Below are 144,179 nucleotides of genomic sequence, written 5' to 3' on the forward strand. Positions count from 1 at the left end.
AACGATCTGCCAGCTCCTGAAACATTTGCATTTCCATCTTGGGACTCTTTGCACGTGTGCTTGCCTGTTCCGCTATGTTGCTCCTGTGACTGACTTCTGGCAAACTGGCAGCGCTGTTCCTTTTATGCAGGGCTTCAGGAAAATGGCCACCGGACGGAAGTGTGTCAGTGGTGCAGCTCTGATTTCCGCTCCGCGGCAACAAGGCCCGGATCTTCACAGTTCCACTTCGGCATAGATACAGCAACATGGTTTCCATGCCCAGGGGAGGGACGCTGACCTGTGCGGGACATTTTCGCGTGCTTCTCTGGCACATCTTTAACCCTTGCAGGTACAGGCAATACAACGTAGCATAGCTTCAGACCTAATCTTGCACATGGTTGACATAGTACTTTTCTTCACCTCCCCCTCTATTTCACAAGCACCACGCGTAAACTACTTTTCATTTGCAAAGTCCCATACACTTACTGGCGCAGACTTAAATCGCATTTGCATACAATATTGGACACAGTCCAGACTTGGGGAGGACTTGTGGCATAAGGCACACACCCGTACCTGTTTGTAGGACGCCAAAAGTTGTGGTAGCGGGTGTAATGAGGGCAGATGTTGTTACCCTAGGGGCAGATGGCATTAACCCCTTGTATTCGTGACGCCAGTGCCTGGTTTAACCTAAAACCACCCGAAGGTATATCACTGGATCCTGGGCTAGGCACGGGGGCAATAAAGACTCTGACGCCAAGTTACAGACAACGGTAGCTTTACTGAGGGTAGACAGATGGTAAAGTCTATACAGTTCAGCCAGGGCCCAGAGAGGTGACCAGTGATGCAGAGAGCTTAAGCTTGCTGGGACTTGTAGTAGGACTGGACAATTGAATGCGGACCACGCTGACTTGACAGATGACAGGGACTGACTTGACTTGACTCATAAAGCTGTGACTTTATCTTACTTGACTTGATTAGAGATGAGCGAACTTATAGTAAATTCGATTCGTCACGAACTTCTCGGCTCGGCAGTTGATGACTTATCCTGCATAAATTTGTTCAGCTTTCAGGTGCTCCCGTGGGCTGGAAAAGGTGGATACAGTCCTAGGAGACTCTTTCCTAGGACTGTGTCCACCTTTTCCAGCCCACCTTTTCTTGTATGGGTTTCTTTCACTCATTCGGTACCCTCACCTGTGCGGTTTTACGCTATGGAGCGCTCTCTTTTTTTTATAGCTCTTACTTTTGACGTTTTTCGGGTATAGGTATAGACAGGCAAAGATTCCGTACACAAGCAGAAGGGGATTTAGGTCTTAACGATAGGCGGGATTTAAGTGTTTTCATATGATTGTTCTATGCCTTTCTCTCTTTTTTGAAAGTTCTATTATACATAGTTACAGTAGTTTAATATTATTGTTGTGTTTTTAGTTGTTTTTAACACACTGTTTTGTAAACACCTCACCTCACCTACGTCATTAGCGTTAGGAGTGGTCTGATGAAACGCCGTGAGAGGCGTGAAATGGCTGTTACCTCCTGCTGGCGTCCCAGCTTTTAATCTTGCACTTTGCGATGTGTTGCTCCGTATGAAATAAAGACAAGCGGTTTATCTGACCCGTGGAGAGTGCCCTCCGGTTTTCTTTGTCTTCGCATTATATTAGTAGTTGCAGCCATTCTGTATGTCAGTGTACTGTATAGTGTTGCTCTCGAATATTATCAATGCGAATTTTATTTGCGAATATCGCATATTCGCGAATTTGCGAATATTCGCGAAAATAGCATTAAATATTCGTAATTACGAATATTGTTTTTTTTTTTCCACAGTACACATCACAGTGATCATCCCTCTCTGCTTCCAGCTTGTGTGGTGTAAAGAAGGCTCTAATACTACTGTGTGAGACTGGCATGCGAATTTTCGCATATGGGAAAATTAGTATATGTAAATTTTCGCATATGCAAATTTTCACACATGCAAATTTTTATTTGTACTAAATTTTGCATATGCAAATGTTCGCATATGTAAATGTTCACATATGCGAACATTTAACGCAGATATTACGAATATGCAAATGTAGCTAATATATGACGAATATTCGTCCATATATTCGCTAAATATTGCGAATTCGAATATGGCCTATGCCGCTCAACACTAGTACTGTAGAGACCTCGTGTTAGAATACTGCACTGAATCATTATTTGGGGCAGTGAAAGGAACCACAAGCTGTCTATATATCACCTTAGAAGGCCATAAGTCAGTGTTTCACATCCAGTGTCTATCCAGCTGTTGCAAAACTACAACTGAGTTATAGTTTTGCAACAGCTGGAGGCCCACTGGATGGGAAATACTGCTTAGAACTTAGACAAAATATCTTAATCCATGTTAAAAGGGTTCTCCAGTACTTATCAGCTGTGTATGCTCCGGAGGAAGTTGTGTAGTTTTTTCCAGTCTGACCACAGTGCTCTCTGCTGACACCTCTGTCCATGTCAGGAACTGTCCAGAGCAGGAGAGATTTGCTATGGGGATTTGCTCCTGCACTGGACAGTTCCTGATACGGACAGAGGTGTCAGCAGAGAGCACTGTGGTCAGACTGGAAAGTAAGCCCTGGAATGTAGAAAATCGGAATGGAGGGGCACATGACTGGGGGATTATGGCCAGGCAAGGAGGGGTTAACAGCTGTGGTAAGGAATAGTGAGGAGAGCAAGGGGAGGGCCAGTAGGAGGAGTCTCAAGGGGATAAAGTGAGGGAGGAAGAGGAGGAGTCAGGCAGTTAGTCTACACAGAAGACGAAGATTCCCACCCACCCACCGGCCCTGGTGGTTTTCTGTTCCGTCGCAGCAGTGGATGGGGGCAGGGGAAGAATCTGGAGGCATCAATGTACTGGTGGAATTTGGAGTAAAGTGGGGCGTAGAGGATACACGTTCCGGTAGTATGGTCCCTTTTGGCCATGGGGGCCAGAGGGAGGGATACGGGGCTCTGAAGGTGGTGCTCCCGGGATAGGTGTTGGTCGGCTGGGAGTAAAAGTAGGAGGCCCCAGAGATTTGATGGATGGTGGTGATGGTTAAACTAAGTGGAAGGTGCCTCTGGGTTCTTCTCCTGATAGCGTTTATTGGTCCTGAAGGAGTTAACTGTTATTTATTGTTAATTATTGTATGACGTTCATACAAGTTATATTTATGTCACAAGGTTTTAGTTGTTGTTAAATGGCCTTTGCGCCATAAGAATTGCGTCTGTCACTATTGGGAGAGTTTGGGGATGGTGTGGTCATAAGGGGCCAGGCAGCTAGAATCTCCCCTAGTCAAGAACTACACAACTTCCTCTGGAGCATACAGCAGCTGATAAGTACTGGAAGGATTAAGATTTTTTAATAGAAGTAACTTATAAATCTGTATAACTTTCTGGCACCAGTTGATTTAAAAACCTTTAGTCACTCGACTAGTTTGTAGTTTGCTGCCATCTAATGGTGTTATTTGGTAAGGATATCTATTGCACACAGCATACATTGCCCCATAAGTTATCACTACAGCAAGTTCTAGAAAGAAGTAGAAATGGGTTAATGAGTTCTGTTTATGTGGTGCCTATGAGGAGGCTGAGAGGAGAAGTCCAGGGCAGCTGAGGGTGGTAGTCTCTTGGGCAGAGCCTCTGGTGTGATCACGAATAGCTTTATAGCATACAGCAGCATCCGTTTTTAGCACCTGTTAATGTATACGTTTTATTTTCCTATAAAAACCCATCAGGTAAGTATAAACACAGTGTGAACCCGCCCCAAGCTGCACAAAACTCTTTTACCCGTTCTGCTAATTGAAATTCCACAAATCGCCCACTAGAGGCCACTAGAGGCTAACTGATCTGATCGCATGATCGTGATGTCATTAAAGGGGTACTCCGCTGCTAGAAATCTTATCCTCTATCCAAAGCACAAGGGATAAGATGTCTGATCGCAGGGGTTCCTCCGTTGGGACCCTGCGATTCTCAACAAACACCGGGTTTCTGCGCCAGTGATCGTAACGTCAGAACCTGCCATTTGTTTAGAACGCCGGGTGCTGCGCGGAGATCGCGGGGGCCCCAGTGGAGGAACCCCTGCGATCAGACCTCTTATCCCCCTATGCTTTGGATAGGGGACAAGATGTCTAGCAGCGAGTACCCCTTTAAAGCTGTGTTTGTTTTGCTTTGTCTCTGCACACGTAATTGATCACATGACCCCAACACCATGACAGGTCCTCGAGCTCACACGTGAAAGGTCCTATATATTGTCTCCCCGGTGACTGTGATATGGATCCATGGACATGAGAGGAAGTGATGTCCCCCCAGGTATATCACCCCCAGCTGCGGTAATGTACAGCGGTCCCTCAACATACGATGGTAATCCGTTCCAAACGGACCATCGTTTGTTGGAACCATCGCATGTTGAGGGATCCCGTGCAATGTAAAGTATAGGACAGTGGTCTACAACCTGCGGACCTCCAGATGTTGCAAAACTACAACACCCAGCATGCCCGGACAGCCAACGGCTGTCCGGGCATGCTGGGTGTTGTAGTTTTGCAACATCTGGAGGGCCACAGGTTGTAGACCACTGTTAGAGGAATTTCTACTCACCTGTCTGCGCCGCTCCGGACCGTCACCGCTGCCCGGGATGTCGCCGTCCATCGCTGTCGCCACGTCCCCGAGGTGTCCCCGACGCTCCGACAAGGCCTCTTCTTCCCCGGCATCCTCGCTCTCCATCGCCGCCATCACGTCGATACGCACGCCGCTTCTATTGGATGACGGGACGGCGTGCGCAGCGACGTGATGATGACGATGGAGAGGATCCCGAAGAGGACGCTCCGGAGCCCCGAGGACAGGTAAGTGATCATCAGCAAAGGGCACGGGGCACCGTAAACGGCTATCCGGCGGCGGCAGCTGGCCCCGACATACAAAAGCATCGTATGTTGATGCTGCCTCTGAGAGGCCATCGCATGTTGAAATTATCGTATGTCGGGGCCATCGGAGGTCGAGGGGTCACTGTATTGTTATCGGTGACTGAATGTTTGTTATTATGGGATTACAGTTGTGTATAATAATCTTTATATAGCACCAACATATTCCACAGCACTGAATGTTTTACACCAGGCATAAGCAACCTTCAGCACTGCAGATGTTTTGGACTACATCTCCCATGATGCTTTGGTAGCATTTTGGCTGTAAGAGCATCATGGGAGATGTAGTCCAAAATATCTCGAGTGCCGAAGGTTGCCTATGCCTGTCTTAGGGCTCGTTCACACGGGCGGATCTACAGCGTATTTTACACTGCCAATCCGCTGATGATGGACCCCTAAGGTGTGCCTCCAGATGTGCCTGCTCAGAGTGGGAATCCGCTGCTACGAGCAGACACACTGCTGCCATGCGCAGTGTACTCGCACACATCACAGCCGCTCCCCCTGCTCTCTGATCTAGGCCGAGAGCAACCGCGATGTGTGCGAGTATCCTGCGCATGCGCGCTGCAACGCGCACATCGCAGTGTGTCTGCTCGTAGGGGCGGATTGCTGCTCCGAGCAGGCACATCTGAGGGGGTCACACTGTAGGGGTGCATCGTTGGCGGATCCACAGAGTAAAATATGCTGTGGATCCGCCCGTGTGAACAAGGCCTTAGATTATATTTGCACGTATAATCTGCAGATTTTATGCTATGTAAAAAAAAGAGATGAACACAGCATAAAATCCTCAGCATAAAATCTGCAGTTTATACAGTATGTGTGAACATACCCTGAGGGTGTAATGACATGTGGCAGGTCAGAGGTGGGGACTTGGGCTGTAGGAGCTGGTCAGAGATGGTGATGTAAGCTGTAGGGACTGGCCACCCGAGACAGCAGTGGATGATGCATTGTCTCAGGAGGGAGGAGCCGTGAAGCTGCTGAGACAACACCACACTGATGATGATAGGACTACACAACCTCCTGTTAGGTGTGAGTCAAGCAAAAGCATGCTAAAATCAGTACAATTTGTGACAAGACATCAGCACGTTTTGTGACTTAGAGAATCAGGGAGGACATTTTATCAATTGCCATGGTCCCCGTGTTCTGCAGATCATGGGGTTCCCGTTGGTTGGGTAGTTGGTTGGGTAGCGTGAGGTACCCATTAGCTGGCCCGCTATGTTCTAGATAGCCTGAGATTCCTATTGGTGGGACCCTTATGTACTAGATTGTTGGAGGTTCTAATCAGCGGGACCCTAATGTTTCAGATATGCTGGGGTTTTTATTGGATGGACCCCTATGTTCTAGATAGCCTAAGGTTTCTATAGGTAGGACCCCTATGTTCTAGATAGCCTAAGGTTTCTATAGGTAGGACCCCTATGTTCTAGATAGCCTAAGGTTTCTATAGGTATTAGGTAGGACCCCTATGTTCTAGATAGCCTAAGGTTCTTATAGGTAGGACCCCTATGTTCTAGATAGCCTAAGGTTCTTATAGGTAGGACCCCTATGTTCTAGATAGCCTAAGGTTCTTATAGGTAGGACCCCTATGTTCTAGATAGCCTAAGGTTCTTATAGGTAGGACTCCTATGTTCTAGATAGCCTAAGGTTCTTATAGGTAGGACCCCTATGTTCTAGATAGCCTAAGGTTCTTATAGGTAGGACCCCTATGTTCTAGATAGCCTAAGGTTTCTATAGGTAGGACTCCTATGTTCTAGATAGCCTAAGGTTCTTATAGGTAGGACCCCTATGTTCTAGATAGCCTGGGGTTCTCATTGGTTGGACCCCTTTGTTATAGACAGCCTGGTTTTCTCATAGGTTGACTACAAATTAAACTGATACAGACCACACAAGTCTGCTTAGTTAATGTGAATATACATCTAAGATATCATGAGGCCAGGGGCATTGCTAGACTGAAAACACCTAGGACAGCATTGAGCACTGTCATCCATGTACTGTATCTTCAGATTCCTTGATTTTGATACCACATGAGAGTCACATTTATCCCCCCCATGGCAGACATGAAGCTATCAGGCCCCTACGATACACGCAATGGGGGAGATTTATCAAAACCTGTGCAGAGGAAGAGTGGTGCAGTTGCCCATAGCAACCAATCAGATTGCTTCTTTCATTTTCCACAGGCCTCTAAAGAGGCCTGTGGAAAATGAAAGAAGCAATCTGATTGGTTGCTATGGGCAACTGCACCACTCTTCCTCTGCACAGGTTTTGATAAATCTCCCCCAATATCTCTACTGTGTACTCCATCCACCAACCACAATGTCCCCCTCACAAGGTCCAGCATATGACCACCATGAGCCAAGCCTACGCTTACTGTACGTCCTGCACCGGGCTTCATGTCTGACCGTTGGCACTCGTGTCTGTAGGTTTATGTTGTTTCCAAGTAGCTGTAGGAGATCATCCATTTTCTGCTTCTAGATGTACAGCTCAGGATACAATTATAAGGCACGGTCCCCACCAGTCTGTCACATTGCTGTTGGGTGACTTTATGTCACTCCTGGTGCAAAAAACTTGTTTGATGGCTTGTGACCATCCATCCTCCTCTTGATTATATTCCACAGGTTTTTAGTGGGGTTCCGGTCTGAAGATTGGGCTGACCATGACGGGGCCTTAATCTGGTGGTCCTCCATCCATTACCTAGATTGACCTGGCTGTATGGCATGCAGTATTGTCCTGCTGGAAAAAAAAACTGTTCTAAGAGCACAAAGTAGCCGAGTAGGGATCAGAACTCTCATGAGAATATTTGCCAATATTAAAGGAAAACTGTCAGCTTTCCCCCCCCCCCCCCCCGGCACTACCAGCCAGTACCGTTGTTTAATGCGGGGGGGACACTGATCAGTTTGATGCCTACCATGCCCAGATCCGCCCCGCTGTTCGGCCGTTATCTTGGTTTTCCATATCTGCTAATTAGGTGCTAACTGGCACAGGCCGGGCTAACTGGCACTCTGACGTCAACGGGGTGCCGCCCAGCTCATCAATATTCCTCCCCTCCCTCCGCCTCTCCCTCTTCTCCCTGCTCTGTAATGAAAAGGGAGAGGCGGAGGGAGGGGAGGAATATTGATGAGCTGGGTTGGGCTGCGTTGCGGCCAGCGGCACTGACGTCAGAGTGCCAGTTAGCTCAGACGGTGCCAGTTAGCACCTAATTAGCATATGCTGAAAATCGAAGATCTCGGCCTAACGCCGGGGCGGATCCGGGCACAGTAAGCATCAAACTGATCAGCGTCCCCCGCGCTACCAGCCAGTACCGCTGGTTAGTGCAGGGGGGGGGGGGGGGAGCAAGCTGACAGTTTTCCGTTAATAAATGTGCCAAATTAGACACTTATAAACTCCTCGGGGGCTGAATCTTGTCACTGTGGTCCGCCTAATAAAATAGCAATAATATGTCTGTGCCAGAAATGACACTTATTCATTTTTCAGCACTGTCACAAATCCTGCGGCACTCATCAGTCTCACTATACATTTATTTCCATTTTTCTTCACATATTGCCCAGGGGTGCTATTTAGGGGGTAGCTGGCACCCTTATGCCGTTATGACCTAATGCAAATGTGATGCATAGGCAGACACCAGCTTCTGACACTGCTCTGAAGGAATCTGTAAAGTACTTACCCTGCCACGGTCCAGCAGTGGTCCTGGCCTCCTCCTTCTTGCGGTGTTGATGGCGATGCTCAGTAGTCAGTGACAAGCTCTGCTAACAGCAGGACCAGGGGGGACATCGGACCAATTAGACTCCACGAGAAGTCTCACACTAATGGGAAGCACCAGATTTAAACGAGAGGCTGCTGGCCACAGTCACCTGTGAATCTTACTAGGGTGCTTCACTAGTACTCCTAATCTCCTAATTGGATTTACAGTACTTTAACCTTTGGCTAGCTTCCCTGGTTTTATGATTCTTTTTCTAATGTTCCCTCCGGGTTCTGACTTCTTTTTTAAAGTTAGTAACTTTGTCCATGTCATTTTCTCCTGGCTCTGGCTACTGACTGATGGTTATAGTTTTTGATTTTGTTACTGACATAAGTTCGGTTCTGATCCGGCTTGCTGACTACTCTACCCTTCCCTGTGCACTTAGATAAGGGACCGTGCCCAGTTGGGGGATCACCTAGGATGGATACTCTAAGTAGTTAGGAACAGATATGAAGGTGAGTTTAGGTCTGCACTTTCCAGTCCCTAATGTTATAAAATCTTAGCCCATTCCACATTGGCTGTGGCCTCCAGTTCATAATCTTGCAATTTGGATAATTTTGATTGAACTGTATATGATGTGTATATCTAAATATGACTAGTTTTAGTCAGTTGATCTATCATTGAAGAAATACATTTGAACTATGATAGATAGATAGATAGATAGATAGATAGATAGATATATAGATAGGAAAAATTTGCCGCTTCTTTAAGGGGGTACTCAGTCTGACCACAGTGTTCTCAGCTGCCACCTCTGTCCTTGTCAGAAACTGTCCAGAGTAGGAGCAAATCACCATAGCAAACCTCTCCTGCTAGGGACAGTTCCTGACATGGACAGAGGTGGCAGCATGGAGCACTGTGGTCAAAGAACTACACAACTTCCTCTGGAGCATACAGCAGCTCAAAAGTACTGGAAGTTAAGATTTTTTAAAATAAATATTTTACAAATCTGTATTATATTACACGTGTCTTTGTTTTAACAATATTTGAGTTAAATAATGCACATACAAGAGCAAAAGAACTGGGGGGGGGGGGCACCACTGAAAACCAAACCCCTTGTGACCACCTAAGAAAAAGACACCAAAGGCAAGAAAAAATCCAGGATCACAGGGGTAAACAACGAAAATGAAAAGAGGCTTGCTACAATAAGAAAAAATAAAAATATGTATCGTCGGCACTCATCTATTAAAACTTATAGCTTTAAAGTTATATGATTTAGAAAGTGAGTACCAAAGACTTTTTTTTTAGCTAATTTGAATCAAAATGTTTGCGAAAGAATAAAAAAAAAAAAGCAAACACGAGAATTTTGAATAACATTTGTATTTTCTACACAGGCTGTGTTTTACGCAAACATTTCTAAAAGTTAGAAATCAAATATCAGTAAAAAATAAATACTCTACAAATTTAACAACAGAAAAATAATGTATTTCTGCAAGGAATATATGGGGCGGATTGTCGTTATTATTACATCTGTATTCGTGTCATTGGATTTATGGTATTTGGAGAATATAGGGTACAGTAATGGGCACCATACACGCCCCTTGTTTGTCTTTAACCAATATTATAAATACAGTAAACTTCTGACAGTATCTTCTAACTACACGACCCAAAGATCCGCAGGAGGAGCAAGAAGAGATTGACAATGTCCACGTAAATGTTCAGAGCAGCAAAGATATATTCCTCAGGGCTCAGCGAGTATTTGTGCTTTCCACCAAGGAGCAGCTGTGTGTCCACAACCAGGTACTGGAAAGAAAATAATGTGAGATTTTATCAGAAGTAGGAAAATAAAGAACATTATTGAAATGCTTGTTTTAAACATCCAGTGTAAAGATTTGTACTGTGTCCTCATGGCAACACTTCTTTCTTCTAGGTTCTACAACACAAAGTTATCATAAGGAGGTTGGACCCCACACCAAGTAAAATTCAGTTTATTTCAAAGATCTCAGATCTCAAAAGCAAATATTTGATTGGTCGTTATAAGTCCTAACAACCGTATGATAACACTGGGCCATCAAACAGGAACAGGAAGTGTCATAGGCAAAGGAATACACATAATGGCGCATCTTTGACAGTCCACGCACTTTGAAGCAAAATCTATGTCATTTAGGAGCTGGGGAAGATTTCACCTACATCTTATGGCAATTTTTGGCATAAATTATAGTAAATCTGCCAAACCCCTTCTATTAAGCCACTTCCACATTCCAGGAGAATATTGTGCAAAAAATCTCCCACTTTTGTACATTGATAAAAGCTATGTCCTGCACCAGGATGACAGGTAAAATCCAATTTCTATATTGAAGGCAAAACATGTACAGAAGAGCATAGTCCCCGACGCGTTTCAGGTAGTCATACCCTTAATCATGGCATTGCATGCCATGATTAAGGGTATGACTACCCAAAACGTGGAGGAAACTACGCTCTGCTGTATATGTGTTGCTTTTAATAAAGAAATTATCGCTTTCTCCTGTACTGTGGTGGGGACCACTGCCTGCTAGCCCGTGCACAGGTGCAGATGGGAGAATTGGAACAGTGCCATGTATTACATTTATGAGTACTCTTGTACAATGTATTGTGGCAGCCCAGTACGGGAGGTGTTACCCCGTATACATCGTATCCTGTCAGGCAGCCTCCCTACAGTGTCCCCTGGGCCCCCTTGCATCTGTCCCCCATGTAAATATGTTTATTATGTATTATACTGTGTAATGTGTTCAGAAAGTGTTGTCACTTTAAGACTGTTTACTTTGTGACTTTTCATGTGATTGTAACCCAGGAGGTACCAGTGACCAGGTGACTAAAGAGTGACCAATGGGATCCCCCAGAGCCTCACCCATAAAATCCCTGGGTGGAGCCTCTGCTCTCTCTCTTGCTTCCTGCTGAGGTCCAGTCAAGTCGCACCTAAGTGTGTGTCCTGAGTTATAGGAGCCTCAAGTCCAGTCTGCAGCCACAAGCTACAACCACAGTAATCACAGTCTTGTCAGTCACAAGTCAAGTCAGTCACAGTCATCATTTGTCAAGTCAACATGGCCTGCATTAAATTGATCCCATTTACTACAAGTCCCAGCAAGCCCTTAAGGTCTCTGAGTCACTGGTCACCTCTGTGGGCCTGGCTGAACTGTATAGACTTTTGTACCTGTCTAACCTCAGTAAAGCTACTGTTGTCCTTAACTTGGTGTCGGAGTCATTATTGCCCCCATCCCTAGCCCAGGATCCAGCGGTATCCAGTGGTATTGAGGATAAACCATGCCCAGGCCTCATGAATACAAGGGGTTAATGCCATCTGCCCCTAGGGTAATTCCATCTGCCCTTTGCATTACATCCCATACCACAGTATAATACCCAATGTATTTTAACATATATATATATATATATATATATATATATATATTTATTATTATTATTATTATTTTTTTTTTTTATAAACATTTAAATTTTTTATATTTTGAACCAAATTTTGGAACCAGAAGAAGAATTGAACTTACCATTCCAAAAATGAAGGTCCCAATGCACGCATAGACGATATTCAACCACTGAAAAAAACAGATATAAAAATCAACAGAAGCCGCCAATGATGGGTCAACCAATGCCCATTTAAAAGTGTCATAGAGATCCTGGATAAGGTCATGTGCATGAAACCAAACATACTCACCATTGACCTGAAAATAGCAGCGAGTATGCCAAACGACAGTAACACCAAGAGCGCAACCATAAGGCCTCCAGACATAATGGTGAAATCCCACTACAGAGAAAAAGGTATAAAGGAGATAAAACAATGATAAAATGCAAGAGAAAATATTTCAGTGTTATATTGCTTCAATGTCACTCATTAATAGTATTAACTACAAGTGTATAGTAAACTGAAAAAATGATTACACTGGTCTGAACAGGAGCTGTATACATAAAATGGGGAGATTTTTTTTTTTTTTTTTTATTTTAGATGAAGTGGAAAAATACAATCGTATGGAAACAAATATCCATAGCCTTGCATTATAAGCTTATCTATGACAAAGAATACCGCGATGCCCATGTTCTATGCAGAGCCCCTCTAGGAATGTATGAACAATTTCTTCCAATTGAGGTATATGGATTGAAACGGGGGGGGGGGGGGGGGGGGGGGTACTTAGTTGGCACTGCCCTCTTTTAGAGTGGAAAGTTCAATTGTCTTTTATGCCTGATGGCAAATGACTCCAACATCAGCCCTTCAGGGGACACTTTACCTAAAGAGCCTTTTTCAAAATGAACAACCCATTAAAATTATTACTTGATGTATTTGGGGTGGTCCAGAGTTTGTGCGCTGTTGTGCGTGTGCTGTTTAGTTTAACACCGACAGTGGTCACTGGAAATGTTAGGAACTAACAATATAAATAACTTCTTACCTTTGTTTGAAAAGCAAAAAGGGTTAGTCCGAAAGTAACAAGTATGGTGGCTCCAGTGGCCCACATCACAGCATCAGCATCATATAACCTGGGGACAAAGTTTGATATCTTGTAAGAAACTGCAAGCGTAACTTCAGCCTTAAAGGGGTAGTCCAGTGCTGAAAAACGTATTCCCTATCCTAAGGATAGGGGATAAGTTTCAGATCGCGGGGGGTCCGACCACCGGGGCCCCCCACGATCTCCTGTAGGGATGCCCGGCTCGCTGGACAGATAGCGGGTGTCGACTACCACACGAAGCGTCAACCAACACGCCCCCTCAATATATTGCTATGGCAGAGCCAGAGATTGCCGAAGGCAGCGCTCCGGCTCTGCCATAGAGTTGTATTGAGGGGGTGTGTCAGCCATCGCTTCGTGCGGTGGTCAACACGCCCCCTTCCCGCAGGCTGCTGGGGCTCCGAACAGGAGATCATGGGGGGCCCTAGCGGTCGGACCCCCTGCGATCTGAAGCTTATCCCCTATCCTTAGGATAGGGGATACGTTTTTCAGCACTGGATATCTCCTTTAATACAACTTCCTCTATTGACCACAGTATTGACCACCTTCCTCTATTGACCAGTAGTGAGAGTCCACTATACATCTTGATCTGATCCACCATCTTCAAGCACCAATCAATCTGGTGCCATGAAAAAAGGCCAGAAAGTTGTCACAGCTCATGTTTCTTAGCATTATAGCGGCTTCAGTGGATTGGCTACAGATTATTCCATTCCCACCCACTTTTAGTGATGTTATCATTAACATTAAAAGACTGACTACAGAGTTTTCTATACTCATACATTCCTATAGAAATAATATCCTATCCCACTCATTTCTGGTGATGTCATCATTCCCATAATCAGACTGACTATAGAGTAACCCATCCCCACCCACTTCTTGCAGGGTTGTCATCGTTATAACCTGGACTGGCTACAGAATATTTCACACCACCCATTTTAGTGATGTCATCTGTCACCAGACGGGCTATCGATGATTCTATCCCCACCATTTCTAAGGATGTCCTCATTCCTATTACCAGGTTAGTTATCGATTATTCTATCCCCGCCCATTTTTAGTGATGTCATCATTCCGATCACCAGGCTGGCTATTGATTCCTCACCCATTTCTAGAGTTATCATTCCCATCATTCCCAAGGCATTTGTTGGGTGAGTAAAAATGGTAAATTTACTTCTTTCCAGAAGGGGCTGTGCTCAGGGCTTGATACCTTTGCAGACCCGTAGAGATCAGATCGTTCAGAAACCGTGAAGCCGTAAAATGTAGCGGCCAGGTTACCCATCAATCAGCGCTTCTCCTGAAAACACCAGCTTGGTCATGATTCCAGTTTTTATCCAAAGACTATAGCAACCTGTTTCAATTCCGGACCGGAATCTTTGCCAGGTATTAATAGTCTGGTTCGGAATTGAAATGTGTTGCTATTGTCTTTGAGTATAAAAAGGTTTTAAATGGAACCGTGACCAAGCTGGTCTTTTCGGGAGAAGCGCCCTTGGAAGGTCAATCTTGAAATATGGTTAACTTGCCCACCAACTCAACTGCTCAACTAATAATAATAATAATAAACAAATAAGATAAATAAACAACTCACGCTGCAATAGATCCCAGTAAGCAGCCTTCTAACACAGTCTATAAAAACAAGAAGGAACATAGAGTTATAACCCAAACATATAGGGCATCAAGGCAAAACTGTGGGTAAACAAACTTTACTGATTGACTTAAAAGGTTGCCTGTTACTAGATTTAGGCCTTTCCCTAAGATTCGGGGGCTAAGTATAGGGGATAAGATGTCTCGTCGCGGGGGTCCAGTCTCTGGGACCCCCGCAATCTCCGAGCAGACACCCAGTGTTCTGAAGATTATGTTGAGAACGCTGCGTACAGAAGGCCATTGTCGTGACATCATGCCACGCCCCCTCATGATATCACGTCACGCCCCTTCCATTCATGTCTATGGGAGGGGGTGTGACAGCCCTTACGCCCACTCCCATAGACATGAATGGAAGAGGTGTGACGTCAAGACCATGACCTTCTGAACGCAGCGTTCTGGACATAATGTCTGCGCAGAGATCACAGGGTCCCAGCTGTGGGACCCCCGCGATCAGAAATCTTATCCCCTATCCTATGGATAGGGGATAAGATGTCTAGCAACAGTGTACCCCTTTAACTTCTTTGGTGCTTTGTTTTTTGAAAAAAAATAAACTGTTTATAAGCTGGAACTATGAAGTGACGCACACTCTGTAGTCCACGAGATTCATGAGCTGCTGCTCCGTATTGTCCATCCGCCACCGATTGACAGCTCGGTCAATATTTTTGCCTAGACAGAAAGCTGTCAGTTAGTAGCAGGTGGGCGGTACAGAGTGACAGCTTGCAAGCATCCCAACCAATAAATTATAGCCCCCCAAAAATGTTTAACCTAGAAAAATCATAAATCCATTAAGAGCATGGTCACACGAGGCACATCCGCATCGTATTTCCCGCTGTGGATGCACTGACGGCAGAGGGACTGCAGAATGAGCTCCCGGCTGCCGCTGGGTAGCTGTGTGTGTCCACACGAAGCAGTGGATTTATACAGTGGGGAAATCCGCCGCTATGATAGGACACACAAAGCTACCCGGCCACAGCCGAGAGCTCGCTCTGCAGTCCCATACACTGCCGATGCACCCCTTGTGACCTTGCCCCAAAAGGGTATTTTTTTACTTGGCTTTTTGGAAGCCAAAAACAGCCGAATAGGATGCTGCAATTTGTGTAACACCCATTGACATTAATGGTGGTTGTGTAAGCCCCAACAAACCCCCTCCTCAGGCTCTTTATGTAACTCCTGGAATTACACAATGATTTCTCTAACTCACCCTATTTGGCTGTTTTTGGCTTTGGGGGGGGGGGGGGGTTACCAAAAAGCAGAGATGAATGTACCCCTTTAATATTTTTAAAAAATGTCTTTTAGAATAAAAAAAGGAACTAAACAAGAAATTATAACAGAAATAAATCAAAATACAAAAAAAAGCACAGTTAATGTTCCCTTCCTATACAATTTATTATTATTATTATTTTTTTTTTTTTTTTTTTCTTTAACAGTAGAATTGTGAAAAAAAAATCCAAAATTTTTGTGAAGGTATCAATGATAAATTTGTAGGTTTTTGAGAAAAACTTTAACAAGTTAAAAATACAATAGGAATAGCATAGGAATAGTAAAGCTAGGTCAGTGTTTCCCAACCAGAGTGCCTCCAGCTGTTGCAAAACTACAACGCCCAGCATGCTGGGCGTTGTAGTTTTGCAACAGCTGGAGGCACCCTGGCTGAAAAAGCACTGCTCTAGGTCAAAATATATTATTTCCTTAATTTTGATGTTTATTGATAGAGTGCAGATAAGTGATTTTGTTGAACTTACAAAAATTGCAAGTAGTATATAGTTTAATGGAACTTTCCGTCGGGCGCCGTCGCAGCAGGCAAGTACCATAACGAGAATAAAGGTGGCAGGTCTGTAAGAAAAAGCACACAACAGACATATCTACTGAAAAGGGGCATAACATTTAACATACAGCCAAGTTAAAGGACTTATTGGTAATACTTCTTTATTTATATATAGTGCACATAGATTCTGTAGAGCTTTTCATTTAAAGGGGTACTCCGGTGAAAACCTTTTTTTCTTTTAAATCAACTGGTGGCAGAAAGTTAAACATATTTGTAAATTACTTCTATTAAAAAATCTTAATCCTTCCTGTACTTATTAGCTGCTGAATACTACAGAGGAAATTCTTTTCTTTTTGGAATGCTCTCTGATGACATCACGAGCACAGTTCTCTCTGCTGACGTTATTATAATAATAATAACGCTTTATTTATTGTTGTCCTTTGGGATTTGAACCCAAGTCCCCAGCACTGCAAGGCAGCAGTGCTAACCACTGAGCAACCATGCTGCCCTTAGCATACATCTGCTATGCATGGTTGCTAAAATGGACAGAGATGTCAGCAGAGAGCACTGTGCTCGTGATGTCATCAGTGTTCCAAAAAAGAAAGGAATTTCCTCTGTAGCATTCAGCAGCTAATAAGTACTGGAAGGATTAAGATTATTTAATATAAGTAATTTACAAATATGTTTAACTTTCTGCCACAAGTTGATTTAAAAGAAAAAAGGTTTTCACCGGAGTACCCCTTTAAATTGGACCCTGTCCCCATTGGGGTTCGCAGATTTGTAAATTACTTCTATTTAAAAATCTTCTTCTGTATGATCCACAGGAAGTTCTTTTATTTTTGAATTTCTTTTCTGTCCACAGTGCTCTCTGCTGACACCTCTGTCCATTTTTGGAACTGTCAAGAGCAGGATAGGTTTGTTATGGAGATTTTCTCCTACTCTGGACAGTTCCTGTGAAGAACTTCCTGTGGAGCATACAGCAGCTGATAAGTACTGGAAGGGTTAAGATTTTTAAATAGAAGTAATATACAATTCTGTATAACTTTCTGGCACCAGTTGATTTTAAACAAATGTTTTCCAGTGGAGTACCCCTTTAATAAAGCCCTCCGGTGCTGAGATATCTGAATATAAATCAAAACTTCAAATATTGATGGTCTATCCTAAGTACATTCAATCAGTATCACGGTAAAGGGAAACTCTGGTACTTTTTTTTTTTAATCCTCTATTTACATTGCGATAAATGTCTGATCGTGGGAGGGTCCAACCACTGGGACCCCCTGCAATCTCCTCCTCAAATTGTGTCACGCGTCCTCTGCGACACTTTGTGCGACACAGTGCACCGGTACAAACCCGACGGTTTTCCAGTTACACAGAGTATTTTTTTTAACCTGACTAAAGGGGCGTGGTTTGCATAATTAGGGGCGTGTTCCTGACATTTTCCTGAAAACCCGACAGTTGTATTTAAAAACCCACCAGAAAAATAGTGAAATACTGAACTTGAAAACCCGACTACCTTGAAGTGTGAGGAATCTGTTAAAAAGTGTGGGGTTTTTAAAATCCTGTTACTTTGTCCCCTTTGTAGCTTTTTATATTAAATTTTTCCTTTTTTTTTTTTTTCTCTTTTTTTGGAATTTCAATTATTATTATTTTTTTTTTTATACTTTTTGTTTGTTGACCCATTAACGACCATGAATGTAAAGTTACGTCCTGGTGCAGAGTTACTTTGCTTTATTTATTTGCTTTATGCTTTATTTTTCCTGTGGGACACTTTTTTTTCCCCGTGCAATAGAATTTAAAGGGGGTTATCCAGGAAAAAACTTTTTTTTTTTTTTATCAACTGGCTCCAGAAAGTTAAACAGATTTGTAAATAACTTCTATTAAAAAATCTTAATCCTTTCAGTACTTATGAGCTTCTAAAGTTGAGTTGTTCTTTTCTGTCTAAGTGCTCTCTGATGACACGTGTCTCAGGAACCTCCCAGTTTAGAAGAGGTTTGCTATGGGGATTTGCTTCTAAACTGGGCGGTTCCTGAGACACGTGTCATCAGAGAGGACTTCAGAAGCAGAAGGGGGCATGACAACCACCGCCGCCACTGTTCTGAATATAAATCTTCGATCAGACACTTATCCCTTATCCTGTAAAAAGGGGCTATGAACAAAAGTTCCCCTATGAGTTATAAAATCCCACATTTCTCTATGAAGCATTTCGCCATAAGTTAATACTTCCAATACTTACATAAGTGCATATAGAAGATACGGGTTTGTCCACGTCCATTGTCTCAGTGTTTTCCTAAAGGTAAATACAGTCAAGATTTTATAAGAAAATCATGAAAATAATTGGTGCGATAAAGTCCTGCGAATCCCTACACAAAGTTGGCTAATTACTTTGGGACCGAGCGGAGAAAGTAAGTTTTAATTTTATTTTCCACATTTGCCTATGATGCAACTGTAACGCCGTGTGCTCCGGGTCCCGTATCCATCCCGGAGCGTTCGCGGCGTCTGGTCTCCTGCAGCGCCCCGGTCTCTCACTCTGACCGGGAGCGCTGCTACAGTGCTGCCGACGAGGATGCGATCCACATGGCGGCACTAGTCGCATCCCGCTCTGATTACCTGCCCCGTCCTCTGTCTCAGCCCCGGCGCGCGCGGTCCCGCTCTCTAGGGCGCGCGTGCGCCAGGTCTCTCAGATTTAAAGGGCCAGTGCACCATTAATTGGTGCCTGGCCCAATCTGTTCCTAATCAGTCCTAATTACTGTGTATACTATATAAACTCACTTCCCCTTCCTGTCCCTGACGGATCTTGTTGCCTAGTGCTTTGTGAAAGCGTTTAGTGTGTGCCATAACCTGTGTATCCAGACCTTCTGCTGTTGCCCCTGACTATGTACCATTGCCGCCTGACCTGACCTTCTGCTACGTCTGACCTCACCTCTGTCTAGTCCTTCTGTACCACGCCTATCTCAGCTGTCAGTGAGGTCGAGTCGCTATCGGGGGATACGATCTGGGAGTTACCGCCGCAGCAAGCCCATCCCGCTCTGGTGAAAACCAGTAACTCCTTAGAACCGGTCCCCCGGTACGGCCCGCGTCATCGCCTCACTGACCAGAGGATCCACTACCTGCATACCAGTCCGGATCGTGACAACAACTGAACTATTAGAGCAGTGTTCCCAAACTCCCATCATGTCCTAACAGGTTTTTCCAAACCCCCTTATAGTTTAGCTGACTGTTGGAAAACAGAATCATATGGGCCCTCTAGGGGCCACTGCCACTTTAAATGTATATATATATATATATATATATATATATATATATATATATATATGTGTGTGTATATAAGGTTTATTGGGGTCAAAACTGTTATTTTCTAGTACAATTGCCTAAATTCTCTGATTCCCTTCAGACAAACAGAGAGTTAAAGGGGTACTCCGCCCCTAGACATCTTATCCCCTATCCAATGTCTGATCGCGGGGATCATGCCGCTGGGGACCCCCACGACCTGCTGCACCCAGCGTTCGTTTAGAGCGTCGGGTGCAGCACCGGAGGCTCGTGATGTCACGGCCATGCCCCCTCAATGCAAGTCTATGGGAGGGGGCGTGACGTACGTCACGCCCCCTCCCATAGACTAGCATTGAGGGGGCGTGGCCGTGACATCATGAGAGGGGCGTAACAACAATATAAGCCAAAGGGTTAGAAAAAACCCCTTTGAGATATGTATTCTATTAAAATATAACTTTTATTATAAATCATATAAAAGGACAGCCGTCACGCCAGCTCCCATAGACTTGCATCGAGGGGGCGGAGTTATGACGTCACGAGCTCCCGGCGCCGGCTCCAGCATTCGGAACAGTCTGTTACAAATGCTGAGTAGCGGAGTACCCCTTTAATCGGTAGATAAGATACATATTTCAGTTTAGCCACACGCGACAGACCAATAAGAACCAACGTACCAAAATGTAAACATGAATACGAGACCAAATGTTACAATCAGCTGTACGGTCAATGTCAGGTAGACCTTCCGGATAAAAGCTGGAATGACAGTAAAATGGCGGTTAAATCCTAGTGAACAGAAATTCTATAGCGCTGACCTATCTATATAAGGGTTCTTGTAGCAGCCACTAAGGGCCATGTTCCATTGCTGTCCATATGTGATACTTACCATTACCGAAGAGTGGAACGAGATCATTTACGGCCTCACTTTACAGCATCGGAGAGAGTAAGTTTAAACAGATTTGTAAATTACTTCTATTAAAAAATCTTAATCCTTCCAGTACTTATTAGTGGCTGAATACTACAGAGGAAATGGTTTTCTTTTTTGGAACACAGAGCTCTCTGCTGACATCTCTGTCCATTTTTAGAACTGTCCAACTGAGTAGGAGACAATCCTAATAGAATACATATGCTGCTCTGGACAGTTCCTAAAATGGACAGAGATGTCAGCAGAGAGCACTGTGGTCATGATGTCAGCAGAGAGCTCTGTGTTTCAAAAAGAAAACCATTTCCTTCATCAGTATTCAGCCACTAATAAGTACTGGAAGGATTAAGATTTTTTTTACTAGAAGTAATTTACAAATCTGTTTAACTTTCTGGCACCAGTTGATTAAAAAAAAACAGTTTTCCATGGGAGTACCCCCTTTAAGCCAGTCTTCGCTTATTATTCCCACGACCATCTCCTTGTGTCAAGAAAGTACTAAGGATGTATATGTCACCCATGTAATCTCTTATCATGACTACTGCTGACCGTCAAGACGTTGTTCATAAATATAAGATAAGTCACAAGTTCTAGGGGGCAGCACAATTGTCCCCCTACATCTGCTATTGGGGGACAACTGTTTCTTCCTGTGAGATAAGCTGCGCCATACTTGTCTGGCAGCCACTGATCATTACCACCTTAAGCTGCATTCACACTACAAAATCCATCTGTTTTAAAGAGCCGTTATAATGTTCTGTTATGAAACCCTTAAAAACAGCCGTTACAAAATCCCATTAAAGTCTATGGGATTTTTACATTATCTGTTTTAACCCGTCATTGCCCGTTATTAACCCCTTAAGGACACATGACGTACTGGAACGTCATGTGTCCACTCCCGATCTATAACGCGGGGCCACGGCGTGGCCTCTAACAACGGCCGGGACCCGTGGCTCATAGCGCGCGGCATTAACCCTTTAGACGCGGCGTTCAAGTTCGCCGCGTCTAAAGTGAAACTGAAACCATGCCAGTTAGCTCAGTGGGCTGTTCGGGATAGCCGCGGCGAAATCGCGGCATCCCGAACAGCTTACAGGACAGCGGGAGGGTCCCTACCTGCCTCCTCGCTGTCCGATCGCCGAATGACTGCTCAGTGCCTAAGATCCAGGCAGGAGCAGTCAAGCGGCAGAATCATTGATCACTGGTTTCCTATGAGAAACCAGTGATCAATGTGAAAGATCAGTGTGTGCAGTGTTATAGGTCCCTATGGGATAACAATGATCAGTGTGTGCAGTGTTATAGGTCCCTATGGGATAACAATGATCAGTGTGTGCAGTGTTATAGGTCCCTATGGGATAATAATGATCAGTATAAGAGATCAGTGTGTGCAGTGTTATAGGTCCCTATGGGATAACAATGATCGGTGTAAGAGATCAGTGTGTGCAGTGTTATAGGTCCCTATGGGATAACAATGATCAGTGTGTGCAGTGTTATAGGTCCCTATGGGATAACAATGATCAGTGTGTGCAAAAAAAAAGTGAAAAAAAAGTGAATAAATATCATTTAACTCCTCCCCTATTAAAAGTTTGAATCACTCCCCTTTTCCCATAAAAAAAAAACCACAGTGTAAATAAAAATAAAAATAAACATATATGGTATCGCCGCATGCGGAAATGTCCGAATTATAAAAATATATCATTAATTAAACCGCACGGTCAATGGCGTACGCGCAAAAAATTTCAAAATAGTGCATTTTTGGTGACTTTTTATATCATGAAAAAATGAATAAAAAGCGATCAATAAGTCCTATCAATGCAAAAATGGTACCGTTAAAAACTTCAGATCACGGCGCAAAAAAATTAGCCCTCATACCGCTCCATACGCGGAAAAATAAAAAAGTCCCCAAAAGTTACAAAACGGCGGGTTTTTTTTTCAATTTTGTCTCACATTGATTTTTTTTTTCAGTTTCACCGTAGATTTTTGGGCAAAATGACTGACATCATTACAAATAGAATTGGTGGCACAAAAAATAAGCCATCATATGGATTTTTAGGTGCAAAATTGAAAGAGTTATGATTTTTTAAAGACAAGGAGCAAAAAACGAAAATGCAAAAACGGAAAAAACCCCGATTCTTAAGGGGTTAATAAAGGACGTTATTTTGGTCCGGGAGAAAAAACGTCTTTTCTCCCATCACAAATAACATCTGTTATTAATAACGGGCAATGACGGGTTAAAACGGATAATGTAAAAATCCCATAGACTTTAATGGGATTTTGTATCGGCCGTTTTTAAGGGTTTTCATAACGACACATTATAACGGCTCTTTAAAACGGAAGAACTTTATAGCGTGAAAGCAGCCTAAGCTGCACCATACTTGTCTGGCAGCCACTGATCACTACCAACTTATTGGGAGAAGATATGCAACCTCTGGGTATATTAAAGGGGTACAGCGAAAAACATATTATCCCCTATCAGCGGGACTCCCGCAATCTCTGGGCCAGCAGCAGCGGTGTCCAGAACACGGACCTTCTGTGTTCGTGACTTCACGCCACTCCCCCTCCATTCATTTCTATGGGAGGGGGCGTGAGGGCTAGTACGTAGTTGTCACACCTCCTCCCATAGACATGAATGGAGGGGACATGGTGGCTGTAGTCACCAGTCATCCGGCACAGACCAGGGTGCCGCACCAGAGAATGCGGAGGTCCCCAGCGGCGGGACCCCCATAATCAGGAATCTTATCCCCTATCCTTTGGATAGGGGATTAGATGTTTCACGCGGAGTACCCCTTTAGCATATCCACCACTGTATAACAATTTCTTATTAAAGGTACTGACCTTGCCAATGGTGTAAGACCAGGGGTCAAGTCCTGGTAAAAAAAAAGTGTGGGAACTCTTCCACTCAAGGGCTGGTCCTTCAGGATTACTAATGGGAACAGTGTTCCTACTGTGTAAAAAGTTCAGGAACTCAGTTCCCACACATTCCTGCAGGACTTGAGTCCTCTATAAGACTCATAGAGCCGGACATCCCCCTTAGGCTATTTTCACCGTGGAATATTAGCAAAATGTCCACTCTGACCTCTCGGAGATTCATCATATTCATAGACAGCAATGCATTTCCGAGCAGATTCAGCCAAAAGAATTAAAGGGGTACTCTGGTGGAAAACTTTTTTTTTTTTATTTTTTTTTTATTCAACTGGTGCCAGAAAGTTAAACAGATTTGTAAATTACTTCTATTAAAAAATCTTAATCTTTCCAGTACTTATTAGCTGCTGAATACTACAGATGAAATTATTTTCTTTTTGGAACACAGAGCTCTCTGCTGACATCATGACCACAGTGCTCTCTGCTGACACCTCTGTCCATTTTAGGAACTGTCCAGAGCAGCATATGTTTGCTATGGGGATTTTCTCCTACTCTGGACAGTTCTTAAAATGGACAGAGATGTCAGCAGAGAGCACTGTGCTCGTGATTCAGCAGAGAGCTCTGTGTTCCAAAAAGAAAAGAATTTCCTCTGTAGTATTCAGCAGCTAATAAGTACTGGAAGGATTAAGATTTTTTTTAATACAAGTCATTTACAAATCTGTTTAACTTTCAGGCACCAGTTGATTTAAAAAAAAAAAAAAAAAAATTCCACCGGAGTACCCCTTTAACATGTCAATTCTTCCAGCAGAGGATTAAATCGTGATTTCTGCGGTACATGTTTCCACAGCGAAAATTTTGCCGTGTGCATGTGGCTGCATAATCTTATTGAAAACAATGGGACTCTTCCGCAATGGAATTTTCTAGCGAAATTTTTCTGCCGTATTCCACTCGGAAATTCCGCTCGGTAAGGCCTTAGTTTTCCTTTACACGTTGCAACTTCTAATAAGGTGGAGCTAATTGTATACAGATTTGTGTGACTTCATATGCAATGAGCTCCCCCTAGTGGCGATGGCAGGTAACCAAAATGTTATCATTTTCAGCTAGAACTGTGTGAAGGGGAGAAGATCTGGAGATCTGTGTCAGAATAGTGAAAATAATATTTTATGATAATATATCCTGGACCAATCTGATATAATAAAAAAGATATGGCAACCCCATTGCCTAGATGGTGTATACAGTATATCTATACAGTACAGTATATATTTAAAGTGCACCTCATCTAGAAAAGTTAGGACCCTTGGTGTACTGGATTATATGGAATTTTAGTCATCAATTTAGTTATCAATATTTTACCAACACAGAGAATATATATAATTTTGCAAAGAATAAAGTTTATTATTAGTTACACACCGATATCTCTGCCGGATTTACCGATCGGTTCCTTATCACAATCAATATTTCCAACAAAATTAATCATTCTCATTAAAAGAAGCATTGTCATTTTCTGCCATTAACCCATGTAAAATATTAACAAAATAGTTGCTGTCATAAGGGGGAATTCAAGGGAGTGGCACTGGGCTGCAATACCGGGAATGGCCCATAGACAGTAGTGGCGCTGTTTCCGGAGAATTTTTTTTATTTTTATTTAAAAAAAAAAAAACATTAGGTCTGTGTGTTCCCAAACTTGGTGCCTCCAGGGGTTGCAAAACTACAACTCCCAGCATACCCGGACAGCCAACGGCTGTCCGGGCATGCTGGGAGTTGTAGTTTTGCAATACGTGGAGGCAGCCTGGCTGAGAAACACTGATGTAGGTAAAAAAAAAAAAAATGTATATTTTTGCAATATAAAATGGAAAAGAATGTTGAATTTCATTATTTTTTTATTTCATAAATTTGATTTAACTTTATAAAAAAATTTTTTTTTCAGTCTCACTAGGTGACTTCCCAATGGGATCTCCTGATTGCTTATACAATGCTTTTGATATACTCGGTATAAGAAAGCATTGTTGCCGGGTATTAATACATTGACAAAAAATCTGTTAGTAGTAAAAAAAAAAACTATTGCTGCTCAGCTGGGTGACTACAACCCCCAGCATGTAAGACTACATACAACTCTACGCATCTTAAGGGTACGTTCCCACACGGCGTATTTTGCTGCGTATTTGGTGCTGGGTATTTTCCTACCCATTGATTTCAACAGAGAAAATAAAATACGCAGCAGCAAATACGCCGTGTGGGAATGTGCCCTAAAGGGGAACTTTAGGTATAAAAATAAATATATATACTTACCTACCCTGATCCCCCATGGCTGCCGATCTGATGGCTCTCAGTCCCCACTCCTCACCATTTCTATTTGGTTCCAGTGACACGTGAACCCCACAGGAACTGCCTCGGTTAGCCAGTCACTGGCCACAGCAATGTCCTGCCTTAGTCAGTGATTGGCTGAGTGGGCAGGCCTTGTGGGGAACTGAAGTGTGCAAGAAGCGGTGACAAGTTGTCAGAATGGCAGCCGACACCAGGGATCAGGGTAAGTTAGTATCACTTCTCTTTTTGAGCCATCTACAAAAAAAGTATCTCAGGACAACCCCTTTAAACTTTTTACTGTCATGCTCGCGATGGCAAGTTATGTCTTTAAGGGGTACTCCACTGCCCCAGCGGCTGCCGCGCCCCCTCCCAAAGACTTGCATTGAGGGGGAGTGACGTGATGTCATGGGGGGCATGGCCTTGACGTCCCGACCCCTGCTGCCCGCACCCAGCACTTGGAACAAGATGTTCCGAAAACTGGGGCATGGAGTACCCCTTTAAATGCGTTACTTGCCTTCTATTTGTGTGGTAGACGGACCCTTTTTTTTGTGGTTCCATGGTCCCCCCAGGTTGAGCATTCCACTAGTCTGTGTATGACTGTTGTCTCAAGCCTTTCCCAGCATCCTGTTTGGCACGAGACAACAGCTGACGAAAGTAGTTTTGGCTTCTTCTTGTCTTCCTTGACCAGCTATCCCCCTGATGACATGTGTGGTCCAGCGGAGCGTGCCGGCATTCAATGTGTCCCCCACTGTCTGCAGATTGTGCTGAGATCATGTGACAGCGGGGGATGCATTGAACGCCAGCATGTACAACTAGATCACACACGTCATCAGGGGGCTGGGTTGTTAGGGAAGACAAGAAGTAGCCAAAACCCCTGAGATCAGCTGTTGTCTCGAGCCAAACAGGATCCTGGGAAAGGCCCAAGACAACAGCCATCCAAACACCGGAGGAGTGCTGAACCTGTGCCCCGCCCCCTCCCATAGACATGAATGGAGGGGGCGTGGTGTGACATCACTAGGGGGCATGTCTGTGACATCACGTCCCCAACTCGGAGGCAGTGCCCGGCACGGAATGCTGGGGGCTGCACCGAGATCACGGGGATCCCCAATGGTGGATGCATTCATACATCTCATCCCCTATCCTTTGGATCAAGGATAAGATGTATAAACCCGGAATACCTCTTTAATAAAACCTGTATAACCCCTTTAAGGGCTTACACAGTTGTAATAGCAGCAGGCACTGTATTTTGGTTACTTTTTTACTTTGATTTTCTTACCTCTTCTGACTGTACGTTCGGAGAATGGGCTGGAATCCTGCAATGGTGCTGTGTACTCTGGGGGATATTCCTCATCTGATTTGGGGCCGTCGTCACCAGTGAAGGCATAGTGAGGGGGAGGCGGGAAGGCGCTATACCCTGAGGCGTTCTCCAGTGAGGGGTTATGCTCACTATATGGTGGTGGATTTGGCATGTAGGTCATGTTGTATTGTGGCACCTGCGGTGAGTATGCCGGGTTTTGAACTGAATACACAGAGGTTGTCTGTAGGGTAGCATTGTCGCTATTGGGATAACCCTTCTGCATTATTTTTCTTATGTCTGAAATAAAAGTGAACAGATTTAATAGAGAGAAAAAGTAATGTGCAAAATGCTTAAAGGAAAGCTCTGGGGTACACTAATATTTGTATACTGCATGATAAAACACCAAATACAGGTGGCCAAAGAAGATGCCTCACAAGGCTTTGCCCAACCCCGAAACTGCTTTAGGCCTCGTCATTGAGCTGCCCATTGGTTTTGAAAAGTATCTGTCCCTTATTTGTAGAGATCCCCTGAGCTTCGCTCCTTCACACCATGTTTTTGTGGTGTCCGCCACAGGTATACTTCAGGGAATTCCCTGATGGATACTTTCACCAAACAGCTATGAGGGATCCAACTTTATAACATCCATCATACATAGACACCCATGTTAAAAAAAAATAAACTGCATGAATTCAGCTCTATGGAATAGGGCAGACTACAAAAGAAACCACCTGAACCGTGGCCTATGTATACATTTTTTATATGCACCACAAATGTGTTGGGAAAAAGGGCCTTAAAGGGGTATTCCAGGATTTTTTTTATTTGACTATGCTACAGGGGCTGTAAAGTTAGTGTAGTTCATAATATAGTGTCTGTACCTGTGTGTGATGGTTTTCTCACAATTCCCAATATTTATTTTTAACAGGATACAAAATGACTGTTGTCTCATATTTTTCCCAGGTTGCTATGCGGCCGAGACCTGACTCACTAGTCAGCTGATGACAGGGAGCCTGTCTGCTTCAATGGGTGGAGCGATCGCTTGGTGGGAGAGAGATCAATCTGCAACTAATGCAATAGCAGTAGGCACCCTGATTGAAAACCACAGGTCTTTTGAATGGATACAGCTTATTTATGTTTCAATGGGTGGGGTGGCTGATGTGTGGGAGGGAGGAAAATGGAATTGTGGGATTTGTAGTCTAAAAAAGAAAAGTCAAACAGGAAATACAAGTTCACAAAAAGCTAGTCACAGTGTTATGGTTATCTCACAACATAGCCATTTAGCCCCAAGACAAGCGCAGATCCTTTAAGCATGCCCATTACTGTCTGCCAGGTACGTACTAAAATCACCTTATGGTGGAGAATCCCTTTAACTAAAGTGTCCTACAATATCACTTAGTTCCTTATGGAGTCTAAAAGTAAAATAAAAAATGTAAAAAGTTTTAAACCAAAAAGTCACACCCCATTTTTCCTAGTTAACATATAACAAAAACAATATAAAAACACATAATTGGATTGAACTATAAAAATATAGCATTATTTATCCTGCTTGGCGAATACCATAAAAGAAAAAGAAAATACCCAAAGCCAGAGTCGCTGCTTTTTGGTCACCTTGCTTATAAAAAGTCACACATACAGTGCATTCAGAAAGTTATCAGACCCTGTACATTTTTTCACATTTTGTTATGTTGCTCCTTGTGCGAACATCAACAAAATTTAAGTTTTCTCCCATCGTTCTGCAATCAGTACCCCATAATGACAAAGTGGAAACATGAGAATAGAAATGTTTGCAAATGTAATAAAAATGAGTACTCACACGCTTTACTCAGGACTTAGGTGAAGCACTTTTGGTAATAATTCCAGTCTTCTTGGGGATGAGGCCACAAGGTTTGCACACCTGGATTTGGGGATTTTCTGCCAGGCTTCTCTGCAGAAATATTCTTGATTAAGAACATATCTGCACCATATCCTACTTTGTTCCATTCAGCTTTTCCTAAACCCTGTCCAGTCTCCTTGTCCCCCAAACATGACGCTGCCCAGGGGCGGACATACGCCTGTGTAGCCGGTTCAGCTGCACAGGGGCTCAGCTTGTGAGGGGGTCCGCCACCCTCTGTTCACTGTTGTAAACCGGCTGTGATGCATAATAGCCATTGGGCTGGCCCAGGTCTGGTGAGGGACGTCCCTCTGTCTCATCAAGAGAAGCGATGCGCAGGCAAGGTAAGTGTGTCTCTGTGTGTGTGTGTATCTGTCTGTGTGTGTCTCTGTGTGTGTGTCCGTATGTGTGCGTCTGTCTGTGTGTGTGTGTGTGTCTGTATGTGTGTGCATGTGTGTCTGTGTGTTGGGGAGCTATGCTACTTAATGTGGGGAAACTGCTACCTAATGTGGGAAACTATGCTACCTAATGGGGGAAACTGCTACCTAATGTAGGGAGTCTATGCTACCTAATATGGGGAATATATGCTACCTATTGTGGGGAAAGTGCTACCTAATGTGGGGAATCTATGCTATGTAATGTGGGGAAACTATGCTACCTAATGTAAGGAAACTATGCTACCTAATTTGGGGAATCTATGCTACCTAATGTGGGAAACTGCTACCTAATGTAGGGAGTCTATGCTACCTAATGTGGGGAATCTATGCTACCTATTGTGGGGAAACTGCTACATAATGTAGTGAATCTATGCTATGTAATGTGGGGAAACTATGCTACCTAATGTAAGGAAACTATGCTACCTAATGTGGGGAAATTGCTACCTAATGTGGGGAAACTATGCTACCTAATGTGGGGAAACTATGCCACCTAATGTGAGGAAAGTATGCTACCTAATGTGGGGAAACTATGCTACCTAATGTGAGGAAACTATGCTACTTAATGTGGGGAAACTGTGTTACCTAATGTGGGAAAACTGCTACCTAATGTAGGGAATCTATGCTACATATTGTGGGAAAACTGCTACCTAATGTGAGGAATCTATACTATCTAATGTGGGGAAACTATGCTACCTAATGTAAGGAAACTATGCTACCTAATGTGGGAAAACTGCTACCTAATGTGGGGAAACTATGCAACCTAATGGGGGGAACTATGCTACCTAATGTGGGCAAACTATGCTACCTAATGTGGGGAAGCTATGCTACCTATTGTGAGGAAACTATGCTACCTAATGTGGGGGGTCTTGAATGAGCTGCGGCACATGGGGGACCTTAATAATTATCAACTGATATTGGGGGGGGGTCCTCCTGAGCAACTGATAAGGGCCTGAGCAAGTGACATATGGGGGTCCACCTGAGTGAGTAAGTGACATATGAAGGGGGGGGTCCCTGAACAATTGACGTATGCGGGAGAGGGTGGGGGGTCAGGCACATCCTTTGCACAGGGGCCCTCTGATGTCTGTGTCTGCCCCCTGATGCTGCCCCCCCCCCCATGCTTCACTGTAGGGATGGTATTGGGCAGGTGGTGGGCAGTGCCCAGTTTCCTCCAGACATGATGCTGCACCCACCATGCTTCACTGTAGGGATGGTATTGGGAAGGTAGTGGGCAGTGCCTGGTTTCTTCCAGACATGATGCTGCCCCCCACCGTACTTCACTGTAGGGAGGGTATTAGGCAGGTGATGGGCAGTGCCTGGTTTCCTCCAGATATGATGCTGCCCCCACCATAATCACTGTAGGGATGGTATTGGGCAGATGATGGGCAGTGCCTGGTTTCCTTCAGACATGATGCTGCCCCTACTATACTTCACTGTAGGGATGGTATTGGGCAGGTGATGGGCAGTGTCTGGTTTCCTCCAGACATGATGCTTCCCCTACCATGATCACTGTAGGGATGGTATTGGGCAGGTGATGGGCAGTGTCTGGTTTCCTCCAGACATGATGCTGCCCCCACCATGATCACTGTAGGGATAGTATTAGGCAGGCGATGGGCAGTGTCTGGTTTCCTCAAGACATGATGCTGCCCCCACCATACTTCACTGTAGGGATGGTATTGGGCAGGTGATGGGCAGTACCTGGTTTCCTCCAGACATAATGCTGCCCCCACCCTGATCACTGTAGGGATGGTATTGGGCAGGTGATGGGCAGTGCCTGGTTTCCTCCAGATATGATGCTGCCCCCACCATGCTTCACTGTAGGGATGGTTTTGGGCAAGTGATGGGCAGTACCTGGTTTCCTCCAGATATGATGCTGCCCCCACCCTGATCACTGTAAGGATGGTATTGGCAAGGTGATGGGCAGTGCCTGGTTTCCTCCAGACATGATGCTGCCCCCACCATACTTCACTGTAGGGATGGTAGTGGGCAGGTGATGGGCAGTGCCTGGTTTCCTCAAGACATGATGCTGCCCCCACCATGGTCACTGTAGGGATGGTATTGGGCAGGTGATGGGCAGTGCCTGGTTTCCTCCAGACATGATGCTGCCCCCACCATGCTTCACTGTAGGGATAGTATTGGGCAGGTGATGGGCAGTGTCTGGTTTCCTCAAGACATGATGCTGCCCCCACCATGATCACTGTAGGGATGGTATTGGGCAGGTGATGGGCAGTGCCTGGTTTCCCCCAGACATGATGCTGCCCCCACCAAGATCACTTTAGGGATAGTATTGGGCAGGTGATGGGCAGTGCCTGGTTTCCTCCAGACAGGATGCTGCCCCTGCCATGATCACTGTAGGGATGGTATTGGGCAGGTGATGGGTGGTGCCTGGTTTCCTCAAGACATGATGATGCCCCCACAATACTTCACTGTAGGGATGTATTGGGCAGGTGATGGGCAGTGCCTGGTTTCCTCAAGACATGATGCTGCCCCCACCATGATCACTGTAGGGATGGTATTGGGAAGGTGATGGGCAGTGCCTGGTTTCCTCCAGACTTGATGCTGCCCCCACCATGCTTCACTGTAGGGATAGTATTGGGCAGGTGATGGGCAGTGTTTGGTTTCCTCAAGACATGATGCTGCCCCCACCATGATCACTGTAGGGATGGTATTGGGCAGGTGATGGGCAGCGCTTGGTTTCCTCCAGACATGATGCTGCCCCCACCATGATCACTGTAGGGATGGTATTGGGCATGTGATGGGCAGTGCCTGGTTTCCTCCAGACATGATGCTGCCCCCACCATGATCACTGTAGGTATGGTATTGGGAAGGTGAGAAGCAGTGTCTGGCTTCCTCCAGAAATTACACTTAGAATTGAGGCCAAAAAGTTCAATCTTGGTTTCATTACACAAGAGAATCTTGTTTCTCACGTTCTGAGAGTCATTTAGATGTTTTTTGTAAACTACAGGCGGCTTTCATGTGTCTTTTACTGAGAAAGCTTCTTTCTGGACACTTTTTTTTTTTTTATAAAGCCCAGATTGTGGAGGCTGCAGTGATGGTTCTGGGCCTTCTGGTAGTTTCTTCCATCTGAACACATGATCTTTGGAGCTCAATCAGAGTGACCATTGGGTTCTTGGTCATCTCTTTTACCAAGGGCCCTTTCCGGCAGTTGCTTAATTTGGTGGGGTTGGCAGCTCTAGGAAGAGTCCTGGTTGTTCCAAACTTCTGTGGTGTCCAAGCACCAGAGGCTGTCCTGTGGCTTCAGGCTACTTTGGGCAGACCAGCAGCTCTGGTGTTGGGCCCACTAAAGGACTTCTTGCCACATTAATTATGTTTTGCACTTTATTACAAATTAAGATATTAATCTTTTTATTAGTCTTTTGTTGCTGTTATGCCTATGTATGTTCTTTATGTGTTACTGTACCATAAGAGAGAGCAGTGTAAACCCCATGTGACCCTGCCTGCCAATGGGAACCCCTAAATTCTTGTCCATATAGTGTAGTGGGGGGGAGGAGTTGCCCCAAGTTCCAGAGTGTTTAGTCTGAGCATCAGTGTGGTAAATGTGTAAGGTGTGTTGTTTGCTCTAAGAGAAGGCCCAGATCAAATCTACTATCTCTGGTCATTCTGCAAGGATCACGGTGGAAGTTCATGACTTGACAGAACCCTAGTTACCAGGATCAATCATCTATTCTTTCAAGTCAGCATCAGTTTATTAGGCGAAAGCACCATAAGTCCCAGCAAGGCAATAGGACTCCCAAGGGGTTACGCTACACTCTCTCACCTAAAGCCAGCTGTAAGTGTATTACCATCGGCACCCTGTTCAGTAAAGACAGTTATCCGTAACCTGACGTCAATGTGTTACTTTACTCTCTGTGTCTGGCCCAGGAGAAGCTGTCTACAACATCGGACCGTGTATAGGATAACAGTGCCCTGGCGTCACAAAGTGATAAGATATGTTTCTTAGTACCCCGTGGCTACCACACTTCCATGTAAGAATTATGGAGGCCACTGAGCCACTGACCCAATGAACTTTCAATCCAGCAGAAATATTTTTGCACTCTTTTCCAGATCTGTGTCTCTACATAATCCTGTCTCTGTGCTCTGCAGGCAGCTCTTTTCTCCTCATGGCTTGGTGTTTGCTCTGATAAACATTGTCAGCTGTGAGACCTTATATATACAGGGCTGTGTCTTTCCAAATCCTGTCCAATCACATGAATTTACCACAGGTGACTCCAACCAAAGTGTCGAAACATCTCCAAAATGATTAAGAAAAATGGGAGGAGCCAGAGCTAAATTTGAAGTTACAAAGCAAAGGGTCTAAACACTTATGACCATGCCAAATTTTTGTTTTTCCTTTTTATTAAACTTTCAAAAATTTCAAAAATTCTATTTACACTTTGCCAGTTAAGTGCACAACGACCGAGGGGATTTTCTTTTTCTTACTTTTCGTACAAGGAGCAACATAACAAAAGGTGAAAAACGTATCAATTGTATTTGAAAATTGTACCAATAAAAACTACAGCTCACCATGCAAAAAAACAAGCCCTCACACAGTTTCATAGATGAAAAATAATAAAATAGTATAGCTTAGAATATGGTAACACAGGACAAGTTTTTTTTTAACATTTTAGTACAAAATAAACTATATAAATTAGGTATGGCTGCAATCATTCTGACCAGCAGAATAAAGGTAACAGGTCATTTGTTTTGCAAAGTAAATGTTAAAATTAACCTCCCCCAAATGGCAATTACCCTATTGTTTTTTTTTTTTTATGTTTTTTTTAAATGTTTGTCAGTACCAGATATGGTAAAATGAAGGATGCCATTAAAAAGTACAACTTGTGCCACAAGTCCTCATATAGAAAAAAAAGTATATATATATATTTTTTTTAATGAAGAATGCTACTAGTAATAATTCTAATAATTTAAAATAAGCATGGATTTTGCCTGAAATTACTGAGTGTGCACTTGCCCTAACAATGAAATAATAATATTAAGAAATATTTGGGGGTGATATTCGCACTTACGGAGATTCGCCCAGCAGTTGTTCCTCAGTGTCCGGCTGTTGTTCCTATATGGTCCTCAGTGCCCGACTGTTGTTCCTATACGGTCCTCAGTGCCCGGCTGTTGTTCCTATACGGTCCTCAGTGCCCTGCTGTTGTTCCTATATGGTCCTCAGTGCCCGACTGTTGTTCCTATACGGTCCTCAGTGCCCGGCTGTTGTTCCTATGTGGTCCTCAGTGCCCGACTGTTGTTCCTATATGGTCCTCAGTGCCCTGCTGTTGTTCCTATATGGTCCTCAGTGCCCGACTGTTGTTCCTATACGGTCCTCAGTGCCCGGCTGTTGTTCCTATATGGTCCTCAGTGCCCGGCTGTTGTTCCTATATGGTCCTCAGTGCCCGGCTGTTGTTCCTATATGGTCCTCAGTGCCCGGCTGTTGTTCCTATATGGTCCTCAGTGCCCTGCTGTTGTTCCTATATGGTCCTCAGTGCCCGACTGTTCTTCCTATACGGTCCTCAGTGCCCGGCTGTTGTTCCTATACGGTCCTCAGTGCCCGGCCGTGTCAGTCGTCATTGTACTGAGCTAATATTCGCTCTCTGTGCCGGTGTCAAGGTTCAGACGCCTTTATCCCATAGCAGCCGTTTCACTGGCACAGAGGTTTATTTGCACAAGTTCTTGATAAGACGTGAGAACACACCGGTCCCTGCTGATGGGTGGATTTCCCCTCCAGTAGTGAGGACATACAGATTACATTTATTTCTGCTACTGAATCTAAATAAAAGGAATGTTAGTAAGGCGTTCAGAATGTTTTCCATCTTGTAAAATGGTGGAGCGCGAACTCTGGGGCCATCATTGTTCCAGAAAATGAAGGGAATCAACGCTAGCGCCCTTCATTGTTTTTTCCCCACTCGGAAGAGCTCCCAGGCACCCTGCACCCGGCCCCATTCACCTGTGTTGTGTTGCGAACCCTTCATATTAGAAATCAGTCGGGGTCCCAGAGGTTAAAACTCTGCCCAGCGCTGCTTTACTTAGAGATTCAAATGGTGCATCTGCACTGGGCCCACTGGGAGCAGCACAAGAAACAGATAAGACATGGAGCCAGCACCATTTTCTACTACTTGTAGTTTTAATACACATGTAGTTGTGAATTAAAGAGCAAAAGAGCAAGAAGCCATTGGCTCCCTACCCATTATGGACCCCCTACTTCATGAGGAGTAAGGCCAAGACCGGGGGAGTTATCAAAACCTGTGTAGAGGAAGAGTAGTGCCATAGCAACCAATCAGATCACTTATTTCATTTTAGGCTACTTTCACCCTGCCGTTATGACACAGCAGTATGACAGCCGTCAGGGAACCCGAAGAGAATAGCGGGAGAAAATATACTGCAAGCGCAGTCTTTTTCTCCCGCAACTCCCGCTACAAAATAACAGAGCCCGACGAACTCCATTGACTATAATGGGATCCATCGGGACTCGTTGTTGCCCGTTTTGCCCTGTAAAAAAAAGAACTTAACGGCCATCCTCGACAGGTTGCAACGGTAATGTGAAAGTAGCCTTACCCCGATGTACATTTCGCACTAGGGCTTTGTCTAATGCATTGCAGAAAAAAATTACAAAGCAGCCGGAACACCGACGCGTTTCTGGCACCTAGGCGCCTATAATCCTAACTGATGTTTCCTTTTTTTTTTCAAGGGATTGAGAATTGAGGGTTTCGTTGCAGGACTGAATCTTGTCATTGCAGTGTATAACTCAGCTTCATAGTTTCCTTGTATCACGTTACCGCTTGGGTTTGCCAACACAAATTGGAGTTACCTAATCATTATCACTTCTTGCTCTTGTGTGATCACCACACCTAAGCTGCGTCATATGGTCAATGTTGTGAAATGATCTTATTTAAGCAAAGATAGGGGAACACCAGCAGTAAAAAATAAAAAATAAAAAAATAGATACTGCTTTAAATGCTGCCTTACTGTTTTTTTGAGCCTGTGTTATTCCTCATGGAAATACATGACTACTCCTCTTGTCACTGGACATGTATTACGTAGTCTGATACTGTTCAGTCATGCCTATTAGGGACACAATTGTAGGAAAACACCCTATTAACAAAAAAGTTACAAAAAGAGTGACGAAGAAAACAGAGCGATCCCTCCTGGCTGTGTCACATTATTGAGTCACACGCGCAATGTAAGTCTATGTGTCTTGATCACATGACACAGCATGAAGAGGAGTCTTCTCCTGGCTCGTGCTCCTAATCGGTGGAGGTCTTAACACTCAGATCCCGGACGATCAAAACTTTTGACATGTCTTTAGGATGTGTCAAAAGTTTTTTAAGTGACGTGCGCTTTAAGTGAATGGGGCAATACCACCCAGGGCCCATGGAATCTTGGAGGTACAGAGAAGAAGTGGTGACTCAAAAAGGAAAATGGCAGCTGTTCATATTGGCTGGTCCAAACGCAACGCATTTCTTATACAGGTGAAACTCGAAAAATTTTAATATTGTGCAAAATTCATTTATTTAAAGGAGTACTCTGGAGCGTAGCTCTTTCAAAGACCTTTCCAACGATGCCTCATTTGTCAAATTTGGCCCAGCCATTCTCTTGTAATTGCCACCTGTAGCAGTAAGCAGCCATGTCATAAAGACTACATTTCCCATGACTCCCTGCGCCAGCTTCCTGTTAGCTGCTGCTCTCTCCCCCTCCTTCCCCCCCCCCCCCCCCCCCCCGAGGAAATTATAATAAATTATAATAAAGTGACGCCCACAGCTCCTTCCCTTGTGGATATCTCCTCCCATCCTCCCCCTCCCAGCTCATCAGCCCTCTCCATGTGCCCACTAGCCCACTGATCCACCCATCCATGTGCCCACTAGCCCACTGATCCATGTGCCCACTAGCACAGTGTTTCCCAACCAGGGTGCCTCCTGCTGTTGTTGCAAAACTACAACTCCCAGCATGCCCGGACAGCCGAAGCTGGAGGCACCCTGGTTGGGAAACACTGCACTAGCGGTGTCACAAGAATGCCGCAGCACTATGCAAATAGCGTAGGGCTAACGTAGGCAGCGATAGGAGCCTAGCGTTAGCCCTACGCTATTTGCGTAGTACTGCGCATGCGCAGAATAAATTAACTTTGGGGGAGTAGCCGACTCCGGGCGGGGAGGCCGGCGCAGCCTGCAGTGACTCATGGGAACGATGAGTCACCGGGCGAAGATGGCGGCGGATCAAGAAGAAATACAGGTCGAGCGTCATCAAAAGACCCAGCTTCCGGCTGGAGAGAAAAGCGAAGAGAAGACCGGGAAGAAGACCATATCGAAAACGTGAGGATATTAGAATGTTATATAACTTTGCCTCATGCTCCAATTCCCCCATAAAAGGTTAGCTCCGGAGTACTCCTTTAAGTAATGCAACTTAAAAGGTGAAACTAATATACAGTGTGAGAGAGACTCATTACATGCAAAGCTAGATAGTTCAAGGCGTGATTTGTCATAATTTTGATGATTATGGCTTACAGCTCATGAAAACCTCAAAGCCCCCCCCCCCCCCCAATTACTATGATTTGGGGAGCCATTGTTGGTCACTGTGCTTCATTAAGTCCAGGGTCAACGCATCCGTCTACCAGGAGATTTTGGAGCACTTCATGCTTCCCTTCCTTTTAAGTTGCATTAATGAAATACAATGGACTTTTGCGCGTTATTCAAATTTTTCGAGATTCACCTGTATAGCTCATATGAGATGAGCGAACTTACAGTAAATTCAATTCGTCACGAACTTCTCGGCTCGGCAGTTGATGTCTTTACCTGCATAAATGAGTTCAGCTTTCAGGTGCTCCGGTGGGCTGAAAAAGGTGGATACAGTCCTAGGAGACTCTTTCCTAAGAATGTATCCACCTTTTTCAGCCCACGGGAGCACCTGAAGGCTGAACTCATTTATGCAGGAAAAGTGATCAACTGCCGAGCCGAGAAGTTTGTGACGAATCGAATTTACTGTAAGTTCGCTCATCTCTATACAAAGATTTTTGTTGGAGACAGGGTAAGTGGTTACACCTTCCATAATGCGATTGATGAGATTGGTCAATGGGAAGAGGTGTAAGGAGGGTAAAATTGGTTGACCAGTGGACCAGGGGTGTAACTATAAAATACTTTTACATGCATTACCAGGACCTATAACATATTACAGGTTTAGATGTAGAATGAAAATCCGCACTGTGGGGGGAAATAAATTGCCTCCTCAAAACCACCAGTCTACAGTATGTTTGATAGTATTTGGCTAACTATTACAGTAATAAAGTTACCAAATAATACAGCTACACAAGGAGCAAGTATATCACCATATACAGTAAGAATGCCCACTTTGTGCCCCCCAAAAACAGTAAAAGTGTCCCCCTTGTTCCCCTAAAACAGTATGTTTCCCCTTTGTTCCCCCAAACAGTAATGGTGCTCTTTTTGTGCCCCCAAAACAGTAACACTGTCCCCTTTGTGCCCCGAAAATAGTAAGCGTAATAGTAAACAGTAATAGTGTCCCCGAAACAGTAATGATGCCCAATTTATTAATATTGGCTGGGCTCCTATAAACTTACCCTCTTTCCCAGGTGTCCTCTTCCTGCAGCTTTTTTGTTCTGCTCCCTCCTCCTAGGCCACAGGCTGGCTTACACCTGAGGCCCAAGAGGCTCTGGGAGCACATTGATGACATCAGGGGCTTGAAAGACTGATCAAGGGATAGGAATCCTAAACTACGCTGTCCATTTTAGGACATTGTCAGTCGTCAGCCGTACCTCCGTCAGGGAAACAGCGTTCCGCCTCCTCCCTCGGACCAATCTCCGTCAGGCGTCAGCCGCAACTCCCTCCTCCCTCCTTTGTCATCCTAAAGTCTCTCATCCAAAACTCTGTCATCCTAAAGTCTCTCATCCAAAACTCTGTCATCCTAAAGTCTCTCATCCAAAACTCTGTCATCCTAAAGTCTCTCATCCAAAACTCTGTCATCCCTCAGACGAAAAACCTTCCTGCCGTGTAGCAGAGCCGAGTCAGTGTCCGCTCTCTGTATAAGTTGTGTAGTTCTTTCCCGTCTGACCACAGTGCTCTCTGCTGACACCTCTGTCCATGTCAGGAACTGTCCAGAGCAGGAACAAATCCCCATAGCAAACCTCTCCTGCTCTGGACAGTTCCTGACATGGACAGAGGTGTCAGCAGAGAGCACTGTGGACAGACTGGAAAGAACTAAACAACTTCCTGGTGAGTACTGAAAGGATTAATATTTTTTAAATAGAAGTAATTTACAAATCTGTATAACTTTCTGGCACCAGTTGATTTAGAAAAAAGTACCCCTTTAACTCAGAATTTCCTTACAGGGTGAAAACACTGGAAATCCCTCTAAAGATAACTCTTTCCTAGATGTTGACAGAGTAAGCAGTGACCAGCAGAGTCATCGTCATTGCACATGAGCCATTACTATACACAGGAGCAGGTAATGATTGTGCAACCAAAGTGGATAATAGTAGAAACAGATCTAACACAGGATAAGGTTCCCCTATGGACCCGTGTATGTAAGACGACCTACTGAGTCAGTAGAGTTTACCGATAATGTATCCGGTTAATCATTACATGTACATTCCACAATATGAAGAATCTGGAGTTGAACATTGCCTTGACTTTGACCACATGAAGAGTGTGTTCACACAGCGCGAAATACGTTGTAGTATTTTACCTTACGTGCAAATTTTGCTCTTGATCAGACATAATTTTTTGTGCATGCATATTTTTCTGATTAAGGGCCCAAAAATCACACGTAAAATAAAATAACAATAACATGAACATATTTCACGAATTTACATGTATCCGATTTGTTGCAGAAACCTCTGTGGGTGAGAATAAGTTCTATTTATCTTAACGGGGTAATCCACTGCCCCAGCGTTCAGAACATTTTGTGGGCTGCGGGGGTCAAGATGTCACGCCACGCCCCCTCAATGCAAGTCTATGTAAGGGGGCGTGGCTGCTGCCACGCCCCCTTACATAGACTTGCATTGAGGGGGTGGCGTGACATCACAAGGGGCGTGGCCGTGAAGTCCCAACCCCCGCAGCCCGCACCCAGCTTTCGGAGCAAAATGTTCCGAACGCTGGGGCATTGGATTACCCCTTTAATGGGGGTTTTATTGTGGCATGCACATGGATTTCTGCAAGCCCTATTTAAATGATTTTTTTTTTTTTTACATATCGGACGCATCCATGAGTAAGGATGAGCAGGAAACGGAGAGCATAGTGAGAAGTCTGGGGTTCACTTACTTTTGGGAATATAAATGTAAATTGTACATAGCATTTCATGTATGGTATTTCAAATTTAAAGGGGAAAAAAATCGTCGGGAACAGCATTAATGTACTTGCATCCGGGGCAAAGAAAAAAGGAAAAATTCTAGCAGTAAAACTTACGCTCAACAGATTTAATAAGCCAGAAATCCTCCTGCCTTGTCCCTTATATATTATCACTGCCTCATACAGTCATAATAAAAACCATAAAAAATAAACATACGAAAAAACTAGGCAAAACGTTCACTTTACCCTCTTGCAGGACCATTTAGAACCTTTTAGCTCCTCAAGAGACAGTGTTATTCTTGTTTACCTTAATGTGTTTTACTGTTTATCTACAAATAACAAAGTACATATCTAGTGGGTTTTTAGGAGCGCCCCCTAGTGTCTCTGGGGACACTTACCCTAGCTACCTAACTGTGCCCGACAGGCGTATCCTGAGCCTCCGCTATCTGGGAGCTGGGGTACATGTCTGCAGCAGTGCCTCCACCCAGTGATGTGGGGTCCTACTGGGAACATACTTGGTACAATGAGACTGACAAAGCCTAATGTGAACTAAATATATATATATAGTAAGTAGCAAATGAACAACATACATAGTATAATACAATAGTGTAACACAGATGGGAATGCAATGTGGATTTACCTCACCCACCAACTAGCACACCTGTGGCCCACCCCCTTATCTTCGCCCTAATGGCCGTTGGTGCACATAGGAGTGTTGGGGCCCTTATAAGTCCTGCTCCACAGCATCACTGAAGCAGCCTGCGCTGTGTAGTATCCGCCACTGGACCTCAGAGTCTTTACTTTGAGTAAGGAGACAGATGCCCTGTAGTGGAACAGGGAAGAGGCTTTAGGCTTACCCTCACAACACCATTAACCAGGTCAGTTCAGCAGCAGTCTCATTTCACCGTATTCACCGGACATCTGGACTCAGTGCTTGTCTCTGCCAGCAGGTCTCTCTCTCAGCTGGTGTGGTCCTGTGTGAAGCAAGTTCTCTCAGCTAGGCGCAGTCTCTGTGGTGCAGACTCTCACAGCTAGAAGCATGTCTTTTCTCTGGCTAAGCTTGTGGTCGTCTCAGCAAATCCTCAGAGCACAGGACCTGTGGGATGTCACAATCATGTGACCAAAGTCTCCACCAATCAGCATTATCTCTCATGAAATGGCTGCTAATCATGTGATCACAGCTCCAGTCTTTATTAACAGCATACTAGTTCATTTGTGGTCTCCATCCGCCATCTACTGGGTATTTCAGATAATGCAGCCAACTCCACAGAGGTTACACATACATGTAGACATAGTAAAAAAAAAAACAAGAACGGAGAGCAGGTGACGAGTCACGTACAAAGCAGAATGCCTTCTGGCTGCTGGTTGTGAATTTGATTGTTTGTCTTACATGACTCATGATCAGCATGCTGGGAGTTGTAGTTTTGCAACAGCTTAAGGCACCCTGGTTGAGAAACACTGCTTTATAGTAAGCCTCGTGGACTCAGAGTGCAGTTTCTATTGACACGCCCCCTCCATAATGCAAGAACACAAAGCATGTGAGCAACATATAAATGCTATTTTTTAGGGATATATAGGTCCTAGACACATAACAAATTGTATGTACATGATAAGGATTAGGTTCTTTTTTTGGCACTATGGTGCACTATGGTACTCTTTAAAGAAACACACTACTATTTTGACAGATTTACTATGTAGGAGCCTCTAGAACTTGGGGTTCCTCTTCATGCACATTTATCTAAAGGTCCTGGCCAAGATACATTGGTTTGTTGATATCCCTCCTAAAATCCAGCACCCACTCACAGCTATACCCCAGTTTAAAACTAATATATGGTGAGGTACATAAGAGGAACTGGATAGTATTAAAAAAAAAAAATCTCATTGTCACCTCTATGTGTATTACACGTCAGCTGCCACCTCCTGGTACTAAATAGATTTATAGGATTTAAAATAGTATAAGAAAAAAATAAGTAAACACAAAGATAAATTCTTTACTGAAGCTGAAAATTGTGCAGCATAGACAATAGATTCTTAGAATTTTAAGTAAAATAAGAATAAATAAATAAAAATATAAATAAAATAAAATCTAAGATCATTTCTATACTGAAGCGAAAAATTGTGCAGCATAGACAATAGATCTTAGATAGATTTAAACAGAACGTAAGAAAATTAAATAAATAAATTAAATTAAAATTAATTAATTAATTAAAATCAATAGAATTAAAACAAAGATGATTTCTTTCTTGAAGCTAAAATACAACAACTGTGCAGTATAGACAATAAATCTGACTTGCTTTAGATTTTGCGGAATGAAGTGTATCATCTGATATCTTGTCCATGTCGTAAAGCCCTCTTTAGTTTTTCTAAGCCTAAAAAAAATGAAAAAGAATGTTGTGTTTTCTTCTTTATTTCTAAAAAATTTATGTAATACAGGGGAGAAAATTTACAGTGAATTTATAAACGGATAACAAAAAAAATTAAAGTTTCTGTAAATATTTTTAACTAGTAAAAACGAAGTAAATAAATAAATACAGTGATAGATTTACTTTACAGAAAGACTGTGCGTTTTTCTAATGGATAATTCTAATGGTAATTTCAGATTTTTACACCCCCTTAATAATGCTATATTGAAATCTTTCAGGTTTGATCCTTTGTATGTTCTATGTAAGCATATGTGAGTTGCCAGCAGAAGAAGGGGAGAAATACTTACATACTTGTAAGTTGTCATCGGGGTAGGAGGTGGACACACGGAACCACCCAGGCTCACAGCATTCAAAGCTTTTACCAGGAATTATGTAAAGTTTCTCAGAATTAAACCTTTCCCATAGTTCCATCTCCGCTTCAAATGTGTTAGATGTCAAGAACTTTATCCAGGGGAAAGAAAAAAAAGAAAAATGATTGATGAGATATATGAAGAAAGGTGCAAATGGACAGATGGTAACAGGGGATGTTCTTCTGGGCAATGGTGCCGTTTCGCGCTATGCAAGCGGCTTGAAAGGCCCACAACGTCACTACGTGACGTTGTGGGCCTTTCAAATCGCTTGCACAGCACACGGCCCTGTCGTCAAGAAGAACATCCCCCCGTTACCGTCTGTCCGTGTCTGTCTTATATGCACTGATGTTTATAACCACATGAATAAAGAAGATTGAATGGCCGATAATGGTGAGTGCCCTGGTTTCATTCCTATGTGAACAGTGGTATGTATCTATCCTGTTTCTGATTAGCTTTTTAGGTGAAAAGGAGAGGGAGGAATGAGGAAAAGAAAACAATTATAAATATGGCAGAAGAGGGAACAAACTAGGAAGATAGGAAAAGAACAAAACATATAGATAGGAAAAGAACAAACATTTTTGAGAAAAGAGGGTGGAAGGGAAATAAGGGAAGAAAGGAAGGAGAGGGACGGATAGGAAAGAGGTAAGGGGAGTAAAGTATAAATGGATGGGGGGAGGAAAAGACAGAAGGAAGGGAAGAAAAGTACTAAAAGAAGGGGCAGCAGAAGAGAGGGGAAAAAAGTACTGAAGGAAAGAAAGAAAAGTACTGAATAAAGGGGCAAAGGAAAAGACACAAGGAAGGGAGGGAAAGTACTGAAGGAAGGGGGAGGGGAAGGACAGAAGAAAGGAAAGGAAAGTACTAAAAGAATGGGGGAAGGGAAGGACAGAATGAAGGAAAGGAAAGTACTCAAGGAAGGGGCAAATGAAAAGACATAAGCAAAGGAAGCATAGTACTGAAGGATGGGGGATAGAAAGGACAGAAGAAAGGGAAGAAAAGTACTAAAAGAAGGGGCAGCGGAAAAAAGGAATGAAAGTGCTGAAGGAAGGGGGGAAGGAAATGACAGAAGGGCAGAAGAAGAAGACAGAAGGAAGAAAAGGAATGTACGGAAGGAAGGAGTGTCAGAAGAAAGGGGGGCACCAGGAAGGGGAGAGAAGGGGCAAGAAAAGGACAGAAGGGAGGAAAGGAAAATATTGAAAGAAGGGGAAGAAAAGGACAGAAAGAAGTGAGGGGAAGGAAATTGCTGAAGGAAAGAAAGGAAGATGGCAGATAAAAGGGCAGAGAGAAGGAATAAAAGGAATTAAAGGCAAGAAAAGAAAAAGTAATAGACAATAAAAAAGGAAACAAGTGAAGTAGGTGATAGAGGTAGGAAAAAAATACTAAATAGAAGAAGTGTTTTTATTGCTGCTTTGCTCCATTTTCTCAGCTGCTGCCTTACTACAAGGGGATGAATGGCCAGTCAGAGCTTTCTCTGGTCATACAGCCGAATGTCAGGATGTCTTCAATATAGAAAGGGCTTGTCATGACAAAACGATCTTATTAAACCACAAATTCAGCTCTGCTATGCCTTGGAGTATAACATTGTTATGTTCACAGCTCTGATTTTGGTGGATATACCTTCCTGAAGTCGGCCCAGACATAGAGCCCTGTAGAGCGGTGGAGAACTGGTATTCCAAGCTCCTCTAGCCCAGTTACCATTGTCTTCTGAGACTCTTTAAGGAGCTTTATATTAGTAGGAAAGAATACATTGTCCAACCAATCTGTAAAGGAAATGTAGAATCTTAGACTTTGTATGTAGAGACACAACCCAAGGACAAGGGAAATAGTTACACCAAGTCATCAATGTATTCATATTTTTAAGAAATAATAAGAGAGGAACAACAGAGTTCTAAGGAAACATTCTCCACAATGATTTTATTGGGAAAACAAGTATTTAAATGTGTTATTTGGATTGCAAAATCAATGAATCGATACATGTAAATACAGGTGTACTTCCCTATTTACACCTGGATGGTATAAAGGTGTGTACAACTGCATAGGGATCTCTGTGACACAGTGCCCCCTACTGTCGGATAATAGGTATGTGTATGAGATTATATTATAGACAATGGAGAAAGATACTTCAGCTCACCCCCACGGCCTATCCACGACCCAACTCTGTACGAGGCAGCACATGAATATCATAGGGAAAGTGCAGGATAGTCCAGCACAGATCTCGTGCAAAAATGTGATTTTATTGTTTAAAAGCCAGAAACAGGAGACATAGAAGTAACGCGTTTCAGGTGCATTAGCTGCACCCTTAGTCGTACATGAAAATTATATAAACAAAGCTCCTTAAAAGGGGTACTTTGCTGCTCAGCATTTGGAACGAACTGTTCCGTACGTTGGATTCGGCGCCGGGAGCTCGTGACGTCATAGCCCCGCCCCCACAGCCGCCACGCTTCCTCCCATAGACGTGCATTGAGGGGGAGGGGGTGTGACATAATGAGGGGGCGGGGCTATGATGTCACAGCTGCCGTCATGAGGGGGCGGGGCTATGACGTCCAAATGCTGAGCAGCGGGGTACCCCTTTAATATAGGGGAAACGTGAAATAATCAGACATTGTGATTCTCTGGGAGCACATGTTAACCCTTCACATTCAAAAATAGTGTGTGGATACCAAGTAGAAGACAGACACATATACACACAAGTAAAACAACTTCACATAAGAAGCTAAACATATGGCACATAAAAACTCCTATTACAATTCAGAAAAAAGTAGATGTAAATCATAGAGGAGTAAAAACATATGTACCAAGTAGAAAAACGCATCAATGCCAATATATACAAGGAATACACATATTTTAATCTAATTTCAGAAAATATATCATATATATATATATATATATATATATATATATATATATATATATAGCGCGTGTATTCATCCAGCAAAAACATATGTGGAAGCACATAAAGTGGTGCATGTAGCAGAATACAGTATATTTATTAAAATATATGTTTTTTATTATTATGTTTATTAAATCTGTAATTATTCTTAAAACAGGCACCGCAATATGATGTATCCACATAAAAAAAGTGACATCTAACATGGTAAAAAAGAAAAAAAGAAGAAAAAAAAAAAAAGGAATTAATGAAAGATTGGAGATTAGATAAGAAGACAAAATATGTTACAAAAACATTAAAGGTAAAAAGAAAAATATCTATCGATATGACGTTTCTCCTATATTAAAGGGGTACTCCGGTGGAAAACTTTTTTTTTTAATGAACTGGTGCCAGAAAGTTAAACAGATTTGTAAATTATTTCTATTAGAAAATCTTTATCCTTCCAGTACTAATTAGCAGCTGTATGCTACAGAGGAAATTCTGTTCTTTTTCAATTTCTTTTTTGTCTTGTCCACAGTGCTCTCTGTGGACACCTCTGTCCGTGTCAGGAACTGTCCAGAGCAGCAAAGGTTTGCTACGAGGATCTTCTCCTGCTCTGGACAGTTCCTGATACGGGCATCAGGTGTCAGCAGAGAGCACTGTGGACAAGACAAAAAAGAAATTCAAAAAGAAAAGAATTTCCTCTGTAGCATACAGCTGATAAAAAAGGATAAAGGAAGGATAAAGATTTTTTAACAGAAGTAATTTACAAATCTGTTTAACTTTTTGGCACCAGTTGATTTAAAAAAACAAAAAAATTCCACCGGAGTACCCCTTTAAGGAGCTTTGTTTATATAATTTTTATGTATGACTAAGGGTGCAGATAACGCACCTGAAACGCGTTACTTCTATGTGTCCTGTTTCTGGCTTTTAAACAAAAAAAAACTACTTTTTTTGTACAAGATCTGTGCTGGACTATCCTGCACTTTCTCTAGATAATATTATATATTCATAAATACAAAAGGTATTTAGGGGCTTCTTCATGCCTTTTTAGTTTACAGACTTAAAAAAGATAGTAGACCCTGCTCAGGCCCTCCTTTAGTAGAGATGCTGTACAGAACGTTTCCTAGAGTGGAGGACTTGTCACTTCTTAGGAGAACATGGCTGATCTCTGGGATCAGGATATATAGTAGTTATACACCTCCCATCCAGCTCTATCTGTATATTGCTGCTGCTGTCTATATGGGATCAGGATATTTAGTAGTTATACACATCCTCTTCAGCTCTATCTGTATACTGCTGCTGCTGTCTTTATGGGATCACAATATAGAGTAGTTATACACCTTCCTGTGGCTCTATCTGTATACTGCTGCTGCTGTCTCTGTGGAATCTGGATATATAGTAGTTATACATCTCCCCTCATGCTCTATCTGTATACTGCTGCTGCTATCTCTATGGGATCAGGATATATAATAGTTATACATCTCCCTTCCAGTTCTATCTGTATACAGCTGCTGCTGTTATCTCTATGGAATCAGGATATATGGTAGTTATACACCTCCTCTCCAGCTCTATCTGTATACTGCTGCTATTTCTATGGGATCAGGATATATAGTAGTTATACATCTCCGCTCCAGCTCTATCTGTATACTGCTGCGATACCTATAGGATAAGGATATATATTAGTTATATACCTCTCCTCCGGCTCTATCTGAATACTGCTGCTATCTCTATGAGATCAGGATATGTAGTAGTTATACTCCTCCCCCCCCAGCTCGATTTCTATACTGCTGCTGCTATCTCTATGGGATCAGTATATTTATACACCTCCCCTCCCAACTTTATCTGCATACTGCTGCTGCTATCTCTATAGGATCTCTATATAAGAAAAAAAAAAAAAAGTTGCCAGAGTGCTTCTTTAAGTGTTTTATTCTGTGTGTCTTTTGATATATTTTGTGTATATTTTGGCTAATTAAATTATTAGTTAAATTAAATTACTTAGATATGCTAGAGTCCTTGTTAGTGTTTTAACTGTTCTCTTGGTGGGTCATATATACAGCAATGGGCGGCTTTCTTGTCATTTGTTGGTGCTGGATTGGAGGAGATCTTTGGAAACATGGCTGACTGACCTCTGTCCTGGAGTAACCGATAGACCATGTACTGGGTGGTTCCCGGACATTGGTAAAAGATTGCCAAGCGACTTATGGAAAGGAGGACGTGCTTGTTTTGGGTATGAAGAAACCCTACTCTGAGGCCACTCAATCCGAAATCCTACAAGTAAAGCATAGACACAAAAATCCACTGTTAGGGTTTTTATACAGTAAATGTGGAAATAAGCCCTTAGAGCAGTGTTTCTCAAACAGGGTATCCCCCAGCTGTTGCAAAACTACAACTCCCAGCATGCCCGGACAGCCTTTGGCTGTCCGGGCATGCTGGGAGTTGTAGTTTTGCAACAGCTGAGGGCACCTCGGTTACGAATCACTGTCTACAAAGGGTCTTTAGACCTTACCTTGCTGAGCCCCCATAAAAAGTGAGTTCTTTCTGGATCAGGAATACTAAATATATATAAAGAAAAATAAATTAAAAAATTTACGAATTTATTTATTATTATTATTGTTATAATGTATTATAATTTATTAATATTATTTTTTATAATTTATTATTATTTATTATTATTATTTTTATAATTTATTATTATTTTAAATAATAATAAATTATAAAAATAATAATAATACATTATAAAAAGATAAAATAAATAATTTTTTTATTTTATTTTTTTTATAATTTATTATTATTTATTATTATTATTTTTATAATTTATAATGATTTTTATTATTATTTATTATTATTATTTTTTATAATTTATTATAATTTATTATTATTATTATTTTTATAATGTATTATTATTATTATTATAATTTATTATTATTTAATAATAATCGCTATCTCGTAAAATAATAGATGAAACATTTGAAATGGTACACAACATATACCAACAGGCACTCTTTATTCATGTTAAATGTGCAAGGAGGAAGAGGTGGAGCCCAAAGGGGAAAAAAGGTGGAGCATAAAGAGAGAGAAGGTGGGGCCAAAAGAGGAAGGAATGGGTATTAAACTGGAAAAGGTGTACGTATCATAATGGCAGGCCATGTGGCTGCTATGGGGCTGTAAAGAGAGGGGGCCCTGTCCTGGTTGGTCCCATTTCTTTTTCTATTGGTAAGAAACTGAGCATATCTCCTCTCCAGGGAACTGCATTGTTATCAAATTAAAGGAGAACTGCAACGCAACACTTTTAACTTCCCCTGTGCCCGGGCTGCAAAAACTAAAAAAAAAACTTTAACTCACCTTCCTATTTTCCCCCGTTACGCCGATATCGGTGTCCCCTTCCTCCGGTGATGCTCTGCTTCCTGCTCCTTAGGCTCGGAACGTCACACTGCAGTAAGTGTATCGCCGGTCGCAGCGATGTCCCTCCTCGGGCCGGTGATAGGCTGAGCGCACTGTCATGTAAGGACCTTGGGCCCCGCCTTCTCCCTGCCAACCAGGCTCCTTACATGACAGTGCACTCAGCCTATCACCGGCCGAGGCGGGACATCGCTGCGACCGGCGATACACTGACTGCAGTGTGACGTTCCGAGCCTAAGAAGCATAATGCTGAGCATCACCGGAGAAACGGGACGCTGATATCGGCGCAACAGGGGAACGTAGGAAGGGGAGTTAAAGTTTGTTTTTTTAGTTTTTGCAGCCTGGGCACAGGGGAAGTTAAGTGTTGCGCCGCTGTTCTCCTTTAATGGAGGGAGGTGGAGGGACCAATGGGTCATGAAAACAAAGGGGAAATATACACCGGATCGTTCTGTCCTGGGGGACAAAATCAGACGCCATAATAGGAGGCCCATTTCAATATTTGCTGTGGGGCCCCTTCCTTATATGTACGTTACTGCCTTTGGGCAATCACTACTATCACCAACCGAACCACAAAGACCATGACACCTGCTCAGTACTCACTCGCTGAAGGAGAGGACACTGGTAAAGTCAGTATCTATGACTGACAGCATAAATAATTCATCCACAACCACATGTAACCTGTACCTAGAGACAAACAGGAAAGAGAGCATGTAAGTGGATAGAACTCGCACTAAATTCTGTGCGCCAGTTTTGTGCATTTGTTTTGTCCATTAAAGGGGTATTACAGTGAATAACAATTTTTTTTTCATATCAACTGGCTCCAGAAAGTTAAACAGATTTGTACATTACTTCTTTAAAAAAATCCTTACAGTACTTATCAGCTGCTAAAGTGGAGTTGTTATTTCTGTCTGACAACAGTGCTCTCTGCTGACACCTCTGTCCGTCTCAGGAACTGTCCAGAGTAGGAGCAAATCCCCATAGCAAACCTCTAATGCTCTGGACAGTTCCTGAGACAGACAGAGGTGTTAGCAGAGAGCACTGTGCATCTGAGAAGTACTGGAAAGATTAGGATTTTTTAATAGAAGAAATTTACAAATCTGTTTAACTTTCTGGAACCAGGTGATATGAAAAAAGAAGAAAAGTTTTTTTACTGGAATACTCCTTCAAGTTTTGCCATATTTTTGAAGACATGGAACGTGTTCCGTAGCGTTTATTTGCATTTAAAAGTGAAATTTTACTTCTTTCAGGCTCAAACGTCGGAATGTCTGCATAAAAATTCTGTGTGCGGACATTCAGCAGACTGTGGGTGCTGGCAAAACATGCCGGCTCTAGAAACGCACGGGAATGCGCCGTCTCATAGAGGGCAATGCATTCTGTGAGTCTGCAGAAAGAATGGACATATTCATTCTTTCTGAGGACATGGAATCAGAATTTCAGCGACAGAAATATCTGATTCGAAAATTCCGAGGTGTGCACGGCGTAGCAGAATCCTGTTGAATTCAACAGCACTCTGCTTCGGAATCTCCATTCAGAATTCCGATGCGGAATTCCGCACGGAAATTCCGACGTGATAACATAGCGTTACAGGGAAAATAATGTTTTTATACACAAGATGGCGCTCTTAGGACTTGTTCACACAGCCGAAATTCTGCACAGAATGTAGGGCTCGTCCACACTGCTGAATTTTCTCACTGGATTTCCTCTACTTCTCCATGTAAAAATCATGTGCAGAAGAAAAAACAAGGGAACAGAGACGGCGCTATATAGTGCAATTATTTCCGGTGGTAAATACAGTATATGGATGAATCTGCTCACCTTGGAGTGTTGCGCTATAGGGCACAACACTGTGAAGCGCTTTGAATAGGTAGATGTCGGCAGACAGACGGCCATCGATGCCGTTGTCACAACGGTGCGGGATACAGGTAGACAATCTGGATAAGGATGACCTGTCAGGGTTCCTATTTTTTCCATAAAAAACTCGATTTATGGCTTGCGGCGCACCACCCGAGGACACAATGATGGTGAGAGCAATGTGTCTTTTATTAGGTAAGTATACAAGACAGCTTTGTAGACAACGCGTTTCAAAGGAAGAGTCCTTTGAAACACGTTGTCCATGAAGCTGTCTTGTATCCGTAGGACCTAAGAAAGAAGGAAAAGTCCTTTGAAACGCGTTGTCCACAAAGCTGTCTTGTATCAGTAGGACATGAGGAAGAAGGAAGAGTCCTTTGAAACGCGTTGTCCACGAAACTGTCTTGTATCCGTAGGACTTTAGGAAGAAGGAAAAGTCCTTTGAAACGCATTGTCTACAAAGCTGTCTTGTATCCGTAGGACCTGAGGAAGAAGGAAGAATCCTTTGAAACACATTGTCCACGAAGCTGTCTTGTATCTGTAGGACCTGAGGAAGAAGGAAGAGTTCTTTGAAACGCATTGTCCAAGAAGCTGTCTTGTATCCGTAGGACCTGAGAAAGAAGAAAGAGCCCTTTGAACGCGTTGTCCATGAAGCTGTCTTGTATCCGTAGGACCTGAGGAAGAAGGAAGAGTCCTTTGAAACGCATTGTCCACAAAGCTGTCTTGTATGCGTAGGACCTGAGGAAGAAGGAAGAATCCTTTGAATTCCATTGTCCACGGAGCTGTATTGTCTCTGTAGGACCTGAGGAAGATGGAAGGTCCTTTCAAACGCGTTGTCCACAAAGCTGTCTTGTATCCATAGAACCTGAGGAAGAAGGAAGAGTTCTATGAAACCCATTGTCCACAAAGCTTTCTTGTATCCATAGGACCTGAGGAAGAAGGAAAAGTCCTTTGAAACACGTTGTCCACGAAGCTGACTTGTATCCGTAGGACCTGAGAAAGAAGGAAGAGTTATTTGAAATGCGTTGTCTACGATGCTGTCATGTATCCTTAGGACCTGAGGAAGAAGGAAGAGTCCTTTAAAACATGTTGTCCACGAAGCTGTCATGTATCCTTAGGACCTGAGGAAGAAGGAAGAGTCCTTTGAAACACGTTGTCCACGAAGCTGTCATGTATCCTTAGGACCTGAGGAAGAAGGAAGAGTCCTTTAAAACATGTTGTCCACGAAGCTGTCATGTATCCTTAGGACCTGAGGAAGAAGGAAGAGTCCTTTGAAACACGTTGTCCACGAGGCTGTCTTGTATACTTACCTAATAAAAGACCCATTGCTCTCACCATCATTGAGTCTTTGGGTGGTGCGCCGCAAGCCATAAACCAAATTTTTTATGGGAAAAAGAAAAACCCTGCCAGGTCATCCTTATCCAGATTGTCTACATGTAAAACTCATGGCACACAAGAAATTTTAATTGATTCAAGCAGAATTTCAATGTGGAAATTCTGCCTGGAATCCTCATGGAATCAAAGCCCTATTAATGACCATGGAAGATACTATTAAAGGGGTACTCTGGCCCTAATACACCTTTGGATAGGGGATAAGAACCTTTGGATAGGGGATAAGAAGTCTGGTCGCGGGGTCTCGCTGGGGACCCCCGCAATCTATCCTTATGCACCCAACTTTGTGAGCTCTCCGCAGCGCTAGAGGCTCCAAGTGTGTAGCGTGATGACCACAGGGCCGGAGTATCGTGATGTCACGTCCCGCCCCCTCAATGTAAGTCTATGGGGCCGTCATGCCCCCTCCAATAGACTTGGATTGAGGGGGCGGGGCGTGACGTCACTCCCATAGACTTGCATTGAGGTGGCGGGGCGTCACACAAGGGCAGGGTTGTGATGTCACAATACTCCGGCCCCCTCGTCATCATGCTACACACTCGGAGCCTCCAGCACTGCGGAGAGCTCACAAAGGTGGGTGCCCAAAAAGGTGGGTTCTTGCTCTCTCTCTCTCTGAGCTTCCTTTCTCCAAAATGGTGGCTGGAATGCAGTGCATGGGGCTTTATTAGCCTCTCAAACCCACCCTTATGCTGTGTTCTATTGGCCTGGGAGCTGTATGACACATAAATACCAAACAATGATTGTATAACCTGGGGTCACATGATCTTGCTGTTAGCTGCAAGGTATGCTGGGCTACCCTGACGTCATCTCAGTGTTCTTAGTACGTCCTCCTTTCATTCAGGTGGCAAAATGCCATGTGTCCCTCATCTCTTCTGCTATTATTACCGCGAAAGCCGAACCTGGCAATATTTCAAAGTTCTGCAAGCTGATGTCACCCCAAAGTTTGGAGTGAAACCGGGTTCCCTGGGCTCCGCACCCAAGTATCCAGTTGGCAATAAACATGCATTATTGTACATCAGACATCATGATCAAAGGGGAGTATTCACAAGATACGGAAAGTTTTCATCATCTTTACACTCTATATGGCTCATACCTGTTGGCAAACTCGAGACATTCTTTGAGTAAATGGGGGGAGTAGACATTTCCTAAGGGATTCTGGGGATTCGTTAGGATTAATGCTTTGATCCTAATACCCTGAAAAACAAGAATGTAGAGAAAGAGTTAAAGGGGTACTCTACCCCTAGACATCTTATCCCATATCCAAAGGATAGGGGATAAGATGTCTGATCATGAAGGGTCCCGCCGCTGGGGACCCCCGCGATCTCTTTGCTGCACATGGCATTCGTTTAGATTATCGGGTGCAATGCCGGAGGCTCTTGATGTCATGCCACACCCCCTTAATGCAAGTCTAAGGGACGGGGTGTGATGGCTGTCATGCCCCCTCCCATAGACTTGCATTGAGGGGGCGTGGCCGTGATGTAACGAGCCTCCACCGAATGTCTGGGGTGCCACAGCCTAGTTCGCGGGGGTCCCCAGCAGCAGGACCCCCGCGATCAAACATCTTATCCTTTGGATAGGGAATAAGAGTACCCCTTTAATTCATATCGCAGGGTTGTTGGTATAGGGGGAGAGGTCACACCCAGCCCTTGGTATCCCCGGGCCCAAATGCCCTTGTGCCATGTAAGATAACACCAATATTAAAGAGTATGGCAGTCCAGGCAGGATGGGAGTTGTAGTTTTGCAACAGCTGGAGGTCCACTGGTTTAACTAGTAAAAAAAAATAAAAAATAACCTTTAAACCAGAAAACCCCTTCTTTGCACACAAAAACATTACCTGCTGTTTTCCTTTCTCCATCCCCTCCTCTAACTTTTGCATTGTTAATGAAAATGGAAGATTGTGACCTCCTGTTACCTGTAAGATATTAACATTGAGAGAATGGTTTAACAAGGAAATTCAGACCATGTGGCCCCCATCTTGGTTCCCTCATCTACAACATGATAGGGGAGATTTGTCAAAACCTGTGTAGAGGAAGAGTGGTGCAGTTTCCCATAGCAACCAATCAAAGCACTTCTTTCATTTTTAAAGAGGCCTGTGGAAAATGAAAGCAGTGATCTGATTGGTTGCTATGGGTAACTGCACCACTCTTTCTCTGCACAGGTTTTGATAAATCTCCCCCTGATGTGTGTTAGATGGAAGACTTAAGAATTATCACGGCCTTAAAGGGGTACTCTTTTTTCTTCTAAATTTTTTCTTTTAAATCAACTGGTGCCAGAAAGTTAAACATATTTGTAAATTACTTCTATTAAAAGATCGTAATCTTTCCAGTACTTATTAGCTGCTGAATGCTACAGAGGAAATTCCTTTCTTTTTGGAACACTGATGACATCACGAGCACAGTGCTCTCTGCTGACATCTCTGTCCATTTTAGCAACCGTGCATAGCAGATGTATGCTAAGGGCAGCATTGTGGCTCAGTGGTTAGCACTGCTGCCTTGCAGTGCTGGGGCCTTGGGTTCAAATCCCACTAAGGACAACAATAAATAAAGAGTTATTATTATTATTATTATAATGATGTCAGCAAAGAGTACTGTGCTCGTGATGTCATCAGAGAGAATTCCAAAAAGAAAAGACTTTCCTCTGTAGTATTCAGCAGCTAATAAGTACAGGAAGGATTAAGATTTTTTAATAGAAGTAATTTACAAATCTGTTTAACTTTCTGGCACTTTCTGGATCAGAAATAACTTCTATCCCATATGTTATGTGCTGCAGTCAACAGCAACTATGGTATCTAAATTTTATCACCCAAGTTCCCCTTTTGTAGTGCTATTAGGACTTAAAGGGGTACTCCATTGCCCCAGTGTCTGAAACATTTAGCTCTAAACGCTGTTTGCAGGCTACTGCGGTCATGACGTCAAGCAGATGCCCCCAAGTGACATCACGCCACGCCCCCTCAATGCAAGTCTATAGGAGGGGTGTGGCAGCCACCACGCCCCCTCCCATAGACTTGTATTGAGGGGGCGTGGCGTGACATTACTAGGGGGCGTGTGCATAATGTCACGACCCTCGCTGACTGCACCCTGCGTTCGGAACAAAATTTTCTGGACACTGGGGCAGTGGAGTACCCCTTTAAAGGGATTTTTTGGGTTTAGGAATTTGGTTATGCAAATCAAGGTTTAAGAAAAAAAAAACTTTTCACTTTAAAAAACTTTTGACATGTTCTAAAGGCAAAGCTTGGATCATTCGGGGTGGTTAAATTTGTTGTTATCGTTCTCACACTTTCTGGCAAAGAACTCTCTGAGGATATGGAAAAAAATTATTGTTTGTCTACATGAAGATGGCCTAGGCTATATGGGGATTGCCAAGACTTTGAAATTGACCATACAGCAGTTTCAAGGCACAGGTTCCACTAAAAACGGGTCTTGCCATGGTTGACCAGAGAAGTTGAGTGCACGTGCTCAGCGTCAAATCCAGAGGTTGTCTTTGGGAAATAGACATATGAGTGCTGCCAGCATTGCTGCATAGGTTTAAGGGGTCAGCCTGTCAGTGCAACCTGGCAACCAGGTGAGGAATACAAAGACAAGTGTGTCTTGCCTACAGTCAGCAATGGTGGTAGGAGTGTCATGGTATGGGACTGCATGACTGATGCTGGCACTGGGGGGGGGGGGGGCACAGTTCATTAAGAGAACCATGAATGCCAATGTGTCCTGTGACATACTGAAGCAGAGCATGATCCTCTACCTTCAGAGACTGGGCCGTAGTTAGGGCTGCACCAAGGGATCAAAGGGGCTTAGATAGGACATGCCATAAATGTTTGATTGTGGTGGTTCAATGCTGGAACCCCTAATGCGAGGAATTGTAGTCTAGCAACAGCTGAAGGCACAATTGTCGGGTAACACTGCCCTACTCAATCCTGATAATACATGTACAATGAGTCTATAGATTTATGCAATGATCAGATGTATACAATAAGGTGTCAGACCTGGCTGTCCAGGGGGACATATACCGGCTGTAAACCAGTGTCTATGGCTATCCTGGAATAGTAGGGCGTAGGAGTCAGGAATCCATCTGGAAAGAGACAGTAATGTACAGAGGAGTAATGCAGCTTTATGTTATGAAATACAATCAATACTTTAATATTACAATTTACAGTCGTGGCCAAAAGTTTTGAGACGGTAACAAAGATTGGTTTTAAAGGGGTACTCTGCTGCTCAGCTTTTGGAAAACACTGTTCCGAACGCTGAAGCCGGTGCCGGGAGCTCGTGATGTCATAGGCCCGCCCCCTCATGACATCACGCCCCGCCCGCTCAATGCAAGTCTATGGGAGGTGGCGTGACAGCCGTCACGCCCCCTCCCATAGACTTGCATTGAGGAGGCAGGTTGATGTCATGAGGGGTGGGGCTATGACACCATGAGCTCCCGTTGCTGGCTCCAGGGTTTGGAACAGTTTGGCGATGTCATTCCTTGCCATGAAAATTAACTTAAAAGAGAAGTATCATGCAGAAAAACTTATCCCATATCCAAAGGATGGGGGATAAGGCTTTAGATCATGGGGGGTCCGACCACTGGGACCCCCCACGATCTCCTGCATGGGACCCCACAGGAACAGAACGTGTTGACCCATGTATCTCTATGGGAGAGTTAGAGATGGCTGAATGGCTCTCCTATAGAGATACATGGAGGGGGCATGTAGTCCGCCGCTTTGTGCAGGGGTCAATGCGCCCTGTTCTCAGGGAGAGCCAGGGTTCCATGCAGGAGATTGTGGGAGGTCCCAGCAGTCGGACCCCCTGGGATCTGCAACCTATCCCCTATCTTTTGGATAGAGGGTAGACTTTTCTGTGTGGTTTGGGGTGTGAGATGCAGGACAGATGGCATTAACCACTTGTATTTGTGATGCCAGGGAGTGGTTTATCCTCAATACCACCCAAAGGTATACTGCTGGATCCTGGGCTAGGCACGGGGGCAATAATGACTCCGACGTCAAATTACAGACAATGGTAGCTTTACTAAGTGACATATGGTACAGTCTATACAGTTCAGCCAGGCCCACGGAGGTGACCAGTGACTTCAGAGACCTTAAAGGAGAACTCCGGAATAGGAAAATGATTGTCCATACTGCCGGCAGTAAAAAAAATAAACAGGTACATTCCTTCCTTCGCTCCCCTGGTGCCTCCGGTAACCGGCTCCGGCCTTCGCCGCGATCCTCTTCCTGGTTGCCGGTGGTCAGCGAGTCATACTGCGCTCAGCCAATCACCGGCCACAGTGAAGTCCTGACTCGGCCGGTGATAGGCTGAGCGGCAGTGTGATGTTTTCGCCCCCGGTAGCAGGTGCCGGTGTAGTGAAGAATTTTCTGTCTTGAAGCGTTCTCACACAGCCGCTCAGCCTATCGCTGGCCGAGTCGGGACTTCACTGCGGCCGGTGATTGGCTGAGTGCAGTATGACTCACCAACCACCGGAAACCAGGAAGAGGATCGTCCGGCAGTATGGACGATAATTTTCCTATTTCAGAGTTCTCCTTTAAGGGCTTGCTGGGACTTGCAGTGGTTTTGGACCTCCCAGGGCTTTTATGGGGGGGGGGGGGACTCTGGTGAGGTCCCATTGGTCACCCTTAAGTAAACTGGTCACTGATACCTCCTGGGTATAATCACATGACAACTGGTGATCACATGTTAACCTTTCTTAAAGATACAACATTCTTATTTACATAACATAGGGGATAATCAGAAATATACCTCCATTAGGGCCCTTGTACACTACAGACATTCAGGGCGGAATTTCCCCATAGTGTGCACAGGTTCTTAGTTGTTTTGGTGATGTTCACATAATGATAATTGTTGCCTTTAAATATACATAATAATGGGGTAACCCTTTATAAGAATACATGGATTACCTTCTGGATCACAAATGACGGCAGAAAGCGCGCACAATATAGAGGAGCATCCGTTCATGACGACTATCTGCAGTATAGGCAGGAGCAATGCGTCACTATATGTAACTGAAGTAATGTATGAACACATAAATATATGGCATTTTATTACCAAAGGGAAATAACAATCTTATAAAGTGATAGCATATTGCTAGTATGTTCAACCCAATTATAGGAGTTATAATAAAATATGCTCTAGAAATGTTATATTATCAGAGATGCAGGCATGACATCATCTGAAGCCATATAGGGGAGAACTTCCTCCCTCACTCTACTACACACAGCCCAGAGCAGTTCAGTGTGAGATGAACTATGATTGGCTAAGGCTGCACCCCCCCCCCCCTCCTTAGCACTCCAGACTGCATTTCCTGATTTTGGACTTCTGCCAGTCCATCAGGAGTCCAAAGTCTGTGCAAAAGATGGGGGGAAATGTGCTCTGGACAAGTAGGGAGACACCTAGTGGCAGCTTTCTTAACTTCTTAAGGACAAAGGGTGTACCTGTACGCCCTGCGCCCGGTCCCGGTCTATACCCCGCATCATAGTGGGTCGGTCCCGGCGGCTAAGGAAAGCCGGGACCCTGGGCAAATAGCATGCGGCACCAATCGTTGTGCCGCACACTATTAACCCTTTAGACACGGCGTTCAAAGTTGATTGCCGCGTCTAAAATAACAAAAATACACTCCCGGCAGCTCAGCCGGGCTGATCGGGACCATCGCGGTGAAATCGTGATGTCCCGATCAGCTAGAACGCGAGTGGAGAGTCCGTTACCTGCCTCCGACACTTCCTATCGGCGATTGATTGCTCCAAGCCTGAAATACAGGCTTGAGCAATCGACCGCCGATAACACTGATCATTGCCATGTTAATGCACGGCAGTGATCTGTGTAGAAGATCAGTGTGTGCAGTGTAATAGCCACTAGAGGGAGCTATAACACTGCAAAAAAAAAAAAGTGTGAAAAAAAAGTTAATAAAGGTCATTTAACCCCTTCCCTAATAAAAGTAAGAATTACCTCCCTTTTCCCATAAAAAAAAAAAAAAAAAGGGTAAATAAAAATAAACATATGTGGTATCGTCGTGTGTGGAAATGTCCAAACTATAAAAATATATCGTTAATTAAACTGTACGGTCAATGGTGTAAGCGCAAAAAAAATCCAAAGTCCAAAACAACGTATTTTTGGTTACTTTTTTTTATTATGAAAAAATGAATAAAAAGCAATTCAAAAGTTTGATCAATACATAAATGGTACAGCCAGGGGCGGATTGACACCACTCAGGGCCCCCGGACCAAATAAAGCAAGGGCCCCTAGCAAGACTCCACCCCTGGCCCCACCTCTGCCTCGCCCCTATTCCAGCCCAGTATGTACATGAATATTTGCCATAGGTGCAGTGCGCTTGAGGCAATGGTGTACTTTGAGGGATGGCAATGCCAATCACCTTAACTACACGAAGCGCTTATAAACACTGAACTATCCTCCTCCTTTTTATGCCAACTTGGGATCTCTGTCCTCTGTCCGTGATACCCAGTCCAACTTGGCTCCAACCTTCACTCACCTTAAATGGGTACTATCGTGCTGACAACTTATCCCCTATCTAAAGGATAGGGGATAAGTTGCCTGATCGCGCGGGGTCCCGCCGCTGGGGACCCCCGCGATCTCGCACGCAGCACCCCGCTCTCATCAGGCCCCGGAGCGAACATCCACTCCAGGTCTGATGATGGGGCCGGTGATCGTGACGTCACAGCTCCACCCCCTCAATGCAAGACTATGGCAAGCCATAGACTTACATTGAGGGGGCGGAGCTTGACATCACATGGGGCAGAGCCGTGATGTTACGATACTCCGGCCCCGTGATCAGCAGTCATCACACCCGGAGCGATGTTCGCTCTGGGCCTGATGAGAGTGTGGTGCTGCGTGCGGGAGCGGCGGGACCCCGCGCGATCAGGCAACTTATCCCCTATCCTTTAGATAGGGGATAAGTTGTCAGCACGGTAGTACCCCTTTAAAGGGGTACTCTGGTGGAAAACTTCTTTTTATTTATTTTTTTAAATCAACTGGTGCCAGAAAGTTAAACAGATTTGTAAATTACTTCTATTAAAAAAAAATCTTAATCCTTCCAGTACTTATTAGCGGCTGTATACTACAGAGGAAATTCTTTTCTTTTTGGATTTCTTTTCTGTCACGACCACAGTGCTCTCTGCTGACACCTCTGTCCATTTTAGGAAATTTCTCCTGCTCTGGACAGTTCCTAAAATGGACAGAGGTGTCAGCAGAGAGCACCATTGTCCTGACAGAAGAGAAATCCAAAAAGAAAATAATTTCCTCTGTAGTATACAGCCGCGAATAAATACTGGAAGGATTAAGATTTTTTAATAGAAGTAATTTATAAATCTGTTTACCTTTCTAGCATCAGTTGATTAAAAAAAAAAATATATATATATATATATCATATCTCTGTGCCATCATATAGAGAGCGGTGAAAGGCAGGTAAAAAAATAGCAACTAGTCCATTCATAAGTCACACACTTTACCTTTTTTGCCCCCTGCTTGGGTGAGGCTGAGGCCTCTGAGATTTATTACAGAAATAGCACAGCAGCACAGAGTATTTCTGGAGGGAACTGTATTGAGGCAGACGGTCTGACATACTCTGTGCTGCTGGGAAGCCTACTCCATCTTCTACCTGCCTTTCACCGCCACCTACATGATGGTACAGTCAGAGATATAAGTTATATTTCACATATAACTTATAAGTCAGACTGTGCCATCGTGTAGGGAGCGGTGAAAGGCAGGTAGAAGATACATACAACTGTACAATTCATAAGCCACCCACCTGGCCAGGCCAGCCTGTTCTGGGTCCATGCAGATGTCGACAGAGAAGGCCGGCAGAGAGATCAGGGCACTTCTTCTGGAGGGCTCTGTACACTGAGGACAAGCGGGGCTCTGTACACTGAGGACAAGCGGGGCTCTGTAAACTGAGGACAAGCGGGGGTTCTGTACACTGAGGACAAGCAGGGCTCTGTACACTGAGGACAAGCAGGGCTCCGTACTCTGAGGACAAGCAGGGCTCTGTACACAGAGGACAAGCAGGGCTCTGTACACTGAGGACAAGCAGGGCTCTGTACACTGAGGACAAGCAAGGCTCTGTGCACTGAGGACAAGCAGGGCTCTGTGCACTGAGGACAAGCAGGGCTCTGTACGCTGAGGACAAGCAAGGCTCTGTACGCTGAGGACAAGTGGGGCTCTGTACTCTGGGGACAAGCGGGGCTCTGTACACTGAGGACAAGCGGGGCTCTGTACACTGAGGACAAGCGGGGCTCTGTACACTGAGGACAAGCGGGGCTCTGTACACTGAGGACAAGCGGGGCTCTGTACACTGAGGACAAGCGGGGCTCTGTACACTGAGGACAAGCGGGGCTCTGTACACTGAGGACAAGCGGGGCTCTGTACACTGAGGACAAGCGGGGCTCTGTACACTGAGGACAAGCGGGGCTCTGTACACTGAGGACAAGCGGGGCTCTGTACACTGAGGACAAGCAGGGCTCTGTACACTGAGGACAAACAGAGCTCTGTACACTGAGGACAAGCGGGGCTCTGTACACTGAGGACAACGGGGCTCTGTACACTGAGGACAAGCGGGGCTCTATACACTGAGGACAAGAAGGGCTCTGTACACTGAGAACAGGCAGGGCCCCCCTTACACTGAGGACAGGCAGGGCCCCCTTACACTGAGGACAGGCAGGAACCCCCTTACACTGAGGACAGGCAGGGCCCCCTTACACTGAGGACAGACAGGGCCCCCTTACACTGAGGACAGGCAGGGCCCCCTTACACTGAGGATAGGCAGGGCCCCCCTTACACTGAGCACAGACAGGGCCCCCTTACACTGAGGACAGGCAGGGCCCCCCTTACACTGAGGACAGGCAGGAACCCCCTTACACTGAGGACAGGCAGGGACCCCCTTACACTGAGGACAGGCAGGGACCCCCTTACACTGAGGACAGGCAGGGGCCCCCTTACACTGAGGACATGCAGAGCCCCCCTTACACTGAGGACAGGCAGGGCCCCCTTACACTGAGGACAGGCAGGGCCCCCCTTACTCTGAGGACAGGCAGGGCCCCCCTTACACTGAGGACAGGCAGTGCCCCCCTTACACTGAGGACAGGCAGAGCCAGCATACTACTCTTCGGCGGCAGCAGCAGCAGTGAACCTTGGTGCTGCCACGCTGAGACATGAAGGGGCATGGCCTAAGCTGAGGAGGCATGGCTTAAGCACTGCGGGCCAGGCTATTCAAAAAAAATGTTTTTTTTTTTTTTTTTAAAGATTTCATGACAGGTGGCGGACAGCGGGCCCTTTTCCAAGCCGGGCCTTCGGACGAGGTCCGAATGGACCGGCCTGTCAGTCCGCCCCTGGGTACAGCTAAAAACTTCAGATAACGGCACCAAAATTAGCCCTCAAACCGCCCCAAATTTTAAATGTATAAAATTTGGTGCATGTAGTTATGATTTTTTTCAGAAGTAATACAAAATCAAACCTATATAAGTAGGGGATCATTTTAATCGTATGGCCCTACAGAATAATGATAAGGTGTCATTTTTACTGAAAAATGTACTACGTAGAAACGGAAGCCCCCAAAATTTACAAAATGGCATTTTTTCTTCAATTTTGTTGCACAATGAATTTTTTTTTCGTTTCGTTGTGGATTTTTTGGGTAAAATAACTAATGTCACTGCAAAGTAGAATTGGTGGTGCAAAACAAAAGCCATAATATGGGATTTTAGGTGCAAAATTGAAAGGGTATGATTTTTAAAAGGTAAGGAGGAAAAAACGGAAGTGCAAAAATGGAAGTGGAGTCCTTAAAGGGGTACTCCGGGGGGAAACAATTTTTTTAAATCAACTGCTGCCAGAAAGTGAAACAGATTTGTAAATGATTTCTAATAAAAAATCTTTACCTTTCCAGTACTTATTAGCATCAGTATGCTACAGAGGAAATTCTTTTCTTTTTGAATTTCTTTTTTGTCTTGTCCACAGTGCTCTCTGCTGACACCTCTGTCCGTGTCAGGAACTGTCCAGATCAGCATAGGTTTGCTATGGGGATTTTCTCCTGCTCTGGACAGTTCCTGATACGGGCATCAGGTGTCAGCAGAGAGCACTGTGGACAATACAAAAAAGAAATTCAAAAAGATAAGAATTTTCTCTGTATCATACAGCTGCTAAAAAGTACTGGAAGGGTAAAGATTTTTTAATAGAAGTAATTTACAAATCTGTCTAACTTTCTGGCACCAGTTGATTTACAAAAATGTTTTCCCCACTGGAGTACCCCTTTAAGGGGTTAAAGGGGTTATCCAGGAAGAAACCCTTTTCATATATATCAACTGGCTCCAGAAAGTTAAACAGATTTGTAAATTACTTCTATTAAAGAATCATAATCCTTTCAGTACTTATGAGCTGCTGAAGTTGAGTTGTTCTTTTCTGTCTAAGTGCTCTCTGATGACACCGGTCTCGGGAACTGTCCAGAGTAGAAGCAAATCCCCATAGCAAACCTCTTCTACTCTGTGCAGTTCCCGGGAAAAGCAGAGATGTCAGCATAGATCACTGTTGCCAGACAGAAAAGAACAACTCAACTTCAGCAGCTGATAATTATTGGAAGGAATAAGATTTTTTAATAGAAGCAATTTACAAATCTGTTTAACTTTCTGGAGCCAGTTGATATAGAAATAAAAAAAAAGGTTTTCCTGGAATACCCCTTTAAACACAAAAAAACCCATAGAAAACGTATATATATATATATATATATATATATATATATATATATTTTATTAATAATAATAATAATAATAATAATAATAAAAATTATATATATAAACAAAGTACATTAGAAAGATTTTTTATTTACCATAAGAAGCGCAATAGCAAAAATCTTTCTAATTTAGCCAACCATAAGGCTGGTACTCAGTCTGTACCTTCTTCTAGAGGCAATACTGCAGTATACGTAAGCAAGTATCATAAGCCTCTCATTGTCACCTGGGGGACCTCCTATTAGCGACCAGCAAAAGTCTCGACTAATTCAAGTTAGTCTTGTACAGCCACTTCTGAACCTTGGGCTGGATTATGAAACACTGATATAGTAAGGATAAAAAAAAAAAAAATATTAATATTAAAATAAATAAAAAATCTTACATGATCTGGATTCAGTGGGTGCGGAGAATGACAATAGTCTGTGAGAAAATGTGCTGCTTCTTCTCGGAGGCTGCAATACACAGTTAAAAAAGTATTCTAAAAGCTGCCAAAAATTAAGACAGCAGAATTGCGAAAAATCAGTACATCTACAGGATATATACACAGTATAGGTGATGCAGGTTATATTACCTCTTAATGCCTATTGGGATATTGTATCCCAACAGTGATGGCTCCAGATCGCTCATATCAGGTCTTGTAAGCTGATACAATAAAATAAGACAACACATAATCACTAACATAGCCCTACATAGGTTGTCACAGTATAAGGGTCTATTCACACGGCGGAATTTCCTCTTGCGGAATTCCACTTCAAATTAAAGGGGTACTCCGGTGGAATTTTTTTTTTTTTAATCAACTGGTGCCAGAAAGTTAAACAGATTTGTAAATTGCTGCTATTAAAAAAATCTTAATCCTTCCAGTACTTATTAGCTGCTGAATACTACAGTGGAAATTCTTTTCTTTTTGGAACAAAGAGCTCTCTGCTGACATCATGACCACAGTGCTCTCTGCTGACATCTCTGTCCATTTTAGGAACTGTCCAGAGTAGGAGAAAATCAACATAGAAAACATATGCTGCTCTGGACAGTTCCTAAAATGGACAAAGATGGCAGCAGAGAGCACTGTGTTACAAAAATAAAAAGATTTCCTCTGTAGTATTCAGTAGCTAATAAGTACTGGAAGGATTAAGATTTTTTTAATAGAAGTAATTTACAAATCTGTTTAACTTTCTGGCACCAGTTGATTTAAAAAAAAAAAAAAAGTTTTCCACTGGAGTACCCCTTTAAAGCCCATAGACTTCTATGGGATTCTGCACACCCATTCACACTTCTGAATTTCCGCAAGCGGAAATTCAGAAGTGTGAATGGGTGTGCGGAATCCCATAGAAGATTATGGGGTTTAATTTTAGGCGGAATTCCGCAAGTGGAAGTTCCGCCGTGTGATTAGACCCTATAACAGCAATTCATTGTAGTGTTTACTGAGTGCGACGCGGAACTTTGCAATTCCCATATAGATGTGGGTCAGCATTGGGAGAGAATAATACAAAGAAAAGTATTTTAAACTGATCAAATGACCATATATTAACAATAACAATGATAGTTAATGCAGTTGTCTGAAGTGATGAAATATATTTTTGCATAGGGCCCTAGGAGCTGCCAAAATAAAAATAACACAAGATCCCCGGCGGAGGGCTGCAGTCCCATCAGCACCTGGTTGCCAGTGCGCTCAGCTGCTTTCTGTGACTTGTGGTAATGTGGAAACTGCCCGCTCTGCGCATCACAGGATAAGGTGGGTCTCCGCTGTAGTTCCGGATGGTGGCTACATCCCAGGAAGAAGATGAGAGCACCAGGGACCAGGAGATGGTGGTACAATAGCAGCAACAAGGAATCATGGCAAAGTGGGTGTTAAGTCTGGTACTTAAAGAGTACCTGTCACCAAACTAAACTTTTAATATATTGTTCCTTATGTAATTATAAGACACTTTGCTATTTACTTGCTGTTAAAATTCTCAACCTTTATATGTTTTTAATGTGATTGAAAAAACGGCCACTAGGTGGCTCTGTTCTGTTCTCTGCGTAAGTCTTAGATTTAAACTGGTCTCCTCCCGGCCTGGCAGGAGACCAAACTCAGGAAGTCCGTGCGGGGCATGGAGAGGCACAGCTCTCACCGGCTTTAGTGACGTCTCGCCTGCTAGGGGAACGCCCACTTTCTCCTGCTGGGAGCTCACACTGTGTAAGCAAGGGGAAAGGTATGATACACAGCTTTTTAAATCTCTTTAAAAATATTTAAGGGCAGGAGAGGTGTTAGGAGTAGTTAGGGATTAAAATCTGAGTTAGTTTAGAAAATATGGTTTAATGACAAGTACTCTTTAAAGGAGAACTGCTGCACAACCTTTTCAACTTCCCCTGTGCCCGGGCTGCAAAAACTTAAAAAAAAAAAACTTTAACTCCCCTTCCTTTGTTCCCCCATTGCGCCAATGATAAGTGATAGGCTGAGCGCACTGCCTCGGCCGGTGATAGGCTGAGCATACTGTCACGTTGGGAGCCCGGGCAGGAGGGAGAAGTTGGGGGCCGAGCTCCTTACATGTGTGTTCAGCCTATCACCGGCCGAGGCAGGACATTGCAGCAGCCGGCGATACACTGACTGTAGTGTGACGTTCCGAGCCTAAGAAGCATGAAGCTGAATAGCACCGGAGAACCGGGATGCCTATATCGGTACAATGGGGGAACGTAGGAAGGTGAGTTAAAGTTTTTCTTTTTTTTAAGTTTTTGCAGCCCGGGCTGCAATTACAGAAACTCTCAGCTACAGAGCCATCTAGTGGCACTAGACATACATAACAGACAATATATTAAAGTGGGTGTGTGTTATCTTTTATTATGGCCGCACCCAGGGCTCTCATTTCAGGGAAGTTTTCAGGATAGGCTGTTGTGTGTACATGAGTGACAGCACTATGTCTGGCCAGTATGTAATTTGTAATTTTTTACCAGTTTTCCCCTTTACAGGTGCCATCTCTATTTTTTTCCGTGGCTAGCAGGTGTTTACTAGCCTCTATGATGTCTTCAATACACTGCACACAAGTTGGGATCCTGCTCATCTACATCTCTATAGCACACCCTCAAATTCAGGAGCAAGGAAGACATTATAGAGCAGTATTGAGCAGGCTAAGCTGGGAATCATGCACTGGGGTGAGATCTAATACCATAAGCTCTTGTAGTGCCTTTGCAGTCTGTGTCTTTGCTTTCTCTAATAATTTCCCCTTCCTTTTCCCAAACCTCTCCAAAGAATTGTATGGACAGTATGTCTACAAAAAATGATACTCTCTGTATGTATATGTTGTACATCTTGGCAAAACATTAACCTTTCTAATATACTTCATAAGAAAAAAAATTCTCCTTTTTATAGAAATTGCGGCTTGTAAAAAAAGACCACTAGGGGTCCCCATACTGTCCAGAACATAATCCTTTCCGGCTGCAGCATCATCTTTGTCCCAGCTGAAGCTCAGGCTGGGACAAAGTCCAGGAAGTCAGGGTGGGACTAGTTCTCCTCTGTGCTCACTCCTGTCCTATCAGACTGCAGCATGAAAACAGAGAGGAGGGGTCACAGAGCAGCCTGCAGTGATTGGATGAAGACACCCAGCACTCAGGGAGGAAGTTGAGTCATGCAGAGTAAGGACACGCCCCCTCCAGACACAGGATGACAAACCAAGTGAGCAACAGATATGAGGTATTTGTGAGAGAAATATAGGTGCTAGACACATAAGAAGTATATTTACATGATCAGGATTAGGTATTGAGTAACATTTTTTATTTTTATTGACAGGTACTTTTTAAATTACATATTTTTCCTATTTAAGACCCAGACTCAGCCCTTTGATAAAATGCCACCCTAGGTATGGGCCTTGTTGGCCTAGTTAGATAGATGACAGGACTACTCACCCTTTCTTTCATCAAATCAACACAAAGTTTGTTTTCTGCAACTCCAAGATTTAAGAACCCCTAAAAAACACAAAACATCCTCATTTATCAGACAGCACGACCGACTGTGGCTATGATGCCATTGTGGACATGACTATGAGAGATAACAGTGAGTTGGCCCACCCTATGGCAGCCCCCCAATTCCCCCATAGACATAAACATGTCCTGTTTGTCTATCCAAATGTATACTGCAGAAGACAGAGAGACGCTGTCAGACATCTCTGGCAGCGACCATTCCTTCAGAAATTATTATAGATTTGTGAAAAAAACTTCCGTAAAGATTCACAATAGGGACCTGAAGTTGTGCCGAGCTGCATTGTCTCAGTCTATGGCAGTGTTTCCCAACCAGGGTGCCTCCAGCTGTGGCAAAACTACAACTCCCAGCATGCTGATCATGAGTCACGTAAGAAAAACAATCAGATTTACAGCCAGCAACCGGAAGGCATCCTGCTTTGTACGTGACTCGTCACCCTATGTTTACATAGATTTAATTTGTTATTTGTAAGTAAACAGTAAAACACAAGAAGAACACTGTATCTTGAGGAGCTAAAAGATTCTAAAAAGTCCTGCAAGATGCTAAAGTGAACGCATTGCCTAGGTTTTTTTATGTTTATTTTTAATGTTTTTTTATTATGACTGTATGAGGAAGTGACAATATATAAGGGACACGGCAGGAGGATTACTGGCTTATTACATCTAGTGACCTTAAAGGGGTACTCCGAACGCTTAGAGCCGGAGCCGGGGACTCATGATGTCATGGCCCTGCCCTTTGTGACATCACGCCCCGCCCCCTCAATGCGAGTGTCCGGGGGGGTGGGGTGGTGTCTGCCATGCCTCCTCCCATACACTTGCATTGAGGGGGCAGGGAGTGACATCACGAGTCCCCGGCTCCAGTTCTAAGCGTTTGGAACAAACTGTTCCGAACGTTGGATCCGGCGACAGGAGCTAGTGACGTCATAGAAAATAATTTCCTATGTAGTATTAAGCAGCTAATAAGATTAAGATTTTTTAATAGAAGTAATTTACAAATCTGTTTCTGGTACCAGTTGATTTAAAAAAAAAAAAAAGTTTTCCACCGGAGTACCCCTTTAACCAGAATTTTTGGTCCTCAGAGGAGAAATAATATCTCTTATCATTCGTCTGGGTACAAGGTTCAAAAACTTCACCTTACTCTTGACAATTGGAACCCAAAGAAACTATATCTACTTCAGAATCTGAGTCAGAATTTACAAACCCAGTGGGTTTCCGTCTTTTTAAAGGAGGAGGATCCAAAAATGAAGAAAGATCTGAAATATGTGAGGGATCAACCGGTGGAGATGGATCAATAATCTGAGCTTTAGGCAGAGCCGCAGCAACAGAGGTTTGAACTTCGGATTTTATAATAGAACAAAATTCCTCCAAAAAAGACGGGGATTCCTGCAGAATTATCCTATCCATACAGGCTTTACATAAGGGCTTATTATATCCTTCATGCAATATAATAGAACAAACCCCACATTTCTTATGTTTAACTTTAGGTTCTTTGGGGGAGATTTATCAGAAACCTGTCCAGAGGAAAAGTGGTCCAGTTGCCCATAGCAACCAATCAGATTGCTTCTTTCACTTTTTAACAAGGCCTCTGAAAAATGAAAGAAGCGATCTGATTGGTTGCTATGGGCAACTGGACAACTCTTTCTCTGGACAGGTTTTGATGAATCTCCCCCTTTATCCTTAGATTTCTTCGGGGTCTCATTTGTCTCCCTGAAAGGAGAGAAGGGAACTCATAAGAACAGGGAATTATAAAATACAATTTCACCCCCAAAAAAGAAAGTACGTGAACCCCCCAATGGGTCAGCTACTCACTTGGTTGCTGGGTCCTGTGCAGGCCCGTCGCTACCGGACTGGCAAACCAAGCAATTGCTTGGGGCCCCGAGCTGGCTGGGGGGCCCCGAGCAGAGCCGGTGCTTGCCCGTCCTGTAGCGACGGGACACTTCGGGGGGCCCGCACATTTCACCAAAATTACATTTTTGGGAGGCGCGGGCCCCTTAAGAAACAAAGCAGGGCCGGCACTGGACAGGTCAGGGGATGATTGGAGTAGAGACGTCACGTGCCCCGCGCAGGCACGCACGTCTACGCCAATCACCTGACCTGTCCCTGCTTGCGTCCCCGCAGGAACCTCCAGCATCCTCCGTGCAGTGACAGGAGCAGCAGCAGACTCCCGCCTCTGCAACGATTCCCGGCAGGGTAAGTAAACTGGCGCGGGGGGATTGTATGGTTGTCAGTGGACTGCAATGGTGATGAGAGGTGTGTGTGGGGGGGTGCCATGGGGGTCATGAGAGATGCAGGGGGTGTTATGGGGGTCATGAGAGATGCAGGAGGGGTGTTATGGGGATCATGAGAGATGCAGGGGGGTGTTATGGGGGTCATGAGAGATGCAGGAGGGGTGTTATGGGGGTCATGAGAGATGCAGGAGGGGTGTTATGGGGGTCATGAGAGATGCAGGAGGGGTGTTATGGGGATCATGAGAGATGCAGGGGGGTGTTATGGGGATCATGAGAGATGCAGGGGGGTGTTATGGGGGTCATGAGAGATGCAGGAGGGGTGTTATGGGGGTCATGAGAGATGCAGGAGGGGTGTTATGGGGGTCATGAGAGATGCAGGAGGGGTGTTATGGGGATCATGAGAGATGCAGGAGGGGTGTTATGGGGGTCATGAGAGATGCAGGAGGGGTGTTATGGGGATCATGAGAGATGCAGGGGGGTGTTATGGGGATCATGAGAGATGCAGGAGGGGTGTTATGGGGATCATGAGAGATGCAGGAGGGGTGTTATGGGGGTCATGAGAGATGCAGTGGGGTGTTATGGGGATCATTAGAGATGCAGTGGGGGTGTTATGGGGTCATGAGAGATGCAGGGGGGTGTTATGGGGGTCATGAGAGATGCAGGAGGGGTGTTATGGGGATCATGAGAGATGCAGTGGGGGTGTTATGGGGGTCATGAGAGATGCAGGAGGGGTGTTATGGGGGTCATGAGAGATGCAGGAGGGGTGTTATGGGGGTCATGAGAGATGCAGTGGGGTGTTATGGGGGTCATGAGAGATGCAGGGGGGTGTTATGGGGGTCATGAGAGATGCAGGAGGGGTGTTATGAGGATCATGAGAGATGCAGGGGGGTGTTATGGGGGTCATGAGAGATGCAGTGGGGTGTTATGGGGGTCATAAGAGATGCAGTGGGGGTGTTATGGGGGTCATGAGAGATGCAGGGGGTGGTGTTATGGGGGTCATGAGAGATGCAGTGGGGTGGTGTTATGGGGGTCATGAGAGATGCAGGGGGTGTTATGGGGATCATGAGAGATGCAGGGGGGTGTTATGGGGATCATGAGAGATGCAGGAGGGGTGTTATGGGGATCATGAGAGATGCAGGAGGGGTGTTATGGGGGTCATGAAAGATGCAGTGGGGTGTTATGGGGATAATTAGAGATGCAGTGGGGTGTTATGGGGTCATGAGAGATGCAGGGGGGTGTTATGGGGGTCATGAGAGATGCAGGAGGGGTGTTATGGGGATCATGAGAGATGCAGGGGGGGTGTTATGGGGGTCATGAGAGATGCAGGAGGGGTGTTATGGGGGTCATGAGAGATGCAGGAGGGGTGTTATGGGGGTCATGAGAGATGCAGTGGGGTGTTATGGGGGTCATGAGAGATGCAGGGGGGTGTTATGGGGGTCATGAGAGATGCAGGAGGGGTGTTATGAGGATCATGAGAGATGCAGGGGGGTGTTATGGGGGTCATGAGAGATGCAGTGGGGTGTTATGGGGGTCATAAGAGATGCAGTGGGGGTGTTATGGGGGTCATGAGAGATGCAGTGGGGTGGTGTTATGGGGGTCATAAGAGATGCAGTGGGGTGGTGTTATGGGGGTCATGAGAGATGCAGGGGGTGTTATGGGGGTCTTTAGAGATGCAGGGGGTGTTATGGGGGTCATGAGAGATGCAGGGGGTGTTATGGGGGTCATGAGAGATGCAGGGGGGTGTTATGGGGGTCATGAGAGATGCAGGGGGTGTTATGGGGATCATGAGAGATGCAGGGGGGTGTTATGGGGATCATGAGAGATGCAGGGGGGAGTTATGGGGATCATGAGAGATGCAGTGGGGTGTTATGGGGGTCATGAGGGATGCAGGGGGTGTTATGGGGGTCATGAGAAATGCAGGAGGGGTGTTATGGGGGTCATGAGAGATGCAGGAGGGGTGTTATGGGGGTCATGAGAGATACAGGGGGGTGTTATGGGGGTCATGAGAGATGCAGGGGGTGTTATGGGGGTCATGAGAGATGCAGGGGGTGTTATGGGGGTCATGAGAGATGCAGGGGGTGTTATGGGGGTCATGAGAGATGCAGGGGGGTGTTATGGGGGTCATGAGAGATGCAGGGGGTGTTATGGGGGTCATGAGAGATGCAGGAGGGGTGTTATGGGGGTCATGAGAGATGCAGGGGGGTGTTATGGGGGTCATGAGAGATGCAGGTAGGGGTGTTATGGGGGTCATGAGAGATGCAGGAGGGGTGCTATGGGGGTCATGAGAGATGCAGGAGGGGTGTTATGGGGATCATGAGAGATTCAGGGGGGTGTTATGGGGGTCATGAGAGACGCAGGAGGGGTGTTATGGGGATCATGAGAGATGCAGGAGGGGTGTTATGGGGGTCATGAGAGATGCAGTGGGGTGTTATGGGGATCATGAGAGATGCAGGGGGGTGTTATGGGGGTCATGAGAGATGCAGGAGGGGTGTTATGGGGATCATGAGAGATGCAGGGGGGGTGTTATGGGGGTCATGAGAGATGCAGGAGGGGTGTTATGGGGGTCATGAGAGATGCAGGAGGGGTGTTATGGGGGTCATGAGAGATGCAGTGGGGTGTTATGGGGGTCATGAGAGATGCAGGAGGGTGTTATGGGGGTCATGAGAGATGCAGGGGGGAGTTATGGGGATCATGAGAGATGCAGTGGGGTGTTATGGGGGTCATGAGGGATGCAGGGGGTGTTATGGGGGTTATGAGAGATGCAGGAGGGGTGTTATGGGGGTCATGAGAGATGCAGGAGGGGTGTTATGGGGGTCATGAGAGATACAGGGGGGTGTTATGGGGGTCATGAGAGATGCAGGGGGGTGTTATGGGGGTCATGAGAGATGCATGGGGGTGTTATGGGGATCATGAGAGATGCAGGGGGGTGTTATGGGGATCATGAAAGATGCAGGGGGGTGTTATGGGGGTCATGAGAGATGCATGGGGGTGTTATGGGGATCATGAGAGATGCAGGGGGGTGTTATGGGGATCATGAAAGATGCAGGGGGGTGTTATGGGGGTCATGAGAGATGCAGGGGGGTGTTATGGGGATCATGAAAGATGCAGGGGGGTGTTATGGGGGTCATGAGAGATGCAGGGGGTGTTATGGGGGTCATGAGAGATGCAGGGGGTGTTATGGGGGTCATGAGAGATGCAGGGGGTGTTATGGGGGTCATGAGAGATGCAGGGGGTGTTTTGGGGGTCATGAGAGATGCAGGGAGGTGTTTTGGGGGTCATGAGAGATGCAGGGGGGTGTTATGGGGGTCATGAGAGATGCAGGGGGGTGTTATGGGGATCATGAGAGATGCAGGGGGTGTTATGGGGGTCATGAGAGATGCAGGGGGTGTTATGGGCGTCATGAGAGATGCAGGGGGGTGTTATGGGGGTCATGAGAGATGCAGGAGGGGTGTTATGGGGGTCATGAGAGATGCAGGAGGGGTGTTATGGGGGTCATGAGAGATGCAGGAGGGGTGTTATGGGGGTCATGAGGGATGCAGGGGGGTGTTATGGGGGTCATGAGAGGTAACCCCCCCCCCGGCACCTCTCCTCATCATCCCCCCCCCCCCCCCCGGTTATAATAGTGATGAGGAGAGGTGTGGGGGGGGAGTTATAGTAATGATGAGGAGAGGTTTGGCGGGGGTTATGGGGATGATGAGGACACAGAGGATAAGAGGGGGTGTATATGTATATATGATGTGTATGCATGTTTGGCAGTATTGTATTCAGTGGATACAGTGTGGAGCAGCATTATATTCAGGGTACAGTGTGTGGCAGCATTATATTCAGGGTACAGTGTGTGGCAGCATTATATTCAGGGTTCAGTGTGTGGCAGTATTATATTCAGGGGTACAGTGTGTGGAAGCATTATATTCAGGGTACAGTGTGTGGCAGTATTATATTCAGGGTACAGTGTGTGGCAGCATTATATTTAGGGTACAGTGTGTGGCAGTATTATATTCAGGGGTACAGTGTGTGGCAGCATTATATTCAGGGTACAGTGTGTGGCAGTATTATATTCAGAGTACAGTGTGTGGCAGTATTATATTCAGGGGTACAGTGTGTGGAAGCATTATATTCAGTGGATACAGTGTGGAGCAGCATTATAGTCAGGGTACAGTGTGTGGCAGCATTATAGTCAGGGTACAGTGTGTGGCAGCATTATATTCAGGGTACAGTGTGTGGCAGTATTATATTCAAGGTACAGTGTGAGGCAGCATTATATTCAGGGTACAGTGTGTGGCAGTATTATATTCAGGGTACAGTGTGTGGCAGTATTATATTCAAGGTACAGTGTGAGGCAGCATTATATTCAGGGTACAGTGTGGGGCAGTATATTATTTAGAGTACACTTTCTGGCAAGGTTATAATGATTACTGTCTTCATGCAGAGGATGAGGATCTGCTGACAGTGAGGAGCCAATGATGCCTGGATGTCAGACTCTGCAGAGAAAATGGAGCTGGAGGAAGACCTGGTCTCTGGACCAGATGAAGAAGAAAAGATAACAGAGAAGATATCACTCAAGTCAGAAGACGTCACTCAGGTCACTATCATTGTGTATTCTCCTGACTGTCCCATCAGAACTGTAGTCACTTGTAAGTTCTGCAGTGATGATGGGTAAAACTGTGTCCAATCTGTGTCTCTTCAGCTGTGACAAAACTACAACTCCCATTGCCAGAGGCTCTCCAGAATGATGGGAGTTTTAGCTTTCCAGCAGCTGGAGAACCACTTTATCCGAGGTGATCGGTGGGGGTCTCAGCAGTCAAACCCCCACCAAAAAAAATGGCCCTGGGGGGGGGGGGGGGGGTCTGGACAGGGGGTATGGGTAGGGAACACTGCTGCACCTAATGTGGGGGGAACACTGCCTACCTAATGTGGGGGAACACTGCCTACCTAATGTGGGGGGAACACTGCCTACCTAATGTGGGGGGAACACTGCCTACCTAATGTGGGGGGAACACTGCCTACCTAATGTGGGGGAACTCTGCTGCACCTAATGTGGGGGGAACACTGCTGCACCTAATGTGCGTCGTATTGACGTTCGCTCACGTTGCGCTCCCAGAATTCAAGGGCCGGCGTTACTATGTCCCGACGCCGGCCCTAGAGCGTGACGTGCGTCAACATCAAGGGGGGGGGGGGCCTCGATGTCCATTTTGCTTGGGGCCCCCAAATTCCTTCAAACGGCCCTGGTCCTGTGCGCTCCAGAGATGCAGAGCGGGCAGAGATCGAACTATCCATGGTCCCAAAATCCAAATTCCGGCGTCCTCCAGTGGGTGCCACCATCTTGGAGGCGGGACTTCCGGTCTCCGGCCAATCACAGAGGACGTACACATGTGCTGCATCACACACTCGCATGATGTCACCTGCACACGGCAGAACCTGTAAGCGACCAGAGGAACCAGGGCACCTGCAGCCGGCCAGCTGAATTAGGTCCCCTGCAAAAACTCCTGGAGCGCCACAGGGAACCGAAAGCGGGATCGGGAGGCACCAGCAGAAACAGGCCGCGACCCGATACGGGATAATGGAGAGAGAGGCAAACGCCGACCGACTCACCCCGCCTGAGCTCCCCCAACTACAGCCCGCAAAAAAACACAAGTACAGACCTCTCTGCACCCCTGCTCCATAGGAAACACTCAGGGGGTATGGAGGGAGGGGCCTTTTAACCTCTCTTGTGCTTCCTGTTCCTATGCAGATAGGGGGCGATCTCATGTGGTGCTGTCGTGAGGGATGATCTGAAAAAAAGCCTGTTTTTTTTTATACCTTGAATACCCCTTTAATTTTAAAACACCATACATGAAAATACATTAAATTCACACTTATATTCCCAAAAGTAAGTGAACCCCAGACTTCTCCGTTTTCTGCTCATCCTGACTCATGGACGGGTCCGATATATAAAAAAAATAATTTAAATGGGGGCATGCATGCCACCATAACAACATAAAGAGGTGCTTCACTGTCCCAGTGTTCAATACATTTTGTTCCGAACGTTGGTTGCGGGCTATGGGGTTCCTGATATCACAGCCACACCCCCTCATGATGTCACACCACGCCCCTCAATGCAAGTCTATGGGAGGGGGCGTGGCATCCGCCACGCCCTCTCCCATAGACTTGCAGTGAGGGGGCGTGGTGTGAAGTCACGAGGGGCATTGCCATGACATCACAACCTCCCTGCAGCCCGCAACCAGCATACGGAATAAAATGTTCCGAACTCTGGGACAGTGGATTACCCCTTTACGATAAATAAAACTATTCTCACCTGCAGAGATTTCTGCAACAAATCTGATTCTTGTAAATGTGTGAATTTTGGCCCTCAGTCAGAAAAAAATGCACACAAAGTCAGAGAAATGTTCAGTTCTTATTGTGGAATGTACATGTAATGATTAAAGGGGTACTCCGGTGAAACCCTTTTTTCTTTTAAATCAACTGGTGGCAGATAGTTAAACATATCTGTAAATTACTTCTATAAAAAAATCTCAATCCTTCCAGTACTTATTAGCTGCTGAATGGTACAGAGGAAATTCCTTTCTTTTTGGAACACTGATGACATCACGAGCACAGTGCTCTCTGCTGACATCTCTGTCCATTTTAGCAACCATGCATAGCAGATGTATGCTAAGGGCAGCATGGTGTCTCAGTGGTTAGCACTGCTGCCTTGCAGTGCTGGGGACTTGGGTTCAAATCCCACTAAGGACAACAATAAATAAAGCGTTATTATTATTATAATAACGTCAGCAGAGAGAGAACTGTGGTCGTGATGTCATCAGAGAGCATTCCAAAAAGAAAAGAATTTCCTCTGTAGTATTCAGCAGCTGATAAGTACAGGAAGGATTAAGATTTTTTAATAGAAGTAATTTACAAATATGTTTAACTTTCTGCCACCAGTTGATTTAAAAGAAAAAAGGTTTTCACCGGAGTACCCCTTTAACTGGATACATTATCGGTAAACTGTACTGACTCAGTAGGTCGTCTTACATACACGGGTCCATAGGGGAACCTTATCCTGTGTTAGATCAGGTCTATGGGTAGAATCCCCTTTCTACTGTATGGTCAGGGTTGGGTTTACTTACCTGAGGGTTATGGTGTTTGTCATAGGGATCCTGCAAACACATGACAAATCCCCGTTCCAAAGGGTCTGATTGAGAAATAATCTCGGCTCCTCTGACAGAAAGACTTTCCATGTCACCTGATCTCCTCGAGAATGATCTGAAAGAGTCTGCGGATCGGAGATTGTAGTTAACCATATGCAAAATAAACAGAGGAGGAATAATGCATGTTAAATATGGCCCAGAGACAATCCAACTAAGGTCGTGTTCACATGATCGTTTTACATGAGTCCAAAACATTTAGACTATACACCCAGTATGGACATAATGGCAGATACGTTTCCACGTTTCAGACGCTCTGTCTTTGCTCATAACTATCTTGTCATCAAGGACAGGGCGTCAGGAATGCATCAACGTATTTGTCATTATGTCCACAATAGATGTAAAGTTTTGATGTTTTGATGTAAAGTTATGAAGTTTTATTGGATTGTGCAAAAGGCCCCCTTATATCCTGCCAACACATCCCCCCTTTGTTCCCAAAATAACAACATAACAATAATTAACCTTATTAAGTGGACATGGGGGTCGGCCACAGCTTTATTAATCCGCTTACCGTACCTAACCATAAAATTAACCTCCAACCTCCTGTAGGTTGGTGACCAGAGAGGAAGCACACTGCCAGCCGCCGGCATTAGCCGACAGGCAACTCAGCCATCCACCTACATTACTTAACTAACTGACTCCTGTACCGCCAGCTGTGACTTGAAAATCCTAAAAAAAAGGATGGCACCATAGTCAATTCCGATATCTTCCAGGTCAGAGAACCAGCCCCATCAGCATCCCGAACGGTAAACATAAGATAAATAACAAAACAGAGAGATAAAATAAACCAAATTGTACTGCCTCCATCTCCATAGAATTTCCGTTATGTTATTATATTTTTTTTATTAAATTAAATATATATATATATATATTTTTATTTTATTATTATTATTTTTTTTAATTATTATTATAATTATTTTTATTATTATTATTATTATTATTATTTTTATATATATAACAGGGATAACATCAAAACAAAAAAGCCATGAACAAAAGACGGGCAGGAGGGTGGGAACTCCAGCTGGAAAACTGGTAAGAGGAAGGGGAGGGGGAAACACGGGGTCTATATATCCCCCCCATTGCCCACCCCTTCCTGTCCTATACATCCACCCCTTGATTAACTCCTGCTGGTGCCTCTAATACTCCCATAAGCCAAAAGAGGAAAAGGCACGGGGGAGGGGGGGGGGGGGTAAATTAACTCTAGGCTGCCCAAACCCCTTCTCACAGTCCATGCCACCTAGCCATAAAATGGCCTGGTGGCGTCCAGATTCCACACTTGTGCTGGACCTTTATGTTTTATCACGTATTGATGAGGCATGTTCATACAGGGCTCCTGATTTTCACAGAATATTTACACTAAATATTTGCAGCGTATTACATCTGTTTGTTGCTTAAGAAATTGATCAGCAGGGTGGATTTCAAATCTGTAGCATTAACCTTAACCTTTAGGAATTAGGGCTACTTTTAAAGGGGTATTCCAAGAAGTAGGTGTCGTTCATAATATAGTGTCTGTACCTGTGTTTGATGGATGATCTCGCAATTCTTGTATGATCTTTGCCCCGATGTTTATTTTTAGCAGCATATAAAATGATGTTGTTTCAGGTTGCAGTGCGGCCCGAGACATTACATCACTAGTCAGGTGTTGAAAGGAAGCCTGTCTGCTTCAGTGGGTGGACCAACCACTGGGTAGGGGGGGGGGGAGAGATCATTCTCCACAGGGCTGCAGGAAATTGTCCCATGTGTGATCCAATGGGTGGGGTGGCTGATGTGTGGGAGGGAGAAAAGTGACCTCACACTTACAAACAAGGAATCCTGGGACTTGTAGTTGGAGGGAGGGTACTCCAAGAGGAAATAGCCATTTCACAAAAAGAAAGCAGTAGCATTATAGTGGACTCACAATACAGCCATTTGGCCCCAAGACAAGCACAGATCCTTCCTAAGCATGTCCATTACTGTCTGGCAGGTACGTACTAAAATCACCTTATGTGGAGAACACCTTTAATCTCTAATTCCTTTTTCACAAAATTCCATATCTTCCCAAATAAACCACAGGTGCCTATTTTAAAGTATTTTGCCGTAGCCCACAATGCAGACCCGGAACTTTTAACCGTTATCCCGATAGAACAAATTGAGAAAAGTTTAAGGAGATTTTCAACACTGTGTAAAAGAGAAAGCTTTTATATATTTAAATTCGACACTCTATCACCAAAAGGTTTTAATGAGATGTTGGAACGTGTGTGATCATTATGTGTTAAGTGGTGTTAGATTTTTTTATATGTCATTTCCGGTGAAAGAGGAAATCTAGAGTAGAAATAGGAGCATTGATTTTCCATTTGGCAATCCCTGAGGAAGGAGGCAACTCCGCAACGCGTCGGATGTAGAGTTGTTTTATATTAATAAATGTCATTATTTCATGCGAGCAAAGTCCCTGACGATATATATGTCTATAAGAAAAGAATTCTGCAGGAAAAACATCAACTACGAAGTACCCATTGAAGGAAACAGCTGGGAAAGATAAGCTTACCGGCATGAGGGGAGCATGACTGACTTCGGCTCCTCTCGGTGAAGTAAGTGACTGATGTAGTAACACCTTGTGCAATTTCAGCTGCTGTGGGGATATGTCTGCTCCTCCAATTTTTTCTCTTTTTCCAGTCTTGTTTGATTTCGGGTGGAAAGCATTCCACCAGAGGAGAGTATAGCGGCAACCGAGAAGTTCCCCGATAAATAAAGTGGTCGGTTCATGGCCACTCACAGAGTGTACGTTTGAAAGCTTGTGTGTGTTTATTTGAGGATTAAAGTTTTTTTATTGAAAGTGAATTGCAGCCGCTCCTAAGTTTTTCCTGTGTCTACCTCTATTATATTTCCAACAGAGAAGACAGGACTGCACTCACCATACAATGAAGCTTTATTAGAGTATTCCAGGAATGTCAAATAGGTGCGGTGGTGGAGGCAGGGGACGTGACCGGGACACACTGTTTCACGCTCTCACAGTGCTTCTTCCAGACGGTATACGCTGTGAGAGCATGAAACAGTCTGTCCCTGTCACGTCCCCCGCCTCCACCACCGCACCTGCTTGACATTCCTGGAATACTCTAATAAAGCTTCGTTATATGGTGAGTGCAGTCCTGTCTTCTCTGTTGGAATTGTATATGCACCTTGCTGGATTTTGCACCACCGTTGTCAACGTTATTTCTGGGGTCACCTACGCACTCCTCCACTACTGCATTTGTCCAGATAGCTACAGGCCTTAGTCTTGTTAGTGTCGGACCACCCTATCCTCTCCATTATATCTTACCTCTATTATATGTCTCCACCAGGAATTGCCCCCCTGTTCTTTATCGTCTGCGCTTCCTTAGGATATCCTGTGTCCTGTGTTCATCTACAGGATCCATACCCAGACTGGTGGTGAACGGACCTGCTATTTTGTGTGTCTTCTTCCATTGTCACATGGTCCAGTTCTGATGCTCATGTGCCCATTGTAGCCACTTTCGGCAGTGGGCAAAGGTCAGCATGGGCACTCTGACCGGTCTGCAGGGCTCCATACACAGCAAGCAGCTAGGTTCTGACACCTCTCTATTAAATACTTTTTCAGCAGTTTCCCCTACAGCAGCTCCTCTGTGGGATCAGACCAGACGGGCTAGCCTTCACTTCCCATACACAACATTGAACCTTGGGCCCCATGACTCTGATGTTGGCTCACCAGTTGTCCTTCCTTGGACACTTTAGGTAGGTACCAACCACTACATCCCAGGAACACCCTAAAGATCAGCCTGGAGATGCCTTGGCCAAGTCCTCTAGACATTGCATTCACTTAGATCCTTTACGCTTGCTCATTTTCCTGCTTCCAACGCATCACCTCCAACAACTGACTGTACAGTTGCTTTGTGATGTATCTCACCCCTTGACAGGAGCCATTGTCACCAAATAATAATTTTCACTCACTTCACCTGCTGGTGTTGTTTTGGGGTCTAGCGTCCATGGTCCGTGGCCTTGTTTATAGTCAGAATTTCCTCTATGTACCTGAAGTATTGGCACTTTAACCCCTTAAAGGAGTACTCCGGCTCGCACTTTTTTCCTTTTATCCCGTCCGGGCTGCAAAATAAAAGAAAACACACTTTCGCTTACCTGCCAACGAGCCCCCGGAGTTCCGGTACAGGTGTTCGGTCCCCGGGCTGTATTCTTCTTACTTCCTGTTAGCCCGGCACGTCACACGGAGCTTCAGCCTATCACCGGCCGCAGCGATGTCCCGCCTCGGCCAGTGATAGGCTGAAGCTCCGTGTGACGTCACGCCGGGCTAACAGGAAGTAAGAAGAATACAGCCCGGGGACCGAACACCTGTACCGGAGCTCCGGGGGCTCGTTGGCAGGTAAGAGAAAGTGTGTTTTCTTTTATTTTGCGGCTCGGACGGGATAAAAGGAAAAAAGTGCGCGCCGGACTACTCCTTTAAGGACCAGGCCAATTTTCACTGTAGGACCAGAGTGTTTTTTGCACATCTGACCACTGTCACTTTAAGCATTAATAACTCTGGGATGCTTTTACTTTTCATTCTGATTCCGAGATTGCTTTTTTCGTGACATATTCTACTTTAGTGGTAACATTTTGTCGATACTTGCATAATTTCTTGGTGAAAAATTCCAAAATTTTATGAAAAGATTGAAATTTTAGCATTTTTCTAACTTTGAAGCTCTCTGCTTATAAGGAAAATAGACATTCCAAATAAATTATATATTGATTTCCATATACAATATGTCTACTTTATGTTGGCATCATAAAGTTGCCATGTTTTTACTTTTGGAAGACATCAGAGGGCTTCAAAATTTTCAAAATCGGAATTTTTCATGGATCAGTTCAGTTTTGAGGTGGATTTAAAGGGCCTTCATATTAGAAATACCCCATAAAAGACCCCATTATAAAAACTGCACCCCTCAAAGTATTCAAAAGGACATTCAGTAAGTGTGTTAACCCTTTAGGTGTTTCACAGGAATAGCAGCAAAGTGAAGGAGAAAATTCTAAATCTTCATTTTTTACACTCGCATGTTCTTGTAGACCCAGTTTTTGAATTTTTAGAAGGGGTAAAAGGAGAAAAATCTTCTCAAAATTTGTAACCCAATTTCTCTCGAGTAAGGAAATACCTCATATGTGTATGTCAAGTGTTCGGCGGGCGCAGTAGAGGGCTCAGAAGGGAAGGAGCGATAGTGGGAGTGAGTTTTTCTGAAATGGTTTTTGGGGGGCATGTCACATTTTAGGAAGACGCTATGGTGTCAGAACAGCAGAAACCCCTCAAGGTACGTAACATGGGGTCCAGTGAGCCTTAACACCCCACAGGTGTTTGGCGACTTTTCGTTAAAGTCGGATGTGTAAATGAAAAAAAAAATAGTTTTCACAAAAATGCAGTTTTTTTCCCCAAATTTACCATTTTTACAAAGGGTAATGGGAGAAAATGCCCCTCAAAATTTGTAACCCCATCTCTTCTGAGTATGTAAATACCCCATGTGTGGATGTGTAGTGCACTATGGGTGCACTACAATGCTCAGAATAGAAGGAGTCACATTTGGCTTTTGCAAAGCAAATTTTGCTGAAATGGTTTTTGGGGGGCATGTCGCATTTAGGAAGCCCCTATGGTGCCAGAGCAGCCAAAAAAAAAACAAAAAACACATGGCATACTATTTTGGAAACTACACCCCTCAAGGAACATAACAAGGGGTACAGTGAGCCTTAACAATTCAAAGGTGTTTGACGACTTTTTGTTAAAGTTGGACGTGTAAATGAAAAAAAAAATTTTTCACTAAAATGCAGTTTTTTCCCCAAATTTTAAATTTTTTTTTACAAGGGGTAATAGGAGAAAATTACCTAAAAAATTTGTAACCCCATTTCTTCTGAGTATGGAAATACCCCATGTGTGGACGTCAAGTGCTCTGCTGGCGCACTACAGTGCTCAGAAGAGGAGGAGCGCATCGCCATCCTCTGCTGCCACCGATCCCCGTCGCTGATTGTCGCCTCCGCAGCGGTAAGTGGACTTCGGCGCCGGTCCCCTTCAATTTCCCCGTTCTGCCCGGCCTATTGTGGGTGGGCAGAACGGAGAAACCGAAAGATAACCCTCCCACCCCCGATCTGCTATTGGTCATCGCTTATGGACGACCAATAGCAGGGATAGGAGGGGTGGCAGCCCTGCCACCTCACTCCTATCCCTTCAGGAGGATCGTGGGTGTCTTGGACAACCCTGATCCCCCTTATTTTCTGGGTCACCGGGTCACGATTGACCCGTATGGCCCAGAATCGGCGCAAATTGCAGGTGTGGGCATTTACGCGGGGTGACTGCTCATGGATATCAGCAGTCACCCTGGTCCCCGTCCTTGGTCCTTAACTACCAGGGAGCTTAGACATACGCATACGTCCATGGTCCTTAACCCCTTAAGGATCGGGGGGTTTTCCGTTTTTGCATTTTCGTTTTTTGCTCCTTGCCTTTAAAAAATCATAACTCTTTCAATTTTGCACCTAAAAATCCATATGATGGCTTATTTTTTGCGCCACCAATTCTACTTTGTAATGACTTCAGTCATTTTGCCCAAAAATCTACAGTGAAACGGAAAAAAATATAATTGTGCGACAAAATTTAAAAAAAACGCAGTTTTGTAACTTTTGGGGGCTTTCGTTTCTACGTAGTACATTTTTCGGTAAAAATGACACCTTATGTTTATTCTGTAGGTCCATATAATTAAAATGATACCCTACTTATATAGGTTTGATTATGTCGGACTTCTGGAAAAAATCATAACTACATGCAGGAAAATGAATACGTTTAAAATTGTCATCTTCTGACCCCTATAACTTTTTTATTTTTCCGTGTATGGGGCAGTATGAGGGCTCATTTTTTGCGCTGTGATCTGAAGTTTAAACCGTACAATTTTTGCATTGATAGGACTTATTTATCGCTTTTTATTCATTTTTAAATGATATAAAAAGTTACCAAAAATGCACTTGGACTTTTTGGACTTTGGAATTTTTTTGCGCGTACGCCATTGACCGAGCGGTTTAATTAAAGATATATTTTTATAATTCGGACATTTCCGCAGGCGGTGATACCATATATGTTTATTTTTATTTTTATTTACACTGTGTTTTTTTTTTATTGGAAAAGGGGGGTGATTCAAACTTTTAATAGGGGAGGAGTTAAATGATCTTTATTCACTTTTTTTTTGCAGTGTTATAGGTCCCATAGGGACCTATAACAATGCACACACTGATCATTGTTATCCCATAGGGACCTATAACACTGCACACACTGATCATTGTTATCCCATAGGGACCTATAACACTGCACACACTGATCTCCTATGCTGATCACTGGTTTCTCATAAGAAACCAGTGATCAACGATTCTGCCGCATGAGCAGGCACTGAGCAGTCATTCGGCGATCGGACAGCGAGGAGGCAGGAAGGGGCCCTCCCACTGTCCTGTCAGCTGTTCGGCTATCCCGAACAGCCCGACTGAGCTAGCCGGCAACTTTCACTTTCACTTTTAGCCGCGCGGCTCAGCTCTGAGCGCGCGGCTAAAGGGTTAATAGCGCGCTGCGCCGCGATCGGCGCTGCACGCTATTAGAGGCGGGTCCCGGCTTCACTATGACGCCGGGCCCGCCGTGATATGACGCGGGGTTACTGTGTAACCCCGCGTTATATCGGGAGAGTAGGACCAAGGACGTACCGGTACGTCCTTGGTCCTTAAGGGGTTAAAGGGGTACTCCGGTGGAAAACTTTTTTTTTTTTTTTTTTTATCAACTGGTGCCAGAAAGTTAAACAGATTTGTAAATTACTTCTATTAAAAAAAATCTTAATCCTTCCAGTACTTATTAGCTGCTGAATACTACAGAGGAAATTAATTTCTTTTTGGAACACAGAGCTCTCTGCTGACATCACGAACACAGAGCTCTCTGCTGACATCACGAGCACAGTGCTCTCTGCTATGTGAATATTCGCATATTTGCGTATTCGATGAAGAAGACAGCCATTGGCTGTCCGGGCATTCTGGGAGTTGTAGTTTTGCAGCAGCAGGAGGCCCCCTGGTTTGAAAACCCTACAAAGAATCCACATGACACAACAGATGGGGGTTTGAGTAAACAATGTAATTTTGGATTATCTTCCATTGTGCAGTCACAAGGTAAAGACGTCATCCATAAGCAAACATCAGCTGCCGATCCTGGCGCTCACCTTGTGATCATAAAGCGGTAACTGCAGGTACAGGTCGCCGCCTTGTTTTCAGTGCTTGAGACTGATGCTCTTAAAGGGGTACTCTGGAAAACATTTTTCCTCCAAACAACTAGTTCCAGAAAGTTATACAGATTTGTAATTGATTTCTATTTAAAAATTTTAATCCTTCCAGTACTTACCAGCTGCTGTATGCTCCAAAGGAAGTTGTGTAGTTCTTTCCAGTCTGACCACAGTGCTCTCTGCTGACACCTCTGTCCATTTCAGGAACTGTCCAAAGTACGAGCAAATCCCCATAGCAAACCTATCCTGCTCTGGACAGTCCCTGACATGGACAGACGTGTCAGCAGAGAGCACTGTGGTCAGACTGAAAAGAACTACACAACTTCCTCTGGAGCATACAGCAGCGGAAAAGTACTTGAAGGATTAAGATTTTTAAATAGAAGTAATTTACAAATCTGTATAATTTTCTGGCACTAGTTGATTTAAAAAAACAAAAACAAAATTTCTTATCCTCCTGAGTGCCCCTTTAACACCTTAAGGACAATGGCATACCTGTACTCCCTTGTCCCTCTTTCCTTCTATGACGCGGGTTCAGGAGCTGACCCTGCATCATAGCAGGGTGGTCCCGGCAGCTATTAGCCATCAGGACCTGTGGCTAATACCAGACATCACCGACCGCAGTGATGCCTGGCATTAACCCCTTAGACGCTGCGATCAAAGTTGACTGTGGTATCTTAAAAAAAAAAACGAGTCCCGGTAGCTCAGCAGAGTTGATCGGGACCACAGCGGTAAAACTGCAGTGTCCCGATTAGAGGACGGCGGGAGGGCTCTTACCTGCCTCCTTGCTGTCCGAAAATTGCTCTGAAGTTCCAGTCAGCAATGGCAGGCTAGAGCAGGAGAGCACCGATTACTCTGATCAATGCTATGCTACGGTATGTAATGGTCCTCTATGGGGACAAAAAAAGTTTAAAAAAATAGTGTCAAAAAAAGTTTAAAAAAAAGTTTAAAAAAAAGTTATGGAATTTAACCCCTTCCCTAATAAAAGTTTGAATCACCCCCCTTTTCCTATTTCAAAAAAAACAAAAAACATATATATGTGGTATCGTCGCATGCGTAAATGTCCGAACGTGGAGGTGAGGTGTTGGCAGCAAGAGGAGACCATATAGTGGCGGAATAGCACAGCGTGGAGGTGTTGGCAGCATGAGGAGACCATATAGTGGATGAATGGCACAGCCTGGAGGTGTTGGCAGCATGAGGACACCATATAGTGGCTGAATGACACAGCATGGAGGTGTTGGCAGCATGAGGAGACCATATAGTGGATGAATGGCACAGCCCGGAGTTGCCAGCAGCATGAGTAGGCACTAAGCCTTCACAATCCCTAAGATTAAAAGATGAATTAAGAAATTTAAACCGAAGATTTTGAATAGCGGGTGCTACCTATGAGAAAATTTTAAATTACCAGACCCAGGCCCCACAGCGGCATCAGTAACCCATATATTGCCTGAATGACACAGTCTGGAGTTGGTTGATGCACAAGTACACACCAGGGCTTCACAATCCCCCCCCCCCCCCCAAAAAAAAACAAAAACTAGTTTAGCAACTGCTAAACTTCAAAAAATTAGAGGCCAAAGGCCAGTAGCATCAGTTTCCCCCATATTAGGAGCATAGTTGTCCCCCAGATTAGGAGCATAGATGTCCCGCAGATTAGGCAGCATAGATGTCCCCCAGATTAGGAGCATAGTTGTCCCCCAGATTAGGAGCATAGATGTCCCCCAGATTAGGCAGCATCGATGTCCCCTAGATTAGGAGCATAATTGTCCCCCAGATTAGGCAGCATAGATGTCCCCCAGATTAGGAGCATAGTTGTCCCCCAGATTAGGCAGCATAGATGTCCCCCAGATTAGGCAGCATAGATGTCCCCCAGATTAGGCAGCATAGATGTCCCGCAGATTAAGCAGCATAGTTGTCCCCCAGATTAGGCAGCATAGATGTCCCCCAGATTAGGCAGCATAGATGTCCCCCAGATTAGGAGCATAGTTGTCCCCCAGATTAGGCAGCATAGATGTCCCCCAGATTAGGCAGCATAGATGTCCCCCAGATTAGGCAGCATAGATGTCCCGCAGATTAAGCAGCATAGTTGTCCCCCAGATTAGGCAGCATAGATGTCCCCCAGATTAGGCAGCATAGATGTCCCCCAGATTAGGAGCATACTTGTCCCCCAGATTAGGCAGCATAGATGTCCCCCAGATTAGGAGCATACTTGTCCCCCAGATTAGGCAGCATAGATGTCCCCCAGATTAGGAGCATAGTTGTCCCCCAGATTAGGAGCATAGTTGTCCCCCAGATTAGGCAGCATAGATGTCCCCCAGATTAGGAGCATAGTTGTCCCCCAGATTAGGCAGCATAGATGTCCCCCAGATTAGGCAGCATAGATGTCCCCCAGATTAGGCAGCATAGATGTCCCCCAGATTAGGCAGCATAGATGTCCCCCAGATTAGGCAGCATAGTTGTCCCCCAGTCAGCGCGGGCCGGTCAGAGCCAATCAAAGGGCCGTATGTTGCAAGCGGGCCGTACAATGCCCAGGTCTGTCCCAGGGGGTTTCATAACCAACCATAACAGAGAAAATTTTGTTGTAGGAGTACGGTCAATCTACTCAGACCCATCTGTCATTGGTGGCTGGAAATCCTGGCTGATCCATCCCTGATTCATCTTGACAAACGTCAGTCTCTCCACATTTTTAGTGGACAGACGAGTTCGCCTTGGGGTGACTATGGCCCCGGCCGCAATAAACACCCACTCTGATGGCACACTACTGGCCTCTTTTTCAGGGCAAACTCCGCTAGTTGCGGCCATAAATCGAGTTTGGCTGCCCAGAAGTCCATCGGATCTTCAACAGTTGTTGGCACGGTCATGTCGAGGTAAGCTATCACCTGCTGGTTCAGGTCCTGCTCCATGTCCACCTGCTGCTGATGAGTAGCTTCACTATGCGGCTGAAGGAAGCTACTCATCAGCGACTGTAGACTCAGGCTGCTGCTGATTGAGCCGGTACTGCTCCTGCCACCCCTCCCCTCCCCAGCAGCCGTGGCAGTGGAAGGTGAGCGCAGAGGGCCCCCGAGTCAGACCTGCGAGTGGATGGACCATGTGGCCGATAGGCATCGGCCAACCGACTACGTAGAAGCTCCCTGAAGTAGGTCAGTTTGTCCTCCCTCTCAGTGGGTGTAAAAAAGGCCCCCATTCTGGGCCGGTAGCGAGGGTCTAATAAGGTGGAGATCCAGAAGTCATCACGCTGACGAATTTTGACAATTCGGGGGTCACTACGCAAGCAACTCAGCATGCATCGTGCCATTTGTGACAGTGACTCACTGGGACTATCTGCCTCCATCTCACCTCCCTCGTAATAACCATCCAGCTCCTCTGGCTGCTCCTGCTCCTCCTCTCCTGTCCAATGACCAGAAACACCTGCCATCTCATCCACCGTAAACTGTGCTCCGCTCTGCCCCTCATCATCCTCCTCCTCCTCCTCCTCCAGTTCATCCCCCACAGGACTCATGTAGCCTTCTGATGTAGGCGCAACGTCTCCATTGCCGTGACCAGCCGTGTTTTCAATCATTTTTTGGAGTAAATGTAGGAGTGGAATTACGTCGTTCATGGCGTAATTCGAGCGACTAACAAAAAATGTGGCTTCCTCAAAGGGCCTCAGCAAACGGCAGGTGTCACGTATGAGCTGCCACTCGTTCACATTGAAGTTATACAGGGGAGTACTCCTATCTGCTTGGATCATCAAAAAATCGGTGATGGCTTTTCTTTGTTCGTATAGTCTGTCCAACATATGGAGGGTGGAATTCCAACGTGTGGCAACGTCACAAATGAGATTATGTTGTGGGATACTGTTCTGACGCTGCAGCTCAAGCAGTGTGCTTGGCGGTGTACGAGTGGCTGAAGTGCATGCACAGTTTCCTTGCCATTGTCAGGACGTCTTGCAAATGGGGTGAAGACTTGATGAACTTCTTGACAACCAGATTCAACAGGTGTGCCATGCAGGGCGAATGGTTCACACTTCCTTGTCACAGCGTGGCCACCATGTTCTTCCCATTGTCGGTCACCATGATTCCCATTTCCAGATTTTGTGGAGTAAGCCATACTCCGATTTCTTCACGAATGAACTTTAGCAGTTCCTCCCCTGTGTGACTCCATTCGCCAAGGCAAACCATGTGAAGAACAGCTTGACACCGCTGTGCCCTACACACATGGTACGATGAAGGGCCACCGAGATTTGGACGTGCAGTGGAGGCCGAGGACACGGGGGAGGAGCGGGAGGAGGAGGAGGCGCACACTGTAAAAGGACCAACTGCCTGGGAGCGAGAGCGTGGAGGAGGAAGCGGTGTGACCTGTCCAAGTTGCTGTTGCGGCTGTGCAGGAACAACATTTACCCAGTGGGCCGTAAAAGACATGTATTGTCCCTGCCCGTAGTTACAGCTCCACACGTCGGCGCTGCCGTGCACTTTTGAACACACCGACAGGCTCAAGGACTGGCCCACCTTCTCTTGTACAAACTTATGCAGGGCTGGTACTGCCTTCTTCGCAAAGAAATGACGGCTTGGGACTCTCCACCTTGGCTCGGCACAAGCCATCAATTCCCTGAAAGGTGCAAAGTCCACCAGTTGGAAAGGGAGGGACTGCAACACCAGCAACTTGGACAGGAGCACATTCAACTTCTGCGCCGTTGGATGAGTGGGCGCATACTATTGTCTCTTGGACATGGCTTCGCCTATTGATTGTTGGCGGAATGGCTGACTAAAAGCAGAAGAAGCAGGAGCGCCAGAAGGAGGGTTTGACACAATGCTCCCTACAGCTGAGGTGGTGGAGCCTTGGCTGGATGACGGAGGGAGCAGATGGCCACTGGGTGATGCGGCAGGCTGGACCACTACATCGGAGCCACGATTATCCCAGGCCGTTTTATGGTGGTGAATCATGTGTTGACGCAGGGCCGTGGTGCCGAGATTCGGACCCTGGCCACGCTTCACCTTCTGCTGACAGATTTTGCATGTGACTACGCTAAGATGAAGAACAACCACACCGCAGAGTAGCTGATTTTCCCACCCGCAGTCCGCACTATTTGACTGCTATTGGCGCCGTCTCCAGGAACCCCTGTTCCACTACCTCCCTGAATGGTAGCTTGCAGGTGGTCTCCCCCTGGCACGTTTGGCTCCTGAATTTCCACAACTGCCACCACCACACTGATTGCCAACCGTGCTACCGTCTTGCTGCCTCATAGACAAAGAGCAAATCTCTTCTCCTGATGATGATGAAGCCCCGGCTTCTGCACCGGGCTCCCAATTGCGATCGGCTTCATCATCATCAAATGATGTGTGCACGTCACTGATGTCCTCCTCGTGTTCCACAACAGAATCTGCCTCAGGACCCTAAACAATTGAAACACCGCCTCCCACGTCACTCTCCGCATCACTACCTGGCCGCCATGCGGAGCAAGGGACGCATGTCTCCTCACATTCTTGGCTGCCCATTAGATGCTGACTGTCCTCTATTACATCGTCCTCGCTAAATAGTGGAGCTGAACCCAAAGCATGAGATACTTCTTTGGGAGAGGGAACAGCATAGGACAAAGGCAATGGGATTACGGGGACTGCTCCCGGGCCATGCCAACTGAGGGTTGTGTCTGAGGAACCCACCGACTCTTGACTGGGGTTGTGAGATGTCGCTTGTGATGATGGGGATGAGTGTGCAAACCAATTGACGAGGAGAGATGAGTCGACGACACGACCGCTGGGTGTTAACGGGAGCTCAGGCCTATTGCTGTGACTCCTGCTGCCACTCGCCCCAAGTCTGCTGCCAACTCTGCCTGATGTATGTAGGCCTCTGCCCCTTCTCTGTGCACGTCCTGGCACTTCCCTGCCTGACATACTTAGTGCGTTTATGAGGGTATAGAACAGCAGCAGGCATAAGCGTGCGCACGGGGTGTGCCGGGTGTGCCCAGGCACACCCTAATCAAGCCCAGGGAGGCATCCGAGGCCACCATGAGCAGCCCGCAGAGGACCCCCCCCCCCCCCCCCCGTCACATTCGGGACATCCCTGTGTCCCGAAAGATCTTTTCGGGACACAAGGATGTCCCGGTTACCTTTCTACAGTGGCCCCCGTGTTAACTTTCAAAACACAGGGGCCGCCGGGAAGTAGCGCACGCAGGGACGTCATTGACGTCCCGTGCGTGCGCCCATAGCAACAGAGGAGCGGAGATTCAAGGAAGAGGATGCGCGCGCCGGCCAGAATGGTAAGTGACCAACACGAGCTGGTGTGGGGGAAACTATGTGGGGGAAACTATACTGCACCTAATGTGGGGAAAACTATACTGCACCTAATGTGGGGGAAAGTATACTGCACCTAATGTGGGGGAACTATACTGCACCTAATGTGGGGAAAACTATACTGCACCTAATGTGGGGGAAAGTATACTGCACCTAATGTGGGGGAAAGTATACTGCACCTAATGTGGGGGAACTATACTGCACCTAATGTGGGGAACTATACTGCACCTAATGTGGGGAGAACTATACTGCACCTAATGTGGGGAAAACTATACTGCACCTAATGTGGGGGAAAGTATACTGCACCTAATGTGGGGGAAAGTATACTGCACCTAATGTGGGGGAAAGTATACTGCACCTAATGTGGGGGAAAGTATACTGCACCTAATGTGGGGGAAAGTATACTGCACCTAATGTGGGGGAAACTATACTGCACCTAATGTGGGGGGAAACTATACTGCACCTAATGTGGGGGAAACTATACTGCACCTAATGTGGGGAGAACTATACTGCACCTAATGTGGGGAGAACTATACTGCACCTAATGTGGGGGAACTATACTGCCAGCCTAATGTGGGGGAACTATACTGCCAGCCTAATGTGGGGGAACTATACTGCACCTAATGTGGGGGAACTATACTGCACCTAATGTAGGGGAACTATACTGCACCTAATGTGGGGGAAAGTATACTGCACCTAATGTGGGGGAAAGTATACTGCACCTAATGTGGGGGAAAGTATACTGCACCTAATGTGGGGGAAAGTATACTGCACCTAATGTGGGGGAAACTATACTGCACCTAATGTGGGGGAACTATACTGCACCTAATGTGGGGAGAACTATACTGCACCTAATGTGGGGGAACTATACTGCCAGCCTAATGTGGGGGAACTATACTGCCAGCCTAATGTGGGGGAACTATACTGCACCTAATGTGGGGGAACTATACTGCACCTAATGTAGGGGAACTATACTGCACCTAATGTGGGGGAACTATACTGCACCTAATGTGGGGGAAACTATACTGCACCTAATGTGGGGGAAACTATACTGCACCTAATGTGGGGGAAACTATACTGCACCTAATGTGGGGGAAACTATACTGCTCCTAATGTGGGGGAAACTATACTGCACCTAATGTGGGGGAAACTATACTGCACCTAATGTGGGGGAAACTATACTGCACCTAATGTGGGGGAAACTATACTGCACCTAATGTGGGGGAAACTATACTGCACCTAATGTGGGGGAACTATACTGCACCTAATGTGGGGGAACTATACTGCACCTAATGTGGGGAGCTATACTGCACCTAATGTGGGGGAACTATACTGCACCAAATGTGGGGGAACTATACTGCACCTAATGTGGGGGAACTATACTGCACCTAATGTGGAAAGATATACTGCACCTAATGTGGGGAACTATACTGCACCTAATGTGGGGGAACTATACTGCACCTAATGTGGGGGAACTGTACAGCACCTAATGTGGAAAGATATACTGCACCTAATGTGGGGAGCTATACTGCACCTAATGTGGAGGAACTATACTGCACTTAATGTGGGGGAACTATACTGCACCTAATGTGGGGGAACTATACTGCACCTAATGTGGGGGAACTATACTGCACCTAATGTGGGGAAACTATACTGCACCTAATGTGGGGAAACTATACTGCACCTAATGTAGGGGAACTGTACTGCACCTAATGTAGGAGAACTGTACTGCACATAATGTGGGGAACTGTACTACACCTAATGTGGGGGAACTGTACTGCACTTAATGTAGGGGAACTGTACTGGTGCAGTACAGTTCCCCCACATTAGGTGCAGTACAGTTCCCCCGCATTAGGTGCAGTACAGTTCCCCCGCATTAGGTGCAGTACAGTTCCCCTTCATTAGGTGTAGTACAGTTCCCCCACATTAGGTGCAGTACAGTTCCCCCACATTAGGTGCAGTACAGTTCCCCCACATTAGGTGGCACCTAATGTGGGGGAACTGAACTGCACCTAATGTGGGGGAACTGTACTGCCAACCTAATGTGGGGGAACTGTACTGCCAACCTAATGTGGGGGAACTGTACTGCCAACCTAATGTGGGGGAACTGTACTGCCAACCTAATGTGGGGGAACTGTACTGCACCTAATGTGGGGGAACTGTACTGCCAACCTAATGTGGGGGAACTGTACTGCCAACCTAATGTGGGGGAACTGTACTGCCAACCTAATGTGCGGGGACTTATACTGCCAACCTAATGTGGGGGAACTATACTGCACCTAATGTGGCGGGACTTATACTGCACCTAATGTGGGGGGACTATACTGCACCTAATGTGGGGGAACTATACTAACTGTGTGTATGTGTGCTTATATATACGTACATGCACGCGCGCGGCGTGAGTTTGTGCTTTAGGGTGCACACCCTAATGCAATAGGCTGCGCACGCCTATGGCAGCAGGCGATCACTTACGGCTGTCCTTTCAAAGTATATAGGCCCTAGACAGAATAACAGTTACTAAATAGTACACTCCTTTGTTGTATGTATGCCCTTTGCAATGATGAGCGCACTGTTAAGCGTATTTATACGCAGAAAAACTTTTTTTTTTTTGTTGTATACACCAGCCGGTATATACTAACATGTGGTATAACACTGAATTTAGCACCGAGACAGAAAAAAAAGGTGGTATATAGTACACTATTTGCTTGTATTTAGGCCCTTTGCAATGATAAGGACACTTAAGCGTATTTGTACGCAGGAAAAACTTTTTTTTCTTTCATACACCAGCAGGTGTATAACGTGTGGTATAACACTGAATTTAGCACAGAGACAGTAACAGGTGAAAAATGGTAAAAAAAAAAGGCACTAAAGTCCACACTAATAAGACTTATTTCTGAACAGCAGCAGGACCCAACTGGGCAGCACCACAGAAATTTTTTTTTAGGGTACGTTCCCACACGGCGTATTTTGCTGCGTATTTTCCTACCCATTGACTTCAACAGAGAAAATAAAATACGCAGCAGCAAATACGCAGCAAATACGCCGTGTGGGAATGTACCCTTACAGGGATTAAACCCTAAATTGCACTCTGTCACACAATTGTGAGAATCAGATTTGTGGAGCAACAGAAAAAAGTCAATTGGGCTGAAAAGAGGAGATTAGATGCTCCATACAGGTAAAACAGCTGTGAGATCTATGACGCAGGTGACTATGCAGCACCTCTATGCCTGCTATATGGAGTAAGGAGAATACTTGGTTTCGCTAGAATCGTTCTCGGTCAGAACTGCAGCAACACTGTGCCCTGTGTCTTTCCCTAATGCTGATGTCTCCGCTGCATATATGCTGTATAACGCCGTTGTATGCGATCAGCACACAGACGTGCAGTCACTTCCTTTCCCTATCTCGTGTGCAGAAGATATGACCAGAGGGAAGATGGCCGCCGATTATATAGGGGCTGTGACATCACAGGGGACAGTGAACACCGATAGGCTGCATCTGACATGTGATTCAGGGTCAGCCCACCTACCTTGATTCCCGCACCAGCTTCCCGCCCTCCGATGGTGCCTTGCCCCATGTACTGACATGTGGAGCCGCCTAGAACGCAGGAAAAGAAAACGTATGCGGTTGCAGTATGGTTTTTAAACCGGAGACAAAATCGTGGTCAACCACGGTTTAAAAACCACACTGCAACCGCATACATTTTTTTTTTTTAACATGGACAATGGCAAACGCACATGTATACGGTTCCATACGGGAAAAACGTCTAAGTTTTTACTTTGCACATGCGCATTTGAATCGTAAAGACCCCACCCAAGACCCCTCCCATTAAAAATGGACAAAATTTTAAAAAACTTATGTACGCATACGGTTTACTTTTTCCCATACTGTTCCATCCGTTCTTTTGCCCATATGGTTTACTTTAGAAGGATTGATAACAGTATGGCAAAAACGTAGTGTGAACCCAGCCTAAGATAGATGTGGGTCCCAGGAGTGGAATCAAGGGGAGTTGGGTGAGATTTCTGAGTAAAATAAAACTGCAGTGGACGAGTTTAAATAAAAGAAGCGACAGAGACTTGCGAAAAAATGAAAGCAGTAATCTGATTGGTTGCTATGGGCAACTGCACTTTTTCTCTAGGCAGGTTTTAATAAATTTCCTCCTTATGGTCTATTTCAGTAAATCTACCTCAAGTCTCCAGGTGGGAATAGCCCTTTCAATCCGTGATTAGACTTCTACTTGTCAGGATTGGAAAAAACGTTTCTTTCAGCAACAGCACCACACCTGTCCTCAGTTTGTGTTTGGTATTGCAGCTCAGTTCTATTGAAGTGAATGGTACCAAGTTGCAATACCACACACAACCTGAGGACGTGTGTGGCACTGTTCATTTAAGAAAGCTGTTTTTTTCAAACACTGAGGGAGATTTATCAAAATATATGCAGAGGAAACATTAACCAGTTGTCCATAGCAACAATCAGAACGCTACTTTCATTGCTGGGGACCCCCGTGATCTTGCACGCGGCACCCCGTTTTATAATCAGTCCCACAAGTGTTCGCTCCGGGTCTGATTACCGGCGACCACAGGGGGCGACGGCGTGTGACGTCACGCTCCGCCCCTCAATGCAAGCCTATGGGAAGGGGCGTGACAGCTATCACACCCCCTTCCATAGGCTTGCATTGAGGGGCAGAGTGTGACATCACACGCCGTCGCCCCCTGTGGTCACCGGTAATCAGACCCGGAGCGAACACGCTCCGGGGACTGATTATAAAACAGGGTGCCGTGTGCAAAATCACGAGGATCCCCAGCGGCGGGACTCCCGCAATCAGGCATCTCATCCCCTATCCTTTGGAAAGGGGATAAGATGTCTAAGCACCGGAGTACCCCTTTAAAACACACACACATATATATATATTTTTTTTAACATGTGAGTCAATGGGAACCATATGTGCGTACAGTTCCATCAGGTTTCTGACCTTACAGTTTTTTTGGGGAATTTCAATCAAACAAGTGAAACTTTATTCATAATTGAATGAAAAGTTAAAACCGTACACTTTTCTTAAAACGGATGCAACCGGACAATTGTATCATTCCGTGTTCATGATGTTACGCCCCTTCCATTCATGTCTAGGGGAGGGGGCGTGATGACTAGTACATAGCCCTCACCCCTCCCCTAATAGACATGAATGGAAGGGGCATCACAGCTGTGGTCACCAGTCATCCGGCATGGAGTGGAGTTCGCTCCGTGCACCGGTTGGGTAGGGAGCCGCAGCGGCGATCTGTAAATTACTTCTATTTTAAAAAATATTAATCCTTCCAGTACATTTTAGCAGCTGTATGCTAGAGAGGAAATTTTCTTTTTTGATTTTTTTTTTTGTCTTGTCCACAGTGCTCTCTGCTGACACCTGATGCCCATATCAGGAACTGTCCAGAGCAGGGGAAAATCCCTATAGCAAACATATGCTGCTCTGGACAGTTCCTGACATGGACAGAGGTGTCAGCAGATAGCACTGTGGTCAAACAAAAAAAAAGAAATTCAAAAAATAAAGAATGTCCCCTGTAGCATACAGCTGCTAAAAAGTACTGGAAGGGTCAAAAAAAATTTTTTTTATAGAAGTCATTTACAAATCTCTAGGGAAAAAAAAGAAAGTATGTGCAGCTCACAATTACCGTATAAGACGCACTTTTTCTTCCCCAAAACTGGGGGGAAAAATACGGCGAATACACACCTATCGCGGCGGTCCCTGTTGCCATCAACGGCCGGGACCCACGGCTAATACAGGACATCACCGATCGCGGTGATGTCCTGTATTAACCCTTCAGACGTGGCCATGAAAGCTGACCGCCGCGTCTGAAGGGAAAGTGACACTAACCCGGCTCTTCAGTCGGGCTGTTCGGGACCGCCGCGGTGAAATCGCGGCGGTCCCGAACAGCCCGACTGAATAGCCGGGTTAGCGCTTACAGGACACCGGGAGGGACCTTACCTGCCTCCTCGGTGTCTTCTCCATTCAGGGATCCCCTGTATGGCCGGCGCTCTCCTTCCTCGTCATCACGTACGTGCGTAACGACGGCGACCGAGGATACCCGGCCGGCAGCAGAGACGTTCCGGAGCGACGGGGACACGGCGACAACGATGGAGCGACATCCAGGGCAGCGGTGACGGGTCCGGAGCGGCGGGGACACGCGAGTATTACCTCCTATGCAGTGGTCTTCAATCTGCGGACCTCCAGATGTTTCAAAACTACAACTCCCAGCATGCCCGGACAGCCAACGGCTGTCCGGGCATGCTGGGAGTTGTAGTTTTGCAACATCTGGAGGTCCGCAGATTGAAGACCACTATTGGGTTCAAAATCTTTATTTTTTTTTTTTTAAGATTTTGCACCTATAAATTGGGTGCGTCTTATACGCCGGTGCGTCCTATAGGACGAAAAATACGGTATGTAACCTACCGAGGACTACCTACCGAGGAATGGAAGGGGGTCTGCTGTGCTGGGGGAGAGAATCCTGGAAGGGGTGGCTGAGTATTTAAACTAGGTGAGTGGGGGGAGGATAATAAAGCAAAGAAAGCAGACAGTGGGATGGATAGGTTAGAGAGGGGTCAGGACATAATGGCGGGTGGAGAGGAGTCCTGTGGGGGGAGGTTAAGAACAGTGGATAAGGAGATTCATGCGTTACAAACCAGCTGTAAAAATAAATGTAGCCCGAAAAATTGTAATCCCAATAATTCAAAAAATTCCATTAGCCCCAATAACTCAATAACTACAATAAGCCCCATTAACTCAAAAAATACCATTAGCCCCAATAACTTAAATAACAACGTTAGACGCAATAACGCAAAAAATCCCATTAGCCCCAATAACTTAAATAATAACGTTAGACCCAATAACTCAAAAAATCCCATTAGCCCCAATAACTTAAATAGTACAATTAGCCCTTATAACTCAAAAAATGACATTAACCCCAATAACTCTGAAAATCCCATTAGTGAGACTATATGTGTAAAACTTAATGGAAATGTAAAGTGTATGTTCACAAATGCCAGAAGCCTAGCAAATAAAATGGGGGAGCTTGAGGCCTTGATACTGGAGGAACATATTGATATAGTTGGGGTCACTGAGACATGGCTGGACTCCTCGCATGACTGGGCTGTCAATCTGCAGGGGTTTACATTGTTTCGCAAGGATAGAATGAACAGAAAAGGTGGTGGAGTCTGTCTGTATGTAAGAAGTGGTATGAAAGTCAGTGTGAACGATGCCATAGTGTGTGATGATTCTGAGGATGTGGAATCATTGTGGGTAGAATTACAAAAGGAGGGAAATACTGAAAAAATAATATTTGGTGTAATTTACAGACCCCCTAATATCACTGAAGAGATAGAAGGTCGGCTGTATAAACAAATAGAGAGGGCCGCCCGGGCAGGTACAGTGGTAATAATGGGAGATTTTAACTATCCAGACATAGATTGGGGTCCGGGGTTGGCTAAAACTACAAAGGGGAGAAAATTCCTAAATTTATTGCAGGATAATTTTATGGGCCAGTTTGTGGAGGACCCAACAAGAAGTGATGCCTTGTTGGATCTGATCATTTCCAACAACGCAGAGCTGGTTGGTAATGTAACTGTGCGGGAAAACCTTGGTAATAGCGACCACAATATAGTTACTTTTGACTTAAAATGTAGAAAACAAAGACAGACGGGGAAGGCAAAAACATATAACTTTAAAAAGGCAAACTTCCCTGGGCTGAGGGCTGCACTACAGGACATAGACTGGGGGGAGGTGTTCTCAAATACTGATACAGAAGGTAAATGGGACATCTTTAAATCAACTCTAAATAACTATACAGCTAAATATATACCAAAGGGGAACAAATATAAACGATTAAAACTAAATCCTACATGGCTGACACATGATGTTAAAAGAGCAATAAACAACAAAAAAATAGCCTTCAAAAAATACAAATCTGATGGGTCAGCTATAACATTTAAACAGTACAAAGAGCTTAATAAAGTCTGCAAAAATTTAATAAAAACAGCAAAAATTCAAAATGAGAGACAGGTGGCCAAAGAAAGCAAAACTAATCCTAAATATTTTTTTAGATATATAAATGCAAAAAAACCAAGGACAGAGCATGTAGGACCCCTTAATAATGATAATGGGGAGGTTGTCACAGGCGATCAAGAGAAGGCGGAGCTACTGAATGGGTTCTTTAGTTCTGTATATACTAAGGAAGAAGGAGCTGACATTGGCCAGGTCAGTGCTGGTAACACATCATGTACAGGTCAGTGCTGGTAACACATCATATAATGTATTGAACTGGCTTAATGTAGAGATGGTACAAGGTAAGTTAAGTAAAGTAAATGTAAGCAAATCTCCAGGGCCGGATGGACTACACCCAAGAGTTCTTAGAGAGGTAAGTTCAGTAATATCTGTACCCTTGTTCATGATATTTAGAGATTCTCTGGTGTCTGGTATTGTGCCAAGGGACTGGCGCAAGGCTAATGTGGTACCAATCTTCAAGAAGGGCTCTAGGTCTTCACCAGGCAATTATAGACCGGTAAGTCTAACGTGCATTGTGGGTAAATTGTTTGAAGGACTTATAAGGGATTACATACAGGAATACATAGGGGATAATAGTATTATAAGTGATAGCCAGCATGGGTTTACTAAGGATAGAAGTTGTCAAACCAATCTAATTTGCTTTTATGAAGAGGTGAGTAGAAGCCTTGACAGAGGAATGGCTGTGGATATAGTGTTTCTGGATTTTGCCAAAGCATTTGATACTGTCCCTCACAGACGTCTGACAGGTAAGTTAAGGTCCTTGGGCTTGGAAACTTTAGTTTGTAACTGGATTGAACACTGGCTCATGGATCGTACCCAGAGAGTGGTGGTCAATGATTCGTACTCTGATTGGTCCCCGGTTATTAGTAGTGTACCCCAAGGTTCAGTACTGGGACCGCTGTTGTTTAATTTATTTATCAATGATATAGAGGATGGTATTAACAGCTCTGTTTCTATCTTTGCAGATGACACCAAGCTTTGTAGCACAGTACAGTCTATAGAGGATGTGCATAAGTTACAAGATGACTTGGATAGACTAAGTGTCTGGGCATCCACTTGGCAAATGAGGTTCAATGTGGATAAATGTAAAGTTATGCATCTGGGTACTAATAACCTGCATGCGTCGTATGTCTTAGGGGGGATTAAACTGACAGAGTCACTGGTAGAGAAGGATCTGGGTGTACTTGTAGATCACAGACTTCAGAATAGCATGCAATGTCAGGCTGCTGCTTCCAAAGCCGGCAGGATATTGTCATGTATAAAAAGAGGCATGGACTCGAGGGACAGGGACATAATACTCCCCCTTTATAAAGCATTGGTACGGCCTCACCTGGAATATGCTGTTCAGTTTTGGTCGCCTGTCCATAAAAGGGACACTGCGGAGTTGGAAAGGGTGCAGAGACGCGCGACTAAACTAATATGGGGCATGGATCATCTTAGCTATGAGGAGCGATTAAAGGAGTTACAATTGTTTAGTCTTGAGAAGAGACGTTTAAGGGAGGATATGATAAATGTATATAAATATATTAATGGCCCATACAAAAAATATGGAGAAAAACTGTTCCAGGTTAAACCCCCCCAAAGGACGAGGGGGCACTCCCTCCGTCTGGAGAAGAAAAGGTTTAGTCTAAAGGGGCGGCACGCCTTCTTTACCGTGAGGACTGTGAATTTATGGAACGGTCTACCTCAGGAACTGGTCACAGCAGGAACAATTAACAGCTTTAAAGCAGGGTTAGATACATTCCTGGAACAAAATAACATTAATGCTTATGCAGAATTATAAAACTACATCCCTTTCCCTTATCCCCTTACATCCTTCCCTTCAATCCCCTGGTTGGACTTGATGGACGTATGTCTTTTTTCAACCATACTAACTATGTAACTATGTAACTATGTAACTATGAGGACAAACGGGTAATGCACCTATACCTATGGTGCCAATGTTAAACAAAAACGACAAAAATACCCCGACCTCAAGGAAGGTATAGTAGATGTGATAATTTAAACTATAATTTAAGGACCAAGAATCGTGTAATTGAAGCACGATTCTTGGTCCTTTAATTTTCATTTCAATTCTCACATCTACTATACCTTCCTTGAGGTCGGGGTATTTTTGTCCTTTTGTTTACAAATCTGTTTAAACTTTCTGGCACCAGTTGATTTAAAAAGAAATGTTTTCCACCAGAGTACCCCTATAATCTGTGGATCTTCAGCTGTGGCAAAACCACAACTCCCAGCATGCTGAGTGTTGTAGTTTTGCAACAGCTCAAAAGCCACAGGTTAAGGGGATTGTCCAGCATTAGGAGATTTAAAGGGGTACTCCAGTTAAAACCTTTTTTTCTTTTAAATCAACTGGTGGCAGAAAGTTAAACAGATTTGTAAATTACTTTTATTTAAAAAAAAAATCATAATCCTTCCTGTACTTATTAGCTGCTGAATACTACAAAGGAAATTCTTTTCTTTTTGGAATTCTCTCTGATGACATCACAACCACAGTGCTCTTTGCTGATGTCATAATAATAACTTTATTTATTGTTGTCCTTAGTAGGATTTGAACCCAAGGCCCCAGCACTGCAAGGCAGCAGTGCTAACTAGAGATGAGCGAACTTACAGTAAATTTGATTCGTCACGAACTTCTCAGCTCGGCAGTTGATGACTTATCCTGCGTAAAATTAGTTCAGTGGGCTGGAAAAGGTGGATACAGTCCTAGGAAAGAGTCTCCTAGGACTGTATCCACCTTTTCCAGCCCACCGGAGCACCTGAAAGCTGAACTCATTTCTGCAGGAAAAGTCATCAACTGCCGAGCCGAGAAGTTTGTGACGAATCAAATTTACTGTAAGTTCGCTCATCTCTAGTGCTAACCACTGAGCCACCATGCTGCCCTTAGCATACATCCGCTATGCACGGTTGCTAAAATGGACAGAGATGTCAGCAGAGAGCACTGTGCTCGTGATGTCAGTGTTCCAAAAAGAAAGGAATTTCCTCTGCAGCATTCAGCAGCTAATAAGTACCGGAAGGATTAAGATTTTTTAATAGAAGTAATTTACAAATATTTTTAACTTTCTGCCACCAGTTGATTTAAAAGAAAGAAGGTTTTCACCGGAGTACCCCTTTAATACCACACACAACCCAAGGACAATGGTGGCACTGTTCCTGGGGTGATTATAATTTTACATACACATACTTTTTTTTTTTTTTTATTTACTATCCATCAATCCCCAGGTCTGTTATAAAATTCGGAAGTGAAACTGCGAACACTGAAGGTTTTTTTGTTTGTTTTTTTATTGTTTTAATCAGAACAGTTTTACAAAAGTGTAAAAAAAAATAAAAAATAAAATAAAGGTATAAAAACAATTCCACAGAACTTCTGCACATCTCAAACACGACATGAATTGATAAAAGAAACAGTGACAACACTTGGCACAGAGAACTATAATTTGATAAACTAGAACACGAGCCGAAGGGAAAGAAGTCAAAACAGCAGCATTTCCCCAACTAGGGTGCCTCCAGCTGTTGCAAGACTACAACTTCCAGCATGCACGGACAGCCGAAGGCTGTCCGGGCATGCTGGGAGTTGTAGTCTTGCAACAGGTGGAGGCACCCTGGTTAGGGAAACACTGCAATACAGGCACAATATAATATAGCATTTTTCTAAGATCAAAAAAAATAAATTGTCTGAAAAACCATGTTTTAGCAAGGGGGGCTTCAACTATTGCAAAAACTACAACTCCCAGCAAAGGGCATGCTGGGAGATTTAATTCCCCAACAGCTAGAGAGTCAGGTTTAAAGAGGTTATCCAGGATTTAAAAAAAAAAAAAATAATAATAATAATAATAAAAACAGCACCACACCTGTTCCTCAGGTCGTGTGTGGTATTGCAGCTCAGTTCCAATTAAGTGAGTGGATCCAAGTTGTAATACCATACACAACCTGAGCACAGATGTGGCACTATTTTTTTTTTATTTATTTATTTATTTATTTTTTAAAGAGAGTAGCAGTTTTTCTATTCCTGGATAACTCCTTTAATCATTTGTTTAGCTACAGATCTTCAACCATTGCAAGACTACAACTCCCAGCATGTAGCTACGGTTTTACCAGGAGTTGTAATTTTACCGGAGACTTTTAGGTTGACGACCGGTCTGTACATGAAATGGAGCAACATTTATACCCACAGCATCTACCTACCTATATCGGCTGGTGATATTATTGTTTTAAAGGAATAAAAAATATATATATCTTGAAATTGTCATTTTTACCTCCTACCCAAAATTAATCATCTTGGACAGGATGTAGAATTAGTAATATGACACTTCCTGGCAGTAAAACAAAAAAACTATATAAAAACCTACGCGATAAAACTAAAACTGGAAGTTCTTAAAGAGACAGTCCCATTATTTTCTACAAAATCTAACAGTCACAACGGCTACTGCAGATCAAACAAAATAGGTGTGTGTGCGCCACCATTGGTGTGAACTGGATTTGCATGATCCTAGACCAGTGTTTTCCAACCAGGACACCTGCGGAGGTTGCAAAACTACAACTCCCAGCATGCCCGGACAGCCTTCGGCTGTCCGGGCATGCTGGGAGTTGTAGTTTTGCAACAGTTTGAGGCATACTGGAGGGAAAACACTGGTCTCAGACCATAGAAATAACTCCTTTGAGGTAGATCACATCTCTGCCAATGTGAAGTGAACAGCCTGATATGTATGTGAATATATGTAAATATTAAAAAGGGTTATAGTAGATCGCAGGGTGCCCCAGCTGTACAATACTTTAAATTAAAAAAAAATAATAATAAAATAAAAAAATAAAAAAAAACACGCATCTATAACTATGTTCTTCCACAAATAGCGCCCCTCTCATACTCAGGTTGTGTGTGGTATTGCAGCTCAGTTTTATTGAAGTTGAGCAGAGTTGCAATACCACACACAACCTGAGGACAGTGGGTGGTGCTGTTTCTACGTTCGCTGCTATCAGCGTCATAGTACACCTTTTCTACAGATGTTGCAAAACTAAAAATCTAGGCATGCTGGTAGTTGTATTGCAACAGCTGGAGGCACATTTGTTTGGGAAATGCTGTAGGAAACAGGGGTATGACACGTGAAACTCAACTTGGGATCTACTCCTCAACTAGGGTGCCTTCAGCTGTGGCAAAACTACAACTCCTAGCATGCTGGGACATCCAAAGGCCCTTGTCTGGCTGGGGATGCTGGGAGTTGTAGTTTTGCAAGATCTAGAACAATTGGGAAACACTCAAGAAGCTAAAGAGATTTTACTTCACTATTACTTTTTCCATCACCTGACTTGATAGCCTTTGGTCGCCCGGGCATGCTGAGAGTTGTTGTTTTGCAACAGCTGGAGACACACAGCTATTTGGTTATGCATGCAATACCAGACTTGACCAGTGGAAAAGAGTGGTGCTGTCACTGCCCCTTTACCTCTGGCTTGCTGTATATTTAGCACCCCCCCCCCCCCACCCCAATCTATGGCTCTACAGCTGTTGTGACACTACAATTCCCAGCATACCTGCCGTCAGGACACATTTGCAGATCGTGCCTTACAGCGTGGTTCCTGTGGCTCTCTAGCTGTTGCAACACTACATATCCCAGCAATCCCCAACTGCATGCAGCCAAGCTGTCACGGCATGCTGGGACAAGTAGATTTGCAACAGCAGTAAAGCAAGAGGCTGCAGCCCACGTTGGAACAGTGTTCCCTTAAAGGGGTACTCCACTGGAAAAGGTTTCTAAATCAACTGGTGCCAGAAAGTTAAACAAATTTGTAAGTTACTTCTATTTAAAAATCTTAATCCTTTCAGTAGTTAGCTGCTTTATGCTCCACAGGAACTTCTTTTCTTTTTGAATTACTTTCCTGTCTGACCCCAGTGCTCTCTGCTGACACCTCTGTCCAGAGCAGGAACTGTCCAGAGCAGGAGAGGTTTTCAATGGGGATTTTCTCCTACTCTGAACAGTTCCTGACTTGGACAGAGGTGTCAGCAGAGAGCAATGTGGTCAGACAGAAAGAAAATAAAAAAAAAGAAAAGAACTTCCTCTGAAACATACAGCAGCTGATAAGTACTGGAAGGGTTAAGATTTTTAAATAGAAGTAAATTTACACATTTCTGGCACCAGTTGATAAAATATATAACTGTGTATTACAAAGCTATAGCACACTGTATATACCCTTTATAGGGGTAATCCGCCAGAAAACATCTTATCCCCCCGAGATGAGTCATATAGGGTGGTGTTTCCTGACCAGGGTGCCTCCAGCTGCTGCAAAACTACAACTCCCAGCATGTTGGGAGTTGTAGTTTTGCAACAGTTGGAGGCTCCCTGGTTGGAAAACACTGGAATAGGGGATGTTTTCCAGCAGAGTACCCCTTTAATGGAAATGTAACCCCATCATATAAAAAATAAAAATAAAAATTAATTGTAAAAATCAGTGCAAATGTGAGTAATGAAAAATGTCCTGCAAGGAAAAGTACAGTCAACTATATAAATCCGCCACAGTGTGCATAGATCATGACAGGAGAACATATATAAGCGCTAAGACATAGAGGTAGAACAGACAGCAGAGAGTCTGGACAAAGATGAAGGAAGCAAAAGGAAGACGAGCCATGATTATTATGCCGCTCTACAGTAGACAACGGGGCGACAGGAAGGACACCGGCTGGAATCTGTATAGTCATTGAGAAGCTCTCTACCGCCCCCTCTCGTAGCCAGGGAAGAGCTGGACCAGGAGGCTCTGCAGCGGCTTGTTCACCTGCATGTTGTAGTTCTTGCCCAGGTCATGCCTGCAGGCCGGACAGTTGTAGACGGCGGCCTTGAAGGAGCGGTCCAGGCAGCTCTTACAGATGTTGTGGAGGCACTCCGTGGTGATGGGCTCGTACACCACCTCCTGGCAGCAGATACACAGGAAGGTCTCCTCCACCTTGTTGATGAACTTGGGTCCGGCCTTCAGGTAGGTCATCACTTCACTCCACAGTTTAGCGTTCGGCTTGTCCTTCTTGATCAGTTCTTTCTGCTCTGGGGTCAGTTTGTAGAGTTCCACTTTAGACTTCTTGGGGGTCCCACTAGAAGGCGTCAGGGCTTTGATGTTCTCAGAGTTCCTCTTTCGCTTGCCTTTCGGGGTTTCCTCCATGTTGTTGCCGCCTGCGTTCTCTTTCTCTCGCTCTTTGTTGGCGACGGATTCTAAGTAACCCTCGGGGTACTGCATGGTGAGGCCCAGTTTTTTAATGCGCTCTTTGCCCTCCCTGCTCCACGGTGCCGGCTCTTCGTCATCTCTCTGTAACAGATAGCGCCAAACCAGGAAGCCGGATTTGCCCTTTTCGGGCCAGTATTTCACCACCTTGTAGATACCATCGTAGCGGTTACCATCCTCTGGGGCGTATTTGCTATGTTTGCGCCCCTTTGAATTGCGCACCACACGCACGGGTTTACCCGCCTTCCAGTTCTTGGAAACTGCCCCCTGTTTGTCGTTGATGGGGGCATTGCAGTTGAGGGCCAGGGCCCGGTTTGTGTTGGTGAGTTTCTGGTCACATGACTGCTCTGCGGTTCTCTTGTTACCTGAGAGATCACGACCTCCACTACCTGTGTATGTAAACTCAGTCCCGTTATCTACATCATCCTCATAGCCCCCTGCCAGGACCAGAGAATAGGAGCCATCATTGCTTCTTCCATGGATGCCAGCCACATGAGGCCTGTGCACCCCCGCCTCGCTGACCTGCACCCTGAACTTCCACATGGTGCCAACAGGTACACCGGGTATGGGCCCGTAGTGATTGGACGGAACAATTGTGCATTCTCTAGAGCGCCCAACACACGCCATGCCTTTACCCCAGTCTCTCTGGCACGATGAGTTGGCGGACGCCATCTTGGCTTTCTTTTTGCTCTCTTTAAGCTTTTCACCAGCCAGCACCACCTCGCTGGTATCAATCCTGCATTCGGGGCAGTACCAGTCTTCGTCGTCTTGGGGGAGGGAAGTAAGAGGAGGGTCGAGGCAGTACATATGGAAGGCCATGTCACATTCGTCACACAACAGCTGCTTCCCGGGGTCCTGTTTGCCCCCACAGGTGTGGCAGGCGCACATGCGGCACTTGACCTTGGGGTTATCCCTGCAGTGTTTACATTCTGGACCATTTTGGCGTTTGGGTGGCGGTTCGGAGGACTGGGCGGAGGTGCCTGGTTCTTCGATCTTGAATATCTCATCCACAAACTTGATCCTGCAGTCATCCAGGGAGTCCCCGACCTCGCCCAATAAGACTTTGGCGTAGAGTTCTTTGACGGTCCTGGTCTCACGCTTGCGCAGGATCTCGGCGTCGTACCAGTACCCCTTCTCTGTGGGCTCATCCGGGTTGTAGTTGAGCATGACCACCAGTCCAGCCTTCAGCTCCCCCCAGGATAGCTTGGTCCTGGCCCGGGGTCTCACGTCCTTCCCGGTCAGCTGCACCACTCCATTCTCAGGATAGTCCTCATACCTTATATGGTAAATGACGTCATCGCCGGTGCTCCCCCGGCTCACGCTGACCACCTCCGCCTCGAACCAGGCGCCCATGTGCAGGTCCCGGGCGTCCACCAGCTCCTTCACCGTGTACAGCCCGAGGACGGAGGGTTCTGCGGGCGGCTCCTCGGGCTCCGGCTCCTCGGGCTCCTTCTCGGACATGGCGGCCTCGTCGGTGTCCTCCGGGGTGACCGGGGCCGGGGGGAGCTGGCGCACCAGCAGCTGCACGATGTCATTGAGGCCGACGCTGTAATCGAAGAGCGTGTGCCCGTCCTCCATCTGCTTCCCCCGGTAGAAGAGCCGCTGCCGGTCCTGCTGGACCCCGAACACCTCCTGGATGCGCTCCCGCAGCTCCTCCACCTTGGTCAGCTTAGACAGGGAGTCAATGCGGTGAGTGTCCCGGCCGTCCATGGTGCGCACCTGGATCCACATGATGGCGGCGGCGGCTGCGGTCTAGATCGGTATCGCTGTGCGGCTTCTCCGGTAAGGCTCCCGGTGTGATGCGCTCTCTGCTGAACTGCGGACAACAACTCCCGCGCTCCGGATTTGGCGCGGTTTATAGTTTGGCGGGAAGAAGACCCTCTCGCCGCTGATTGGCTGTAAAAGCGACAGCAGGGCGTGGCTATGGAAGGAATCCCCGCCCACTCCTCGTGTCTCCCAGTCACTGAGCGCCGTTTCCGTTCGCTGTTGTTTCGTCAGGATTCGGAAGTCGTTAACCCCTTGAGGCCCGGGAGGATCTTTTTGTTTCTCTTCCTGACTCGGCCTCTTTATTGTTACATTGTTGCTGTCGGACTCTTTCCCGGATGTTTTTGTATTTTTTTCAGCATCCTGGGGCACAAGAACCTCGATCAGTTATCCCCAACATTCAGGTGTTCCCAAACTACAACCCCCATCATGTACTGACTGCCAAATACTGGAGCAGTGTTTCCCAACCAGGGTGCCTCCAGCTGTTGCAAAACTACAACTCCCAGCATGCCCGGACAGCTTTGCAACAGCTGGAGGCACCCTGGTTAGGAAAGAGTGTACTGCTTAGTTTTCACTTGGTTTTTTGTCTTGCCGTTTTTTTCTAGCATTTTTTCATTTGTGGGGAAATTGCATTTTTTTGGCACCTTGGCAGTTTTTTCAACGCCGAATGCCAAACCTACATGGCTTTTTTCATGGCGTTTTTATTTCACTCCCATAGACTTCTATGGGAGGAAAACGCCACGATTTTGCTGAAATAAACGCCATAGGCTCAGCATGCTGCCAAGGAGCTTTCATTTTTTCCTCATCACCTTCTAAAAATCATAACACTTTAAATTTTGCACCTAAAATTCCATATTATGGCTCATTTTTTGCCTCACCAATTCTGCTTTGCAGTGACTTTAGTAATTTTACCAAAAAATCCACGGCGAAACGGAAAAAAAATTCATTGTGCGACAAAATGGAAGAAAAAACGCAATTTTTTTATCTTTTGGGGGGTTCTGTTTCTACGCAGTGTATTTTTTTTGTAAAAATGACACCTTATTATTATTCTGTAGGTCCATACGGTTAAAATGATCCCCTACTTATATAGGTTTGATTTTGCCGCACTTAAAATCATAACTACATGCAGGAAAATTAATACGTTTAAAATTGTCATCTTCTGACCCCTATAACTTTGTTATTTTTCCACGTACAGGGCGGTATGAGGGCTCATTTTTTGCGCCATGATCTGAAGTTTCTAGCGGTACCATTTTTGTATTGATCAGACTTTTTGATCGCTTTTTATTAATTTTTTCATGATATAAAAAGTGACCAAAAATACGCTATTTTCGACTTTGGAATTTTTTTGCGCGTACGCCATTGATTGAGCGGTTTAATTAACGATATATTTTTATAGTTCGAATACTACACTTGATCTTAGCCAAGAAGCCGAGAAGGAACGTTGGAGGACATGTGTGACTCGCCCCTTTACTAATAACAAAGACCCTGTTCTGGAGACTGCAGGGGCGCTAAGGTCGTACTTACTACAGTAGAAGACTAAGCTACCGCTATGGGGCCCTTGGAGAAAGGGGGCCCTGTCCTGGTTGGTCCTGTTCCTTTTTCCATTAAAGAGGTACTCCGCTGGAAAACATTTTCTTTTAAATCAACTGGTGCCAGAAAGTTAAACAGATTTGTAGATTATTTCTATTTAAAAATCTTAATCCTTCCAGTACTTATTAGCGGCTGTATACTACAGAGGCAGTTCTTTTCTTTTTGAATTTCCTTTCTGCCTGACCACAGTGCTCTCTGCTGACACCTCTGTCCATGTCAGGAATTGTCCAGAGCAGGATAGGTTTGGGAAGTTAATAAAATGGACAGAGGTGTCAGCAGAGAGCACTGTGGTCAGGCAGAAAGGAAATTCAAGAAGAAAAGAACTTCCTCTGTAGTATACAGCAGCTGATAAGTACGGGAAGGATCAAGATTTTTAAATAGAAGTCATTTACAGATCTGTTTAACTTCCTGGCACTAGTTGATTTAAAAGAAAAAAAAATGTTTTCCAGCGGAGTACCCCTTTAACCCCTTAACGACGCAGGACGTATATTTACGTACTGCGCCGGCTCGCGCAATATGAAGCGCGGTGCGATCCCGCATCATATCGCTCATCAACGGCCGGGACCCGCAGCTAATACCACACATCGCCGATTGCGGCGATGTGCGGTATTAACCCTTTAGAAGCGGCGGTCAAAGCTGACCGCCGCTTCTAAAGTGGAAGTGACCCGGCTGCTCAGTCGGGCTGTTCAGGACCGCCGCGGTGAATTCGCGGCGTCCCAAACAGCTGACCGGACACCGGGAGGGCCCTTACCTGCCTCGTCGGTGTCCGATCAACGAATGACTGCTCCGTGCCTGAGATCCAGGCAGGAGCAGTCAAGCGCCGATAACACTGATCACAGGCGTGTTAATACACGCCTGTGATCAGGATGAGAGATCAGTGTAAAAAAATAAATAAACATACGTGGTATCGCCGCGTGCGTAAATGTCCGAACTATAAAAATATATCATTAATTAAACCGCACGGTCAATGGCGTACGCGCAAAAAAATTCCAAAGTCCAAAAAAGCGTATTTTGGTCACTTTTTATACCATTAAAAAATGATTAAAAAGTGATCAAAAAGTCCGATCAAAACAAAAATCATACCGATAAAAACTTCAGATCACGGCGCAAAAAATGAGTCCCCATACTGTCCTGTACGTGGAAAAATAAAAAAGTTATAGGGGTCAGAATATGACATTTTTAAACGTATAAATTTTCCTGCATGTAGTTATGATTTTTTCCAGAAGTGCGACAAAATCAAACCTATATAAGTAGGGTATCATTTTAACCGTATGGACCTACAGAATAATGACAAGGTGTAATTTTTACCGAAATATGCACTGCGTAGAAACGGAAGCCCCCAAAACTTACAAAATGGCGTTTTTTCTTCGATTTTGTCGCACAATGATTTTTTTTCCCGTTTCGCCGTGCATTTTTGGGTAAAATGACTAATGTCACTGCAAAGTAGAATTGCCGACGCAAAAAATAAGCCATAATATGGATTTTTAGGTGGAAAATTGAAAGGGTTATGATTTTTAAAAGGTAAGGAGGAAAAAACGAAAGTGCAAAAACGGAAAAACCCTGAGTCCTTAAGGGGTTAAGAAATTGTGTAAAACTCCTCTCTCCAGGGAACTGCATTGTCCGTAAATAAGAAGGGCCATATGGATATTTCCTATATGATCCAAGTGTTATCTGCCTTTGCCCAAATTTACATCATTTTCCATTTATAGATAAAAAATAAAAAAATCAGACAGGGAGCATATGAAAAATAAAAGACATTTATTAAATCCTGATTATACACCGGACATGGCTTATTACAATGGGTAGATTTTAGGCTGAATTATTTAGGCTAACGTTACTTTCTGTCCTCTTCCGAGCATCTGTCCACTTGGGCCCTTCGGATTTTGGAAGTTTTCATAGCTGAAAATAATAAAAGATGGAGAGAACAGTTATTAAAATATGAAACAAAGCCATCTGAAGTCTTGTTGAGACTACAACTCCCACTATGCTCTGAGAGCCACAGACTGGGAGGTATAGTCTTTACATATAGTTATTTCTTATAGGGGTAAGTAACACCCAAAGCCCCCCCCCCCCCCCATCGTCACCACCACATTATAGGATAGTGTTTCCCAACCAGGGAGCCTCCAGGTGTTGCAAAACTACAACTCCCAGCATGCCTGGACAGCCAAAGGCTGTCCAGGCATGCTGGGAGTTGTAGTTTTGCAACATCTGGAGGCATCCTTTTTTCTTTAGCCTTTGAACCTATAATACCAAGTTATAATATAGTGTCATTTGCTTCTATTACCTCCACACCTTCTTTGTCTCGTTTTCATGCACAGGACTGTTACAGTTAACGTTGCGGTCAGACTCGCTGACCGCAAGCGCATCCCTCCCCCTGTTGCCGAACGCATGCGGCAACCGGGTCCCCTCTCACCTCCTCTGCTCTCTGTGTACGCTGGCGTGCCTCCTAGTTTGTAGAGTCAAACTACACAAGCACCAATTAAGGGTGCGCTGGCCCTTTAAATTTTACAGAGCCGGCGCGCGCACCCTTAATTGGTGCTTATGTAGTTTGACCCTCTTTAACCACGCACTTCCTTTAACTCTTGCCGGATCTTTGTGCCTAGTTTGCCGTAGAGAAAGCGTTTACCTGCGTCTTGCCTTGCCGTGTGTCTGACCCCTTGCTACGTATTCTGACCTTGCTCCTGTGCTGCCTGCCTTCTGATCTCCTTGCTACGTGACCTGACCTTGCTTCATTGCCTCCAGTCCTGACCTCCTGCCAGTCCTGACTACGTCTGTGCCTCTTCCTTCCAGTGCCACATTATACCTCGGCTGCCTGAGGGGACAAGTCTTACCAGGGGTAGCAACCTGGGTGCCGCCTGCCGCAGCAAGTCCATCCCGCTTTGCGGCGTGCTCTGGTTAAAACCAGCGGCACCTTAGACTCCGCTCCCTGGTACGGCTCACGCCATCATCCTCACAGGTCAGTGGATCCACCTTACCACAGCCGTAACAATGACCCCCACCCGGAAGTGCTGTAGTGGAAGTCTTTTTATTTTACTGTTGTCTCTGACCTTTCCCAGCATTCCATGCGGCCCGAGACAATATATCATAAGTCACATGGTCTCCAAGGGGCGTGGCTAAGCTGCAGTGGGTCGGTGGATAGCAGAGTGGGAGAGATTTACTGTAGTAATGCTATCCACTGCAGCAAAGCCACGCCCCCTGGAGACCATGTGACTAATGACATAATGGGGGAGATTTATCGAAACCTGTTCAGAGGATAAGTTGCCCAGTTGCCTATAGCAACCAATCAGATCGCTTCTTTCATTTTTAACAAGGCTTCTGAAAATGAAAGCAGCAATCTGATTGGTTGCTATGGGCAACTGGGCAACTTTTCCTCTGGACAGTTTTTGATAAATCTCCTCCATTGACTCTGGCCGCATGGAATGCTGGGAAAGGTCAGAGACAACCATAAAATTAAAAGACTTCCACTACAGCACTTCCGGGTGGGGGTCCTGTGCATGAAAACGGGACAAAGCGCCACACGGAGGTGAAAGAAGCAAATTACACTGTATTATAACTGGGCATCATGGGCTCAAAGGGTGAAGAAAACAAATCTTAGAACACCCTATAACAACAAGCAGCTCAGAAATACAAACTAGGGATGTCCCGATACCTTTTTTTTATTTAAGACCGAGTACAAGTACCGATACTTTTTTTTTAAGCACTTGCCGATATCAATTACAGTGATCCCTCAACTTACAATGGCCTCAACATACAATAGTTTCAACATACAATGATCTTTTCTGGACCATTGTAACTTGAAACCAGACTCAACATACAATGCTATGGAATCTGCGAAACGTGTCAATGACTGGAAGAACCGACCAATCAGAATGGATATTTCACTGGTAAAACCTGTGTATTCCTAAAAGTGTATGCACTGACTGGTGTCTGGTAGCGCCCCCTACAGTACAGGGAGGTATTACATGTTCTGTACACTTTACCTGTATTACTGAAGTGTATGCACTGACTGGTGTCTGGTAGCACCCCCTACAGTACAGGGAGGTATTACATGTTCTGTACTCTTTACCTGTATTACTGAAGTGTATGCACTGACTGGTGTCTGGTAGCACCCCCTACAGTACAGGGAGGTATTACATGTTCTGTACTCTTTACATGTATTACTGAAGTGTATGCACTGACTGATGTCTGGTAGCGCCACCTACAGTACAGGGTGGTATTACATGTTCTGTACTCTTTACCTCTGCCAGGGTAGCTGCTCCTTTGGGCACCAGGTGAGGGCGGCTCCATTTTCCTTTTTTTAGGACACTTCGTGTTCTGTTCAGGACCCTGAAGAAGCTTCTGTCCTCTACATAGACCAGTGTTTCCCAAAGAGGGTGCCTCCAGCTGTTGCAAAACTACAACTCCCAGCATGCACGGACAGCAGAAGGCTGTCCGGGCATGCTGGGAGTTGTAGTTTTGGAACAGCTGGAGGCTCCCTGCTTGGGAAACACTGACATAGACAGTGATTACAGCTCCCAGCAGATCTTTCTTACTTTTATATGTAAGGATTTGCTTTATCTATATTAGTTATCTACTTATTTTTCTTTATTCCTCACTTTTCCCTATTTTTTGGATGACATTTTGGGGCTTCAGAACCAATTACCAGGTTTCCATAGAGTTATGGTCTCAGCATACAATGGTTTCAACATACAATGGTCGTCCTGGAACCTATTAATATTGTAACTTGAGGGACCACATATACTTTTTTTCTATGTTATGTGACAGGGTTTTTTTTTTTTTTTAATGGGAAAAAGGGGTGTTTCTTTTAAGTTTTTATGACCACTTTGTCGCAGCTGGTGTATATGCTTGAAAAGTCGCTAATTTTTTGTGCAGAAATGGCGATGTCCGAGCAATATCGCCATTTCTGCACAAAAATGTGCGACTTTTCGAGCATATACACCAGCTGCGTCAAATTGGTCATGAGGGAGGCTGTACTTTCGGGGCTGATTTGCGACACCTAAAGTCGCATAGATATACGCAAGCTCGTGTCTGTCGTATATTTCACGCATCAGGTGTGCAAAGGCAGCCACAGAGCCGCTGGAGAGGCGCACAGAGAAAATGGACGGAGCTTGACTCATGTTTGGCGCACCAAAACACTGCACATAATACATGGGCCTCCCCCATACTTTCCATGTCCTTCACCTGTTCAACGTAAAACGCATCTCAAAGCTGCAGCAATTCACAGTAAGGCCATGTTCACAGGGTGGATTTTGTACGCAATGTCCGCACGAAAAATAGGGTCGGACATTCCGTATATTCGTGTCATCCGGTGGTCGTTAGGACTGCTCTGTCTCATAGATGGCAATGCATTTCTGAGCGGAATCCGCAGAAAGAATACGCATGACTATCCTTTCTGTGGACGCCGGAAATTCCGCCATGTGCACAGTGCAGCAGACTCCAATTGAAATCAATAGGACTCTACAGCAGCGGAATGTCCGTGCATATATATATATTTTTTAAAATAAAGATTTTTATTTATATTTTCCAATATTACAATAGCAAAAACAAGGAGAGAAAAAAAAAAAAAAAGAAATTCTTTAAAAAATAACATACAGTACAACCCTTTCTTCCCCTTCCTCCCCCCCCCCCCCTGTGCATATATTAAAGGGGTATTCCAGGAAAAAACTTTTTCATAAATATCAACTGGCTCCAGTAAGTTAAACAGATTTGTAAATTACTTCTATTAAAAAATCTTAATCCTTTCAGTACTTATGAGCTTCTGAAGTTAAGGTTGTTCTTTTCTGTCTAAGTGCTCTCTGATGACACGTGTCTCGGGAAACGCCCAGCTTAGAAGAGGTTTGCTATGGAGCTTTGCTACTAAACTGGGCGTTTCCCAAGACACGTGTCATCAGAGAGGAATGAGACAGAAAAGAACAACCTTAACTTCAGAAGCTCATAAGTACTGAAAGGATTAAGATTTTTTAATAGAAGTAATTTACAAATCTGTTTAACTTTCTGGAGCCAGTTGATAGATATATATAAAAAAAGTTTTTTCCTGGAATACCCCTTTAATTTTTGCAGACATTCTGCCGTGTGAACATAGCCTAAAGCTGCGCTTGTCTTTGATGCACAGTGCGCTGCACGAAAACGCTACATGTACAGGCGACCTGATTTGGATGATTGAAAGGTTTACGTATTACTCATTCCTTACAGATGGTTGAAAAACTTCCAGTCCTCCGCACTTATAGAGGGTCTGGTGCTGGCGAGAGCCGCCAGAAGGTGGGTTTGGCGGACGCACATTTTCTTCTTTTGTTCCATCTGGCAGCGAGATGACTCCTCCTGGCAGATAAAATATAAACAGTTAATTTGTCATTATATGGAGGATCAGACTGATTTTATTTAAAGGGGTACTCCCCTGGAAAACATTTTTTTTTAAATCAACTGGTGCCAGAAAGCTAAAACAGATTTGTAAGTTTCTTCTTTAAAAAAATCATAATCCTTCCAGTACTTATCACCAGCTGTATGCTTCACAGGAAGTTCTTTTCTTTTTGAATTTCCTTTCTGTCTGACCACAGTTCTCTCTACTGACACCTCTGTCCATTTTAGGAACTGTCCAGTGCAGGAGAGTTTTGCTATGGGGATTTGCTCCTACCCTGGACAGTTCCTAAAATGGACATAGGTGTCAGAAGAGAGCACTATAGTCAGACAAAAAGGAAATTCAAAAAGAAAAGAACTTCCTGTGGAGCATGCAACAGCTATTAAGTACAGGAAGGATTAAAGGGGTTATCCAGGAAAAAACTATTTTTTTTATATATCAACTGGCTCCAGAGTTAAACAGATTTGTAAATTACTTCTATTAAAAAATCTTAATCCTTTCAGTACTTATGAGCTGCTGAAGTTGAATTTTTCTTTTCTGTCTAAGTGCTCTCTGATGACAAGTGTCTCGGGAGCTGTCCAGAGTAGAAGCAAATCCCCTTAGGAGCTGCACAGAGCAGAATAGGTTTGCTATGGGAATTTGCTTCTACTCTGGACAGCTCCCGAGACAGGTGTCACCAGAGAGCACTTAGACAGAAAAGAACAACTCAACTTCAGCAGCTGATAATTATTGGAAGGATTAAGATTTTTTAATAGAAGTAATTTACAAATCTGTTTAACTTTCCGGAGCCAGTTGATCTAAAAAAAAAAGTTTTTTTCCTGGAATACCCCTTTAAGATGTTTTAATAGAAGTAATTTACAAATCTGTTTAACTTTCTGGCACCAATTGATTTTAAAAAATATATATTTTCCAGGGGAGTACCCCTTTAATAAAAAAAAGGGATTTTTTTTTCTCCATAAAATACTAATAATTTAATAAAATAATAATTTTTTTATAACATTTTTTCAGCTCAGAAGAGGTTAGTGCACTAGTTGTTAGTCATGATTGGCATAAACCTGGTATTGTAATGTATAGACATATTGTGTAGCTCAGGGGTACAGCCACTTTAATGGTCACTAACAGCTTAGATCAATGCAGTGTGCCTCCAGCTGTTGCAAAACTACAACTCCCAGCATGCCCGGACAGCCTTTGGCTGTCCGGGCATGCTGGGATTTGTAGTTTTGCAACAGCTGGAAAAACACTGCTTGGGAAACACCGGACTAATTACACAACCAATCGACTTCAATAGGCACCATGTAATGCTTCATTTCTCCTGTGGTGGCGCTGTATGGGGAACTTAAAGGGGTACTCCTCTGGAAAATGTTTTTTTTTTTTTTTATCAACTGGTGCCAGAAAGTTAAACAGATTTGTAAATTACTTCTATTAAAACATCTTAATCCTTCCTGTACTTATCAGCTGCTGTATGCTCCACAGGAAGTTCTTTTCTTTTTTAATTTCCTTTCTATCTGACCACAGTGCTCTCTGCTGACACCTCTGTCCATTTTAGGAACTGTCCAGAGTAGGAGTAAATCCCCTTAGCAAACCTCTCATGCTCTGGACAGTTCCTAAAATGGACAGAGGTGTCAGCAGAGAGCACTGTGGTCAGACGGAAAGGAAATTCAAAAAGAAAAGAACTTCCTGTGGAGCATACAACAGCTGATAAGTACAGGAAGGATTAAGATTTTTTAATAGAAGTAATTTACAAATCTCTCTTAACTTTCTGGCACCAGTTGATTAAAATAATAATAATAATAATAATGTTTTCCCGGGGAGTACCCCTTTAACAGCTAGGACCAGTTCACACTGAAAAATTTCTGAGCGTAATCCCCTTGCAGCAGCTTCCTATTGCTGTCTATGGGATTCTGCTATGGAAATCCCACAGCGGAATTGGATTTCGACGGAGGAACGAACAAGTTAATTTTTCAGCAGTACTTGGCGTGGGCCCCATTGCGGTCAATGGGGATCGTGCAGGTTCGCGTGATCATAGCGCCGCATAATATCCGCATCGCCTGCTACACTCGAAATTCCGGGTGGAAATTCTCACTGTAAACGTACCCTTAAAGGGGTATTCCATGAAAAAACATTTTTATTCATATCAACCAGCTCCAGAAAAGTTGAATAGATTTGTAAATTACTTCTATTAAAAAAAATCTTAACCCTACCAGTACTTATCAGCTGCTGAAGTTTTTCTTTTCTGTCTGACCACAGTGCTCTCTGCTGACACCTCTGTCTGTCTCAGGAACTGTTCAAAGTAGCAGCAAATCCCCATAGCAAACCTCTCCTGCTCCGGACAATTCCTGAGACAGACAGAGGTGTCAGCAGAGAGCACTGTGGTCAGACAGAAAAGAACAACCCAACTTCAGCAGCTGATAAGTACTGGTAGGATTAAGATTTTTTTTATAGAAATAATTTACAAATCTGTTCAACTTTCTGGAGCCAGTTGATATGAAGAAAAATGTTTTTTCATGGAATACCCCTTTAATTATCGCTGATTGGGACAACCAGGTTCGTTCCATTTCTTCTATTGAAGAGAACCCCTTTCCATGTGACCTGTTAGGGCATATTGATATCACAGAGGTGGGGGGGTCCCCTATTTAGGATCCCTCTATGAGCCAGTGCAGGGAATGGATCCTGTTCCTGGCAGATTTGAGCCGACCTTGTATTACACGGAAGGACATTAAATTGGCCGGTGGCAAAAATTTGGCAAAATTTGCAGTTTGCCAAATGCACCAGGGGTGGCACCCGGTGACCATCTGATCGCCATGGCATTCTGAAAGGGTTTTCTCTAAGGGAACGTTCAGACTGAGAATTTCTGCCCGGAAAAATTCAGGTCAGCGCTATGACTGCACGGACATGCACTGTCCCCATTGACGGCAATGCAGTCCACACGGAATTCCGATGAAAGACATGAACATGTTCAGTTCTTCGGCGGAAATTGGCCAATAAGAAACCAACCCCTTTAAAGGGGTACTCCGCTGGCCATGGTTCGGAACATTTAGTTCCGAACGGTGTGTGAGCGATGCGGGGATCGGCCACGCCCCCGTGACATCACGCCACGCCCCCTCAATGCAAGTCTATGGGAGGGGGCGTGACTGCGTCACGCCCCCTCCCATAGACTTGCATTGAGGGGGCGTGGCGTGATGTCACGAGGGGCATGGCCGACGCCCGCATTACGTAAACAGCATTCGGAACTTTAAGGCTGCGTTCGCACCGTGTTTGGGGCATACAGCAGCCAGATGCGACAGAGCTGCCATATCCCTGCCGGACCCGGGCTGTACCTCCTGTCGGCTCATTTTCCCAACATTTCGAATCGGACTGAAAAGGGCAGCAAACCACGATTTACAGTCAGAAACGGTGGGAAAATGAGCCGGCTGGGGTCTATAGCGGACGACACTCACTTTATTGAAATGAACGGGATCCGGCAAGTGGCCTTTGCAAAGTTTCCCCGCCGGATCCGGCTGTCGCATGTCCCAAACGTGGTGTGAATGCAGCCTAACCTGTTTTAGCTATAAGACGTGTAGATCAGCGTCTGCACATGTGTGCGGGGGAAGAGGTGAGACGGCTATTGGTAAAGGGCGGTATACCGGGTTCTTGTAGCTAGTCAGACCGGCCTCAGCGTGTGCATTCTGGCAGCGCTCCTGGAGGTCTTCCTGCGGGGAGGAAGTTATGAACACTACAGGTTGGGATGACACCAATTCTCCTACAAACAAGCCAGTGAAATCATATGTAATGGAATTGCTTCCAGATAAGCTGTGGCAGGTCTGTAAAGACAATTGAAGGAAGACATGTTACATGTGATGGTCAGGGGGAGGTAACATGGTGAAACCTGCAGCTAAAGGACATCTTTGTTTGTTTAAAAGGGTATTAAGGGATCAGAAGATTGTATCTAAATAAGATTATCACCCCAAGACACATAACTTACTAATCATCACAAATTGTATTGGTTTCAGCATGATTCACCCCTGTGTAGTCCTCTCAGTCTCAGGGTGGTGTTGTCTCAGCATCTCCCTGGCTCCTCCCTCTATCCTGACAGGAAGTTGTGTAGTCCTCTCATTGTCAGTGTGATGTTGTCCCAGCAGCTCCATGGCTCCTCCCTCTCTGATTACAGGAAGTTGTGTAGTCCTCTCATTGTCAGTGCGATGTTGTCCCAGCAGCTCCCTGGCTCCTCCCTCTCTCCTGACAGGAAGTTGTGTAGTCCTCTCATTGTCAGTGTGATGTTGTCCCAGTAGCTCCCTGGCTCCTCCCTCTCTGCTGACAAGAAGTTGTGTAGTCCTCTCATTGTCAGTGTGATATTGTCCCAGCCGCTCCCTGGCTCCTCCCTCTCTACTGACAGGAAGTTGTGTAGTCCTCTCATTGTCAGTGTGATGTTGTCCCAGTAGCTCCCTGGCTCCTCCTTCTCTCCTGACAGGAAGTTGTGTAGTCCTCTCATTCTCAGTGTGATGTTAACTCCAGCTCCCTGGCTCCTCCCTCTCTCCTGAGATGTCACATCATCCTCTGCTGTCTCAGGAGGTGTGTCTGGATCTGAGCCCTAAGCGCACCCCATAAGTGATGTCACCACCCCTGACTAGCCCCATTTAACTGTCATATACACAGTGTTTACTGCATGCTGCCTTGTGATGAATAATGCCACAGGCAGAGAAGCAGACAGGGAATGAATAGCAGGTGCTGCAGCCTCACTGACTGTGCGATTGTCTGTTCTGTATTAAGATGTTCTACTGTAGCTCCGGGCAGGGAACTGACAAGAATGCCATAAGGGGAGTAAGCAGGATAGGAGGGCTGTGATGAAAAGTTGAGGGAAAGCAAGGCATTCTGGGAATTGTAGAACTGAGCAACTGCATAACCACGAAGCAGTTTCAGAACTGGGGTAGACAGGTAAGCTATATGCTTCTGGAGGGTTTTTATGTTTTCTATTACCTCAAAGTACTGCTTCATAACATGGTCCCTGAGTACTGATCGGACACCAGTGCTGGGACCAGTGTGGACATCAGGATTTTTTATGTTTTTTTGCATAACTTGGGTAAAGTGCAGGAGATTTATCTAAACTACTAGAAACACTGGTTACTTTGCAGACCAGTGTTTCCCAACTAGGGTGCCTCCAGCTGTTGCGAAACTACGTCTCCCAGCATGCCCGGACAGCCTTCGGCTGTCCGGGCATGCTGGGAGATGTAGTTGTGCAACAGCTGGAGGCACCCTGATTGGAAAACACTGTTGTAGACATTCAGAATTATTGATGAGTGGATTAGTGGTTAATGATGACGGCAACAGACAGATGTATAACACAAAGGAACAGGAGCAGGGATTCCTGTCAAGGGCACCTGTACACTGAGCGGCAATGCAGACACTACTGTATGCATCATCGCTCACTGAACACTCGCTGGGACTAACGGCTTCATCTCAAGCTAGATCTATGATCTTGATCTTGTTTTACAGCCAAGCATTCTAAAAATCTAGGTGAAGATGAACTGCATTTACCTTTAGCTGTCACTCCAGTCTGTGTGAGAGGCAAGGATTTGCCCCCCATGAAGACGCAACTTGTAGATTGGTGAAACATGTTGGGAGGAATTTACATAATGTTTTAAATCAAAAGTTGTTGCATTTAAAAGGGGTACTCCGGTGGAAAACCTTTTTTTATATTTTTTTTATTTTTTTTAAATCAACTGGTGCCAGAAAGTTAAACAGATTTGTAAATTAATTCTATTAACAAAAAAAAAAATGAATCCTTCCAGTACTTATTAGCTGCTGAATACTACAGAGGAAATTCTTTTCTTTTTGGAACACAGAGCTCTCTGCCGACATCACGAGCACAGTGCTCTCTGCTGACATCTCTGTCCATTTTAGGAACTGTCCAGAGCAGCATATGTTTGCTATGGGGATTTTCTCCTACTCTGGAGATGTCAGCAGAGAGCACTGTGCTGGTGATGTCAGCAGAGAGCTCTGTGTTCCAAAAAGAAAATAATTTCCTCTGTAGTGTTCAGCACCTAATAAGTACTGGAAGGATTAAGATTTTTTAATAGAAGTAATTTACAAATCTGTTTAACTTTCTGGCACCATTTGATTTAAAAAAAATAAAATAAAATAAATAGCTAGATCTGTGATCTTGTTTTACAGCCAAGCATTCTAAAAAGCTAGGTATAGATGAACTGGGCGTTGCATATACCTTTAGCTGTCACTCCAGTCTGTGTGAGAGGCAAGGATTTGCCCCCCATGAAGACGCAACTTGTAGATTGGTGAAACATGTTGGGAGGAATTTACATAATGTTTTAAATCAACATGTTTCGGCAATTAATACTTAGTGTACCCTGCAGGTACATGTGGACATATTTGTTGCCTGTGTCTTTAGGTACTACCTACGGTGTATATGCAGTATATATATATATATATATATATATATATATACACACACATATATATATATATATACACACACACACATATCTCATCATTCAGATCTGAGCATCAAATAAGTTGCACCAAACCCTCTCACCACACACACCAATGAAGTTTATACTTTATATATTGCCCCTATCCTGTCTGTACTTGATCTTTAGTATTAGGCTGGGTTCAGACATAGTATTTTTCTCTATATTTTGATCAGTATTTGTAATCATACTCAAGAGCGCAAGCAATACGCAAAAATACTGACCAAAATTCTGTGTGAACCCAGCCTAAAATCCACTGACCACTTCTCTATTGATCCCTATGCTACAGTCATAGCACTAATAATTATCACTAAAAGAATGTCTGATATATGTGCGACTGATGTACAAACTTTCAGTCACGATTAAAGGGTTACTCCGCTACCCAGCGTCCGGAACATTGAGTTCCAAATGCTGGGTGCGGGCTTCCATGTTCACGCCCGCCCCCCTTGTGACATCACGCTCCCGTCATGTGACGTAACGTCCCGCCCCCTCAATGCAATTCTATGGGAGGGGGGGGCATGACGGCCGTCGCGCCTCCTTCCCATAGACTTTCATTGAGGGGGCGGGCGTGAACAGGGAAGCCCGCACATAGCGTTCGGAACTCAGTGTTCCGGATGCTGGGGAGCGGAGAAACCCTTTAATATCCCCTTTCATGTGTCAGTGTGGACATGCAATAGTGCTCACAGTTTTTTACCATTTTAAAGAATATGACCTCTTAAAGAATACCTATCACCAAAAAAACCTTTAATATGTTATAGCTCAATCAATTATAGACAAGTTCCTAATTGCTTTCCATGAAAAATTTTCACTTCTTTTATATTTTTTTAAGGTTTGAAAGGTTCACCACCAGGGGTCTCCCTAGCTGCAAGGCTTTCTGTTGATTTCAGACTCACGCCGGCCTGGCATGTGTCCGAAATCACAGAGAGCTGGCTGATCCCGAGACGAGGTCAGCGCAGCTCCCCACCTGTCAATCAGACAGGCGGGAGCGAGCACTGTGCTTGTAACACAGCAGGGTGCGCTCCTGACCCACGCTCCCGGCCCCGAGTCAGTGGAGCGCTGCCCTGCAGTTTGTAAACATCGGGTCTGCCCAGGAAAAACACATACACGTCTAATCGAGGTCTTACATCAGGAAGAAGGGCGGAAGCCAGCCTGGCAGGCATCAGATGATGTCATGCCTTCCAGGCCCCGCCCACATCTTCCGCTCGCACACATTAGGGAATGGAGCTGCCAAAGATGACAATGAAAAGGTGTTTATAGGAGGATGTGAATGAAATTGAAGGGGTACTCCACCGCTAGACATCTTATCCCCTATCCAAAGGATAGGGGATAAGATGTCTGATCGCGGGGGTCCCGCCGCTGGGGATCCCCTCAATATAGCATGCGGCACCCACCTGTTTCAGCTCCGGAAGCGCATAGACTTGCATTGAGGGGACGGGGCGTGACGTCACACGGGGGCAGAGTCATGACGTCACAGACTTCCGTTCTGGTGGTCGGGACCCAGACCCTCCAGCGCTTCCGGAGCAGAAACAGGTGGGTGCCGCATGCTATATTGCGGGGGTCCCCAGCAGCGGGACCCCCACGATCAGACATCTTATCCCCTATCCTTTGGATAGGGGATAAGATGTCTAGGGGTGGAGTACCCCTTTAAGTACAGCCATAGCCTTAGTCAGATTTAGGGACAGATAGGGAGAGTGTAGTTGATGATAGGTACTCTTTGTGTACTCAAAGGTGACGGATAAGGTAAGTACCTTATCTGAACTGCCATTCCCCAAGTCAGAGTCATTGGAACTCCCAAAATAAAGGCGCCAGATATTGGACTTTGCATCATGCGGAGGAATTTTGACCATATCCAGAGAGGTAAGAGACTGCTCTAGGGTGCTGTCCGGTTCTCCTGAAGATTCATCCGAAACGCTGCTGTGGTTCAGGAAAATCATTGATGATAAACTGGCGTCACTGTCCGATCCAGACCCGCTGTCCTAAAACAGGAAAGGTATAAACATGAATATTGTAATGTCTCAACAAACTACACAAGGGATTGTAAATAAGGAGGCTGTCCAAGAAATGTGTGTATGGGCTGAGGCCCCCAAAAGTAGTAGCCACTCTGTTCTGGCTCATTGTCCTAAGTGGGGGGGATCCTCCTCCTTCACATTCATATGCTATTAACGGGGTACTCCACCCCTAGACATCTTATCCCCTATCCTTTATATAGGGGATAAGATGTCTGATCGCGGGAGTCCTGCTGCTGGGGACCCCTGCGATCTCGGCTGCGGCACCCCAGAGAGAACTTTGCTCCGTGCCAGATGACTGGCGATGCGGGGGCGAGGCTCGTGACATCATGGCCACGCCCTGCTCATGACGTCACGGCCATACCCCCTCAATGCAAGTCTATGGGAGGGGGCGTGACAGCGTCACGCCCCCTCCCATAGACTTGCATTGAGGGGGCATGGCTGTGGCATCACAAGCGGGCGCCGCCATGACATCATGAGCCTCCAGCGCTGCCACGACACTCTAAACAAACGCCGGGTGCAGCAGGGAGATCGCGGGGGTCTGCGGCCATCAGTCATCTTATCCCCTATCCTTTGGATGTCTAGGGGCGGAGTACTCCTTTAAAGAGCATATGGGCAGAGGGTGTTCTCAAAACAGATCTCCTTTTAGTAGTAATAGAGATGAAGTGGGACTTGGCAGTGGTCATACCTGGGGTGCTAGGCTGGAATGGATGGCCTCGAGCTGTGCATTGTATAACAACGCTTTCAGATCTGCTCCGGTGAAGGTCATCGTCCGACTGGCAATATACTGAAAATCCACATCACCGTCCAACGTCATGGAGCGGCTGAGACCTTTCAGGATTTCATATCGAGAGGCCTGTATAGTAATAAGCCAAAAAGATCATTTTCTTGTTTAACCCCTTAAGGATGCAGGACGTAAATGTACGTCCTGGTGAGGTGGTACTTAACGCACCAGGACGTACATTTACGTCCTAAGCATAACCGCGGGCATCGGAGCGATGCCCGTGTCATGCGCGGCTGATCCCGGCTGCTGATCGCAGCCAGGGACCCGCCGGCAATGGCCGACGCCCGCGATCTCGCGGGCGTCCGCCATTAACCCCTCAGGTGCCGGGATCAATATAGATCCCGGCATCTGCGGCAGTTCGCGATTAAAATGAACGATCGGATCGCCCGCAGCGCTGCTGCGGGGATCCGATCATTCATAACGCCGCACGGAGGTCCCCTCACCTTCCTCCGTGCGGCTCCCGGCGTCTCCTGCTCTGGTCTGTGATCGAGCAGACCAGAGCAGAAGATCGCCGATAATACTGATCTGTTCTATGTCCTATACATAGAACAGATCAGTATTAGCAATCATGGTATTGCTATGAATAGTCCCCTATGGGGACTATTCAAGTGTAAAAAAAAATGTAAAAAAATGTAAAAGTAAAAGTAAAAAAAAAGTGAAAAATCCCCTCCCCCAATAAAAAAGTAAAACGTCCGTTTTTTCCTATTTTACCCCCAAAAAGCGTAAAAAACATTTTTTATAGACATATTTGGTATCGCCGCGTGCGTAAATGTCCGAACTATTAAAATAAAATGTTAATGATCCCGTACGGTGAACGGCGTGAACGAAAAAAAATTAAAAAAGTCCAAAATTCCAACTTTTTTAATACATTTTATTAAAAAAAAAATTATAAAAAATGTATTAAAAGTTTTTTATATGCAAATGTGGTATCAAAAAAAAGTACAGATCATGGCGCAAAAAATGAGCCCCCATACCGCCGCTTATACGGAAAAATAAAAAAGTTATAGGTCATCAAAATAAAGGGATTATAAACGTACTAATTTGGTTAAAAAGTTTGTGATTTTTTTTAAGCGCAACAATAATATGAAAGTATATAATAATGGGTATCATTTTAATCGTATTGACCCTCAGAATAAAGAACACACGTCATTTTTACCATAAATTGTACGGCGTGAAAACGAAACCTTCCAAAATTAGCAAAATTGCGTTTTTCGTTTTAATTTCCCCACAAAAATAGTGTTTTTTGGTTGCGCCATACATTTTATGATATAATGAGTGATGTCATTACAAAGGACAACTGGTCGCGCAAAAAAACAAGCCCTCATACTAGTCTGTGGATGAAAATATAAAAGAGTTATGATTTTTAGAAGGCGAGGAGGAAAAAATGAAAACGTAAAAATTAAATTTTCTGAGTCCTTAAGGCCAAAATGGGCTGAGTCCTTAAGGGGTTAAAGGGGTACTCTGGTGGAAAACTGTTTTTTTTTTTTTTTTTTAAATCAACTGGTGCCAGAAAGTTAAACAGATTTGTAAATTACTTCTATTAAAAAATCTTAATCCTTCCAGTACTTATTAACACCTGAATACTGCAGTGGAAATTCTTTTCTTTTTGGAACACAGAGCTCTCTGCTGACATCACGAGCACAGTGCTCTCTGCTGACATCTCTGTCCATTTTGGGAACTGTCCAGAGCAGCATATGTTTTCTATGGGGATTTTCTCCTACTCTGGACAGTTCTTAAAATGCACAGAAGTGTCAGCAGAGAGCGCTGTGCTCATGATGTCAGCAGAGAGCTCTGTGTTCCAAAAGGAAAAGAATTTCCTCTGTAGTATTCAGCAGCTAATAAATACTGGAAGGATTAACATTTTTTTTAATAGAAGTAATTTACAAATCTGTTAAACTTTCTGGGACTAGTTGATTAAAAAAAAAAATATATAAAGTTTTCCACCGGAGTAGCCCTTTAAATCAGAAAACATTTTACTAAGTGTTCAAAGTTTAAACAGCAAGTAATATGCAGGACAGGCACATTATAACAACATCAAATGATCAAGGGGAAGATGGTTAAAGGGGTATTCCATGCAAAACCTTATTTTATATATATATATATATATATATATATATATATCAACTGGCTCCGGAAAGTTAAACAGATTTGTAAATTACTTCTATTAAAAAATCTTAATCCTTCCATTAGTTATTAGCTTCTGAAGTTTTCTGTCTAACTGCTCAATGATGATGTCACATCCCGGGAGCTGTGCATGATGGGAGAATATCCCCATAGGAACTGCACAGCTCATCAGAGTCATCAGAGAGCAGTTAGACAGAAAACAACAACTCAACTTCAGAAGCTAATAACTATTGGAAGGATTAAGATTTTTTAATAGAAGTAATTTACAAATCTGAAACAAAAACTTTTGCCCGGTCCTGCTAGGTTATAGGTTTACTATATTTGAATTTATAATTATAAAATAGATTACTGGGTCGTGCTTCAATAATAATGTAATATATTTATTAAAATGACAATGTATAAAAGGTTACTCCTTACAGGGCCCGTGTGTGGAGAACACATAAAATACAGGCAATAGATAATAGAAGTACATAAAATAATAAGCGTATAATTGTACCACTGGCGTAAATATGTGGTTTCTTGTGTGCAACAAGCAAATGCCTATTTGGAATAAGCAGATACCTATTGCACAAATAATACTAAGTGGCTATTTACCACAATTAAAATATGCATACCGTATATACTCGAGTATAAGCCGAGTTTTTCAGCATGATTTTTCGTGCTGAAAACGCCCCCCTCGGCTTATACTCGAGTGAACAAAAAAAAAAAGTTTCTGGCTTTAGCTGTGAGGGGATGGTCCCGGCCATTCATCTCCGCCTGTCAATCCCTTCTCAGTGGTCTTCAATCTGTGGACCTCCAGATGTTTCAAAACTACAACTCCCAGCATGCCCGGACAGCCGATGGCTGTCCGGGCATGCTGGGAGTTGTAGTTTTGAAACATCTGGAGGTCCGCCGGTTGAAGACCACTGCGGCCTTCGTCAGCATCCAGACCCCCCTTTTGTTTTCTACTCACCTCCCCTCGGTGGGAAGGAAGGGTGAGCTGGCCCCGGAGCAGAGAAGACGGCCTCCCGGTGAAGATGGACAGCCCGGAACGACTAACCCTCCCCACCGGACGGTCCCTACAGCATAGATGGCCCGGACCACCTCGCCCTTCCTTCCCACTGAGGGGAGGTGAGTAGAAAACTAAAGGGCGGTCTGGATGATGACGAAGGCCGCAGTGGTCTTCAACCTGTGGACCTCCAGATGTTTAAAAACTACAACTCCCAGCATGCCCGGACAGCAATAGGCATGCTGGGAGTTATAGTTTTGTAACATCTGGAGGTCCGCAGGTTGAAGACCACTGAGAAGGGATTGACAGGCGGTGATGATGAAGGGGGGGGGGGGATGATGACGAGGGGGATGATGATGGGGGTGTTAATGACGGGGGTCTAGATGATGAGAGGGGGGATGATGACATGGGGGGATGATGTATTTCCCACCCTAGGCTTATAGTCGAGTCAATAACTTTTCCTGTGTTTTGGGGGGGAAATTAGGGGCCTCGGCTTATATTCGGGGCGGCTTATATTCGAGTATATACGGTATGTATAAATGTGTCCTTTCTATGATACTAGACAGTTTGTAGCAATTTAAATATGTTACCGGTCTTTTGTAACAACTCGGGCAGTTCGCACTGGAAACAGGTATTGTTATAGCAGTGCCTGGATGGTTTATCGCACTGGATCCTCTGTGCGGCGGTCCCAGATGATGATGAAGAAATAGCCTAGCAGAGTCCTATTGTGAAGCGGTGGTGGTCATCACGGGCTAATGGCGGGCACCGATGTACACGAGCTGCCAGAGGACCGTTGGCGCTGGCAGGCGCTGTAGATGGAGAGATCCTCACCGCTGGGCTACGATGCTGGTTGTGTGGGACCGAGGTCCGCACGCTGGATACGAGGAGCTCACCTCGTGTTGTTGGCGTGTGACGTCAGCAGATGTTGAAGCTGGAAACACTGCACCTGCGTTGGCCTTGTAAAAGCTGGACCGGACAAATGCTGGACTAGATCCGCTGTAGTTTCCAGGTTCACAGAAGGTAACTAGCCATTAGTCATGGGCACAGTTCATAAATAGCGTTTATGCCAGTGGCTATGCATACAGGACTAGACGCGTTTCAGGGTTATATAATGCAACCCTTTCCTCAGTAGTAGCTGACTACTGAGGAAACGGTTGCATTATATAACCCTGAAACGCGTCTAGTCCTGTATGCATAGCCACTGGCATAAATTTATGAATTTATTTATGAACATATTTATGAACTGTGTCCATGACTAATGGCTAGTTACCTTCTGTGAACCTGCAAACTACAGCTGATCTAGTCCAGCATTTCTCCGGTCCAGCTTTTACAAGCCCAACTCAGGTGCAGTGTTTCCAGCTTCAACATCTGCTGACGTCACACGCCGACAGCACGAGGTGAGCTCCTCGTATCCAGCGTGCGGTCCTCGGTCCCACACAGCCAGCATCGTAGCCCAGCGGTGAGGATCTCTACAGCGCCTGCCAGTGCCAACGGTCCTCCGGCAGCTCATGTACATCGGCGCCCGCCAGCACCATTAGCCCGTGATGACCACCACCGCTTCACAATAGGACTCTGCTAGGCTATTTCTTCATCATCATCTGGGACCGCCGCACAGAGGATCCAGTGCGATAAACCATCCAGGCACTGCTATAACAATACCTGTTTCCAGTGCGAACTGCCCGAGTTGTTACAAAAGACCGGTAACATATTTAAATTGCTACAAACTGTCTAGTATCATAAAAAGGACACATTTATACATATGCATATTTTAATGTGGTAAATAGCCGATTAAGTATTATTTGTGCAATAGGTATCTGCTTATTCCAAATAGGCATTTGCTTGTTGCACACAAGAAACCACATATTTACGCCAGTGGTACAATTATACGCTTATTATTTTATGTACTTCTATTATTTATTGCCTGTATTTTATGTGTTCTCCACACACGGGCCCTGTGAGGAGTAACCTTTTATACATTGTCATTTTAATAAATATATTACATTATTATTGAAGCACGACCCAGTAATCTATTTTATAATTATAAATTCAAATATAGTAAACCTATAACCTAGCAGGACCGGGCAAAAGTTTTTGTTTCTGGTTTTCCCTTTTTTGCAACTAAGGTATAGTTACATGCCCTAGTTTGACCTCGGTGTGTATTATTAATTGTGAGCTGCACATACACATTTTTTTCCCTAATTTAGGCTGGGTTCACACTACGATTTGAACTACGGTTCCCATATACGGCTGGGAGGAGGGGTGGGCGGGGCTTAATTGCGGCGCCCGCACTCAGCCGTATAGGGGAACCGTAGTTAATGTATGTCTATGAGCTGACCGGAGTGAACCGCAGCCTCCGGTCTGCTGCTTTTTCGGCCGTATGCGGTTTCCCGACCGCAGGCAAAAACGTGGTCGAGCACGTTTTTGCCTGCGGTCGGGAAACCGCATACGGCCGAAAAAGCAGCCGACCGAATACGGCTGAGTGCGGGCGCAGCGATTAAGCCCCGCCCACCCCTCCTCCCAGCCGTATACGGGAGCCATAGTTCAAATCGTAGTGTGAACCCAGCCTTACAAATCTGTTTAACTTTCCGGAGCCAGTTGATATATAAAAAAAAGTTTTGGCCTGGAATACCCCTTTAAGTAACCAGAAAGTGTCCGGTACAGATTACAAGTAAGACCATAGTAAAAACCTGTTAGGCCAGTGGTTTCCACCAGAGTGCCTCCAGCTGTTACAAAACTACAAACTACCAGCACGGCTGTCCGGGCATGCTGGGAGTTGTAGATTTGCAACAGCTGGAGGCGTCCTCATTGTAAAGGAATAACAGGTTTATGTATATTATTATGGATTTATTTTTTATTTTTTTTAACATCTATTTTTGTTTTTTTTTTACTTAGAAGACTTGTACAGCACTGATTATTTATTTATTCATTCATTGCCACTCATTTTAAAGGAATAACAGGTTTATGTATATTATTATGGATATATATATAGATATATAGATATTTTTTTTTTTTTTAAATATATATATATATTTTTTTACATCTATTTATTTTTATTTTTTACTTAGGGGACTTGTACAGCACTGATTATTTTCTATTCATTGCAACTCATTGTAAAGTAATAACAGGTTTATGTATACTATTATGGATATATTTTATTTATTTACATTTTTTTATAACATCTTTTTATTTATTTTTTACTTAGGGGACTTGTACAGCACTGATTATTTATTTATTTATTTATTAATTGCAACTCATTGTAAAGGAATAACAGGTTTATGTATATTATTATGGATATACAGTGGTCCCTCGAGTTACAATATTAATTGTTTCCAGGACGACCATTGTATGTTGAGACCATTGTATGTTGAGACCAGAACTCTATGGAAACCTGGTAGTTGGTTCTAAAGGCACCAAAATGTCATCCAAAAATAGGAAAGAGTGAAAATGAAAGAAAAATAAGGAGATATCTAATACAGAATAAGCAAGTTCTTACATATAAAAGTAATAAAGATCTGCTGGGAGCTGTAATCATTGTCTATGTCAGTCTTTCCCAAGCAGGGAGCCTCCAGCCTGCCAAAGGCTGTCCGGGCATGATGGGAGTTGTAGTTTTGCAACAGCTGGGGTCATCCTGCTTGGGAAACACTCGTCTATGTAGAGGACAGGATCTTCTTCGAGGTCCTGTACAGAACACGCAATGTCCTAAAAAAGTAACATGGAGCCGCCCTCACCTGGTGTCCAAAGGAGCAGCTAACCGTGGTACAGGTAAAGTGTACAGAACAGGTAATACCTCTCTGAACTGTAGGGGGCGCTAACAGATATCAGTCAGTGCATACACTTCAGTAATGCAGGGGTTTTACCAGTGAATGCCCATTCTGATTGGTCGGTTCTTCCAGCCATTGACACATTTCACAGATCTGGACTGTCCGTACATTGTATGTTGAGTCTGGTTTCAACTTACAATGGTCCAGAAAAGACCATTGTATGTTGAAACTATTGTGTGTTGAGGCATCACTGTATATATTTTTAACATCTTTTTACACTTTTTTTTTTTTTAACCTAGGGGACTTGTAGAGCACTGTACTTGTGTATCTCAGGCGCTCCCATAGACAGTGCATGGAGCGTGTGCCTACATGACGCTCCATGCACAGGGAGAGACGGGGGCTGGAGATTATGGGGGATCTCAGCGCTTGGACCCTCAGTGATCAGAAACTTCTCATTACTGTCAATTATCCAGCCACTTCAATAGAGGAAACAATAGTAGGGACGAGGCAGCTGAGTCTAGGCTTCCTCTTTCTCCTCTACACTTTATGCCCAGGCTGACACATGCTCCCCCAATTGTAAGCAATGAGGACTTTTTTCATATACAGTGACCCCCCCCCGACCTACGATGGCCCCGACATACGATCATTTCAACATACGATGGACTCTCAGAGGCCATCACATGTTGAAGGCAGCATCAACATACGATGCTTTTTTATGTTGGGGCCATCGCATAAACGGCTATCCGGCAGCGCAGACTGCTTCAGCTGCCCCCGGATAGCCGTTTACGGTGCCCCGTGTGGTCCGCTGACGATCACTTACCTGTCCTCGGGGCTCCGGAGCGTCCTCTTTGGGATCCTCTGCATCGTCGGCGCTCTCCATCGTCGTCATCACGTCGCTGCGCACGTCGTCCCGTCATCCAATAGGAGCGGCGTGCGTAATGACATGATGGCGGCGACGGAGAGCGAAGCTGCCGGGGAAGCAGAGGCCTTGCCGGAGCATCGGGGACACCTTGGGGACGCAGCGACAGCGATGGAAGGCGACATCTAGGGCAGCAGTGACAAGCGGTGAGGGTCCGGAGCGGAGGGGACACGTGAGTATAACTTCCTATACCAGTGGTCTTCAACCTGCGGACCTCCAGATGTTGCAAAACTACAACTCCCAGCATGCCCGGACAGCCGTTGGCTGTCCGGGCATGCTGGGTGTTGTAGTTTTGCAACATCTGGAGGTCCGCAGGTTGTAGACCACTGTCCTATACTTTACATTGCACGGATCCCTCAACATACGATAGTTTCAACAAACGATGGTCCATTTGGAACGGATTACCATCGTATGTTGAGGGACCACTGTGCTTTGAGTCAGTGAAAACCTATGGGTGAATTCAGCACATTCTGTATTTAGATGGTCCACACCCCCCTGACGAAGCGAAGGGCGAAAACGTATGTTAAGGGCTGGAGGTGATGTATCTCCCTACAGAGTGCACAGTCTAGTCTAAGTTCATATACCATGACTTGTATACATGTGTTGGGTAGAAGTGTACTTCATTCATAGTCTCTATTATGTTTAAAGCTTTTGCAGTGATATGCACAGTTCTACCTACTCTATATATCTGACCATTTTGTGGTTACCATTCTAAATTCACCCCTCCATTTTTTTGTGTTTTGATCTCAGCTTTGCCTATTATATGTTATTTAACATTGTGTGTCATTTTTACATATGTCTAATAAAGTTGGTTTGGCCTTTTTGATACATCACGTTATCTTGTGGCCTTGATTTTTGGTGATATATATATACACACATATATACATATCGCCAAAAAACAAGGCCCCAAGATATATATATATATATATATATATATACACAGTAGTCCCTCAAGTTATGATATTAATTGGTTCCAGGCTGACCATTGTATGTTGAAACCATTGTATGCTGAGACCATAACTATGGAAATCTGGTAATTGGTTCTGAAGCCACCAAAATTTCATCCAAAAATAGGAAAAAGTGAGGATTAAAGAAAACTAAGTAGATAACGAATACAGATAAAGCAAATCCTTCCATATAAAAGTAATAAAGATCTGCTGGGAGCTGTAATTCACTGTCTATTTCAGTGTTTCCCAACCGGAGTGCCTCCAGGTGTTGCAAAACTACAACTCCCAGCATGCCCGGACAGCCTTCGGCTGTCCGGGCATGCTGGGAGTTGTAGTTTTGCAACAGCTGGAGGCACCCTCTTTGGGAAACACTGGTCTATGTAGAGGACAGAAGCTTCTTCAGGGTCCTGTACAGAACACGCAGTGTCCTAAAAAAAGGAAAATGGAGCCGCCCTCACCTGGTGTCCAAAGGAGCAGCTACCCTGCACAGGTAAAGAGTACAGAACATGTAATACATCCCTGTACTGTAGGTGGCGCTACCAGACACCAGGCAGTGCATACACTTCAGTAATACAGGTAAAGAGTACAGAACATATAATACCTCCCTGTACTGTAGGGGGCGCTACCAGACACCAGGCAGTGCATACACTTCAGTAATACAGGTAAAGAGTACAGAACATGTAATACCTCCCTGTACTGTAGGGGGCGCTACCAGACACCAGTCAGTGCATACACTTCAGTAATACAGGTAAAGAGTACAGAACATGTAATACTACCCTGTACTGTAGGGGGCGCTACCAGATACCAGTCAGTGCATGCACTTTTAGGAATACACAGGTTTTACCAGTGAAATATCCATTCTGATTGGTCGGTTCTTCCAGTCATTGACACGTTTCGCAGATTCCATAGCATTGTATGTTGAGTCTGGTTTCAAGTTACAATGGTCCAGAAAAGACCATTGTATGTTGAAACTATTGTATGTTGAGGCCATTGTAAGTTGAGGGATCACTGTATATATCTTTTTTTTTTTCACTATTTACCAAATGTAACCATAAATTGTGATGTCATCATAACCTCTCCTGCATTTTACCACTCCTACAAGCAGTGCCTGCTGACCTGGTCTGGGGGCGGACAGTACAGACATTCATCCAAGCGTCCAGGTCGCAGTAAGGCCGGATCAATCAAATCAGGGCGACTGGTGGCTGCCAGGACGTAAACACCTAATAACAAAGAATAAAGGCGGAAATTAATATTTACAAAGAGTCCAGCCGGTCTGTATACAAGGCCCTCTGTAATAATAATTTTACCTTGTAGCGCCTCCACGCCGTCCAGCTGGGTCAGCATCTGGTTGACCACTCTGTCAGTGACGCCTGTGTTATCGTGTCCTCTCCGTGGAGCAATGGAATCAAATTCATCAAAGAACAAGATGCAGGGCTTGGCTGCCTGAGCTCTGGGAACACATGATCCATAGATGAAGACAGACAGATTGCATTATATTAAAGGGGTATTCCAGGCAAAAACTTTTTTATATATATCAACTGGCTCCGGAAAGTTAAACAGATTTGTAAATTACTTCTATTAAAAAATCTTAATCCTTCCAATAGTTATTAGCTTCTGAAGTTTTCTGTCTAACTGCTCAATGATGATGTCACGTCACGGGAGCTGTGCATGATGGGAAAATGTCCCCATAGGAACTGCACAGCTCCCGGGACGTGAGTCATCAGAGAGCAGTTAGACAGAAAACAGCAACTCGACTTCAGAAGCTAATAACTATTGGAAGGATTTAGATTTTTTAATAGAAGTAATTTACAAATCTGTTTAACTTTCCGGAGCCAGTTGATATATATATAAAAAAAGTTTTTGCCTGGAATACCCCTTTAAGAAATGCTTATCCCAAGCCACTGAAGGTGAAATGCTGTATTAAAGTGTGGCCATGCATAGAAAAGGGCAGCTCGAGTCCTACACAGGGGCTCTCTGTTCTGGTTTATAGAGAGGGGTCCCAAGCAGGGAACTCCTCTCTATGATGCTCATGAGCTTTAAAGGGGTACTCAGGTGGAAACCTTTTTTTTTTTTTTTTTTTTTTTATCAACTGGTGCCAGAAAGTTAAACAGATTTGTAAATTACTTCTATTAAAAAATCTTAATCCTTCCAGTACTTATTAGCTGCTGAATACAACAGAGGAAATTATTTTCTTTTTGGAACACAGAGCTCACTGCTGACATCATGACCACAGTGCTCTCTGATGACATCTCTGTCCATTTTAGGAACAGTCCAGAGCAGCATATGTTTTCTATGGGGATTTTCTCCTACTCTGGAAAGTTCCTAAAATGGACAGAGGTGTCAGCAGAGAGCAGAGTGGTCATGATGTCAGCAGAGAGCTCTGTGTTCCAAAAAAGAAAAGAATTTCCTCTGCAGTATTCAGCAGCTAATAAGTCCTGGAAGGATGAAGATTTTTTAATAGAAGTAATTTACAAATCTGTTTAACTTTCTGACACTAGTTGATAAAAAAAAAAAAAAAAGTTTTCTACCCTTTTAATGGGGCATATGGACAGGGGTTGCATTATCTCCAGAATACGCAATGGGTGTCTGACTGGTGGTGGTCCAATCTCTCCAATCAGTGGTCCTGTGTTCACCATCCTGTAGCATGTTGCTACTCCATTTAACTCTTCAGGTCGGTGAAGCTAGCCGAGAGCTGTACTTGTTGGCTATTTTACGCAGTCCTATAGAGTTAAATGTTGCGGCAGCATGCATGTCCAACTGCTGCTCCATTCTAATGGGGGACACAAGACCTACATTGTTACGATCCAGCGTCTGAGCCCCCATAAGTCAGTTATCCTGCTGTAAAGGATTGTCCTGAGTGTTGTTATTATGCAATTTGCATGGATCTCATTGATAATTAGCTATGCCCCTCCTCCTCAATGTCCTGTGTCTGGCTGTAAGAGAAATGACTGCAGCAGGAGCCTCCCCCCTTCCCTTTGCTTCACTCATGGGATGTGATTGCATTATAGCCAGTGGCCTTTTTTTCATCTCTTACCACTGAAGCCAAAAGAGGTCTATGGTATTCGGGATCACAGCAGACAAACCCCCGCCATGACTATATCAGAAGTTAACCCATGACTAGAGACATACATAACATTTTCCATTGCATTAGACTGTATAAGATGATCATATTTAACGTGTTACCTCATAAACACATCCCGCACTGCCTGCTCACTGGCTCCAATGTATTTGCTGAGCAGCTCAGGACCCTGGAGGACACAGATGATATTACATGATGACTAAACCCCCCAAAAATTATTTCCTTCTCCTTTTTAACATACTTTGGAGGGAGATACATAAAAAACTGCATAAATTCTTACTCTTTATACTTAATACTACAACAGTATGCAGTGAGACCTTCACTTTAAAGGGATACTCCACTGCTCAGCGTTCGGAACAGTTTGGAGCCGTGAGCTTGTGACGTTTAAGCCCCGCCCCCCTCATGATGTCACGTCCTGCCCCCTCAATGCAAGTCTATGGGAGGGGGCGTGACAGCCATCACGCCCCCTCCCATAGACTTGCATTGAGGGGTGTGACATCATGAGGGGGCGGGGCTATGATGTCACGGGCTCGCGGCGCTGACTCCAGCGTTCGGAACAGTTTGTTCCAAACGCTGGGCAGTGGAGTACCCCTTTAAGCACATTATGTAATATACAAGTTTGTGTAAAATCCCTTTATGCTTGATATTTAACACATTATTTGCATGAAATGGACATTGTTTACGAATCTGTGTCAGGCTGATTACCTTAATACTGATAAAATTCATCCCGCTCTCGTGAGCAATAACACCAGCCAACAAAGTCTTCCCAGTGCCCGGGGCGCCATACAGCAACACGCCAGATCTGTGCCGGATTGGAAGGTTGGCAAATAACTCTGGATACTTAAAAAACACATAAAATAAATAAATCCAAATTAAGTTGCAAAAGTAAATACCAAATCCATATCCTAACGCATGATGTAATGTGAAGAAAACAAATAGTAGTATGCTGCATTTTTCTGTAAAAATAAAGACTGCACCTTGGCTGGGAGCTCTATGGTGTCCTTCAGGACCTGCCGCACATCATGCAATCCTCCCACCATGTTCCAGCCCTGGTCCTTTGGCTTGTGTAAATTGGCGTTCTTCAGAGACATGGGGGTGAAGCCTTTAAGAGCTTTCTGGAAGTCTGAGGTTAACAAAACTAAATCTGAAACATGAAAAACACACATAGAAGCAGGTTTATAAAAAAAAAAAAAAAAATAGCATTTTACATACCAGTTTACCAAGGCTCACAGTTAACCTATTAAAAGAAACAATGTAGGAGCGGAATGCCACCAATCTGATATTAACCCATTAAGGACCAGGCCATTTTACACCTCAGGACCAGAACGTTTTTTGCACATCTGACCACTGTCACTTTAAACATTAATAACTCTGGGATGCTTTTAGTTATCATTCTGATTCCGAGATTGTTTTTTCGTGACATATTCTACTTTAACTTAGTGGTAAAATTTTATGGTAACTTGCTTCCTTTCTTGGTGAAAAATCCCAAAATTTGATGAAAAATTTAAAAAATTTGCATTTTTCTAACTTTGAAGCTCTCTGCTTGTAAGGAAAATGGATATTCCAAATAAAAAAAAAATTTGATTCACATATACAATATGTCTACTTTATGTTTGCATCATAAAATTGATGTGTTTTTACTTTTGGAAGACACCAGAGGACTTCAAAGTTCAGCAGCAATTTTCCAATTTTTCACAAAATTTTCAAACTCACTATTTTTCAGGGACCAGTTCAGGTTTGAAGTGGATTTGAAGGGTCTTCATCTTAGAAATACCCCACAAAAGACCCCATTATAAAAACCGCACCCCCCAAAGTATTCAAAATGACATTCAGTCAGCGTTTTAACCCTTTAGGTGTTTCACAGGAATAGCAGCAAAGTGAAGGAGAAAATTCACAATCTTCATTTTTTACACTCGCATGTTCTTGTAGACCCAATTTTTGAATTTTTACAAGGGGTAAAAGGAGAAAATTTATACTTATATTTGTAGCCCAATTTCTCTTGAGTAAGCACATACCTCATATGTCTATGTAAATTGTTCGGCGGGCGCAGTAGAGGGCTCAGAAGGGAAGGAGCGACAAGGGGATTTTGGAGAGTACGTTTTTCTGAAATGGTTTTTGGGGGGCATGTTGCATTTAGGAAGCCCCTATGGCGCCAGAACAGCAAAAAAAAAAAAACACATGGCATACCATTTTGGAAACTAGACCCCTTGGGGAACGTAACAAGGAATAAAGTGAGCCTTAATACCCCACAGGTGTTTCACGACTTTTGCATATGTAAAAAAAAATATATTTTTTTTCACTAAAATGTGTGTTTCCCCCCAAATTTCACATTTTTGCAAGTGTTAATAGCAGAAAAGACCCCCCAAAATTTGTAACCCCATCTCTTCTGAGTATGGAGTTACCCCATAAGTTGACCTGAAGTGCACTACGGGTGAACTACAATGCTCAGAAGAGAAGGAGTCATATTTGGCTTTTTGAGAGCAAATTTTGCTCGGGGGGCATGTCGCATTTAGGAAGCCCCTATGGTGCCAGAACAGCAAAATAAAAACACATGGCATACCATTTTGGAAACTAGACCCCTTGGGGAACGTAACAAGGAATAAAGTGAGCCTTAATACCCCACAGGGGTTTCACGACTTTTGCATATGTAAAAAGAAATTATTATTTTTTCACTAAAATGTGTGTTTCCCCCCCAATTTCACATTTTTGCAAGGGTTAATAGCAGAAAAGACCCCCCAAAATTTGTAACCCCATCTCTTCTGAGTATGGAAATACCCCATGTGTGGACGTCAAGTGCTCTGCTGGAGCACTACAATGCTCAGAAGAGAAGGAGCGCCATTGAGCTTTTGGGAAAAAAATTGTTTGGAATGGAAGTCAGGGGCCATGTGCGTTTACAAAGCCCCCCGTTGTGCCAGAACAGTGGAACCCCCCACATGTGACCCTATTATGGAAACTACACCCCTCACAGAATTTAATAAGGGGTGCAGTGAGTATTTACACCCCACTGGCGTTTGACAGATCTTTGGAACAGTGGGCTGTGCAAATGAAAAATAAAATTTTTCATTTTCACGGACCACTGTTCCAAAAATCTGTCAGACACCTGTGGGGCGTAAATCCTCACTGTACCCCTTATTACATTCCGTGAGGGGTGTAGTTTCCAAAATGGGGTCACATGTGGGTATTTATTTTTTTGCGTTTATGTCAGAACCGCTGTAAAATCAGCCACCCCTGTGCCAATCACCAATTTAGACCTCAAATGTACATGGTGCGCTCTCACTCCTGAGCATTGTTGTGCGCCCGCAGAGCATTTTACGCCCACATATGGGGTATTTCCGTACTCAGGAGAAATTGCGTTACAAATTTTGGGGGTCTTTTTTTCCCTTTAACCCTTGTGAAAATAAAAAGTAAAGGGCAACACCAGCATGTTAGTGTACATTTTTTTACACTAACAAACTGGTGTAGCCCCAACTTTTCCTTTTCATAAGGGGTAAAAGGAGAAAAAGCCCCCAAAAATTTGTAGTGCAATTTCTCCCGAGTACGGAAATACCCCATATGTGGCCCTAAACTGTTTCCTTGAAATACGATAGGGCTCTGAAGTGAGAGAGCGCCATGCGCATTTGAGGACTAAATTAGGGATTGCATAGGGGTGGACATAGGGGTATTCTATGCCAGTGATTCCCAAACAGGGTGCCTCCAGCTGTTGCTAAATTCCCAGCATGCCTGGACATCAGTGGCTGTCCGGAAATGCTGGGAGTTGTTGTTTTGCAACAGCTGGAGGCTCCGTTTTGGAAACACTGCCATACAATACGTTTTTCATTTTTATTGGGGGGGACAGTATAAGGGGGTGTATATGTAGTGTTTTACCCTTTATTATGTGTTAGTGTAGTGTAGTGTTTTTTGGGTACATTCGCACTGGCCGGTTACAGTGAGTTTCTCGCTAGACGTTTGAGCTGCGGCGAAAAATTTGCCGCAGCCCAAACTTGAAGCAGGAAACTTACTGTAAGCCTGCCCGTGTGAATGTACCCTGTACGTTCACATGGGGGGACAAACCTCCAGCTGTTTCAAAACTACAACTCCCAGCATGTACTGACAGACCGTGCATGCTGGGAGTTGTATTTTTGCAACAGCTGGAGGCACACTGGTTGGAAAACCTTCAGTTAGGTTCTGTTACCTAACTCAGTATTTTCTAACCAGTGTGCCTCCAGCTGTTGCAAAACTACAACTCCCAGCATGTACTGATCACCGAAGGGCATGCTGGGAGATGTAGTTATGCAATAGCTGTAGGTACGCAACTACAAATCCCAGCATGCCGAGACAGATGATTGCTGTTTGGACATGCTGGGATTTGCAGTTTTGCAACATCTGGAGAGCTATAGTTTAGAGAACACTGCAAAGTGATCTCCAAACTGTGGTCCTCCAGCTGTTCCAAAACTGCAATTCCCAGCATGCCCTGACAGCAAACAGTTGTTTGAGCATGCTAGGAGTTGTAGTTTTGCAAGATCTGGAGGGCTACAGTTTAGGGACCACTATATAGTGGTCTCAAACTGTAGCCCTCCAGCTGTTGCAAAACGACATATTCCAGCATGCCCAAACAGCTGTCTGGGCATGCTGGGAGTTGTAGTTTTGCAACATCTGGAGGGCTACAGTTAGAGACCACTGTATAATGGTCTCAAACTGTACCCTCCAGATGTTGCTAGGCAACTCACCGGCTTCCGTCGGATCCAGCCGCACGTCATCGCCGTCCGCCGATCTCCGTCGCCCGCAGCCTCCAACGCCCGCCCGGATCGGTAAGTGGATCTTCGGCGCAGGTCCCCGTCATTTCCCCGTCCTGCCCCGCCTATTGTGGGAGGGCAGGACGGGGAAAACTAAAGTAAACCCCGCCCCCGATCTGCTATTGGTGGTCGCGTCTAGACCACCAATAGCAGGGATAGGAGGGGTGGCACCCGTGCCACCTCACTCCTATGCCTTCAGGGGGATCGTGGGTGTCTTAGACACCCGCGATCCCCCTTACATTCCAAGTTACCGGGTCACTATAGACCCGTAATGACCCGGAATCGCGCAAATCTCAAGTGTGAATTCACTTGCGATTTGCCGCGATCGCCGACATAGGGGGGTCTGCGCGGGAATGATTTCAGCAGACATCCCGCTCCGATCCCCATCCGGCGCACGGCGGGGACTAGAACTGCCCATGACGTAAATGTACGTCCCTGGTCCTTAAGACCCAGGGTGTCGGGATGTACCGTTACATCATGGGTCCTGTAGGGGTTAAAGAGGTACTCCGGTGGAATTTATTTATTTATTTTTTTTAAATAAACTGGTGCCAGAAAGTTAAACAGATTTGTAAATTACTTCTATTAAAAAAATATTAATCCTTTCAGTACTTATGAGCTTCTGAAGTTAAGGTTGTTCTTTTCTGTCTAAGTGCTCTCTGATGACACCTGTCTCGGGAAACGCCCAGTTTAGAAGAGGTTTGCTATGGGGATTTGCTTCTAAACTGGGCGTTTCCCGAGACAGGTGTCATCAGAGAGCACTTAGACAGAAAAGAACAGCCTTAACTTCAGAAGCTCATAAGTACTGAAAGGATTAAGATTTTTTAATAGAAGTAATTTACAA

At 44.7% G+C, this 144,179-nt stretch overlaps 5 protein-coding genes across 11 annotated transcripts in view; all 5 read right to left on the minus strand.

The window, feature by feature from the left end:
• Window positions 1-9,954: 9,954 nt before the first annotated feature.
• Window positions 9,955-42,589, minus strand: LOC130272959 (protein lifeguard 1-like). Its single transcript, XM_056519016.1, has 10 exons — window positions 41,527-42,589; window positions 27,057-27,374; window positions 20,379-20,457; window positions 18,674-18,727; window positions 16,418-16,508; window positions 14,623-14,660; window positions 12,987-13,074; window positions 12,260-12,349; window positions 12,093-12,140; window positions 9,955-10,356 (listed from the first exon to the last, which is right to left on the minus strand). Exons 2-10 carry the CDS (start codon window positions 27,358-27,360, stop codon window positions 10,207-10,209), a joined length of 942 nt encoding a protein of 313 aa, XP_056374991.1. The 5' UTR covers window positions 27,361-27,374; window positions 41,527-42,589; the 3' UTR covers window positions 9,955-10,206.
• A 294-nt stretch (window positions 42,590-42,883) lies between these two features.
• LOC130272960 (1-aminocyclopropane-1-carboxylate synthase-like protein 1) lies at window positions 42,884-48,907 on the minus strand. Its single transcript, XM_056519018.1, has 5 exons — window positions 48,815-48,907; window positions 48,435-48,576; window positions 45,057-45,199; window positions 43,380-43,533; window positions 42,884-43,038 (listed from the first exon to the last, which is right to left on the minus strand). Exons 2-5 carry the CDS (start codon window positions 48,460-48,462, stop codon window positions 42,989-42,991), a joined length of 375 nt encoding a protein of 124 aa, XP_056374993.1. The 5' UTR covers window positions 48,463-48,576; window positions 48,815-48,907; the 3' UTR covers window positions 42,884-42,988.
• Window positions 48,908-50,307: 1,400 nt separating this feature from the next.
• Window positions 50,308-78,081, minus strand: LOC130272958 (1-aminocyclopropane-1-carboxylate synthase-like protein 1). Of its 4 annotated transcripts, XM_056519013.1 has the most exons (11): window positions 77,940-78,022; window positions 76,476-76,604; window positions 68,534-68,593; window positions 65,229-65,299; window positions 65,040-65,109; window positions 58,832-58,898; window positions 56,924-57,009; window positions 54,779-54,856; window positions 54,038-54,138; window positions 51,523-52,420; window positions 50,308-50,391 (listed from the first exon to the last, which is right to left on the minus strand). In XM_056519013.1, the coding sequence occupies exons 2-10, from the start codon at window positions 76,494-76,496 to the stop codon at window positions 51,976-51,978; spliced, it is 999 nt and encodes a 332-aa protein (XP_056374988.1). In that variant the 5' UTR covers window positions 76,497-76,604; window positions 77,940-78,022; the 3' UTR covers window positions 50,308-50,391; window positions 51,523-51,975. The 4 variants fall into 4 exon arrangements, with proteins under 4 accessions (XP_056374988.1, XP_056374987.1, XP_056374989.1 ...); XM_056519012.1 differs by lacking the exon at window positions 76,476-76,604 and having other exon boundaries at window positions 77,940-78,081; XM_056519014.1 differs by lacking the exons at window positions 76,476-76,604; window positions 77,940-78,022 and adding an exon at window positions 70,415-70,451.
• A 28,522-nt stretch (window positions 78,082-106,603) lies between these two features.
• On the minus strand, window positions 106,604-110,046 carry LOC130272504 (E3 ubiquitin-protein ligase UHRF1-like). The gene has a single exon (XM_056518352.1). It carries the CDS (start codon window positions 109,520-109,522, stop codon window positions 107,291-107,293), a length of 2,232 nt encoding a protein of 743 aa, XP_056374327.1. The 5' UTR covers window positions 109,523-110,046; the 3' UTR covers window positions 106,604-107,290.
• Window positions 110,047-112,708: 2,662 nt separating this feature from the next.
• PEX1 (peroxisomal biogenesis factor 1) overlaps window positions 112,709-144,179 on the minus strand; it is a 92,064-nt gene continuing 60,593 nt past the window's right edge. For 2 of the 4 annotated variants that reach the window (XM_056519019.1, XM_056519020.1), the window contains 10 exons: window positions 139,544-139,710; window positions 139,272-139,406; window positions 138,671-138,735; window positions 136,795-136,937; window positions 136,604-136,707; window positions 126,653-126,820; window positions 125,707-125,934; window positions 121,124-121,300; window positions 117,336-117,463; window positions 112,709-113,044 (listed from right to left, as the gene is read on the minus strand). In XM_056519019.1, the coding sequence (XP_056374994.1) occupies window positions 112,969-113,044; window positions 117,336-117,463; window positions 121,124-121,300; window positions 125,707-125,934; window positions 126,653-126,820; window positions 136,604-136,707; window positions 136,795-136,937; window positions 138,671-138,735; window positions 139,272-139,406; window positions 139,544-139,710 (1,391 nt within the window). In that variant the 3' untranslated portion in view covers window positions 112,709-112,968. The remainder of the gene's footprint in view (window positions 113,045-117,335; window positions 117,464-121,123; window positions 121,301-125,706; window positions 125,935-126,652; window positions 126,821-136,603; window positions 136,708-136,794; window positions 136,938-138,670; window positions 138,736-139,271; window positions 139,407-139,543; window positions 139,711-144,179) is intronic. The other 2 variants (XM_056519022.1, XM_056519021.1) reach the window with 2 other exon arrangements.

Source organism: Hyla sarda, chromosome 5 (genome assembly GCF_029499605.1).
Source record: "Hyla sarda isolate aHylSar1 chromosome 5, aHylSar1.hap1, whole genome shotgun sequence".
Taxonomy (NCBI): Eukaryota; Metazoa; Chordata; class Amphibia; order Anura; family Hylidae; genus Hyla; species Hyla sarda.

Coding starts and splice junctions, on each gene's coding strand:
- LOC130272959 (XM_056519016.1), bottom strand. CDS start 27,360: ATGCAGAAGGGTTATCCCAATAGCGACAATGCTACCCTACAGACAACC. Junction 20,458..27,056: donor CGAACGTACAGTCAGAAGAG/GTAAGAAAATCA, acceptor CTGTCATTCCAG/CTTTTATCCGGAAGGTCTAC. Junction 14,661..16,417: donor ATATACTACTTGCAATTTTT/GTAAGTTCAACA, acceptor TTGTTTTTATAG/ACTGTGTTAGAAGGCTGCTT.
- LOC130272504 (XM_056518352.1), bottom strand. CDS start 109,522: ATGTGGATCCAGGTGCGCACCATGGACGGCCGGGACACTCACCGCATT.
- LOC130272960 (XM_056519018.1), bottom strand. CDS start 48,462: ATGGTCTATCGGTTACTCCAGGACAGAG. Junction 45,200..48,434: donor TCGGTTACTCCAGGACAGAG/GTCAGTCAGCCA, acceptor TTTCCTTTACAG/ATTGGTTGGACAATGTATTC. Junction 43,534..45,056: donor TCTGGGCCGACTTCAGGAAG/GTATATCCACCA, acceptor CCCTGGATAAAG/TTCTTGACATCTAACACATT.
- LOC130272958 (XM_056519012.1), bottom strand. CDS start 78,050: ATGGAAAGTCTTTCTGTCAGAGGAGCCGAGATTATTTCTCAATCAGAC. Junction 68,594..77,939: donor ACAAACACCATAACCCTCAG/GTAAGTAAACCC, acceptor TGTGTTTTTTAG/GGGTTCTTAAATCTTGGAGT. Junction 52,421..54,037: donor TGTCTCGAGTTTGCCAACAG/GTATGAGCCATA, acceptor CTTCTTCCTCAG/GTTCTATGGATACAAGACAG.